The sequence below is a fragment of the Chenopodium album genome, chromosome 13 (assembly GCF_948465745.1).
Source record: "Chenopodium album chromosome 13, dcCheAlbu1.1, whole genome shotgun sequence".
NCBI classification, from domain to species: domain Eukaryota; kingdom Viridiplantae; phylum Streptophyta; class Magnoliopsida; order Caryophyllales; family Amaranthaceae; genus Chenopodium; species Chenopodium album.
In genome coordinates this window covers 50,031,225-50,175,403 of record NC_137846.1, presented here as the reverse complement: position 1 = coordinate 50,175,403, position 144,179 = coordinate 50,031,225, and the positions used below count along the sequence as shown (strand labels likewise).

At 32.5% G+C, this 144,179-nt stretch overlaps 6 protein-coding genes, 1 long non-coding RNA gene and 2 pseudogenes across 11 annotated transcripts; 5 read left to right on the top strand and 4 right to left on the bottom strand.

Moving 5' to 3' along the window:
• Positions 1-15,954: 15,954 nt before the first annotated feature.
• On the top strand, positions 15,955-19,885 carry LOC145576819 (transcription factor bHLH123-like). 2 transcript variants are annotated; one of them, XM_081634525.1, is made up of 7 exons: positions 15,955-16,362; positions 16,577-17,324; positions 17,549-17,659; positions 17,807-17,872; positions 18,554-18,613; positions 18,762-18,815; positions 18,942-19,885. In XM_081634525.1, the coding sequence occupies exons 1-7, from the start codon at positions 16,085-16,087 to the stop codon at positions 19,092-19,094; spliced, it is 1,470 nt and encodes a 489-aa protein (XP_081490651.1). In that variant the 5' UTR covers positions 15,955-16,084; the 3' UTR covers positions 19,095-19,885. The 2 variants fall into 2 exon arrangements, with proteins under 2 accessions (XP_081490651.1, XP_081490650.1); XM_081634524.1 differs by having other exon boundaries at positions 18,554-18,619.
• A 7,018-nt stretch (positions 19,886-26,903) lies between these two features.
• On the bottom strand, positions 26,904-30,499 carry LOC145576818 (NAD(P)H dehydrogenase (quinone) FQR1-like). The gene is made up of 4 exons (XM_081634523.1): positions 30,390-30,499; positions 28,429-28,522; positions 27,407-27,669; positions 26,904-27,317 (listed from the first exon to the last, which is right to left on the bottom strand). The coding sequence occupies exons 1-4, from the start codon at positions 30,410-30,412 to the stop codon at positions 27,086-27,088; spliced, it is 612 nt and encodes a 203-aa protein (XP_081490649.1). The 5' UTR covers positions 30,413-30,499; the 3' UTR covers positions 26,904-27,085.
• A 15,501-nt stretch (positions 30,500-46,000) lies between these two features.
• Positions 46,001-47,329, bottom strand: LOC145575656 (uncharacterized). The gene is made up of 2 exons (XM_081633482.1): positions 46,315-47,329; positions 46,001-46,230 (listed from the first exon to the last, which is right to left on the bottom strand). Exons 1-2 carry the CDS (start codon positions 47,327-47,329, stop codon positions 46,001-46,003), a joined length of 1,245 nt encoding a protein of 414 aa, XP_081489608.1.
• A 1,358-nt stretch (positions 47,330-48,687) lies between these two features.
• Positions 48,688-49,041, bottom strand: LOC145575654 (calcium-binding protein PBP1 pseudogene; annotated as a pseudogene).
• A 15,202-nt stretch (positions 49,042-64,243) lies between these two features.
• Positions 64,244-79,203, top strand: LOC145575653 ((-)-drimenol synthase-like; annotated as a pseudogene). The gene is made up of 9 exons (XR_014098270.1): positions 64,244-64,411; positions 64,544-64,669; positions 64,787-65,122; positions 72,679-72,949; positions 75,776-76,148; positions 76,249-76,461; positions 76,739-76,880; positions 77,210-77,464; positions 78,727-79,203. The product of XR_014098270.1 is annotated as a (-)-drimenol synthase-like (transcript).
• A 2,463-nt stretch (positions 79,204-81,666) lies between these two features.
• LOC145575652 ((-)-drimenol synthase-like) lies at positions 81,667-99,472 on the top strand. The gene is made up of 9 exons (XM_081633481.1): positions 81,667-81,695; positions 81,786-81,983; positions 95,181-95,355; positions 95,507-95,777; positions 97,060-97,432; positions 97,542-97,754; positions 98,204-98,348; positions 98,700-98,954; positions 99,079-99,472. The coding sequence occupies exons 1-9, from the start codon at positions 81,667-81,669 to the stop codon at positions 99,373-99,375; spliced, it is 1,956 nt and encodes a 651-aa protein (XP_081489607.1). The 3' UTR covers positions 99,376-99,472.
• A 4,481-nt stretch (positions 99,473-103,953) lies between these two features.
• On the top strand, positions 103,954-105,291 carry LOC145575651 (uncharacterized). The gene is made up of 3 exons (XM_081633480.1): positions 103,954-104,111; positions 104,251-104,805; positions 104,943-105,291. The coding sequence occupies exons 1-3, from the start codon at positions 103,954-103,956 to the stop codon at positions 105,289-105,291; spliced, it is 1,062 nt and encodes a 353-aa protein (XP_081489606.1).
• Positions 105,292-122,837: 17,546 nt separating this feature from the next.
• Positions 122,838-130,416, bottom strand: LOC145576817 (uncharacterized). Of its 3 annotated transcripts, XR_014098563.1 has the most exons (6): positions 130,186-130,416; positions 129,265-129,404; positions 128,607-128,740; positions 127,450-127,532; positions 123,270-123,350; positions 122,838-123,164 (listed from the first exon to the last, which is right to left on the bottom strand). It is a non-coding gene; the product is annotated as an uncharacterized LOC145576817 (long non-coding RNA). The 3 variants fall into 3 exon arrangements; XR_014098562.1 differs by lacking the exons at positions 122,838-123,164; positions 123,270-123,350 and having other exon boundaries at positions 127,270-127,532; XR_014098564.1 differs by lacking the exons at positions 122,838-123,164; positions 123,270-123,350 and having other exon boundaries at positions 127,270-127,532; positions 128,607-128,734.
• LOC145576816 (peptidyl-prolyl cis-trans isomerase CYP40-like) lies at positions 124,469-125,997 on the top strand. The gene is made up of 6 exons (XM_081634522.1): positions 124,469-124,565; positions 124,675-124,727; positions 125,075-125,176; positions 125,597-125,672; positions 125,800-125,837; positions 125,926-125,997. Exons 1-6 carry the CDS (start codon positions 124,493-124,495, stop codon positions 125,977-125,979), a joined length of 396 nt encoding a protein of 131 aa, XP_081490648.1. The 5' UTR covers positions 124,469-124,492; the 3' UTR covers positions 125,980-125,997.
• Positions 130,417-144,179: the final 13,763 nt, after the last annotated feature.

Sequence of the window (144,179 nt, the reverse complement as noted above, 5' to 3'; positions counted from 1 at the left end):
AACAGAAAGAAGTATTTTATTAAAACAACCGCATCATAAGACTTTTCACACTTTCACTTCGTTCGATAATCAATGACGTGAAAGGTATTCATCACTGAGTTTGGTTTTTGGGGTGACACAATTAGGTGTCTACAAGTTCAGTTCAGCTCTTAATTTCCTTCTCTCATATAATATTCATTTCAACTCAGTTCAGTTCAGTTTAGCTCCAATCAATTCAGTTCAGTTCAGCTCAGTTTAGTAAATATGAACAGACCCTTACAAGATCATCCTTAGTGGAATACTAAGAAAATTTCTATTTAGAATAAAAGTGATGAAAAAGACAAATTATGAAAATGAGACGTGTGCACGTGTCACGCAATTAGTGTATGGGGTCATTGATTGGTGATAGATTTGTCAGTTTGGTCGACGGGTTAAGTTCAGATTAGGTTAGATCGCGATTTCGGGTCATGTTAAAAATCTATCTCAAACAGTGTAAAAAATTAATATCATTCCAAGATATGATATATGGGTCAATTCAGATCATCGTTCAGGTCTGGTTAGATTTCTCTCAGTAGTTTTGGGTTAGGTTAGGGTCGGGTCGGGTAATTAAGGTCATAAATTGAGAGCTCTATTGTTATAATTGGATACATTATGTACCATATATAAAAGATGATAGATACGCAATGAGATTATTGATTCTAATGACGCTTATGACAATGCAAATACAGAGTTGATACTAGTAGGGTTGACTATGCATAATTGCATAAATAAAAGTTACTGTTAATGAATCAATGTGGTTGCTATTCAAGCTATTAGCTATATATAGAAAGGTTACAGTTAATGGCTATTTTAGGCCTGGGTGGGGATTAGTTACCATCTATGGTTGAGCCATTTGAGCATGTTGCATGTTGCATATTGCATATTGCATATTGCATGTCAGTAATGTCACACATAACCAAAACCCATCAGGCCATCATGAAAGAATTTTGTTTTCCCTCTCTCCTAATAATTAAAGGAAAATGGTAAAAATAGCCCTAAATGCTACGTATAAGAAACTAAAAAAAAAATATTTAGGATAAAATAACATTAATTACATCGATTTTTGCATGATTTTGTCATGAATTCCCAACTTAATTCCATTTTAAGACGAATTATATTTAATGGTTATATATATCCATAAGGGCTACTTATAGCATTACCCATAATTAAATAAAAAATATAAAAAATTGTCCAATTATGAGAAATTTCCTAATTCCTATGCGTAACTGTTTATAGAGCACTAGAGATAGCAATGGATTGGATTTGGATCGGGTGGAGCTTTATCCGCATCCATCCATTATTCTAATTAATCGCTCCATCCACATCTATCTGTCATCCGCTAAACCCATCATCCATATCCGTCCGTCCATCATCCGCGGATGACTAATGGATTAGTATTAAAGTGAAAAAAAAACTCACATAAACTCTAATTATCGGTTATTTATACTATAATTTTTTTTATTTTATTAATACTCTCCTCCGTTTTTAAATACTTGCTCCATTTCTCCATGCGCAGAGTTTTAAGAGAAATTGGTGAAAATAATAAAATATGGAGGTAGTGGGGTTGGTGGAAGAATAAAAAATTGTAAAAAAACTAAAAGTAGTGAAGAGAATTGAAGAAGAGATAATATAGAATTAATATTGTTGGGTCCACTAGGTGAGAGAAATTAATTAAATATTGTAAAAGCTTTCCAAATAAAGAAATGAAGCAAGTATTTAAAAACGGCCGGAAAAGGAAAGTGGAGCAAGTATTTAAAAATGGAGGGAGTAAAAAGGAAACCAAACAACACATTCTTTGAAAAATTAATTTGCAACAAAAAAAACAAGTGATTTTCTTGCACATTTCATAATTTATTATTAAAATTCTTATATTAAAATTTTAATATATGTTAAACGGGTGGGTGAATGGTTAGCGGGTGAAAAAACTATTATCCACATCCGATCAGATCTATCACCCGCTTCATCCATCACCCGCTTTTCATTCATTTAATTTGGATTTTCGTCCATTTATTTAAAGCGGGTGAAACGGATTAGTGCATATCCACCTAATATTGCCATCCCTATTGAGCACCTAGATCTTTAACAACAATGTGTATGGCCAATGGCCTAAAAAATTTCCTTAACCTAATATGAGGAGTATTTCTTGTATGTAATTATATGTTCTTACCAAAAGGTACACGATTGTTAATGGTCCCCGATTCTAGAAAAAGACCAAAAGTTGTTAGTGATTTTCCTATCTCGAGAAAAAAACCATAGACCAAAAAAAAAAAAAAAAATAAGGACATAAATCGAATAGAAAATACGAAGTACAAAAAAACTATTAAGTAATTAACAAGACTTCTTAAGGTAGCCAATGAATTAGCTTATAAACGTTATATATACTTTAATTCAAGATTATATGAAATTCTAATATGAGTTAGGTATATTATAATTAAACATCTGAAATTCCATATATGTTTATGTATGTCACTTATATAAAAGTTCTAATGTACCATACTTACACTGATGTGTGCGTGACATGAAGGCGATATAATGCACACAACATGTATCATAGATAGATGTAAACATTAGATTAGCGTGACGCTTACATTAGTTTTATCCAAATCGTACATATTTTTAGGTACGCGCAGTTATACAATGGAATATAATAATCTTCCTCTTACCTATCTATGTTCTTCCTCTACACGCACCATTGTATATAGACTAAACAACCAAATCTAATCGGTGGTTGTAGCAAAACATGGAATCTACATCATATAATCCACAAATATTTAATAACAATGTGTAAGTACATCATCCTTCTCATAATTAATCTATAATTAATGTCTACATCCTAATCATTATTCTACTTGTGATTAAGTTATGAAATCATACAATAATATCACCAAGAAAATTTGACATGCACTAAAATGGACTCTTATGTCTAATAATGCCAATAAAGAAGGGAATGAAATGAGCTTTATACGATTAGCTAAACCTCTTTCCGGTGGTAAAAGCTGTCAAATGGTCGTGGTATGTTTGTCCAGTTCGAAACAATGGAATTCTTAGTTGGATTTAATTGTATACATAATTTATTATGGAAGGTACGATAGTGGAGCACTTGGACAAAGCATGTTATTTAAAAAAAAAAAAAATAAATAAATAAATAAAATTGTATTACCTTTTTTTCACTAATAATTTGTCCTTTGCTAATACACGAGTCATATAATTTATTTACATTCTTCCCTACACACCGACTTTGCTTAATTTTCAAACACATGTACTTGTATAATATAGTAACCCTAATATATTTTTACAATTTTACTCTAAGACAATTGGCATTATGATTGAGAACACTAACTGAAGTAGGGATGCAACTGATTGAAAATTTATTAGTAGTTGATACTAATAAGCTAAGATTGATTGATTGAATCAACAGTTTGGTAAACTTTGGTTTAAGGAGCTAAATTGATCAAGGTTTGTAAATAGGTTTTTTTTTTTTTTTTTTTTTTTTTTTGTTTTGGTATTAAAAAAGAAAAAGTACAGATATATTCCGTATTATAGAAATTTAAAAGATGATATCTAAAGTATCATTTCAATCATAGTCAATATCAGCACCATAAATTTTGTTTAAAATACTTGCTAATTAACTAATCATAATCGTCTTAACATTTCACACAAATTCTTTTTATGAAGGTGTTTTTGCACAATAGGTACGATGATGGAACATTGGAACTAACATACTACTACATATAGTATAAAGGAAAAGTCATGTTGTGTTAGGCTTGTGTTGATCTTTTATAAACTAAACATGATATGTGCATGACTCAATCCAATATGTTGCAATCTCGTGACGGGTCATCTTCTGCTAAGGATCGAGTCCCTTGATATTTTTGTAGATTTTGTTTATTAGTTAGTATAAGCTAATCACATGTTTTGATACGTCAGCAAGCCCCCAAATGATACGCATGCACGATTATGGTCACACTCGTGCCTCTCGTACCATGCCTTGACTTATGATGAACTAGTCGTGTCGAGTCATGCCAATTAATTTCGAGTGGGACTTATGCCACTTGCTTGTCAGCCCAATCCATTTTCAACTCTAAAGGTTTAAAAGCCGAAAAACTTAGATATAAAGAGGTGATTTAATTAGAATCTATAGATCAGAGTGGTCGTACTATAATCTACAATAGCTAAATACCCACTAACTACCCTTCAAACTTTTAATTAGCACTTATTTTGGTTTCTAGCTATTAAAACATACTTTCCAAAAAAAAAAAAAAAAACGCTTTTACCGTTTGAAACTAGATGGAGGCATGTCGGATGAGTACGAGGACCAACCCACAAGTAACTAGTTGAATTTCACATATTTTAAAAGTGTTCATTATTCCTTCATCTACTTGATATATTATGACTTATTAATTGACATATACAACTATACAAGTATATGTTACTTTTATGTTGAGATCAGTTGGACCTAATTTCATGTGGTACACTAGCACAAGTTCTTGTCACAACTCATAACAAGATCGGAATTTTGCCAAACTATCTACAAATAGTAAGTTAATGATCAATGTTAGTTTGACCCCACAGAAGTCTTATAACCCTATTTTTCATTGTCACCATAGGATGAGTCAACCTCCAAATCCATGTAAGTTGACTTGGCTCACATAAATTAATCATTATATATTGACTTTGTAGGAATTGTGACATTAGCAAACTAATGTAAGAATCAATCACATCATTAATTAAACTAGAGTCATTTAGTAAAGTAAAGCATCTTTTTAAACTCCTATGACAATAACCTCTACGGCTTAGTAACATACATTTGGTTTTGACCAATGGAAAAGCTTCTAGCTTACTTCCCTCCTCTACTTAGTTTTAGATGTAATGTTTTTCATTTCACTTTTCACACGCTATATTCTGATTATCTTTAGTAATTTCTAATAAATAATATCAAATAAAGAAAAAATGATGTACATATCCCTAAGGGCCACATATGATAAAAAACTAAAAATAGAAAATATTATGAATATTAGTTACGCTGATCCACACATGCTTTTGTCACAAATTATTTGAAATTATTATACTTATCATTTTAGAAAATCTATTTAATGCTTATAAATACCATATGTCAATACTCTTATTTATGGTTAAACTTATGCATGGAAGAATATGAAAATTGTAATATAGTATCTAAAATTATATGGATGATACAAATAACTACGCAAGCATATGATAGTTTTTACATTTGGTGTGTTTTATATCCTTTCAGGATATCTTAATTTGTAAGATAAAAGATATAGTAAACCTAACTCAATGATAAAGATAGATATTAATACTCATAAACAAGTTAGAAAATTTTGACATGAGGGCGTTAACACGGTACATGTATACTAGTATTATGTCGTTGACTTTTTTAATTAAAAAATCGGTGGAATTATTTTTTCTTTCTTTATGGTTTGTAGGTGAAAAATATCCGTCAAATACAAAAGACCATAACAAAACAAATCGTTTTATTAGTTTGTTTGAATCTTCCATTCGTATTTATATGCTAACGTTACATTGCACAGCCTTATTCATAACTAGAGGTGTCAAAACTGAACTGATCCGAAAAAACTATCCATTTTAAAGTGTAACTGATCCGATTAAATATGAGAAATTCAAGACCCAAATCCAACCTGTAACCGAACTGAACTCAGCCCGAATCCGAACTTGAGCCAAACTGAACTTAACTCGACACCGATTTGATCCGACATGAACTCAACCCAAATCCGATTTGACCTGACCTGAACTCAAACCGAACCAATTTGACCCAACCCGAGCTCAACCCGATCCGAAATTGACCCGATAAATAATTGATTTAATCCGATTTGTTTTGACCCGAACTGATATTAACCCGACCCGATTTTAACTCGATTTGATTTTTTATCTGATCCGAATTTAACCCAACCATATTTAATTATTGACCTTTTTATTCAAGTTCTTATACTACTATATTTACTAATTATTAATAAGTTCACTTTTTTTACTACAAAGAAATAATCCGGAACAAATAAGTTTACTTCATGTACATACCAATTATATAAAATTACTTTCTAAGCTTTATATTTGTCTCCTTTAAAATTTGTTACAAAAAATTATTTGTAATACTTGAACATTAAAACCTCTTCTTTCAACTTGATATAAAATATGATACATGAATGACTTGATCGATATTGACCCAATAATAAGATAAAAACTCAATAATAACTCTAGTTTAAAAATAACCTTATTTGGATATGAGTTGGGTCAACTCGATTAAAATCCAGCCAAATACAAAAAGGAATTGAATCGAAATTGACCAATTTATGAATCAATGGATCAACCTTATCTTAATAAAACCGAACTTGACCGATCCGAAATCATCCGAACCGAATCAACCCGGCCCAGATTCATCTGACTCGAAATTAACCTGGTTAAACCATTTTGAACCCAATCCGAATTTATCCAAACCGAACATGAACCGATCTGGAGTTGACTCGACCCATATTCGACCCGTACTCGATAGACCATGACCCGAATTTGATCCGACACGAATTTGACCTGACCCGATCTGAGTTAAAAGAATGATTTTGACTTGAATATATCCGACCCGAATAAACCCGACCCAAACTCCATCCGATTATCCGAATTGATACCTCATAACATTAGATTGATGGGTTGTATATGCATGAGTTTTTTTTTTTTTTTTTTTTTTTTTTTTTTGATAGAGTGTGTAATTTCCCCCCTCAAAGGTTTAGGGTATATTTCTATTTAAACACTATCATATTGTTCATAAATGTGTTACGATAGTCATACATATTATAAACTCTATCAATGGAATATTCTTTAATCATGGAATTTCACAATCTAACAATTTATATAATCATCATTCACTTGATTTATTTGCATTGAGTTCTCCAATATACATACATACATACATATACATATATATATATATATATATATATATATATATATATATATATATATATATATATATATATATGTGCCCATGATCTAATTTGCATATGCAATGAGATAAAATTCATTATGTAAAAATGACATACATAATTCTATATAAAGTTACTTATAAGATTTTACAAACATCATTTTTTGTCTCGATTTTTAAAACTTTAAAAATTTTAAGTGATCGGAAAGGAACATCACACTTTATCAGTATTAGAACAGTTTAATTTAATAGACAGAAAAAAGCAAAATGCAAATAATAATTGATTTTACAATCTTAGTGTAATGATAACCAATTAAACAAAGGCTATTTAAAATTAATCATTGATTTCAAACGGAAAATTTGGAGGACAAAACAAGAATTATAATTGGTGATTTGGCAATCTTTTGGAGATGTATGAATGTTTAATGTGCCTTAAAGATAAAGGAGAAGTAAGGAGGTAGGGAGGTTTAATTATACCTCTTTGAAGAAAGTGACCGAATGAAACCCCACCTTTGTTCGTGGGCTATGTTAAAAATATAAATAAATGATGTTATGTTATGTTATGTAATGTTTTAGTCTAAAAATACTATTCTTCTAATCACACCTCGTGTGTCTTGCAGGCTTACTGTCCCACTTAGCTCTTCTTCCTTCGCTTTTCTAAATTCTCTGTTTTTTGCGTGAGTTAGTTTGTCCACATTTTTGTCACTTTATGCACCTCATGCCTACCAAATCATGACATCATATTTATTTTCCTTTTTATTTGGAGAGATTTCTTGTTAGGGTTTTTAAAAAATTACGTTGACAATAAAATTTTAGTATAATGGTTCATTATGAATTTTAAGCAAGTAGGAAGAAGAGGATTCATATCATGTTCATAATGAAATAACCTGTTTTGTCGGAATCCAATTAAAGCTTGTTCAGACTTTGATTTGAGAGTGGATAATGCGATTGATAGACTATATATATGTGCATTGAAGACTAGAAGCTTAAGATTTTAATATATGTTCTGATGCCATAAGAAGATGATAAAAATTAAGCATATTCTCATAGGAACGCGTTTAGAACTTTATATGCCATATGCATGGGCCTTCCCATACCCAACAATAAATATTAAACTTAATATAGGAGGGTGGATGAGATTTGAACTTGTGAGTTTTTTACGATGACTCTAATACCATATTAAAGGATACACTTAATTGTAACTTTAAATTAATGGTTGGAGTCTTGGATTAATTTATATATTCTATCATTATGTTTAAGGTTTATGCACAAATCGATCGAACAAGTATTCTTATACCATACGATATGACTTCTATAGATTGTACTTTAAATGAAGGAATGTATACAAAAATTTTAGCTAATGTATTGGGCCTTAATTTATATATTGTACATGGGCTAATGTTGAAATAATTAGAACAAATTAATATACATTATTTTATTAGTATATGCAAGTTTTTCCATTCTTATTTAACCTACCTATTTAATATCTTCAAAATTATAAATAGGTATTCTTTTTGTTCCTTGAATATTTTGTAAATTATATTGTGATCTGCATAGTTTAGCACTATAAATTATAAAAAATTGTATAATGAAAATACACATTGATCTGACAAACCCAATAAGATCTTACAAAGAACATTTTTCCATGTATACTTCACTAGTAACACATGCATGCATTATACACTCAAATAAGATATACTACGGGCCTGTTCTGATAGACTGAACTGAACTGAATTGAACTTATTGGAGCTGAACTGAACTGAATATTTTTATGAGATAAGGAAATTAAAAACTGAACTGAACTGAACTAAATTGAACTGAAAATAATTTGAAAAGAACATACCCTACATATATGAGTGTAGATAATGCACGGTCAATTTAACAATATAACCTTGCACCATTAAGAGAGGGAAAAAAAAAAAAAAAACTAGGTTTTTACAAGAAAATTTGAATTAATTTGTTAGTTTACCTTATAATTACTTTTCCAAATAACATGCCAACAGGCATGTTGCCCTATGTTACAATGATTAAGTTAAAACAATCATCTTTAAAAAAAAAAAAAAAAAAGTTAAAACAATCAGAGTATGAATTATCAAAGCCAGTCAAATTTTTTTTTTTTTTAAACTTTAATAACATGAATTGTAGATAAGCCGATAATAAAAGAAATTAAGTTTAAAACTATAATACAAGCTCGAAGTTTCCGAAGAAGGGAAATATAAGTTCCTTGTATGCCTATTGGGGACTTGAAGTTGGGGCCTCAATGTCAATGAGAGATGTTTCATTTCACCACTACTAGACACTGAAATTAAGCAATAGGGTCATCAATAGATCATCTACCAACTCATGCATCATAAAAGTAGAGTGATCATTTCTTAATCATCTTGTGCCGGTAAAGTAGCATGTTTACGTTTTGTTAATCTCAACTGATGATTATTAGTTTTAAAATGTACTAAACACTATACCAGAATCAGCAATTTCATGATGCAATGAAATAATGTAGCAGAATTGTATAATCACGTTTTCCAAATTGAATTTTAATTAATTGTGTAATTCTTTTGTTGAACAATGACCTTTCCAAACAACATATGTGACCATGTGAGTGTCATATATTAATAAGAGATGAGAGATTTAAACACTTTATATATAAGGTTAAGAGGCTACTTCTACTATTGCAATGTTTTAATACGGGAAAATTTAACATGCTTGGACTCATGACGTGGACACTATTTAAATGATGGGTGCAGTGTCCAAATTAACTGATAGCTAGAGATTATAGGAATAATTAAACCGATTTAAAGTGTAAAAAAGGAAGTAGAAATTTAGAGGAATCAAAAAGAAAATGCTACAAAACACGGAAAATAACTAAACTATCAATTGTTAATAGTTATTCATGTAAATTTCAATTTTGTAGCGACAATCGATGAAGAAATATTAGAAAGTTCCTATGAAATGACCGTGAATGTATCGTGTACTCTGTATATTGTATATTTGAAGCATAGAGATAATTTATGAGCGGCAAATAATTGATAAACTTCACCGGGGTGAGTACAAGCTCCGCTAGGAGAGAAATTAAACTGACCACACACTTGTCTAACAAGTTCAATTTAAAAATCAATTGTCATACACAGAGTGTCCTACTAATCTTATACATGGTATGTTATTCAGTTGTTCTCTTACAACTTAGCTACGGAGTATATAGGTTATTTTCATTATATTTCTCCTTTATACGTGATTCATGTTTAGACTTGCAATCGAGATAGTTAGATAGGTCACGGACTTTCTAGTTGAACCCTTTCTCCGGACATTTAAGATGAACCATATACTCCCTCTGTTTTTTTTTTTATTTTTAAATTTGCATTAGTTTGACCGGCACAATTGTCGAGACTCAGCTTTGACCATTAATATCTTTAATTGTCCATTAGTAAAAATTATAACAAAATTATATTATGAAACTAGATATTATGACTAATCTAATGATATATTATATAATAATATTTATTTATTTTATAGAGGTGAAAAAATTAAGTCAATCATGGTATGTGAATAGTGCAAAAATCAAAGTGATGCATTAAAAAAAAACGGAGGGAGTAATTAATTCATGAACCACATATGTCTCATGCTAAGCAATCTCGTCAATATGAACTTTCACATGTATTGTGTGGCAATAGAGTTATACAAGATTCAACAATAATCTAGTAGGCAAATAGCCTATTTATACTTCAAAATATCACAAATTTTCATACGTAGCTGTTCACACAGTGTAATCGAGGATACTCAATCGGTTAGGGGCTATTCGATCGATCAAAAAGTGTCCGATCAATATATTTATGTGTGTTAGTTTACAATGTGCATGTTAAAAAATATCCCATGAAAAGATAAACTAAAAAAATAGAAAAAAAAAAGGGAAAAAAAATAGAGAGAGATAGAATGATAATGGGAATGGTAATTATGAGGAGAAGAATAAGAAGTCGCTGTCTGGCTCTGACTCTGAGACTAAATCGACTAACGGAGTCTGTTTCTGTTCCTAATCCTGTTATTGTCTCCTCTTCTTGCCCCCGCGCGTGCACCGTGTAGACCCCACCTCACCCTTTAGTCCCACTCGTTGACCTTTTTTATTCAACTCCTTCTCTACTCTACTCAACCAACGGTAACAACAACTACTACTTCTACTTCTATTATTAGCTTATTAACCAATAGATTAATTGTTGTTAATAATAACTTGATATAAATGGTGTGATGCTTAATTAATTATATGTGTGGTTTACTTGCTTTGAGCAGCCCTCACTGTATATACTTTTTTTTTTACAAAGTGTAATCCATTGGTTTAGTTGTTAACTAACTTGTGTTCGTTTTGGCTTTATTTGGGTTTCAATCAACTTGTAACCTACATATATGTATAGTTGTACCTTTGGTAGTCTTATGGTCTCTTGTTATGTGTAGCAAGCTTGCAATTTGATTTGTTTTGGCAATTTGGTGTGCGGATTAATTAGATTAGTTTTTTAATATGATTGGAAACTTTCTCCCCATATATGTTAGGTTGTTGTGTTTCTCAAACAACCGTCAATTTTTCATTCTTGACGACAATTAAGTATTATTTGAGTAGAAAATAAAGTCGAATGCTAATGATTTATGTCATTTTAAAAATACATGTTGATGACACAAGATGCCTCTCATCGTTCGTACCTTGACCATGACAAAAAGTTCTTCTAAGTGTGTTTGGTTTGGAGGATGATGTTTTCCAAGAAAATTTAATTTCCCTTTTTTGGTTGATAATGGAAGAAATTAAAATAATTTTCTCAAGCATCTAATCTTTTATGGTGAAATACTTTCCTTTAGAATGATATAGAAAACAAAATGCCACAATTTTCGTGTGAGTTTCATCACCTCCACCCTATGTCTCCCCTTCCATACATCCATTTCCTTCTCATTTTCTCACTAATCGATCCATTTAGAAAGGAAAACAAATTTATAGCTGTGTTCTTCACTAAAAAAAATAATATCATTAGAAAAATTTGTTAGAAATTACATTTTATGTTGACTAGCTAATTTGTGAGAAATAACCTTTTAAAAAATACGACACTTTAACATCTTAAAATACTTTTCTTAGACTATACCTTTGCTGCCATTTACTTTTTTACTAGCCAAAACTCCCACAAGAGTGGCACATGAGGTTTCTTTCCCAACCACCATGTTCACCACCCTGATCAAATCCTACCACCATCCGAAAGTCTTTGTAAATGCATAAGCTTCCCAAACAAGATATGTAATTGTTCTATATTATTGATAAAAGAAGAGAGTAATTAAACACATTGTAAAGCCAAGAGATGGTTACTCTTCCTATCAGCTATTATATAATATGGTTTTGGAATTGAATCTCCTTGAACTTAACAAATATCCATGAGTAGATGGAATAATAGCGCGCGGTTAAAACAAATTTTTTTTAAAACCCTTTTTACCACTTAATGTAAGGTTCTTGGCTTCTTGCACAATGAAGTGCAAACTAACGCAGGGTGTAGTATGAATGTAAAGAAGTAAAGATTCGTATGGGTGTATTGTATGGGAGTGTTGCCGTTGTCAAAAAAGGTAAGTTGGAATGTTGATGGATCTTCTAATAATGGAAGTCCAGGCCAGAGGTGTAGTACTAGTCATTGTTTGCCTTGTTGGTATACTAAGAAATAAAGGTGTAAATATTGTACATTTTCTATACTAGTCAAGATGAGAGATTCGGACTAGACAAAATTGGATCGCAATAGTTATCAAACTTTAAATAAAATCACATGTATAAAATGAAAATCATCCTTGTTATAATGAAGAATAGTTGGATACCTTTTTAAGTAAATGAAATAGAACGTGAGACTCTAAATTTTAGTAGTGGGAACTAGGAAGAGCGAAGTATTAATAAAATAGTGATCCTTGGCAAAAAAATAGAAATGGGCAGACTAAATTGTGACTGTTAGAAGATCAACTCAACCAAAATATTAGGTTTGATGGTTGAGACTTATGAATACGCTCGTTGGGGTTGAAGTGTAGATGCAGCATGGACCCTCTTCATACCATACACTTGATATTCTACTTTAAAAGGAGGGTGGATGAGATTTGAACCTATGACATTTGTGTCACGCTAGCTCTTGATACCATGTTAGAGGACCAAGTCAACCAAAAACTTATGCCGATGGTTGAGACTCATGAATATGTTTTATATTCTATCAGTGACAAATACAAAAAGAAAATGAACACACAAAATTGGGAAGGAGGCAGTAAAAAAAGAACATGATTAAGTTGTAGAAATTTAAAATCCCGTTGCGAGTATGATTTTGGTAGTTAAGTGATACAAAAAGACAATGGTTATTTTGAATATTTTTGTAAAAGTAAAATTATTTAGTTAATAAAAATTCATACGAAATTAATCAAAACTAATAAAATACAAAACAATTTGGATAAAATCAAAACTAATAAAATACAAAACAATTTGGATCAAATAACAATGTTCTAACCTAAAAAAATCATAGTCATTGTCATAGTCATTGTATATGAGATATGACATTGTTAGTTAATAGAATTTTTCATGAGTGGATCTTCTTATTTGAGCCATTGTAATTTTTCAATTGTAAAAATTTTGATTTCATTGATTGTAGAGAATGTTGACATAGAGCTAACATATGTTGCTACACAGCACAAACCTTCATCAATAAACTTACTTTCGATGAATAATAATTTTGGCACATTCATTTTGGGAATGCAATTTTTTGCGTTGATTTCACAGGAAGGTGTGCTAAAATCAAGTTTTGTTATTTTACTTTATACTAGCCTTAACCAATTTCTTTGCTACTGTATGATTTTTTCCTACTAATACACATTTTTTAAAAAAGTAATTTATACAAAAACAATAATTTCTGCACAATCACACCCATCATCAATCATCATGGCACATTTACATGTAGCCATAACAAGACCATCTTAAATTTTATCATAAATAAAAAAGGTAAAATAAAGAAAAATAAAAGGTTAAAGGCAGTAACTGGCAGAAAAAGGCAAGAAATAAATTCATGAGATTGAAAGAATATAAGATTAACATCCATTTACACTTTCAAAATTCTGGCCACTTGTATTACCAAGGACACCCAAAAATCATCCCTTTTATTTTTGTGTGTCAGAACCAGAGAAGCACATGAGCATCAATAAGCCTTATGATTAAGCTAGCATAGGAGTATATATTCATGGTATATTATTTAATTATTAATTAATGGCATATAGAATCTTCAACTCTTCTTAGGATATTTTTTTTGTTCGACAAATTCCATGTTACAAGATTTTGGTTTCCCATGATTTTTTAACTATTTTTGACATAAAGTTTTAATGTTAAACCACACCAAACGTAGCTAAACATTGTTTTAACTTTCATGCAACTTGTTATTTATGCAACTTTCGTGTAAGGAAATATATTACTTATATGTTAATATAATTACAACTTTGCCCTATAGCTTTATAAGGTCAATTAGTATTTGGAAATATATTTGGCCAACAAAATAAAGAGATTCAAAATTGTAGTCTAAATAATATTTATGTTGTACGCCTCCTCTACATAAAAAGTGTAGAGAATCTAGTCAAGGTAAGCATCCTTAGGTTTGCTATTTCATTTAATTTTATGTAATTGTATTTTTGAATTAAAAGGACTTAAAGCTCAAAATAACTGAATTATTAAAGTTCAGATGAGAGTCTAATTTTTATTTTTTATATCTTATTGTCTTGCCTCTCGACCTCATACTACTACAACCACTCGCAGTAAAAGCTTGCATTTTAGGTATCTTGTACCACTGCCTGTGTTGTATGTTGATTGAGTCAAAGTGGACTCAACAATAGCAACTTCTTTCGAGTCACTTTCATAACTCAAGAAGGAGAGAGCATATATTAATGAGACATATCGTCAGAGTATAGGACTTGAACAAAACCTCTATCTAACCAGGATGGCATGAGATAAAAAGTATATGATAACATTAGAATGTGTCAAAGAGACAAATTTTGTCATGCATTACTAAAAGATATATAATGAAAACTTAGTTTCGATCTAAATATTCTAGGTACCTATAGACACCCTTATTTAACGACATCTAAAATTGTGCTAATTGTCCCATATACTCATTGCAAATTAAAATTTTGTATTCTTTCATTTTATTTGTGTTCAGAGCCAATTACCGTCACAAGTTAGTTGTTTATATAACACTATTATCGGCATTAGAAACCATTATTAAGTCAAATGAAGGGATAATTATTAACAACTTAAACGGGATATATCTATAAGGTGTCTAGCTACCATCACCAACCTTACTTCAATCTAGCTACTAAAAAAACCATCCATAGAGAAAAATTTAACAACAGCTTTACAGAAGCCAGATTCTTATTTTCTCAATTTAGTACCTCATGATTAGCATCCAAAAAGAATTGCCCTCATGATTAGCTAACTTGGCCAATTTACACAATCTTTTTTTTTTTTTTTTCCTTTTTCTCTTTTACTTTTTGGGACAATTTGTTTCATTTAACCACTTGTATTATAGGGTTAGTTATATTCAATGACTCAAAACAAAAAAAAACTTTATATTTTTGTGGCACCCCTTGATTGACTATAAAGCAAGTGACAACAATCTTCATTAATTAGATAAAACATTGCACTCAATATTTTACCAAAGTCATACAGCTTAAGGATTAGGGTAATTAAGATAACATAATTAAGCTTAAGAAACATCATTAGCTAGCCATCGCTTTTAAATTATTTTTTTTTTTTTTTTACAAAAGTCAGAGAATTTCATTTCAAAATGACCTTTCCTTGTTTTCATGATCACCCTAGAAACCCAAAAAAATAAAATAAAAATAAAAAAACATTGTCAACCACATCCTTCTCAAATGGTATAAAGTCGGTAATATAAATATGTGGTCAGATGTAGCGGTCCATTTTTCATTATTTTCATTTTTATCACCAACCCCTTCAAAAACCTAAGCAAAGTTATTTCCCTTTTAAAAGAGGAAAAATAAAACCTTAGCTTGTATCACTTGTAACACAAGCTTATATTATACAACAAAGTAGAGAAAATAAATAAACCAGTGTCTAAATATTAGATTATGGCTGAAGAATATTGTGGAGGAGCAAATTGGTGGGATTCAACTACATCAACTAATAGAAGTAGATTCGACGGTGGTAGTGGTGGCGGTGGCGGCTCCTCTTCTACTTCCTCTACTACGACGCTTGCCAATAGCGGTGGTGGAGCCGGTTACGGATGGTTAACCGAGGGACCGACGGCAGTGGACACTAAGTTGGACGCTTCTTCGCTTCAGCTCGTGGGGCTTGGTTTGTCCTCTCAAGCCATGGCAGAGTGGAACCAACAACAAACAGCTATACTGTAAGTAGTAATACAACCTTTTTTTTTTTTTTTTTAAACCACCTTATAAAAATTCTCGTCCTTAGTCACATAGACTAAATCCCGAAAATTAAGGAAAATCGTAAATAGTACGGTATACACTAAGTGGAGTCACTTAGAGAATTTTCAAACTTTGTAATTATACATTTGAATTAATTTTTGTCATTTTGTTTGTTTGTTTTTATTTTTGACATAGTAGGAATCCGGAGAAAGCCGAGAATAGCTTTAGGTCCATGCTACAAGAGGGCATGGGCCTAACCACGAACTTCCAGCAAGACACGAGCGGTGGTGGAGGAGGAGGAGTCATGTTCGGAGGAAGTAATTCACCGCAGTTACATCAATGGAGACCGGACAAACTATTTCCGAGTAGTGAAGATTCGAGCACGGATTTCAAACAAATAGGGCGCGGATTTTCCTTAGATAACCAACCACAGTTTTCACCTAATGGTAGCTCAATTGAAAGCACGGTTACTTGCCAAGGACTAACCGCGCCTTCAAGCTTTCAACTCGATAATACTTCATCTTCTAGCTCCGTCTTTGGTAGCCCCTCGAGTATCTTGCAAGGTCTTATGAGTACTGAACAACACAATCAACATCAACAACAACAACAACAACAACAACAATTAAATACGAGCAATTTTCAACAAAATTATTTTGGTATGGGTAGTGTTACGAGTAATGATCATCATCAACAACACTCGCAATTGCCTTCTTCTTGGGCGAAAGTGCCTCAATTCCTTAGAGCTTCTTCTCCTAAGCAGCAACAGCCGCAACAACAACAACAACAACAACAACAACAACAACAACAACAACAACTTCATTTCATCAACAACGCGCCGTATTGGAGTGCTTCAGCTCCGTTAACTGATGTTAGGCCGAATTTCTTTTCGTCGTTGCAAGGTGCCCAATTGCCTACCATACCAACATTTGAAGAGAAACCAAAGGTAATTAAAATGATACTTTACCTTATTAATTAGGGTTTTGACGATTTAACTACTTTTTAATTTAAGGTAAATTTAGTTATTAATAGAATAATGTTTCCTCACTAAAACTACCTTATTAATACTTGGCGGCAGTAATAAGTTAATATTGTCTTGGAAAAATCATCGCTCAGTTATTTAATATCATTTTTTTTTTACCTTACTTTATTTATATTACGACTTGGTAGACAACAATGGAGGTGAGAGATACGAGTTCAATGGCGAAAAAGAATGGTTCCGAGAACAATAATAAACGAGCTAGGAACGATGGTGCTTCATCAACTTTGCCACCATTTAAGGTATTGATTAATCTTAAACTTGTAGAATTAGTAAGATATGTTAGTTGTATGATTAGTTCATAGGACACATTGATGAAAGAGTTGCCTAGCTATAGCTAGGTATATATTGTACGTTATTGATTGATTGTGGGAAAATCTTTTTACCAGGTGAGGAAAGAGAAGATGGGGGACAGAATCACTGCTCTTCAACAATTAGTTTCCCCTTTCGGAAAGGTAAATTTTAATTTTAAAGATGAAATGACTTTCGAAAAAAAAAAAAAAATGAGTACTCTGTATTATACATATATCTTTATTTTAATTGTATTAAGTCAATCTACTTCATCATGTAATAAGTTTGTATACATTATGATAGCATAAAACTACAACTGAACGAGTGTATGATATAGTATGATTACTCGATCACGTTTGATTTTATAAAAGTCAACTTTATAAAAGAGCGAATTATACATGATTTGAAATGACTACACTATCATATACAAGTACATAATATAATACATATATACGTTGTATACATGAATACTCTTGCACGAAATTATTATCCACCTATTTTAGCTAGTCATTATCTCACAATAATAAAGACTAAATTAATAATTAAACTTAGAAATATATACAAATACCAAATATAGGATAAAATTTGCTAGAAATCATGTGGTGCTAAATTTCCCACCGTTTCTTTCAGCTTTAATTTTTTACTTTATAGCAAAAAAAAAAAAGAGCTAAGCATGGCATTGATAGATGATTCATCAAATGTCATTCCTTTGTATTTCGATCAATTTTTTTGGGTCGAAAAAAGCTTACTTTTTAGGCTTTATTTTTTTGTGCACACTAATTAATATTGGTCCATATATGAATCATGGTATATTTCTTTATTTCCTTTTTTATTACCTTTTGCAGACTGATACTGCGTCAGTCCTCTCTGAAGCCATTGAGTACATCAAGTTTCTCCATGAACAAGTCAGTGTAAGTTAATCTTTTTTTTATGAATATAAATGTATAATCTTAATTAATTAGAATAATACAAACTTTTTAGGAAAATAAATAGGTCAAAAAGTGCCATATATTCTAATTTATAATAACATTTCTTTCATGGGTTGAATAACAGGTTTTAAGCAACCCATACTTGAAAAGTGGAGGCTCCTACCAACAACATCAACCGGTATATATTCTCTATATTTTTAATAATAGTTTAATTAAGAAAAAAATATAGAAATATTTGTTTAATTTTTTTGTTTAATGATGATTGCTTTGTAATCATATGTGGGATTATGCCTTAATAATGTAGGGTAACGAAAAGGCGAAGATTGATCCGGATGGTCCGAAACAAGATCTAAGGAGTCGAGGGTTATGTTTAGTACTCGTTTCTAGCACATTTCCTGTAACACATGAGACCACAGTAGATTTTTGGACGCCTACATTTGGAGGAACTTTTAGATGAAAGATAAAGGGATCATTCATAAGAACTTATTCTTGATACGACGGTGAAAAAAAAAGGAGAAATATACAACTCATAGACGGAATTTTCCTATGCAAGTTGAATTCGAGAGAGATTGGTCGATTGATGAGATAAATCGAGCAAATGAAAGGAAGAAAAAGAAGGTGGATTTGATGACGTTATAAGAATGCAGCCATATGAATTGATTGTGTAGTACTAGCAAGGACATTGGAGCATGGAAAGATGGAGGGAAAAATTTGTGAATATGGAAAAAAGGGAAAGGAATATGGCTTTCAATCCAAAGGATAGAAAAAAGGGAGAATGCATGGACCATTTGGATAGCCAAGAAAAAAATAAAAATAAAAAAATCATGGTTATCTTTTGGGACCAAGGTGCAAGCTAAAAGAGCTAGGGCCATGAGAAAATACTCATCATCTTTGTAATAATTGCATGATTATGATTAGTTTTAATTGTTAATTATAGGTAGTGTTGAGGTTGGTAAGAGTTTCACCAACAAAGAATGTTAGAAAAGCATAGGAATTGAAGTTTATAGTATAGGATCGACTAAATTCATCTGTTAGCTTTGGATGAAGATATTAGCACTCCATAGACAGGTCGGAATTCACTCATGCGACAAGAAGATAAGCAACCGAGGAAATAAACTTATAAGTCTTGGAGTGCTAAAATCCTCATGCGATTTGTTTAATTTAAAAGGTAAAACATACTACTTTCTTTTAATTTGTATTGGAAGATTTGAATTTTTTTCAAATACATGCTAATCAGACGTCATTAAACTCCAACTTCTTTTTATTTATGTAGCTTGTAATTTGATGCATGCGCGTATGGTATAACTGGTTATACAACGTTTTATGATGACATACATGATGAAACGAGTTTATAATCATCTAAATTTATTTGTTGTTACATTTTTCTATGAAATAGACTAATTACCTTTAAAATTGCACATGTATGAAATTACTTACTTTGTAACTTATATGATGATCATAGAGATAAAAAGGAGGAAGGGAGAGATATAGGGTGATCGTTTGGAATAATTGAATTCCAGAATAGGAGAGAAAGAGAGTGAATGTGGGGGATGTCATTGGATTGGAAATCTAACTTTTAGATTTGTTTATGTGATAGGGAATATGTTAGTGGGAAGTGCTTAAAAGGGTCCACAATTTCCTACTTTTTGGGATTTATTAATTTTATTAAAATTAAGTTCTTGTAAAATTAGAGAAAATTAGTAAGGAGTAAAGTGTAATTTCCAAAGGAGCCCATCATCATCCATACTTTTGTGCTTTTCATCGAATGGTCACATTGAGGAGCGTCCATTGGAAGGTTTCATTGGAGCAAGAGGCTAATTGAAAAAACAAAGGATTTTTTTACAATCAAAAGTTTTAGTTTGACTTCTCATCTTGGATTACATATTTTTAAAATGTTTTTTGGTGCTAAGGATGGCTAACACAAAAGAAAGTTATATTATCTTCTAGTACAATTAGATTTATTAAAGTGTTTGAAGTTTTGAAGAAAAATAATTTTTGTTTGCTTTGGATCAAGACCTTTGATTATAGAATATCCTACCAAAATAGCATATGCTATATGGTTATAATTAACTGTGAATCGATAGGGGAGTCATGGGGCTATAAATGCTATCTACCGAAGTATGTAACTTTATAAGCTCACAATTCAAGTAAAATTGTGACAATCTAAGATGATGTCTTAGGTCATAGGCTTGTTTATTCATATATAATAGGGTAGATAACATCAATCAATTACAAGTTAAGGACATGTGATCCGATTCTCAAGTGAGTGATTTTAACGTTTAAGTGAAAGATAATTAAGGAGTTGCTGAAGTTATTTGTTAAATATGTAATATGTATGCCTAGTTAAACATATTTTCTTTTTGTGTGAGAAATAACACTATAACTAGGGAGTATAAGTATTTGTATATTGACTATTATCTTAGTGCAAATTTAGATTAATAGGTGTAGTAGACAATGCAACACAAATTTTTGTTCCCTCGTCTATGCATTAATTATTCATAAACCTATTCATTGGGGCCAAATACGCTAATCAAGCACAAAATGTTCCATTATGCAACAAGGCATAATACACAAATTAGCTACACTAAGATACTAGCATGCACACTTGCAGCAACCAACACTAGGGCATAACAGTAATAGCCTTTAGCAATCTTATTTTGCAACGCTTTTCCATATATATACCCTAGATCGATCTTTGTGATTTTCAGTTAAGAATTCACCTACAAAACCCCTATTTTTACATACAATTTAAGCCCTTCAAATCCTACACTAAATGTTATATAACGCTCTAAGCAATTCAAAGGCATGCATGTATAATTTCTATCGTTTTGGTTACCTATCTATTCTTGATACAACGTTAACTTGGATCATTAATAAGATATCTAGTGTGGTTGTTGATGAGTATATAACGTAGATTCCTCCAGAGTGAATCTAATCAACAAAACATACATTTAAAATAGAGAAGTGTACAATAATTTTCTAAGAGGTCCTAGTGTCAAGAGTTTCATTAATTCTTGGAGAAAATTTGTTTCTATAACCTTGCACCTCCAAAGTTTTACTCATGAGTAAGAAAATCCATGTAATGGAGATGAGTCTATAGATTGATTAAAGGGAGTTTTAATCTTGGGATCATCCTAAAGTGACTATATCAATCTACTTATTGTCCCTTATGTTTACTTTGTATTGTGGAATACTAGAACCTTATATGGAGTATCTATTTGTTCGGCTAATAAAACTAAATGCTCTTGTATATGAGCCAAGAGATCAGTAGTAATCTTATATAAAATATCTAAACTGTCAATAATTTATCTTACTTTATACTATTGTTGTATTTAAATACGTAGTATATAAAATTAAAGCATGTATACGTGTACTCTAAAGATAATATTATTTACTAATAACATATAGGCTACATTGGGAAAATTAAATGATCAAGATTCCAATTCACCAATATGCACCTTGTGCCACCAAAATAGTGATATGTCACTACTATATCAAATGATGATCATAGTTTATACTAACTTAGCTTCTAGACCAATTGAAATAAGATCCTCAACATAGTTAAAATAATATTCATGGCTGGTGAAGAAATCATCAAATGTGTTCTTTGAAAGGGATCCCAATTCGAAGTCTTGTTTCTTGTACAAGAATCACCATAAAAATTCAAGTTTTCATCATCTATCAATTTAAATGGTTACATGAATTAGAACATATATTGATAAAAAAAAAGGGTGTTGCTTATTTAAAATTGCATCTTGGAGCTGTTTGGTATCTTCTTTTAAGTAGAGTCGGGTTGGGCCGAGTCACGCAAGCCCACATGGCTTACTAGCGCACGGGCCTCACTCTCAAGCAGTGGTTGCCCGAAACTGGTCAAGAAAAATTCGAGTTATGTTAGGCTCATGCTAATTCTTCATAAAAAAAGCTCATGCACGACATAGTCCATGTCTCATGTCATGTCATACCGGTTGAACCATGCCAGAATAATGCTCCTTGAATAATATATACGTAGTATATTTCTTTTTAGATTAGTAAAAAAGAATAAGTGTGAAGGCTTGTCATGCTCGCGCACATTTTTTTAAAGTGATGTTCATGCACATCCCATGACCCACTGATGTGCCTCTCATATTAAACCAGATTAGATTATTTTCGTGTCATGCCTACTACTACAACTCTTGTTGGTCTAGTCCACGCCCAGCTCTACTTTAATTTCAACTCCGTAACATTTTTAATTGATGTAATGATGGTTCATTTGGAGGATTATTACATGGCCTCCCTTATACCAGGAATTTTTTAAAAATGCATTTGACAAAATAATAGAGCTAGCAATTAAGTCTATGTACAATGTGTTACAATTTATGTGTCATGTGCATAATATTATTAATCTTGGGATGCTAATATGCTAATCACTACACTCAATGTTGCAATTTTAGCTCAAATTTTTAAAAAAACGATTCTCCCTCACTTTTTCTATACTCGTGTGTACAACTGGGGAGTTGCTAAACCGCAAACAAAAAGAAAAGACGAAGCTCAAAGTCGGTAGGTCATAGGAAAAGAGAATGTTTTACATGTACAATAATTAAGAAAATTGAAAGCTTTTGATTTAAGAATCCTTTGGGATAAATGACTAATGATTAAAAGGAACATTTTCAATTTTGTTTTATGAGCAAGTAAGAATGATATGATACAATTTTATCCTACATACATCATTGTACCGTACCATAATTATATTTAAATGGACCCTAATCTACTTGATTAGTGTGTACATAGATCATACTTTACCTCCTTACACAAACTTTTTCCTTTTTCTTTAAATTCTTTCTGCTCCTTAAAGGCTTTAAAGCACACATTGATGATGATGACAAAGTATATCTCTTATGGACCGTGTACGTGTATCTATAATATAACCTTAGGCTTTGGAACTGAAAATATATATGTAGGATATTTAGTTAATTAAAAATACCCTAAAGCACGCATAATAAGATTTTTATCATAAAACCAAATGACGAACTAGCCTTGACAGATTCATATGTTAATCGTCCTTCCTTTACTTTTAGAGCAAAATCAAAGGATAATCAAACTACCTCCTTTTCTTGCAATTTGAGTTGATTTACCAAGATTATAATTCACTCTTGATACCATGACAAATTTCCATCAAGCCAACAAGCATAAATTGGAAGAGAGTGTGAGTATGTGATCACCGCAAACAATTCTAATAGAATTCCATTATAAAATCAATTGATAATGTGTGGAGCAACTTACTTGAGTTATGTGACATGATAACAATCCTTCCTCTTGTCTACAATGGGATAATTAGTTCTAACTCATATATGAAGTATTTTCTAACAACTTTTCTCAATGATGTGTAAAAATTGACAAACATTCAACGTGTGTTTGAATTTGTTAAAGTTTGAAAAAGAGGATAATATTGAGGATGGTAGAGAAGATCATGTTCATCAATTATTATTTTTAACATTGAATTACACAACAAGTTAAATGACCACTAAAGTTGGGCACGGCCTGAATTGAGTAAGAAAAAGGTGTGTTTTGTCGAGCTTGTATCGATCTACCATGCCTATTGTAGGGAATATTTCAATCATCCCACACTTGAGCCCCACTGTGATTATACACTTAAGCATGGTGGCGTCCAAATGGAAGGAAGCTAGAGCAAAAGAGTCGCCAACAAGTTTTAGGAACTTGTAAACCGTTCACAGGGTGAAGGTTACACCCCTTCACGATCCATGATATCGCTATACTAACTCCATAGTGGTTCGAAACCATGACTGGATATTCGGGGATGAAGGTACAAATCCAACCTAAAAGAGATTGGACTTGCCCTAAGAATAGGCCTCTACTTTATTCTTCTCATATTCATGTGCGCTTTCTGAATAACATACAATCAATAATTTAACCCTAAACCTGTTTAATCTATGTTGGTTGAATATTAATGCACAAATAAATCTATTATTGGTGATCACTTGAATTAAAATCACATTAGCCTAAATAAAATTATTAATTATCTTATCAAGCATGATTTCAAGTACAAATTTCCTTTAAATCCTGCAAGAGAGGGCGTGATCAAGCAATAACAATAATATCAAGCAACATAATAATATTGATACAACAAATCATCATAATATTATTCTCATCAAAGCATAATAATATTAGCAATATCCTAGGCATGATACTAACAAGATTAACAACAAATCCTAGCATGTCACTAAGCAACAAAGATTAAAGCTTTAACCCTAACATAATACTAGCATGATAGAAGAAATAGGAAGCAACCTAAACATGATTGCAGAAACATACATGATATTAGGAATTAATAAAATCTAAGCATGCTTTGTAAAGATATAACAATGAAATTACTCACTTTGTTGCCTCGTATCTCTTTCTATCAAAACAATACACACGTTAGTAACTTCAAGAATAGCATTAAATCAAACCATTAATTTAAATAATTGAAATAGGGATTTGGGACCAAACCCTCAGAAATTATCAACCTTTCACGTATAGAGCGAAGGCAACTTCGAGCTTGGCTAGGTGTGTCTAAGTCTCGTGATGGAGGAATATTGTATTTTAAAAGGCAAGGCTTAAAAGAGGGAGAAAGAATAAGCTTCTAGCTTTTAGAGAGAGTAGAAAGATGATTGTTGATGATTGAAAACGGGAAAATACAACCCTATTTATAGAGAAAAACTTACGAAAACGATCAGCAAAGATCATCGAAGTAAAACTACTCTTATCGCGGCGCGACAGAGACAGGCTAGGGCTATCGCGGCACGATGGACCTGTCGCAGCGCGATGGTGTTACGTGATAAAATTTGTCGTACAGAGTCCTTTTTCCAATATAATTGGGTAATTTAGAGTCCGTACTTTTATCATTAAAAACAGATTAAATCTTTTTCAACACTCTTTATATTTCAACTAAAAATATATATAAAAATATAATTATTAATCCTAATCTCTTTAGAATTTAAAATAACCTTTTAGACTATTCTAGAAAATTAAAGTAATTCCTAATGACTTTAGGAATGATAATTAATGGACACTCCACTTGATTATTGGGTTGCCCATAAAACTCATTTAAGATCCAATTTAGTATTTAGGCCATAACTTCCTCATTATTAATCAGAATTGGGCTTATAATATATCGTTGGAAAGCTCTTTTCTAGCCCCATCCAACTACACAATTATTGGACCCATATCATGGACCAAAATAAACTGAATTTGGACATTTTTCATAAATAGGGTACAAAAAGAAGGATTTTCGAAAATAGAAAGAAATATTTTTATTAAAATAGGGGAATCACGAGACTCTTTCACATTTCACTTCGTTCGATAATTAATGACGTGAAAAATACTCATCACTGGGTTTGGTTTTTGGGGAAACGCAATCAGGTGTCTACACTTATATATTGCTATGTCCACATGTCGCGCCACGCTAGGGATCCCCCTTAATAATTTTTAGATATATATTTTGTTAATTGGTTAAATTAACACTGACTGTCGTGCTGTTTTCCGGATCACATCAAATTTCAAGAATGATGTCTTTTCACAGCCCATTGTCATTCCACTTGTGTCGTGTAGGCTTACGACGGGCTTATGTTTGGTCATGTTTTATAGTGTCGGGTCTAAGCATCTAGAGTGCACCCCAAGTCCCCAACCCATGCCTAACTCACATAGCTTAGACAAAGGTTATTGAAGGATGAAAGGAAGAGAGATTGTAAATTTGTAAGTTCAGGATATACCGATATAGGTTGGGATACAAAAATGACTAGTAGTCATTTGATTCATTTCAATCCTTTATCTGATTGCCTTTTAAGAACAAGTAATAATTTGGGCCAATCTTAACATTTCAAAACTAACAGGGCATTCAACACTTATTTTACCAAATTTAAAAAGTTTAAATAAACCTCTAATAGTCACAGAATTTCATCCCTTCATATCATAGAAAACTTTTTATTATAGTACTCCGTAATAATTTTCATCATTTTTATCCGTTTTCTTTTAGTTGCCATGTTTTCTTTTGAAGTTGTAAATATTTTGTGATGTGATTTATGAAAGTGCATTGATTTTTGTGGCGTACGCACCTACGGGGCCTAGAACAGTAGAACGGTTGATCCCGGTCTTTTAATAGGAGTTTCTATGAAGATCTAATTAGGAATTCTGCTTTAGCATATGGAAACTGCAATTTTGTAAATGGAGAAATAATCATCTAAACTAGAAAGGAAGCAGATGTTACTTGAAAATAGCCGTAAACTCTCAATGCATAAATAACACAATCTTTATCATTCATTCAAAAGTACAAAGAAAACATATCTGGAGCATTTATTACATAACACAGAAATAGCACAAAAATAAAGATTTGAGAATGGTAAGAGAAACAAATGGTGTATGTGTTCTAATGAGTATGATCCGCTGTATGTTTTTTTAAATTCTAGAAATCAATTACGCGCTTCCCTTGAGCTTCTTTGTGATGGTAGCAATGTACTTCCCCTGGTGGAAAGCCTGCTGCAATTCGAGCTCTGTTGGCTGCCTTGAACCATCTCCTGCGAAAGTTCCAGCACCATAGGGGCTTCCACCCTTCACATTCTCCATCTCAAACATGCCAGCACCAAATGTGTAGCCGATTGGGACAAAGATCATTCCGTGGTGAGTCAATTGAGTGATGGCGGTCAAGCTGTAGACAAGCATCATCATCTAAATTAGTATGAATCGTATATTTTGAAAAGAATGGTAAGCAATATCATGAAACAGTAAGGGACTTACGCAGTGGTTTCTTGTCCACCACCTTGGGATCCAGTGCTAAAGAATAGTCCAGCAGGCTTTCCAGCAAGTTCCTGAGTCCTCCAAAGACCCCCGGTTGCATCAAGGAAGGCCTTAAACTGGGCAGCCATCATTCCGAATCTTGTTGGGAAGCCAAATATAAAGCCATCAGCTTCAGGTAGCTCACTTGGAGAAATTATTGGAGCATCGCTCTTTGCTGGTGCACTCATCTTACCAAGTACCTCATCTGACAGTATCTCAGGTACCTGTTTCACACATCTCAGCAAAGTCAATTACATGTAACTACAGACGGAGCTAGCAATCCATAGATAGGAAAGTGTAAAGCAGCCCAGCTTGACTTAAGAATGTCTGACTGCCACAGTAGAAGGTATGTGAGCGAATAAGGTAGGACTAATGAGTGAATGACCTACACGCCGTGATATTAGCAGGAAGGTAATCAGCTAGAAGGTTTACAACAAGATGGTAATTAACTTCAGTTCAATTAAAAGAAAACAATGACAGACCAGTGGAGAAGTTAGACCAAGGCAATAAGATTGGAAGCTTCATCAGCAATAGGAATATACAAAATGAGCGATATTGCAAGCAAGAGATTACATCTAAGTAACTCCAGAACCTGTATCACCACCTCACACAGACACAGCAATAAACTTTACATGATTGTGTCTCCGTCAAATCAGACTCATTATATTAGAGTCGCCACTGATTATGTAGAACATTCTCAACACTACAGCTACTGACTACTGATGATGGTTTGGGAGTACTAGACAGGAAATAATTTCAGCGTATACCAATCAAATTATGCTTTTGAAAACAAGAATTGTACGCAACCATTTCTTTCCGAAACTTGGATAACTTGTAATAAATAGCTAGAAGAGTTTCACTACATGATCTATACTAGTCCAGCTATCTCAAAAGACGGTTCAGCTAAAATTTGATAGTTTCACTTACATTTTGCACCAGTCAAATTTTTTTAAAGAAGGTTAACAAGAACATCTGATGTTTACCTGCCAGAGTTTTGCATCTACACCTTCTACTGATGCAGCTCCTTTTTGGATCTCCTCTGCTAGCTTGTGTACGTGTCCGTACATAGAATAATACCTGAAAACCACATATTAGAACTTATGTTAACAACCTCAAACTCTCAAAATACTTTCACAAGACAAATCGAGGAAATAACAGTATAATGACTACGCGGTGATAAGTCTGTTATCCAAACATGTAAGGAGTATAAGTCTAAATGTTAATGAAAGAAACAGGGTCATGAAATCAATAAATTTCTAATCCAAATTCCAGGTGAAAACATTTTTTTTTTATACATCAGAGTCAAACCTTTGACTCCTAAATCAATAGATTTCAAATCCAAATCTGATTTTTGCCAACTACAACCGATATGTAATCATTAAAACTGATATTTTCTTGTTTTTGTCAAATTTAGTTAGTTATTTTACCAAAACTGATTTCCAAAATAGACCACACAAATCATTAATCATAGTATTTTTTTGTAAACAGGAAATTTCAAAAGTCAACAGTTCATCATAATCTGTGCATGAATGCATATACGAGTATGTGACTAAAAAATTGAAATATACAACCTTAAAGATTATAAGTAGGAAAATGATAAATGCAGTCGTCTTAGGATTGCATTGACTGCATTACTTGCATATAAAAAGATCATCAAAGAATAACTAAGAACCATAGCATTAATAATACCAATCGGTGAGTGATTTTTTCATATATTTTCAAACTTGTACCATTTTATGTACTCCTATGTGATATACTCGTTCTATACAATATTAAGCATAATCAAGAGTTAGTAATTCTAATTTACAAGTTGCTTTGTCATCCATTTCTAAATTAATATACTCTATACAATATTGGAAAAAATATATATTTTTTTATTTTCCTATGCCCGGCGGTATGGGTGGTATTAATCATTACCATAAAATAACATTACATATTTGTAAGGCAATAATTGAGCATATTAATTATTTAACACTAAGAAAAATAATGTGTACTTGTATACGAAGTATATCAAGTCTCTAATACGTTCATCATTTAGACTTTTACCATACTCATACAATCACATTTGACCATATTTGGTGAATAAAGTACTCCATATAAAGAAAACGTGGAATCTTGTAGATTCAGCTTCTAATTTCAAATATTAGGAAGCTATCCAAATTTAAATGCACAGGATGTGTGTTTTTAACATAAAATACAAGGTTCTTTTAGACTCTGTGTGAAATAGTATTTTCATAAATAAATCAATAATTTTATCCAATTACAATCAAATGTAGAGCCCACAACTTTAAGAAAATGTCAATTAGAGAAACCGGAGTAAGCTCGTCGTATTGTAACATTTGAAAACTTATACTAGTATGAAAAATGTAAATATATATTATCTCCGTCTTTTTAATTGATACAATTTGATTTTTACACTATTCACAAACTTTTGTGATTTATATATTTTTTTAATATTCACTTTTTATAATTTTACAATATCAAGAATTACAGATATTAATCATTAAAATAGTATATTAACATACTCCATAAATAGGATTAAAAAACAAAAAAGGGCACTCTAGATATTCTAGACTAAACTCCTAAGTTAGGTAGGTAGAGATTTTATAAGAAGAGATAAAATATTTTAACTAAGATAAAGTAAAGAATATGCATAGTGGCCTAGTGGGTGGGTCAAAGTTCATAAACATGCTAACAGAATAGAAATTCATAGAACGGCCCAAAATAGAAAATACTGTAAAAAACTATAGTAGTAAAACTTTATGAAATACAAACAGATCAAAACGAAAAGTGAGTAGAACTTCATTACGATCATCTCGATCGTTGACAAAAACAATCAAAGAAATCAAAGCAAACAAATAACATTTCAACAAAACATAAAATTCATTAATCAAGACAACAACAAAAATAAAATAAAAAAGAGGAGAATAAAAGAGAATCATACACAATGTAAACTTTGGTTGCCATTGAAAAAGAATGAATTGACTCGGAGTTTCTCTCTCTAAAAATTAAGTTAAAAATGAATGAAATTGTGAAGTGATTGAAATGAAATGAGATGCGTTGACGAGAAGGAAAGGGAAAGTGGGTGGGATATTTATAGTAGTAGTAGCCCACTTTCAATTACCAATTAATTGGAATTTAGTAATTAATCATTTTGGGTGATTAGTTGCTGTAATTAGAGACCTAGTCCTTAAACGACGCCGTCTTGAGGGGGTGGCTAGCAGCTGGCTTGTTTTGATTTGGATCTTTTAAAGTTTTGAATGATGCCATCACTCTGTCACGCTTATCCATCATCATGTCATTCACCGTCACTTCTCTTCCAAGATATAAATTTACATTATTACCTTATTGGTATCACATTATAATTAATAATGTTATAAAATATGTTATTATGGATGGTCATTATAGCTTATAAATATCTCTTTTATGACTATCTTAAGTATGGTAGTAATAGCATCCTTATAACCCTCCTTTGTCATTAGTCCACATTAATCCTCTCATGAATGGACTCTTCATTGTCCATATAAGTTACATTGTTCACATCTTGTATATATATAGATGTTCATGAAATGGATGAATATAGACATAACACTAATATTTCTCTACATCTCTCTCTCTCTTATTCTCCCTTTCCCTTTATTTTATAATACGTTATCAGCACCATTGCTTTACCTCTCAAAAATCAAAGGAAACCATAGTCAAATAATATAACAAAAGATCATAATCATCTACGCAAGTTTTCTTTTACATAGATTCGGGGTCGAGTCTTGTTATGGACTATCACGTCACATATAGTTACATAAAATAGTATTATTAGCCTCTTTGGTTGATTATTAATTTCTTACATATTGTTATGTCAGACCTTTATTTGAGTTTTCCCTACTTTGTTTTATGTCATTCTTCCCGAAAGTAATAGCATTCATATTTCCATTGTATTTGACTTCATATATTAGGAGAATGTTAGACGTACTATATAATTTGATTACCACTAGTTATGAGTGCATTGGTAATTTCTACTACGTATATTTTATACTATAATGGTTGCTACTGATTTAATTTATTATCATGACTTTGAATTAATGCTGCAACATTTTTATTTTGATATGTGCATTACCCTTGATTAGTGTTTGGCTAGTTTGCTTGATTAAGTATATATGATTATCATACATATTAATATATGATCTTAATATTAGCAAGCCTTGGTTATATAAGTACTGTTTGATTTTATTTTGCCAATACATGTTTAATACCTTTTATAAACCATTCACTAGTAGAAAATAGTAAATGGGAAGCCCAAATGGCAAGCGGTTTTGGAATTCCGCTTGCAAAATTGTAAATGACAAGCGGTTTGGGGTGAACCGCTTGCCAAATTGTAAATGGCAAGCGGTTTTAGATGAACCGCTTGCCAAATTGTAAATGGCAAGCGGTTTGAACCGTGAACCGCTTGCCATTTGTTAAAAAACCCTAAAAATCTCATACTTCTTTTTCTCTCTCCTCCTCCCTTCCATTTCTCGCGCTCTCTCTCCTCATCCTCTCAGATCAGTTTTCACGCTCTCTCTCCTCCTCCTCACTTCTCACGCCTCCATCCCCTTCTCTTTCTTCTCACTTCTCTCTCCCCTCTCCCCTCCATTCTCACGCCCTCACTTCTCTCTCCTCCATCTCCTTCTCTTTTTTCTCTTTCTTCACTCATCTCTTTTACTCTCCACCACGAAGAGCGACCGACGAGCAAATTCGAGCCAAGACCCTCATTTTCGAGCAAATTCGAGCCAAGACCCTCATTTTCAAGTGGGTTTTCATGTTTTTTAGGTCAAAATCGACCATGAAAACTCTAGATCTAGAGTTGTCATGGTCGATTTTGACCTTTAAAACGATAAGTTTCAGCCAAATTGCTCTTTTGGTGGATTTTAAGGTATTTTCCCTTTTTTTTTAAGGTGGGTTTAAGGTGTTTGGTGGTGGTGGTAGTGGTGATACGGGATAAGCTAAGGGCGGTTGTGGGTTTTGTTTGGGTGGGCTTTGGTGGCTACGGGTGAAGGTGGATCTGGTGGTGTTTTTTTTTTTTTTTTTTGACGAGCTGGTGGTGTTATTTTGAATGTGTTATCAATTTTTTTTTGTTATTTTATATTTTTGTTGAAATCTGAAATTGTAAAATTACAGGACTGAAATGGTGGGGGTTTTGGTGGGCGAAGTGGCTGGGATCTGGTGGATGGTGGTGGTGCTGCTGCTGGTGCGTGGACGGTGGTGGAACAAGAGCTGTTTGTATTTTTATTTTTTGTAGATAACTTGTATTAATTATTTACTTGTATAAATTTTTGTAATTTTTTTTTTATGAAAATGTAATACTTACATCAATTAATTAATAAAAATATTATTGTTCTTATATATATTTTGTTTGTATTTCAATTTCAGAGAAAAAAACAAAAAAAAAAAAAAATTATTTTTTATACCCCTAATGGGCAGCGGTTTGGCGCCAAAACCGCTGCCCATTCTCTTCAAATGGCAAGCGGTTCTGAACCGCTTGCCATTTAAATGGACAATGGCAAGCCTCCTAACAGGGAGCGGTTCAAAACCGCTTGCCATTAGGGGGTTTGAACCGCTTGCCATTTTGTTTATTCTACTAGTGATTATAATTTGATATGTATATGTTTGATATTTTATGAGATCTAATTTTGAATATTATTTTATATAGTGAAATACGTCGAATCTTGCCAAGCTTGAATTTGTGGCCCTTGATATTACCGGAAAGAATTATTTATCATGGGTGTTAGATGCTGAAATACACCTAGATGCTAAAGGCCTTGGTGAAACTATTAAGGAGGCTAATAAGGCAACAGCTCAAAAAAAGGCTAAGGCCATGATATTCCTTCGCCATCACCTCCATGAAGGACTTAAAAATGAATATTTAACTGTGAAAGACCCACAAATCCTTTGGAGTAATCAAAAGGAAAGGTATAACCACCAAAAAACAGTGATACTACCTAGAGCTCGTTATGATTGATTGAATTTGAGATTGAGAGATTTTAAATCTGTTAGTGAATATAACTCAGCTATGTTTAAAATAACTTCTCAATTGAAATTATGTGGAGAAAATATTACTGATGCAGAAATGCTTGAAAAGACATACTCCACTTTTCATACTAATAATATTGTCCTGCAGACACAATATAGAGAAAAAGGTTTTCAAAAATATTCTAAATTAATATCTTGTCTTCTTGTGGCTGAGCAAAATAACGAGCTGTTAATGAAAAATCATGAATCACGTCCTACTGGCTCTACTCCATTCCCTGAAGCGAATGTGACAACCCATAATGGGAAAGAAAGTAAAAACTGAGACCATTCCAGCAGTAGTGGTCAAGGTAGAGGTCGTGGCCAATGGCGTGGTCGCGGTCGTGGGCGTGGTTTTAGCGGATATGGTAGAGGTCGTGGAGGTCATTCTCACCAGAAGTGGGAACGTAGAGATGATAAAGAGAAAAGTGAGACCAATATATGTTACCGTTGTGGAGGAAAAGACCATTGGTCTCGGGTTTGTAGAACTCCAAAGCATCTTGTTGAACTTTACCAAGAATCATTGAAGAAAGGAAAGAAAGTTGAGGCAAATCTTATTCTTGAAGATGGTGAAGGTGATTTTGATTTTGGCAATGCAAATCAATTCGATATTGCTGATTTCCTTACTTCCCCGGAAGGGAATAATTTTGATTTTGGCAGTACAACTCATCTAGAAGTTGTTGATTTCTTCACTGCCCCAGAAGGGAATAATTAAATTTATATTATTAGACTTTTTCTAGTTATTTACTTATGTTATTTTCTATGGTTGTAATAAGAATTTTATATGCTTTATGAATTTATGAAATATTTGGGTGTTTTTATTGAACTATTTATTTTATCATCTTTATTTTTATGCTTAATATTTTGACATATATTTTATTTCATGAAGAACATGGATATTACTCAAGTTCAGTTTGCTATGAATGGTGAAGAATTATGTCTTGCTGACAGTGCAACTACTCATACAATACTTAGAAATAAAAAATACTTCTCTACATTAATGATGAAAAGGATTAATGTGAGTACCATATCGGGTAGTATAAATATTATTGAGGGCTCCGGAAGAGCCACTATAAAATTGCCTTGGGGAACTGAAATTAAAATAATTGATGCTTTATACTCCCCATTGTCTCAAAGAAATTTATTAAGTTTTAAGGATATTCGCAACGATGGCTATCATATTGAAACAATCAATGAAGAAAATAGCGAATTCCTTCAAATCACAAAAATAACTCAAGGCACAAAACATGTTTTGGAGAAACTCCCTACATTCTCTAGTGGTTTGTACTACACAAAAATCAATACTATTGAAACTCATGCTATAGTAAACCAGAAGTTTACTGATAATTTTGTTGTTTAGCATGACCGGTTAGGCCATCCCGGTTCAATAATGATGCGAAAAATAATTAAGAATTCATGTGGACATTCTTTGAAGAGCCAGCAGATTCTTCATAATAATTTTTCATGTGCTGCTTGCTCAGTAGGCAAGTTAATAATTCGCCCATCACCAGCTAAAATTAATTTTGAATCAATTAGTTTTCTGGAACGTATACAAGGAGATATTTGTGGGCCCATACATCCCCCATGTGGACCATTTAGATATTTTATGGTTTTAATTGATGCATCAACTAGATGGTCATATGTGTCCTTGTTATCAACTCGTAACCTGGCGTTTGCGAGATTACTTGCCCAATTGATTAAGTTACGGGCACATTTTCCAGATACTCCTATTAAGACTATTCGGCTTGATAATGCTGGTGAATTTACATCTCAAGCTTTCAATGATTATTGCATGTCTATTGGGATAAATGTTGAACATCCTGTAGCACATGTTCATACACAAAATGGTCTGGCTGAGTCATTAATTAAACGTCTTCAGTTAATTGCTAGACCATTGCTTATGAAATCCAATCTCCCAATTTCTGCTTGGGGACATGCAATATTACATGCAGCAGCACTAATTCGCATTAGGCCAACAAGTTATCATAAGTTCTCCCCATTACAATTGGTTTATGGTCAGGAACCAAATATTTCCCATCTAAGAATTTTTAGATGTGCGGTTTATGTTCCAATAGCTCCACCACAACGCTCTAAGATGGGTCCTCAAAGGAGGTTGGGAATATATGTTGGGTTTGAATCCCCGTCAATAATTAAATATCTTGAGCCTACAACAGGGGGACTTATTTACGGCTCGTTTTGCAGATTGTCATTTTAACGAGTCACTTTTCCCAACATTAGGGGGAGAAAAAAGAGAGCTGGAAAAGGAAATTAAATGGAATGAATTATCATTATCCCATCTTGATCCTCGAACTAAACAATGTGAACTAGAAGTTCAAAAGATAATTCATTTGCAAAGTTTAGCGAATCAATTGCCAGACTCGTTTGCTGACCCAAGAGTGACCAAGTCACATATTCCAGCTGTAAATGCTCCATTTAAAATAGATGTCCCGGAAGGACAAAATAAATTTGCTAATGAGTCTAAACCATGTCAGAAACATGGAAGGCCAATAGGTTCCAAAGATAAGAATCCTCGGAAAAGAAAAGGAGCATCGATTGATGATGGTCAAATTGAAGAAAAAATTTCCGAAGGATCTCCAGAAGAGAATTTAGACATGATACAGGAAGAAATTCAGGTACCTGATAATGGAGAAATTTCAACAAATTATATCATGTCTGGAATTACATGGAACCGAAATCAAATCGACGTCGATGATGTTTTTGCATGCAATGTAGCATTAGATGTCATGGATAATAATGAGGATCATGAACCAAAATCCATTGAAGAATGTAGACAAAGAAATGATTGGCCAAAATGGAAAGAAGCAATTGAAGCAGAATTAAAATCTCTTGAAAAAAGAGAAGTATTCGGACCTGTAGTCCGTACAACTGAAGGTGTAAAGCCAGTGGGATATAAATGGGTCTTTGTGCGAAAGAGAAATGAAAAGGGTGAAGTTGTAAGATATAAGGCACGCTTAGTTGCACAAGGATTCTCACAAAGACCTGGTATTGATTATGAGGAGACATATTCTCCTATGGTGGATGCAACTACTTTTAGATTTTTGATTAGTCTGGCAATAAGAAAAGGACTTGACTTACGTTTGATGGATGTAGTCACAGCTTATTTATATGGCCCATTGGATAATGACATTTACATGAAGCTCCCAGAAGGATTCAAACTGCCAGAAGCAGCAAAATTCAGTTCTCGAGAACATTTCTGTATTAAATTGAACAAATCTCTTTATGGATTGAAACAATCTGGGCGTGTGTGGTATAACCGTCTAAGTGAGTATTTGTTAAAAGAAGGTTATAAGAATGATCCTATCAACCCATGTATTTTTATAAAGAAATTTGGATCGGGATTTGTTATAATTGCGGTGTATGTTGATGATTTGAATATCATTGGAACTCCTGAAGAGATTTCAGTGACTGTCAATTATTTAAAGAAAGAGTTCGAAATGAAAGATCTTAGAAAGACAAAATTCTGCTTGGGGTTACAAATAGAGCACCTAGAGAATGGAATCCTTGTGCATCAATCAACATACATAGAAAAGGTTCTTAAAAGATTTTCTATGGATACAGCACATCCATTGAGCAGTCCTATGGTTGTAAGATCACTTGAAGTAGATAAAGATCCATTCCGACCTCGGGAAAATGATGAAGAGATTCTTGGTCCTGAAGTACCATATCTTAGTGCAATTGGAGCGCTAATGTACCTTGCAAGTCATACACGACTCGACATATCATTTTCAGTTAATTTATTAGCAAGGTTTAGTTCATGTCCAACTCGGAGGCATTGGAATGGGATCAAACATTTACTTCGTTATCTTCAAGGTACGAAGGATATGGGTTTATTTTTCCCAAAGTTGTCCAAAGAAAATTTGATTGGTTTTGCAGATGCAGGTTATTTATCTGATCCTCATAATGGTCGATCACAAACTGGATATGTGTTCACATATGGTGGTACTGCCATTTCTTGGCGTTCTATGAAACAAACTATTGCAGCTACTTCTTCCAATCATTCTGAGATTTTAGCAATTCACGAGGCTAGTCGTGAATGTGTATGGTTAAGGTCGGTAATTCAACACATAAAAGAGGTTTGTGGTTTATCATCTGGGAAGGAGGCACCGACAACTTTATATGAGGATAATGCAGCTTGTATTGCTCAACTTAAGGAAGGATACATCAAAGGCGACAGAACAAAGCACATCTTACCCAAATTTTTCTTCACTCATGATCTTCAGAAGAATGGAGACATAAAAGTATTGCAGATTCGTTCTAGTGAGAATCTAGCAGACTTATTCACTAAGACTCTTCCGACCGCAACATTTAAAAAGTTAGTTTATCGTATTGGATTGCGTCGTCTCAAAGATCTTCAGTGATATAATAATGAGGGGGAGTAATTGCGCGCTGCACTCTTTTTCCCTTATCCATGGTTTTTTCCCACAGGGTTTTTCCTGGAAAGGTTTTTAATGAGGCAGCATATAAGCGCATTATTCTATTTTTAAATAATGACCATCCAAGGGGGAGTGTTATAAAATATGTTATTATGGATGGTCATTATAGCTTGTAAATATCTCTTTTATGACTACCTTAAGTATGGTAGTAATAGCATCCTTGTAACCCTCCTTTGTCATTAGTCCACATTAATCCTCTCATGAATGGACTCTTCATTGTCCATATAAGTTACATTGTTCACATCTTGTATATATATAGATGTTCATGAAATGGATGAATATAGACATAACACTAATATTTCTCTACATCTCTCTCTCTTATTCTCCCTTTCCCTTTATTTTATAATAAATAAGGAGTACTTCATATTATTCATTAAAAAAACATGTATAAAATATTGGTGGAAAATACAGCATTTGAAATTTTATGTTATACTTCGTATGAAGTATAATTGTATATTTTTTCTATAACCGTGTTTGGGGAAAAGCTGAAAGCTAAATCTGGTTGTATTAACTGATTTGACTAACTTATTTTATTAGCTTATTGTAGAAAAATGTTTGGTAAATAGCTGATTGTTTAAAGCTGATTCATTATGTAAAATGACCAATAAGCTAATTGTGGGGTAGGTAGTTCATATAGGATTTTTAATTAAATGGGGGTATAAGTGTCATTTCACCATAAAAATTGAATAAGCTAATTGAAAAAGTTCCTAAAAGGAGCTTTTTGAAAAAGAGCTTATTTAGTGGAATAAGCTCTTTAAATAAGCTTTCCACCAAACACCTTGAATTAGCTTATTTATTAGTCAATAAGCTATGTTGGTCAAATAAACTAATTTTTCTCAAATAAGTTAGTTACCAAACACAGCCTATTTTTTAAAATTGTACCATGAGTGATTTCATGCTTATTAATGCATTAATTTGGCTATTAATTTATGTAATTATACATTTGTTAAGTTTATAAAAAGTTGATATTTGAAAAGTAAATTCGAGATAAATCTAACTCGATGTCACATGACTATGTTTTCTTTACTGATAAATTGCAAAAGATAGTCAAATAAGATTATGGGCGCGTTCGGTGAAGTGTAGATGTGGAGGTAGTTGTTAGATGTGATAGTAGCAGTTAAATGTATGTGGAACTCTTAGCTGTGATAATAAATAATTAACTATTAGAATAAAAATCCCAACCGCTACCTAGCTTTTCACAAAATCTAATAATATTAACTTTTTGCAAAAGCTATTACAATTACTAAACTCTATTATCACCACTACATTGTCAAACACGCATATTTTTTACGGAGTACTAATTAAGTAATAGCTTGAATAAGTCAAACTACTAAAAGTTACCTAAAAGCTACTTAAAAGTTAATGTCAAACACACCCTATGTAAATAATGTAAATTTCTTACAGTATTATGGTACAATAAAATAAAAACATAAAAAGTATACTCTAATATTAACAAATTCAAGAAGATCAAGAGTTTAAATCAAGATTTGAATAAGTATATTTTTTTGAAATCAGCATGATCATAATATTACGACCACAATAATATTAATGCAAATCTGCAATAGATATTTATCACATTTAAATTCATGACTAAATACTTGTACAAAGATATTAGGTGTGAAGTTGTGAACCCTGATTTTCATACTATCTAAGTATTCAGATCAATATATTTCCTTTGTGTACATCATAAATAAATGTTAATTGTGTTTTCATTTTAAACTAGTGTGTATCCCGAGCGATGCCCCGGGTTGCTAATTTGTGTACTTCTTACTTTAATTTAACAATTATGTTGGACTATTCGTGTAGTTAGTGTGTGTAGTGGTTCGGATATTGCCTTGGATGTCATTTTTTTTTTACATCATATGTATTTATATTTTAATCTTGTGAAAAATAAATGAATTGTATTACCTCTAATTTACTTAATAAATGACAGGAATATTATAATATTATGTGAAACTTAAAACATTAATAATAGTTGGTTGAGATGGTAAAAGTATTACCTATGTATATTGGAGGTTATGGGTTCGAATCTTGTTGTAAGCATATTTTATTTTGTTAAATGAAGTGGCTAGCTTACGCTGTGCATATGTGTTGGATGATGACATGGCATTGTGACATACGTACACATAGTTTGAAGAGTGCCACGTGGCACCGTTCCTTTAAAAGGAACGCCTTTTAATATATAGTATAGATGACAAGTAACTGAGTTGATGACATTTTGTATTATTATACTATTACCGAATATCATCCACGTTATTATTCTCGATATATCCGTGGAAGAAAAGTAATTTCTAATCATCAAGAAATACCCATCTTATTGGGTCATGTAGACAAAGCTTGCAGTTAGATAATTAAGATGTAGGTCATCCATAATTAAACATGTAATAATGTGTTACATCGGCCAATATGTCAGGCATTGTCACGACCATCGTTAAAAAAGGGGGAAAGTCCACAATACAAGTAATTCTAGTCCCAATTGGCGGAATTATTTTTGTATCTTTTGCTTTTGTTGTTTTTCTCATTTTCTATTCATGAGTGCCTCCTACCTCATAATTGGATTATATGTTTGGTAGAAGACATGGACTCGAGACAATTAGCTAGTCTTACATAACATAGCCTATTTATATAGATTTTTGTAGAATCGCGTTCGATTTGGAGTCTACTGAAAAGGGTAAAAAAAATTAACAAATTGAAAAATAAAGGGTCAAATATGATTGAATTTAGGTGCATGACCAATGTAAGATACATAAATAAATTAAAATATAAATGAAAAAAATATAAAAATAAAAGGAATATGAAGCGATATTTTTAGATAAAAATTAATTAGGTAATTTGACCAAGATGTACAATTCGGAGTACATGTGGTTGTTCAAAGTTTATAAACACAATTATTTTTATATCTTACTTTGATGGCAAAAGTGAATATGTCAATCAAGATCAAAATCACAACCATGGTTATTATATGCATATTACTCAATTTATATTTTTGATCGGCAATCTATCTATAGATTTTCATTTGTAACACTAATTGATCATAACAATTGAGCATAGAATGAGGATTATATAAATATCATAAATTACATGAATGTGCATGAAAGAACTTTGTAGAATATATAATACGTATAAAAAATTAAAAAGAAACCATTTGAATCAAACTTATTAATATTTTCAATGGCATAGTGGATTAGTGGGATCTAAGATTCAACGAATCATGGCCTTTTTTGTTTGGAGCTAGGAAGGTGTGGGGGGACAATTTAATTTTGATATCCTATTCTTATGTTATAGTACTAATGATAATATACCCACTACTTTGCACTCTTTAAGTACGATGCATTGATAACATAAGTACAACCGGGTATTATAAAAGAGACATGCATTACTGTTCTTCTAGATCCTGAACACGAGTTTAGAAATATTCATATTGAACGTGATGATATCTTAGTCATCAACTGTTAAAGGACGTGCCAATGGCCATTTGCTCAATTTCATGGTAGATTGGATATATTAGAGACATCTTCTCCCTTCTCGGCAATTTAGATAATAATAACATATATTTTCCATATCTATGGCGAGGTAGATTAGGCATTGGTTGGATTGCTAATGTTAGTCATTTAGTTAATGAAATTATTCTTCATAACAACACTTCTTTAATTCATCCTTTCTTATGATGCATTAGGAATTTGTTGAGGTTTGTTTTCCAATTACTTAATTACCTTTGTACCAAAAAGGAAAAAAAAAAAAAAAAAAAAAGACTTTAATTATTTACTTTTGTTTAATATTTAGATGTAGGACTTTAATCAATTAATCTCTTCACTTTAACAATGTTTGGTAAATGGATTTTGGTTGCCTTTTTTAATTAGCTTTTGGCAAATTATTTTGGTCAAACAACAAAAAAAATGTGTTTGGTAAATAGAGTTTCAACTAGCTGAAAAACTGACTTTTTTGCCAAAAACAAAAGGCTAATATTTGGTATTCAATTTTGGCTTTTTATCTATTAAATTTCTTTTTTATCCTTACTTTTCCCTAATAATTAATCGTTAATAATTAATAATAACCATAACAATAAAAATATTTATAATTATAATAATAGTTGTTATTATTATCTTATTATTATTATTATTATTATTATTATTATTATTATTATTATTATTATTATTATTATTATTATTATTATTATTATTATTATTATTATTATTATTATTATATGAATGGATTAAATATTATGTATATTACAAAGATAACATAAAATACCAATGTCCTTAAAGGTACTTTTGTATAAAACAATCAGCAGCCAACAACTATATAAACCAAACATATTTATTAATAGCTAATAGTCCAATAGCCAATAAGAAAAGCCAATACAAACAGCTAGTCAAAGCGGCCAAGAGAAACAGCTAACAACTAACGGCTAATTGCTAAATAAGGCCTTTATTTCGTAAAGTTATAATTACTTGTTCACGTGAACAAATTAGGTTAGATTACTTAGATAAAAAACTTACTTAACAGCTCTGATGCTATATATATATTAAATAAACGACCTAAAGTTATGTTATCTTATTAAAACTGATTGACCATAAAACGAGTTAACATAAGGTGAAAGGAATACAACCTTGATCAAGGAAGGAGCCTAATTTGCACTAGGAGTGTCAATTCGAATGATCGGATTGGATTTGATATGGTCGGGTCGGGTCGGGTTAATTTTTAAAGTTAAGTCATACAAAATTGTTATGTCCACGCGAGTCCAAATCTGAATCGGATATTGTTCGGATCGTTTTCAAATCGGAGGTGGATCGAATTAGGTTGTGGGCTTTGTGGGGCGAAATCGGTGGTGGGTTTTGTGGGTCGAAATCGGTGGTGGGTTGTGGGCGAAAGGTGGTGGTAGGTCGAAATCGCGCATGGTGGTACTACTAGGTTGTGGGTGACATAGATGGTGGTGGTGGTGGTGCTTCGAAATCGGGGGTGTGGGTTGTTGGTGAAATCGGGGTTGTGGGTCGAAATCGTGGTGCTGGGTCGATGTCGTGGTGCTAGTAGGTGGTGGTAGTCGTGTGGTGGTAGTCGTATAGTGCTAGGTGGTGGTGGTATGGTGTTAGGTGGTGGTGCTGCTAGGTGGTGGTGGTGGTGCTGCTACTGGTTATAGGTGGTTTTATTTGATTTTTTTTTTTTTTTTTTTTTTTTTTTTGGGTTGGATTAATATTAAACACATGCCCTTATTTTTTGTTAATTACACTTATCAATCTTTTTCCTAGGAGTCCGCAAACTACTAGTTTGTTGCGAGTAAAAAGAAACGGAGGGAGTAATAAAATTTCAAATGTAAAGATTAAAACGTGGTGGAAGGAAGAATTTACTTACTTTCTTATTGGTAACTATCTTTTTGATGCTTTAGCAATTAGTCCTACACAGTATTTTATTGTACATGTTTGTGTTTGACAAAAAACATGCATTACTAAAGAATATAAAGACATTACAATCAGAACGTGATAAAAACTTTATTAAAATTTCATGAAAAATAACACATTAACAGATTTTTTTTTTTTTTTTTTTTTTTTTTTTTTACCAAAGATATCATTTCCCTAAAAATGGTTTTTCACTCTTTAAAAATTCAACTTTCCATAATAATTTTAGTTTTCACTCTCAAAAATTATTTTCAGCTAGAAATATTTCAAATTTTCATTTTCAAATTAAATTTCAAATTTTAAAATTCAAAATCACATATGTTAAAAGAACATAAGTTATAATGTGAAGAACATATAGTTCATACCTAAAGAACATACTGATCAAACTCAAAGAACATACGATAATAAAAATAATTTAAATATATATGATAATAAATAAATAAAAAATACAATGTGTGTGTCACTCATTACCTCAAGGAACATACGAGCCAAATTCAAATAACATACTTTGTATTATTAAAACTCAAAAAACATGTTTAATCAATATATGTTAAAGAACATAAGTATAAAAGAACATATTATCAAATATATATATATATATATATATATATATATTTAGGTATGTTCTTTGTCAAACATAAGTATGTTCTTGTCAAACATGGTATGTTCCTTGTTCAACCAAATTATGTTATTTCTGCCTTTTTTTATTTATCGGGTGCACCATGTGCATGGTGCACTCTGGTGTACTATCCTATTTTCATAACTTTGGTGCACCCTAGTGTACTATCCTATTTTCATAACTTTCAATAAATCATAAATACTTCGTAACTTTTATTTATGTCAAAGTAACTTTTATTCATATTACGATAACTTTTGCTCATTTTAGAGTAACTTTATAACAAATGTAAAATAAAAGTTTATCGATAAATAATAGGCAGGAAATGAAGATAATGTTAAAGTCTCCAGACAATGTTTGATTGGCAGTTTGTCACCATAATTTGGTTAATTGATGATTGATGGATGAATATATTGCATTTATAGTTTCAAAATTTCAAATTGAATATGTAAATCTATATTGAATCTTCTTGTTCAAATGATTTAATTATGAAGGAAATTTTTATTTGCTGCGATATACTCCGTATTATTATGAATTAATTATCAATATGTAAATTCTTCCTTCCACCATTTTCTTAAATAATAAAATTTCAATTGTAAATTGAAAAAGTTTTGCAACTACAAATTCTTTAATTATCAATATGTGCCAAAGGTGGGAAGAATTTATATTTGCAACATTTTTCTTTTCACACTTGCCGATATATGGTTTCAATTGTTAATATCTTTAATTATCAATATGTACAAATTATAAACATTTAATATTAAAATTGTATAAATCGAAACGAATCTAATAAGATCCTACATGACTATATTTTTACTCAAATATAAATTGTCAAAGCCAGTCAAATAAAATAAACACATAAATAGTGTAAAAGTCAAAATTTACAACTAATATAAAAAAATGGAGGAAGTATTAAGTTTACTATAAAAAAAAAAAATAGTGGAAGTAAAAAAAAATACTACCTAAGGAAAAATAGTGGAAGTAAAAAAGAAATAGTGGAATATACAGTACTACCTAAAGGGGAAGTAGTATTAGAGCATGAGCATTGGTGAGGTTACTCACCATTATCCACCTCACTTTCAACTATCTTTTTTATTTATTTTTTTTTCCAAATCATCTTCCACCTCACCTTCCACTATCATAAGCTACTAGTGTGAGTCACCTTATTTATTTATCTACAATGGTGAGGTTACTCACCATTCTCTCTCCTAACTACCCCATCATTTTCTCTTTCTCACTCTTGTTTTATTTTATATTTTTTAAAACATGTATTAATCTCTATTATTTATTTGTATTGATCAATTCATCTTCTTTTTGCCTTTGGGTAATTGATTCATGCCACTCTACATAGTCGTTCACCATGTAATCAAATAACCCTGAACTAGATGAACTAGAAGAATTTGAATCAGAGTTCATTTTGTAATATTTTTTTGTAAAGAGGAAGAGAGATTTTTTTTTTTTTTTTTTTTTTTTTGTAGAAATAATACTTATATTTATGTATTGAAATATGAAGTGTATCCCCTTATTTATAACTTCTAAAATAATTCAAAAAAAATGACTATTTCTGATAAGGTTTGTAGATATATGAGATATGATTTTCGATAAGGTTTACAGATTTTCTACATTGGTAATTCGTTGAATGGATAAACAACTCAAAAAGATTACATTTCTGATAAGGTTTGTAGATTTCTTTTGTATGACAATTCAATGTATGGGTACACAAAACAGTAAAAGATGAGATTCTCTGATATTATTGCTTACAGATTTCTTGTCAACATGTGACATTTCAATGTAGCATTGCATGTCGGTCATATTTTACAACATTTCTCATTATTGAGCTAATTTTATATTATTATTATTTACAAGATATAATTTATTGGGTAATAAACAAAGAGCAATTATATTTATTAAAACTTCAACTTCAATGCATTAAGAAAAAACAACAAAATATTACAAAGGAAATTGTTAAAGCAACATAAGTAACATACATTACATCAATTAAAACTAGAATAATACACATGTAGTTTGACTACCTTAATTGATATTTAAACTAGCCTAGAAGATGTGCAAATTCTTGCTTTAATTTTAGATATATTTCTTTTTCTTCTTCAGATAGAATTGGTTTTGCAAGAAGGACACTAAATAGCTTGAACCTTTTTTCTTCTTGTTTCTTCCGAGCTTTGATGGCATCTCGCTCCTTCTGATACTCTAGCATACGTTCTGCTTCATCAATTCGCCTTTCATCAACATCTTTGTGTTGACCTTTCATTACATTCATCTCTGATAGGGCTTGAGTAAACGACTCTAAATTTTTAATTTCAGAACTGCCCCCAATTTGAATTCCAGAATTGAAAACAGATTTACCTTTTCTTTTAGATGCTTTCACCCCGTCAGGACGACGGCGACGAGTATGAGTTTTTGGACCTTCATCAGTTGGAGTATCTGGCTCTGATCTTTTCGAATTGCCACCATCACTAGAAGGTAAATCCAGGTCTATTGGCTTCCATTTGTCTAACTCTCTCAACATCTCCCAACAACCAATTAAACCAAAGCGTGAACCATTACATGTTCCTCTATATATTTCATGAGCTTCGGTCATTTCATCATGAGTGTTGGTACCACTCATATATCTTTTTTTTGCTTCACTATAGCAACCAACCCATATACTCACATCTTTATTTATTCTTGCCCACCGACTTTTAATAGATCTTAAAGTTCTAGGGCGCATGGTGGATGGATTTTCTTCTCTAGCTTGATCATAAAGGGATTTTATGTTCCTCCACATTACCGCCAAACTTTGATCAGTTGCCGTCTCTGGATCTTCAACTGCACACTCTACCCAAGCCGAAACGAGGGCATCATCTTCTTTTGCACCCCATTTTTCTGCCCTTACATTAGTGTTGCTCCCGTGGGGACCTTGAACAACATCATCATCACCAACACCATCAGCATCATCATTTGCTTGTTGTTGAACCCTAGGATCATCGGGTGGGGTTAAGTTACTGCTTCTTTCTCCCTCGGGAGTTGCTGGACTGTTTTGAATTATTTGGTTCACACCATAATGTTGCGACATTGGGAACATAAAACCAGAAGGATAATTTTGGGGAATTTGTTGCAAATTTTGGTTTAAAAATTGGTTTGAGAATTGTTGGGTGTAATTTTGGTTTGGAAATTGATTTGGGAATTGTTGTACAAATTGTTGGTTTGGATGCGTTGGTTGGTTAGGAATGTTATAAAATAACATCCTTTGAGCATTTGGATTATAAGGGTTATTTGGATCAAAATGAAAATTACTTTGAAAATTTGGAGAATTGGAAGATTGGTTATTTAGATTATTTTGAGAGGAACCACTTCCGTAATTAGGATTATTAAGATCCATAATCACAAATTATTTTTATAATGAAAAAAAGAAGAGTGAAATTTTAAGGGTGAGAAACTATATCAATATTAGGCTCTATTTATAGATAAAATTATAATTATACCGTTGGTGAAATTATTTTTTGGAAATATGTTTAAATGAAGTGAGAAACTACCGTTGGAGCATTATAGCAATACTAACTGTTAAAAATTAATATAGCCGTTGCATTCTACAGCAAACATCAAACACAAATAGCAAACATCAAACACAACTTGCAATATTCATGACAAGTGTCATGTGATAATTGGACCTAAAAATAAATCAGATTCTTTGGTTTAGAAAGTCAGCAACTCACGCTCATACTCAGTGCCGCTTCAGACGTTGCTACCTCATACTGTGAGTAAGGAATGAGTCAGATATTTCAATGGTAAGCTAACTCAAAAAAAGTGAGAGATAGTTCTGAGAAGGGTACTGACTCACCGTTGTACATGCTCTTAAGCCCAAAAAAAAAAAAAAAAAAAAAAAAAATAATCGGAGCAACAACCATTATGTCCTGATCAACGTCTGTAAGGAGTTTGGGATAGCAATTGAAACGGGCCTAGATTCTGAGCCAATAGGAGGACCAAACAGCATTATGGGCTGCAATTGCATGGCTGCATAACAAATGCAATTGACTTTTGTGTGGTGACTGTCTTTGTCATTTACTTTAGGCCTTACTTTAGGCCTGCAAGTAGTAATAGGCTGCATGACTTCTACAAATTTGTTTTGCCTTTGGTAAAATTTGACTTTAATAATGTTAGTGTAGTCTCACCAAGTCACAATTTTGAATTGATTGGCAGTTTGACACCATAATTTGTTATTCTCTATTTGTAGATGATAGCAAATACTACTTCCGTTATATATTAGTTGCGACTCTGAGTATTATTTGTGAGAGATAAAATATTTCAAAGTTGCAACTAATATGTAACGGAGATAGTAGACGAAATAGTAATTGCCAACTAATAACTCCGTGACGAGTTAAGATGAGCAACAATTTCATATTGGTACGAAAATTACTCAAATCCCGAAAACTACAATCAATTAATTTGGAACCGATTGTTTTCCCAATTTCAATCGAAACCATTGATAGATCAATAAACTCAACCAATACTTTAATCCGCGTAAAATTTTGTGTGTATTTCTTTCTTAATTATATAATTCGTATATGTCAATCATCATCCTCGCAATCAATCTAAGAACAATATAACTTGAAAAAACTCTCATAAGACCCAATAGAATAATGTATAATGTATAAATCCATCATTAAAAATGGCTAAAAGAATCATCAATTACAATCTTGCCTCAAACTAAGAAGCACAAAAATCCCCTTTTTAAAAAATTCAAAAAAATTGAAGTTCTTGATGAAGCAAAAACTCAGCTTCATCCATCAACTCAGGACTCAACCTAAACATCAAAACACAAAATTCCATCTGATTAAGCGCGCCATCCCCATCGCAATCGCCTTCGAGTAACATACTTCTTAAATCATCATCTGTAAGATCCTGCAACCCCAAAATAGCTGCGTTCTTCTTTAAACTATCAAATGTAATAACACCCTTATCATTATCTATCAACAATTCAAACCCTTTACATAATTCACCAATTAAGCCGTCTCCTCCTAGCTTTTCCGCCATTAATGGGAGTTGATCTTGGAATATTTGTTGTTGTTGCTCGTTCTTCTTTGAAGACGCCATTATTGTTATTCTTTGTAAAACACGGAAACTCCTCGATTAGAAGAATAGTTTTTCTTGGGTTTGTTTCGGATTTTTGTTGTGATTATTGAGTTGGATGAAGAACGAAGGGGATAAATAATGGGAAGGAAGGAAAGAAAGGGAAAGAAGAAGGGAGTTGCGGAGAAAGAGACATGGGGTGTGAAATGAGTATGTGTATGTACCGTGTATATTGTATCAGGCATTCGTTTAACAGGTCGGCCGAATTTCAGTAACAGCTACTCTGTTTCGGGGAAGCTATTTCAAGGGCATTTTTGTCTTTTCCGTCAGGAAACTTCACATTGCTATAATTAAGTGATTTCCTTGAAAATTGTTAAAAAAATAATAATAATAATAATCAAAATTCCATAATTATGTTACTTTTTATCAAAATTTCCTACATACTGTCAAAGTCTTCGTCCTTTTTAAATACTCCATATGATTTTTTTTTTTATTTTTTTTTATTTATTTTTTTTTGGGTGTGTGGGGGGAGAGGTTAGAGCAAAACCACTAATTAAGGATTAGCGGTTTATTTACGTAAAAAAAAAAATCACCTTATCAAAACCTGCGGATTTAAAACGTAAAACTGCTAATTCAGTTTTGTTCAAATTAAACCAAAGTACGGAGTAGTGTAAAGAAGATGACTTTTACATACAATATATATAGGGAATTTTGATACAAAGTACGGAGTAGTATAATTATTGAATTTTTATTTCTTTTAGCAATTTACATGTAAATCGCCCCCTTGTATAAATTACTTCGTATTTTTTTTATTTATTTTTTTCCTCACAAAATTTGTTTAAACCACCTTTTAAGAAAAAAAATTAAAATAAAAAGATCTGATTAATCTTTTAAACTTAATAAAATATGATTTTAATATTACAATGTTATTATTACGTTCAGTCTAGAAACATTTGTCAAAAAAACATCTTTAAAATTGAGTTATTACGATAAACTACATACCCTTAAAAAAAGTTATAAGAAGAGACCTGATTTATAACTTTTTTTGTGAAAGTCCTCCATCCATTAATCATTTAAACTTAATAAAATATGATTTTAATATTACAATGTTATTATTACGTTCAGTCTAGAAACATTTGTCAAAAAAACATCTTTAAAATTGAGTTATTACGATAAACTACATACCCTTAAAAAAAGTTATAAGAAGAGACCTGATTTATAACTTTTTTGTGAAAGTCCTCCATCCATTAGTCCCCCCCCCCCCCCCCCCCCTAAGAGCAAAATTAGCCCTTTTTGGTCTTAAGATTTTAATTAATTTCCACATCAGATTTTATATTAAATTTAATTATTTTTTTTAATTTTAATCATATTAAGACTCCTTAAGACTCAATCAGATTTATCTCTTCAATCCTAAGACTTATTTTAGATTTATTTAAAATATTTATTAATTTTTTTTTGTCTTTTAACATACGTATTTTATACGTTCTTTATATTTTTGGTAGGCTTTTAAAGAAGACAAATAAATGATAATAAAATCAATAGGATATTTAGCTTTTATAATACATATATATAGTAGTTTAATTATGACTAGGTACATACATGATAAATATTAAAAACCAACCAACAATAACAAAAAAATAGGATAATTTAAATTGATAATTGTTAACAAACGTTGAATATATTTTTGATTGATGATTGTCATCAAACCTTTTTTTTTTTTTTTTTGAAACAAATCAAACGTTGTCATATCATGATTGGTATGTATGAATATTTTTTTTGCAACAAGATAAGTACATAATTAAGATAACATAAAACAAGCAACATGATTTTTGTATACAAAAAATTAAAACAACGTTCATATCTATAAAAAAAAAAAATTGGAACAACGTACAAACATTTTTTTTTAAAACAACGTACATAGAATTTTTTTTTTTTAAAGAAATGTACATAAATTATAATGTATTTAAAGAACTAAAAAAAAAAAAAATTATTATCAAAACACCGTGTTTTGATGTATATATAGGGAAAACACTGTGTATAGTGTATAGAGTTGAGTCTTAAGTTGAGTCTTGAGTTTTCAAGACTCCACTTCAGATTTTGTTAAGACTTAGCTTCTTAAATGCATTAAAAAAACAAAGTCTTGTCTTAAGATCACAAAATCAAAAAATGATGATGTCATCCTGAGTCTTAAGACTCAGGGCTAATCTTGCTCTAATATTTACCGGACTATGGGAGTAGTGTTTTGAAGTAGTAATTGTGATTTTCTTATATTAGTTTAATAATAAACGATATGATTGATATATTTACTATGTATATATTTTCTTATATTAGTTTAATAATAATATTATGCAATAGAATCATACATAAATATTATACTATAATAATATATAAGAATATAAGTATATAATAAAATATAATAAGGAAATATTAATATTATAAAATATAATAATAATTAAATACGAAAATAATGAAATTGACGGGAAAATAATTAATGAAATTGTGTCAAGTGTCATTATAGGTTCGCTTTTATTATCAAGTGTCATTATTAGGTAAATTTCTAATTTTGACTTGTAATGATGGATGTCATATTTAGCATTACTTTAACAGTTTAACTTCAATTTAGAAAATTTATATCCAAGGGCAAAAATGTAATATACACGAAGGAAATTTCATGTAGCTTCATTTGCTTTTGTTTGGAGGTATGTAGCATATACTTTCTAAAATGAATAAATAATTCATGCACGTAGTTTCCGTGTTTGTTTACTTTGGGTGTTGAAGTAGCTAGACCTACACATTTAAATTAATTAAGGAAATTGTGAGGAAACAAGTTTAGAAAAGTAAGGAAAGTGACAATTAAGACGATAATTTTCCACTTGCTTAATACGTGGCAATTGGTGATTCGTGAACGAGTTTATGACAGGCCAAACTAGAGTGTGGGACAAGCCGATCGATAATCTTACTAAGATATGGTTGTTCTCAATTCTTCCTTTACATTATTTTACAAATTTATAAATAAGTGCGAGTATATTATATCACTATCCTTTACATTGTTTCAATATTCCTAGGAATGATTCCAATTTCCAAATCCCTTTGTTTGGAAATCCAAAAAAATTGGAATTACAACTGAGTTGATGTCCCCAATAATCCAGTATCATATTGAAAACTATGAAAAGATCCACATTGGATTAATCTACCACAGTTATATAGTTAAGGTATGCTACATATTACATGCTTAACTTAGATTTGTTGTTGTTGTAGTTGTTGAGATGTAAAGGTTTACGGAAAGATTAGATTTTTAATGGAATTGGAAGGGAAGCTCTGACTACTTGATCTTTATAGAAGTATGTAGATTAAATATGTCTATATGTTATCTATATCCTAGCTTTTACTACATCACAACCTATGTGCTTAATAAATTAACATGAACCTCGATCTTCTAGATTTCCCTCTTATATTCATAATATAACTACTACCTACACCTAAACTAATAGTAAATTTTTTTTGGTTATGTGACTTGCACACAATTCTCTAATAAATTTTGATTATTTTACTTATAATATATAGCATAATCAAATAAACTTTAGCACTAAATTTATTTATCAAGGAAAAGTTAACAAAGGGAAATAATTGTTGTTTATGAAGGAAATTTCATAATAAAATCTATTGCATATTACTAAAGGCGAAACCTAAAGTAATACTTGGCACTACTAGAAAACAAGCGATTTCCGACGGAAAAATTCAGTCGGAAAATTTCGTCGAAAACGCGTTGGTAGCATTATATTAAAAATTTTCCCTTCAAAAGTATTTACCAAAAAAATATGTTTACTCTAAAAAAAAGGATTGTAACTACTAATTATTTGTGGTTATTTTTGTAAAATGTACTTAATACTCTTTAATAATTGACGTGTTGTATCCTTTTTATTTATATTGTTTTTATAATGTTATTGTCATTAAAAGTATTTAACAACTATGCATCTATTGCACGGGATTTAACTTAATGTACTTTTCATTAAAAATGAATAATAAAATTATAAAATTCATTTGTTTCCTTGTGATAATGGCATAGGTAGAGTATTATTTAAGGAAATGGAGATGAAAGTCTAAAGAAGTTCGGGGAAAGAAATGACAAATGATTGAGGATAATTGCTTGTAAATTAGGAAAAGGGAAGGAAGTCCATTCATTATTATTTTTTTTTTCTTTTTTTTTTTTTTTTTGAAGAAGGGAAGTCCATTCATAGTACCTGCCTGTGAATGAAAATTTATTAAGTGGAAATTAACGTGGCATATTTTCATTGGCTTTTACTTTGAGACAAGCCAAATAAGATATAATTATGTGACAATTGCTTGCAAATTTCTTCATCCATACTTATTTTCTACTCCCTCCAAACTTGTAGATAACCCGATAATTTTACTGCACTATTTTATTAGATATCTTTAATGTTTAATTATATTCAATAAAATTCATTAATCAATATTTTAACGGCGCTTTTTTTGGTGTGGCCAGCCTCACCATGTAATAAGCTGACAGACACTAAAACACTAACCTAAAATTCCTGACCGACTAGGTAACTCCTGACGATTAAGTAACCCCTAATTGAGTAACTTCAACCATACAACCCCTGACCAAATAACCCATATCTGACAGCCTAGCAAAGTAACCTCTAACCAAATAAACCTTGACCGACTTAATATGAGTGATTAAACATAGTCAAGTTAATATGAGAATAGTGTAAAAAACCAATATCATACAACTATTGTGAATAACTTCAACCATACAACCCCTGACCAAATAACCCCAGGTGACAACCTGACAGAGTAACCTCTGACCGAATAAACCTTAATCAAGTAAATCCGACCAAATTATGTGGTCAGTCACATATGAAAATGTGTGATTTTTTAAATGATGTATATTAAGATCAATCCAATAGCAATTAAAAATATATGTATAGTTACATATTAGTGATTAAACACGGACAAGTTGTGAAAATAGTGTAAAAAAACCAATATGATACAACTATTGTGAAATGGATAAAGATTTTATGTTGATAATCTTTATTTTTAAATAAAATCAATTTATTAATAAAAAGTCATCTAATATTCATAAATGAAATCTAAATCAACAAATACACAAAATTGAATCAAATAAAATTGACCTTTGATGGCCAATAAACATGTAAAATTAATAACTACGTATATCGCAAGATCTCATAAATTCTCTTAGATTAATGCAGAGAAAGTGAACCTATTTACATGCAAGTATAAATTCGAAGGATAGGGATTCTTAGGCAGTCGCTGAGGTGTTCGTGGTCCTCTAGCTAGGTTTTGTCCTTGACCACCACAAACAGAGCTTGTAGGAGAGGCGCAAATGTACATGTTTACAAGATCTACGAGAGCTACAAGTCTTCACCATACAAACGCATAATCACTCGTGATTTTTTTTTTATTATTCTTATTTTTTTTTTTTTTTTTTTTTTTTTTTTTTTTTTTTTTGTGCGCGAGATGAGAGTATAAGACACAGGTGACACATGGCGGACACGTGAATGTTATATTGTGTAATATGTTAGAATAATTTTGTAACTACCTTCATTTCGTATTAATTGTAACAAAGGAATTTTTTATCTCTAAAAAATAATACTCATTGTTGCAAATAATATGAAATAGAGATAATATATATATTTTTCAAATATCATTATTTTAAGATTTTTTTGACAATAACCACATACAATTTATTTTTTATTTTATTTTATTTTATTTCATTTTTTTTTGAGGGAAACAATTGTTGGTGTTTAGTAACCACCAACGGTCCTACATTTTTCTAAAGGAAAATTTTTAAATTACCACCCAAAAATGTATCCATTTTCAAAATAACCACCCGTTTAATTTTTTATTTTATTTAACCATCTCTTAAATAAAAAAACTACTCAAATTACCACCCATTTCAAAATTCCGGTGGATTTTTCTTATGTGGGCCCCACCCAACGACTCTTAGTGGTGACAGGAAGAAGATGATCAGTAGTAGTGGCAATTCAGACAGCAAACTCTTGGTTTTTTTAGTTGTTTTCTTTTGATTTTAGGTTATCTTTTACTCAATAAATTGGTTTAAGGGGGAGGTGGAGTGAAGACATGGCTGATTGTAATGCTTAAACATAGCCGTTACTAGCCGTTGGGTGGGTCCTCATAACAGAAATCTACCGGAATTTTGAAAAGGGTGGTAATTTGAGTAGTTTTTTAATTTAAGGGGTGGTAAAATAAAATAAAAAATTAAACGGGTGGTTATTTTGAAAATGGATACATTTTTGGGTGGTAATTTAAAAATTTTCCTTTTCTGAAACACTAAAAATTCCCACCACTTTGACCAACCCTTCAAAGATGACGTCATCCTTGCTAATTTTCTCCGTTTTCTTTCCTCTTCTCTCGATTCTCACTTTCCTATTCTTCCACTTCTATCTAAATTAGGGCATACCTTGAAATCGAATTGCTAAGAGCTTGTTTGGAATCATTTTTGGTTTTCAGTTTTAATTTTCTGTTTTTTTCAAAACTAAAAACCAAAAACAGGAAACAAGAAAAAGGAGTTTCCACTTTTTTGTTGCCAGTTTTCAAAAATATTATGATTTTAATAAGTTTATATAATTTTTGATTCATTATGTGGCATATATCATATACTTTCATATAACAAAAAACCAAAAAACAGAAAACCACAGCAATGCCAAACGAACCCTAAAAAACAAAATTTAGGTTTTAACAATCATTTCTCTTGCTTCGCCACTCCAATGATTCCACGAATTAAGGTATATATGTTTGCTTAAAGGCTGGGTTTAGGTACTTAATTTGGGGATTTTCAATTAAATTTAGGGTTTTGTGTTTTCACTTTGAGAATTTAATTGCCAGTTTACGGTTTTCAATTTAGGAATTTAATTACTAGTCTAGGGTTTGAGATTGAATTTAGGGTTTAGGGTTTTCAATTTGATGACAACTAAACGAAAATTGATTAATCCCTAATTTCAATTGATTAATTTCGACAACATAATCAAATTCCCAAAAATTAATTAAATCCTTATATCAATTGAAAAACCCCTAAATTAAGTTGTCCAGAACAAGAATTTTGCAAGCATACCTTTTTGGTAATTGCATTGGAGATTTAAAGCAAGAACAATGAAACCTTACTTTTTTATTTTAGCAATTTGATTTTAGTATTTCTGCAAAATTCTAGAGTAGATGAAGAAGAAAAACTGAATGTTGGGAGAGAAAGGAAGGAAAAGGAGGGGAAATGAGGGGAACATCGTTTGTGAGGCCCATCATGACGTCATCTTTGTGGAGTTGGTTAAAGTGGTGGGAAAATTTTTCATTTTCATAAAAAGTAGATGGTAATTTTTTTTTAAAAAAATACGGCTGATGGTTATTACTAAAACAACAACAATTGTTGGTGGTTATTGTAAAAAAAATCTTTATTTTAACACAGATTAAATTTTTCTTAACATAATTACATATACTTATGATCATTATTCATCAAAGTGATGATGAACTTAATTCACCACATTTCCTTATTTTAGGCTATGAAAGGTAAACTTATACCTAACAAAATTTGGATATGACAAATGTTTTAAAAAAGCAGGTGTACACTAGTAGAAAAAATAAAAAAGGCACCCCCTAATTGCCACCAGTTCAGTCCAAACCGGTGGCAAAAATGGCCTTAAAAATTGGCGGCCTAATGAACCAAGACATATGGCACCGGTTCACTTCAAACCGGTGGCAAAAACATAAGCCCACCGGTTTGAACCGGTGCCATTATTTAATAAAAAAACCCGGCCCTTAGCTTTATAACCCCCCCAACCCTAGCTAACTCTCATAGTCGTTTCTCTCTCCTCTCCTTCTCTTTCGTTCTCAATCTCGTTCTCCTCCTGCTATTTCTCTTTCTCGATCTCCTTCTCCCTCGTAACATGCAACGCCAACATGCAACACCAAGACCACCAACATGCAACACCAAGACCGTTCTCCTTCGATTTCAATTTTTGGATTTTTTGTTTTTCGAGTTCTAGTTTTGAAATTTGATTTTTTTTTTTTTTGATTTCGATTTTTTATCCTTATAGAGTTAGCTATTATCTCTCTTAATCGATTTTTTTTTTCGATTTTGATTTTTTTTTTCGATTTCTGGGTTTTTGTTTTTCAATTTTAATTTTGATTGTTTTTTTTTTCGATTTCTGGTTTTTTTTATTCGATTTTAATAGATTTTCTTTTTCGATTTTGATTTTTTTTTCGATCTAGGTTTTTTTTTTCGATTTCAATTATTTTTCTGGGTTTTTTCGATTTCAATTTTTTTGATTTCTGGGTTTTTTCGATTTCAATTTTTTTTCCGAGTTTGAATTTTTTGGGTTTGAATTTCTGTTTTTTTTTTCGAAGCTTAATTATATTAACCGATTTTTTTTTGTTTTAATCCATTTTTTTTTATTTTAAGCGATTTTTTTTTATTTTAATCGATTTTAATTCTTTATTTTTATTTTCTGGGTTTTTAACTGATTTTCTATTTTGTTTTTATTTTAATCGATTTATTTTTTCTTTTAATCGATTTTAATTCGATTTTTTTTATTTTCTGGTTTTTTTTCGCAACTAATTCATTTTAATCGATTTATTTTGGATGTTTTAATTGGTGCAGGTATACTATTGCTTTGCAACCCAAAATAGTGCACATAATCGAAGAATCAAGAATCAAGAATATTGATTTAGATGTTGTATGGGGTTTTTTTTTTGATTTAGATTGTAGTTTTTTGTTTTTTTTTTTTTTTTGATTTATATGTTGTAATTGATCAATTTTATAGATCTATATTGTAATTTTTTTTTTGATTATATACTGTAAATTTTCGATTATATTGAATGATATTCGATTTATATTTTATTGTTCTTATTTATTTTAGTCAATTTAATTTTTAAGTGAAAAAAAGACAAAAAAAAAAATTGATTTTTTGGGCTTTTTTGGCACCGGTTAACCGGTGCCAAAAACTTGGAATTAATTTTTTATGGGCTTTTATGGCACCGGTTAACCGGTGCCAATTCCAAGTTTTGCCTTCTGTTCAAACCGGTGGCTTTTTCATCCACTAATTGGCACCCCCCCACATTGGCACCGGTTCAAAACCGGTGGCATTGAGGGGTTTTGAACCGGTGCCAATTTTGTTTTTTCACCTACTGGTACAACAATTTATCGTGTGGTGGGATGAATAAGGAAAGCACTATGAGTATCTTTTGTGACACTATGGGTAACTTTTGATAATTTATTGATAACTTTTGATTGTTTTAGGGCAATTTTGTGAGAATAAAATTATGAAAATTTTAGAAAATAACACTATAAATTTCTCAAAAAATGGAATATAACTCCACATAATTTAAAATTTTTACCACAATGAAATTTAAAGTTTTTATTATAACACCACAAAAAACCTAAAAATTGGATTTCACCACCAATAAACGGATTTTTGGATAAATCCGTTAATGGGTCAATCATTTACACATATCATTCATTCATTGGTTTATAAAAAAAACTAAACCCTAACCAGCCCCACCATCGAAAACCCTAACACTTGCCTTTGGCAACCCATCTCCCCATCCTAACCCCACCATCGGCACCACCAACCACCAAAAAACCTACCCGAGCCGACCTTCAAAGTTAAAACACCCCAGTCACCGAAAAACCCACCTAACCTATCCTTAAAAGTTAAAACACCCCAGCCACCGTAAAACCTTGAAACACCCATGCCCTAGTCCCGATTTGGTTGGGTTTCAGCTCCTGTGCAAGGGCTATGGTCGGTTCGTTGCTAGCAAGGGATGGGGTCGCAGACTAGAGTGGGGATTCAGGCGGGGTCGTTGGATGGTTTCACAATTTGGTCGTTGTCGACAGCAAGGCGGAGTTCTGTGGGTCGTCGTCTGGGTGCGGGATTCGATACTGTTGAGATGCGGGTTGTTGTCCTTTGGTGGGTTGGTACGGTGTGTGAGATGGTTGCGGGGGTTGAGGTGGTTTTTGGGGAGGGGGAAGGGGGAAGGGGGGAATTGATGTAGTCAGCGGTTTTGGTAGGGTCAGGGGGTTCCGGCGGTTGGGTTTTGGATGTCGGTGGCTTGGCAGGTGGTTCCGGATGGTGTCCACAGTGAGCCCCACTAACGAATTCTTCCATCCAAGAATCCGTTAAGTAGTGGTGAAATCCAATTTTTTGGATTTTTTTTTTGGTGTTATAATAAAAGTTTGACATTTTGTGGTGTTATACATCATTTTTTTGTGAAATTTGTGGTATTGTTTTCTAAAGTTGTTAGGGAAATATGGGTAAATTTTTATAGGTTAAGGGTTGTTTTGTGAAAATAAAAGTAACTAGATAACAAGGGTAACTGAAACTTAAGTTAACTTTTATGATAATATGAGTAACTTTTGGTATACAATAATCAAATGTACAGTAAGGTCTGGTTCTTTAGAGCTATTCTGCTCTACTTAGTTCAACTCTTTTAAAACCTGCTCTACTAACACTTCCTTTGCTGAGGCTTAAGTTTATTGTACACCTGATGCATGCAAAGACTTTTGTTTGGATATGAAATGATAAACCAAACCTTAATCTAAAACTTGAATGAATCTAAATGTACATGAATAAGGCTTAATACAATATTAAACCAATACACAAAGCGATTTAAACCGCTTTCACTCAAACCAAAACTTACTCGATATCCAAATTGATCATTGATTAATTCGAATTAAAAGCCAATTGAACTCAATCTGAAACATTATGTTTGAACCAAAATGACCTGCTTTTGGTGAAAACTTAAGTTTAAAAAGTAAGACCCTATTCACTTCGCCTTAAAAAAGAATATATATATATATATATATATATATATATATATATATATATATATATATATATTAAAAATAATTTCAGTTCAGTAAAATTAATTTCAATTCAGTAAAAATAATTTCAATTTAATAAAAATAAAACCAACTCAGTAAAATTCAGTAACAACAAAGAAGAAATATAATAGAAAATCAGTAAAAAAAAAAAAAAGAAATAATTCAGCAAAAAAAATTTCAGTTCAATAAATTAATTTTACTTCAATAAAAATAATTTAAATTTAGCAAAAATAATTTCATTTCAATAAAAAAATTTCAGATCACCAAAAAAGAGGGTGAAGTAAACGGAGCCTAATTTGCTAAGTTTCGATTTTGAATCCAAATCCAAACCCGAACAGTCGGCCTGATATTGGGGTATGCTACCCAACCGCAATAGGGGAGAGTCAAGGTGGGCTGTGCCGCTGTGGTGTTGAGTTGGGCGGCTGAGAGACGAGTTTGAATGACGAGTTAGTAGGTACACGGACACCCCTATGTGGGCTCATGGTGCATTGGCTTGATAATTGGAGTATTCTTCTATGGGCTGGACTTGGTTATGCAAGTGGACGAGCAGCAGAATAGCAAGTGGGCTTTGGCCATTAGCATGCCACACAATTTTCTTTTTTAATACTCCGTAGTAAAAAAAGACCCATTCTGAAAGTGAAATTTTTTAGGAAATGCCTTTTGAAAATTTTTCAATAGGAATCGGAGCGACCCGGATCCAAAATTTGAAGACCCATATTTGTTTAAAACAAATTTGAATCCATGGATCCTGATCGGTTTCAGGACCACTGGCATTCCTAATTTCAACAAAGGTGAGTAGCATTAAAAAAAAGTGTCATATTGGCGCAAGAGTTGAGCAAAACTATCCGAAAAATCTAAAGCTCGACCCATAATCGATCCGAAATTAGGGTGTCTGATTCGATAACTATAACGGTTCAAGTACCCAATCCGATAATTTATTAACGGGTACAATTATTGGGTATCATTTTAAAATTAACAGTTATCCTATTTGATAAGGAATTTTTTCTTTTAATTTTCTATTTATCCAATTTTCAAATTCTTACTTTACTTCATAATATCATTATAATTTGAATGAGTATTATATTATTAGTAGCTAGATTAATACTCGTGCGATGCACGATTTAAGATTTTTTTTATTAATTATATTATTAATTAAATAATTGATTTTGCAACAAATCATATGAAAGAGTACTTTTAGGAAGAAAAAGGTCATTAATACGTTTTTAGTAATTGATACTCATATTTTTATTTATTTATTTTTTAAAATCATCTTCCTAATTTTTGAATTTATTTGTTGGAAAGATAAAAAATTGAAAAAAAAAAGATGATGTCATAATCAATTTTGGAGGGAGATTTTTTAATTAAAAAACGACATGTGTACAAAGATGATGTTAGTGATTTTAACTTTAGTAATAACTAGGTTAGCCCCATGCGATGCACGATTTTAAAATAAGAAATGAATTGTAAACTCTTTAGCGCATGTTGAGAGAAAACAACTACTTTCTCTGTAGTGCTTTCTAATTAAATATGAAAATACAATTTACAAAAATCAATTAAACTATATTATCAACTATTTTTAACAATTACTTGTAAATAACAAAATAGCGTAATATGCGTAGAAAATATAAAATTTAAAATTCAATTTGAATTTAATTTTCAAAACAATGTTAAATAGGGTAGCTCAAAAAGGGAAAAAAATTAATATGACATCATCCTTGCATTTTGGCGGGAAAAAATTAAATAAGAGAATGACACGTAAGCAGTGATGACGCCAGTGGTTGTTACTTTAGTAATATTTATAGATTATAGATTCTGTATTAAATTATTTTGTAGTCAATATTTAGTTTTTTCCATAAAAAAAAATGTGTAAAAGAGAAAAAAAATAGTATTGGTGGGAAAAGATTAAAGGACAAGCTGACACGTGTACAATATGCGTAAATGAATGATGTCAGCGGTTGCTACTTTAGTATTAATTATAGATTATAGATTATAGAGTTGGTCAAGATCATGTGGTATTGTTGTGAATTAATGTTCAATGATATGATAATAATTAAATAATAAAGCCTAAATTTTCATTATTTGATATTATATTGGGTGCCCGATAACCGATTCTAAAATCCAATTACCCGGCCCGAACTTATCAGTTCGATTTATGGATATTATTTTTAGTGTTATTGGTCATTGATTACCCGAACCGATAGTGTTAACGGTTCGGATACCCGACCCATGCTCACCCTTAACTAGCGCACTGTTGTTACTTTGTTCAGATCAAATTTAATTTGACATATTTGTTAACACGCTGTTAAACCTAATATCTTTAATCATAAATTGTAAAAATTACTTTAAAAAAACTTCCTCCAATTGTTCAATCTCAAGGTTAAGTTAGGAATTTCACGTTTGCCAATATAAAATTTAAAATTTAAATATTTTGAGTTGTGTAGTAAAAATTATAAAAAGTTGATATTATGTAAGTGTATTTCGAGAAAAATCTAACAAGTGATTACATGATTATATATTTCAACCGACGTTTATCACAGAAAGATCAAATTAGTATGTGTGAATAGTGTAAAATTTCAAACTTTGATATTAAAATTACAAAGGATGTAAATATTATGCAAAAATATATATCGAGATTGATGCAATGAGAGCTAATACAACTATTTTTCATGTACTAGTTTAAAATAATTTTTTTTAATTGATTTTGACGAAATATGTATAAAATATTAAAGAATAGTAAGTGTGAAATTGATGAATAATGTCAAAAGTTAAAATGAAATATAAAAAGGGTACTCGTATTATTTAATATATTTCTTATGTGATAGATGAATTCTTATTCTTGTTTGAAAACATGAAATTATAAGGGTAAAATTAAGGGTGCATTCATTTCATATAAATAAAATTGCAGAGTTATACTTTTTAGCTTCAATTGGCCTGGTTCCAATACAAATTAGGTGCAATTAGGTACAATTAATTCAATAAGTTACAATAAGGTTTACTCTCTTACAATTAGTTTTAATTAAATTAACTCCAATCAGGTTTAATAAATTTATATAAATTCAGATTAAATAAATTAATCTGAATCAAACGTATCCAAAAAGTAGTGTAGTGATTGGCAAAAGATGGGATGTCGTTTATCATTATGGACGGAATCATTCTCGGACTCTACTATATATTTCTTCACCACGATTCACGCCTAAGGAATAAGGATATATAGTTTATTCCGAAATCATGATGTACTTGTAAAATTTGCAATACAATTAATTCAAGGACTGCATTTTATTAATTAACTAAATTGTTTCTGCTGTAAGTTTCCTAATTTATTTGTTTTGTAAGATGAAGGATCTTATAGAATCAGCACATTTTATAGGTTAAGTTGGCATAGCTACGCAGGTCAACGTTTAAAAGTAGAGGGGAGGTATCCCCTTACTCTTAAGCAATATTATTATTGGCGGGGTTCGAATTTGTGACCTCATAATCATACAATTGTTAATTAATTTTAATAAAATAAATAGGGCATGTTCACTTTAGCTTAATTTCAGTTCAGTTCAGCTCCATTTATTTCAATTTAGTTTAGTTTAGTTTAATTTATTTCATTTCAGCTCCTAATTTCCTTCTCTTATAAAATATTCATTTCAGCTCAACTCAGTTCAGTTCAGTTCAATTCAGCTCCAATCAGTTCAGTTCAGTTCAATTCAACTCCAATTAATTCAGTTCAACTCCAATCAGTTCAGTTCAGATCAATAAATGTAAATAAACCCTAAAGCTATAATATTTGTCGAATAGAATAAATGGAACTTGATAAAATAGGAAGTTTCGGCCCCCGTGAGCCACGAAACTGTAGGATTGACTTTTGGCGTCATCCAATAGTCATCCCTAATTGTATGCATGGATCACGATTTTAGACTTTTAGTTGCGCTGGTATGAACAATTGTGGTGTAGTGTCTCAAGAAACGACTATGATGTGTTAATTGCATAACGTGCATGTCAAAATTATGTTGTCGTGAATATGATCGATTTCAATGTCTTTTTAATTAGTAATTTATAATATTACTAATACGAGTACTAATAATTTGATAAAGGATTTACTTGAAAATAATAATAATAATAATAATAATGGAGACATAGGAATCATTGAATTGAATACAATGAGAGTGAGGGATCAAGCGGGTAGAGCCCTCTTCCTAATTTCAAGTGATTATGAGATCGATTTTCATCACTCGTTCTTAACTTGTAACTCTCTAAATAATAATAATAATAACAATAATAATAATAATAATAATAATAATAATAATAATAATAATAATAATAAGTGGTGAGCTTGTGATGCAGAGGGTGACCAAGACCATTGCCCTTATGGATAAGGTCGTTATGCTGGATGATCATCAATGTGAGCTGTTGTTACTTAGGGCATGTACCGGAGTATCTAATCTCTACTTTGCATTGCGTACTTATCCTCCTATTACTTTTGAGGCGACTCAGCGCACTTTCGATGGGGCTATTCGATCTACCTTGAAGCGTATTGTTACTGCTCTGGGGCTGGGGTTTGGCGACTGACAGTGGCAACTTGCCACCTTATCATTTGCGTTTGGAGGGGTTGGTGTTTATTCCGCAGGTGATGTTCATCATTATGCTTTTCTTGCTTCTCGGTTGCAGTCTGCTGGGTTGCAAACACAACTTCTACGGCATGCTGGTATTGTTGGTCTTGGACGAGCCTTTGAGGATGTGTTGGGTCTGTTTAATGAAATAGTGGAATCTGACACTTTGAGTAATCCTAGTGAGGTCGCTGCCCCTAAACTCATGAAGAAATTGGCAGATGTATATTTCACAAAGGTTACCGCTTCTGCAGAATTTGCTTATTCTTTAACTCTTCGACAATCAACATTATGGAAATCACAGCAGGGAGATCACACCTCTGCTTGGCTTCAGGCAGTCCCTATTTCGGGGTTAGGTCAGACGATGGATGTCAAGACTTTTTGCTGTGTGCTATGCTACCGGTTAGGTGTTCCATTGTTCTCTATCATGACGCCGTGCTCTGCTTATTCAAGGGTTTTTGCTGCGGATATTTTCGGTGATCACGCGGTGTCTTGTACTGGTATTGTGGGCATTAAATATCAGCATAATATTGTTCGGAATACACTTGTTGATGTTTGCTATTGGTCAGAGATTTCAGCAAGAAAGGAGGTTGACATAGGGTTGTCTGGAGGGAACGACAGGGCTCTCATACCTGCAGATGTGTTACTTTATTCATGGGATCATAGTCGCGATGTCTGTGTTGACTTGACAGGGTCTTCTCTATTGACATAGTCTGGGCTTTCTGACTTTTTTCCTGGACGGATAGTGGCTGATGCGGCCAATCGGAAGCGGGTCAAGTATGAATCCAGTTGTCGAGCAATTGGATATGACTTTCTTCCTTTCTCTTTCTCATCTCTTAGGGAGTTAGAAAAGGAGGTTGTTGTATTGCTGAACCGGATCCAGAAGTTCTCGAAGACTCAGGACATTGGGGGTGCGTGCTGCAGCTCATATCTTATTAGGATCGGCTTTTCTAAAGGTAGAGGAGTGGGGGGCTAGATTGTATCTCGACTTCCCACTAATTTTCTATAGGTTGTATAACTCTGTATGTTTTTGAAATATAATAATAATAATAAATAAATAAATTATATTAAATAAGATTAGCTTTAGGGTATTATTAAATGTTTAAAGATACTCTAACATAATATCTTTGACTACCGTATATCATTCCCTCAGACCCTCGCGATATATTCTTACGGATACCTTGCACACATTATTAGTAATTTTAAATCTTTCATGTGATACGCATCGTTGATAAACATTGCAGGATATTTTTTTTTATGCAATACTGAATTCATACTGATGATCCCGAAGTCCTAACTAATTTTTCGACAAGTAGGAGTTGTAAGAATGAACTATCAAGGAAACTATGTCCTTATAATTTTTGATAGAATATACATCCCTCCAATTCCAACCACTCTTTATTTTGATGTGTTTTAAAAACTAGTTTAACTCTTGTGTCATGCAGTAATTTTCAGTGTTATTATCAATCAATGAAAAAAATTTGTTAAAAGTTAGTGTGAATTAAACTATCGAAACATTTACTAAAATGAAATATAGTCATGAAAAAACCGATTAGCTAAATATGTACTTTATAGTTAAGTATTTGAGCATATGGTTATTTTATGTATTTTCGTGTGCTATTGTTAAAGTGTTATTTTTCTAGTTAACTAAATTAAAATTTTTAAAGTTATGTACTAAATTGTGAATAAATTTTCTTTGTACACACTATTAAAATCACTCTATTATTTCAACTAAAACTGCACAACCTAATTAAAATAATATTATTACATATCATTCCAACAATATATTATTTCTCATTAAACTTTTCTCCTCATATGAACTCTAATTAGATATCAATATATTTTAAATTATATTTTGGCAATATTTATATAATAATTAATAGTTATCAATCAATAAGTTATATAGTTATTGATTGATGTTCTTACGTAAATATTGGTCATCAAGATATTTTACTTAACAAAAATAAGTAATAAAAATCTTATGTTGATAATGTACTACGTATATGATATTTTTCCTAAAGAAGTTATTGCATTTTATTCTTTCTATAATTAAAGATCTAAATAATAATTTTTTTTTTACAATTAAGGTTATTTACATTTTAGTCAACTTTTTTTTTTACCTCATTAAACTTTACTTAAAATAATATTTTCTCAAAGAAAATATAAAAAAATATTTAAGGACATACCAGACGCTGACACATGTCATTGCTGGTGTGTCTTTTAGTATATAGTTATTGATTGATTTAGATTTTTTTGTGAACCAATATTATTTATTCCATACTTTGCACTTTTGTAAACAACTACTATTCAAGAGATTTTTTTTTTAAAAAAACAACTATTATTATTTGAAAATTATTTGAATACCATTACCATTTCACGACAAAAATTAAAAAAATCGTCATGTGGGGCCCACATGAACCAAACCCTAACCACCCATGCACCACTACCTCACCTGAACTGAACCCTAACCCACTCCGTCCCCCACCTGAACCGAACCCTAACTACTTAACTAGTGGTAAGTGGTTGGTTCGGTTCAAGTGGGGGTGGTTCGGGCTTGGTTCAGGTGGGGGAGTTGTGGGTGGTTAGATTCAAGTGGGCCTCATAGGATGGGTTTTATTTAATTGTTGTCGTTGAATGATAGTGGACTTCAAATAAATTTACAAATAATGGTAGTTGTTTTTGAAAAAATCTTTAAATGGTAGTTGTTCACAAAAAGTGCAAAATAAATAGCAGTGATTTACAAAAAATCCTAAAAATTTTGCTTTATTTCTATTTTATTGTTTTTCGAAAACCCCCTTTTATTATCTTCCCGTCTTATTACTTTTACGCCTCATGCTCTACATTTTTACACACTCTTGCTCATAATTTATTCATATTTTTCTTACATCCATCCACTTTATCTATTTATTTGTACTACTCATTTCGTTCCTGAATCATTAATACACTCAAACTTGACACACATGTCAATATATTAACTTGACATTAGATACATATCATTAAATATTAGTTAAATATTTTAAAATTTGATACTATAAAACTCTATTTTACAGCATATTTTATGATGAATTTTGTTGATTATGTGTTACTAAAAAAATGTGGGTTAAAGTTAATATTTCTTCTGTTTTTTAGTTGACATCTTTCTATTATCACGCTTGATTACCAACGTATCTTTTAACAATAAATATCTCTAATTATCAATATTGTAAAATCATAAAAAATGAATATTAATAAAATATACATTGAGATGATTCAAACAAGTCTCATGGGAATATTTGTTTTATTGTATCTATAATTTACAAAAGCGAGTTAAATAATGGTGTGTGGATAGTGTAAAAATTAAATGGTGTCAATTGAAAAAACAAAGGAAGTATATATATAGTGAAAAAAAAGTCAAATATGTCAATTATTTAGGAACAAAAGAAGTATATTTTTTAATTGCTTTCACTCACCTTTTCCTTTATTACACGGCACCATTCACATTTTTCATGCATTTCTAAAAACAAAAGTATAGAGGAGGCGAGCAAACTTTCAAGAATGGTATCGAGTATAAAATTTATCGACAAAGATCTTGTTCTTCAACTAACCTCAACAACCCCGTCAAAAAAAAAAAAAAAAAAAAAAAACCTAATAATCCATCTAGTTTTAAATTTTTTGTGAAACTTGTCCATCTTGTGGGGTTTTGGTAAATTATGACAAGTTAAAGCATATAAGTTTGTATTTTGTAAATTACAGTCATTTAAAAAACAGGAAAAAGATATATACAGCTCTATAGGAAGCTAAAAGTGAAAAAAATTGACAATAAATAAACATTTATTACACCTATTTATTTGTGAATTGTCGATAAATCCCCAATGAAATTCTAAAAAAAGGAAGTATATTTAGGGTTGCATATAGCATTACCCTTAAAAAAACGATCTCTAAAATTTTAGCGAGATATTTTCTGACACACAAATCGATGAAAAAATTGAATTGAGTTGTAATTTACAACTTATTATAGTATTTTTGGGCTGCAATTTGCAATTTTTTTTAAATGGCTGCAATTTACAAAATACAAATTTTAAATGACTGCAATTGACAAATTTACTTAATAAGTTTAATAAAGTCCATATAATATTGATATTAGCCTTTGTCAAAAAAAAAAAAAAAAAAAAAAAATTAGCCATCTTCAGTCTTCACCAACTATTCCTAATTCTGCATCCCATATAGTATCTATTACGAATAAGAAATTGATTATCAGATTTAATTATTGTAACAATGTTCTATATTCTATTACAGCCGTATATATTTAAGATGTCAAATGCTTACCGTTAATAAAATTAATATTAATATGTAATATTAACTTTGCAACACGTTTTGTGTGCGGCTAATCACATTACGTGTCCGCTTGTAAAAAAAAAAAAAAAGTAACTCATATAATAATGATCGAGTAATCTCTGTAAATTCTGTAATACAGATTGGGTAACCTCTATAACACTAAATAAGTAACCCCTATAACATAGACGAAATAACCCCATGTAACACAGTAATATTGACCGAGTAACCCCCATAACACTAACGCAGTAACCCCATGATAATTGGTCATATATAAAAGTTGACTCGATGTATATTGAATTTTTTCCAGCATAAAGTTTTAGGAGATTGAATTAAATGATGAATAATAGAGTTCGTTGGGCTCCATTCACTATTCCTTATTTTTACTGAACTGAAATTATCTTTACTGAATTGAAATTATTTTTGCTGAACTTAAATTATTTTCACTAAACTAAAATGATTTTTACTGATTCTCTATTTTATTTCTGTAAAATTACTAATTTTTACTTAATTAAACTTATTTTTATTAAATTGACATTATTTTTACTAAACTAAAATTATTTTTGATGAATAATTTTTTTTTTAAGGAGAAGTGAACAGAGGTTTAGTGATTTTAAGAGTGATAGTTGAGTTAAATAATACTCCCTTTGTTTTTAAATACTTGCTCCATTTTTCTTTTTCGGCCATTTTTAAATACTTGCTTCACTTTCCTTTTTCAGCCGTTTTTAAATACTTGCTCTATTTCTTTATTTGGAAAGCTTTTACAATATTTAATTCATTTATCTCACCTTGTGGACCCAACATAAATCATATTTTATTAATTTCATATTCTCTCTCCTCCAATTCTCTCAACTACTTTTGCTTTTAACAATTTTTTATTCTTCCACCTACTCTACTACCTCCATATTTAATTTTTTCCTCCAATTTTTCCTAAAACTCCGCCTATAAAGAAATGGAGCAAGTATTTAAAAACGGAGGGAGTAAGTAATTAAAAATAACATACTTTGAAAAAAAAAGTAATTTAAAAGTAATATGTGTGCAAGAGAAATAATAATAATAATAATAATAATAATAATAATAATAATAATAATAATAATAATAAAATATGAGTCGAGTCCATAGATGAGATATATAATAAAAAAAATATAAAAATATTGGTTGAAGAACGTGAAATAAATTCCACTTGAAAGGAAGGAGGTGGATGGAATTTGAATCCGTGACCTTTTGTCACATTGACTCTAATTGTTAATAAGAAATCTATTCAACGAACACCGATAGTTTAATTGTATGATTAGTTTATAAACTCTATCAGTAATTTAAAACCTATGCATGATCTGTGCACCCGGTTAAATAAAAAAAAGGCGGAAAGAACATTTAGATGCTCGAAAAAGAACATGCAGGTTTTTGAAAAAGAACATGCACTACAAGAAAATAACCTTTTCGTAGCAATTATTTTAACCTTTAGTATCGATTGTAATTGCAACAAAAAGCTTTCCCAACGAATGGTCATTCGATACAATATTCCCCGTTGCCTTAGCCTTTAGTAGTGGTTTTCAATATCGTTGGGGTTGGCCTCAATAATCGATACGAAAAACTACATCCAATCGTGGTGATTATTGTAGCGATTACAATCGCTATAAATGTTGAACTCATTTTCTTCAAAAAAAAAAAAAATGCATAACTATGATCTTTATAAGATTCGAACATGCAACCTCAAACTCTTATAGTAAATGTTTCACCAATAAGCTATGATATATTTTATGTATTCTTTGTCAAACAATATTTATATATCTAGTGTTGAAAAGACTTTTCGCATCGATTTTTGGGATTTAGTGGCAATTGTAAATGATACGATTTCTCAAAATTATATAAATGTGTAAAAATAGTGTGGATATATATTATTATGTTTTCCGTATCGATTTTATTTGGGAAAACCATGGCGATTGTAAAATGATACGACTTCCTTAATGATTTCACAAACATACTTGCATATTGTAGCGAATGTACAATCGCTACGAAATAATCGCTATGAAAAAACATTTTTCTTGTAGTGATGTTTGTGTTTAGCAATGAACATGCATTATTAAAGGACATAAAAACATTACAAAAAGAACGTAATAAAAACTTTATTAAAATTTTATTAAAAAAAAACACATTAACGGAAAAATACTTTACCAAAAACATCATTTCCCCAAAAATAGTTCTCTCTCTTCAAAAATTCAACTTTCCATAATAATTTTAGTTCTCTCTTTAAAATATTTTCAACTAAAAAAATTCAAGATTTCATTTTCAAATTAAATTTCAATATTCAAAATAACATAGGTCAAAAGAATATAAATTATAATGTGAAGAACATATAATTCATACTCGAAAAACACACTGATCAAACTCAAAGAACATACGATAATAATAATAATAATTAAAAAAATTGTGCGTCACTCATTACCTCAAAGAACGTACGATCTAAATTCAAAGAACATACTTTATATTATTGAAACCCAAAAAACATGTTTAATCAACATATGTTAAAGAACATAAGTATAAAAGAACATATTATCAAACATATATAGGTATGTTCTTTGTCAAACATAAGTATGTTCTTTGTCAAACACGGTATGTTCTTAATCAAACAACAATATGTTCTTTCCGCCTTCCGTATTATCCTATTTTCAATTTAAAACATATTTTCCAAAAAAAAAAAAAAAGGGTGTAAAATAACCGAGCCTGTTAATAAATTACTTGGGTTCGAGCTCGGTTGAAGCTCATTCGTGTTGTTTTAATTCGTTGTCGGCTTGCTAGTTTTTCTTAAATTGAGCTGGGTAGATGTGAGTGTTAGAGGATCAACTCAACTAAAAACTTAAGCTGATGGTTAATGCCCATGAATATGTTACTCTATCACGCCCCCTCACACGAGAGCCTGTCGGGCTTGAAGTGTGGATGCAGCATGGCCCTTTGTATACTTAGCACGAAATATTCCACTTGAAGGGGGGTAGATGAGATTTGAACCCGTGACCTTTGTAATTGAGTTGGTCCTCTAACAATAAGATCAAAACTCAAGATTGCTTATTTCAAGATTGGATTTAATTCTTTTTGGTGTTTTAAAGAGGCACAAGAACGGGTGATGAGAATCATCTTTATTATTTGGGGCATGGGACATCCAAATATATGATTTACATATCGAGGAATTCTTGATAATGCCTTAAATTAAATGCAATATGAGAGTCAGGGATCACTTATGTGGCTAGAGTCTTTCTCCTAACTCTCATATTGCATATAATTAAGGCATCATCAAGAACTCCTCGATATGTACATTATATATTTGGATGTCCCCTTCTGCAAGGACATGCCCCAAATAATAAAGATGATTCTTGCCAATAACACATACTGCGGAGTAATGTATTATTTCTTTAATAAATAGCCACATTAAATAAAAATATGGGCAAATTACTTAGGATAGACATCAAATAATAAATCACGATATGTGCATATAATAATTAATGGTTTGGTTGGCGATAATGCTATATATATGGAAATGTTTCATCAAGCCATTTCGTAACACACTAACACTGCATTTAGAAGTCGTTTAGTAAAGAGTTAAAGACTCAAACTATTTTTCATAAAAAAACAAATGTCATCCCAAAAATCTCGTCCTATTGCTAACTATCACCCATGCCATTGGGATGACCACTTTCTTAATATCACAAATCCGCACCATGACGAGGTAACTATTTTTTACACGATCAAGATTTAGTCTTGATTATTATTACGTACTCCATATATTATCTTAAGATTTTACCAACTAAATTAGCTCGGCGACATATATCTTTATTTGTATAGATTTATCTATTTATTATTTTATTGGTCATGTTGCAATGAATGGATTAGGATGTCCAAGTTCAAAAGGAGCAAGAAGTGAAACAACATGTAGAGGAAATGAAGAAGGAGCTGCTGGAGACTAAGAACAACCCAATTGAGTTGCTGAATTTCGTCGACGCCATTGAACGTCTTGGATTGGCATATCACTTTGAACATGAGATTGAGGATGCTTTGAGGCAAATTTACGAGAGCTATGAAGAGCAATGTGCCAAAGATGATCTCTACCATGTTTCGACTCGATTTCGTATCCTTAGGCAACATGGTTTCTTTGTTCCTTGTGGTAAGCATTTTAACGTGGTGTATTGACTTATTTGTGATGTTTTATTGTGCAATATAAATTATAATAACATTAACGAACGAAAATAATACGGAGTTAATTATTCTTATTGAGTACTGAATAATTACCAATAACAAAGATCGAAGTATCAACTATCAAATCTATTTACACCTGTAGTCGTACTTTGAACTGTAAATGATGATTAAAACTACGAACAAGTAGTAGAAGGTTGTGAGATCAATTTCGATTAGAGGCACCTTGAGGTTAAAGACTCTTTTACCTTTTATCGGCCCTCACTCCCAAGAGACCTTATTACCTACAAATTAGATATTGGTTGACCCGTGTAAGGTTCCGATCTGATATAACTACTTTTTATCTTGAAATACCAAAAAAAAAAAAAAAAAAAAAGAAGCTATATTAGGATTATAATTCAATTGAAAAAAAATACAAAAAAAAAAAAAAAAAAAAAAAAAGAAGCTATATTAGGGTTATAGTCAATTTAAAAAAAAATACCATTTTGTAATAGGTAATTGCATCATCAAGGACAAGGCTTAGAGACAAAATTAGATATAGGCCTTGTTTGGCAATTGGCTGTTGGTTGCTAGCTGTTACTCTTGGCTTGTCTGACCAGCTGTATGTGTTGGCTTTTTATGTTGGCTGTTTGACTATTGGCTTTTACAAAATATGTTTGGTAAAATTGATTATTGGTTGTTGGATGTTTGGGGCTAAAATTACCTTTAAGGGCATTGATATGTATTATTGTCTTTTTAATAATAATAATGATTTTTTTTTTTTTTTTAACTTCTACTACCAAGTAGTATCACTGCTACACCGTATTTTTTTTCATAAATAATAAATTTTTTTTTTTTTTTTTTTTTTTTTTTTTTTTTTTTTTTTTTTGTAAATAGGATTATTATTTACTACTATTACTAACTAGTATCACTGTTACTTCGTATTATTTTTTCATAACAATTTTTTTTTTATTTTGTTGATTATTATTATTATTATTATTATCCTCACGTGTAAAATAATGCTAAAAAAATTTTCAATAATACAATCTAAAATGAATAATAGAACATAGGTAGTAACTTAGAAAAAATTCTCTCTGTAGTGAAAGTGATACGTTCACCCCAACTTCTCCCAAATTCTCTCTGTAGTATAGTAGTAGTATAGTGGGTTTTTTGGTTTTAGGAGAGAGAAAGGTAATTGATGAGAATGATAATAGGTGTAATGAGGGATAAAATTGTAATTGTTATCATTTAAGCCAAAAGCCAACCTTAAAAAGCTATTCTCACTAGCTTTTGACTTTTGGCAGAAAAGCTGGCTTTTTAGCCAACCAAAAAGCCAATTAACCAAACACAAATTTTGGCTATTTGACCACTTTTAAAAGCCAAAAGCTATACAAAAAGCAATCAAAAAGCTACTTACCAAACAACCCCATAGAGTGATTGAATTATTGTTCCTGCGAATTATTCAAATCCCGTTTAGTACACAATTGTATATTTCAAAATTCATATGTGTGTGTCAGCACTATGAAAAGTTAACTATAATTATTGCACCACAAAAAAAAAAAAAAAGAAAAAAGTTAACTATAATTAGCTAATAAAGCTAGTGTATAGTATTATAATAGAAAATGACGTATCATTTTGAAATGGCACACGTAAATTTATTTGAGGTTTTATTTTTATTTAAATATAGCTAGTAATTATTATAATGCTGGCACAGAAGTGTTTCATAAATTCAAAGATCATGAAAATGGAAGCTTCATACATATTTAAAGTATAGTTATTCTGATCCATACAAATTTAATCTAGCTTTTTATTGAAGGTTGAAACTTCAGAGTAGAAACTTATGCCTTGTTCATTACTTCATTTGACCAATTGGTTGTTGGTGTAGTGATGATTGAGACTACATTTAGTAGGGAGAACCCGTGTTCGATCCTCCGCAACAACAATTGGGAGGAGAGTGGAACCTAACCACCTAGAACTGATCCCCAAATCCGGATTAGCCTAAAGGGCCGGGTGTAACACCAAAAAAAAATTACTTCATTTCAACTTATATTTGTTGAACTGAAATTAATTTTACTAAACTTTAATTATTTTTACTGACTGAAACTAATTTTACTAAACTAAAATTATTTTTACTGATTCTATATTACTCGTATATTTCTATAAAGTTATTGATTTTTACTGAAGTGAAATTAGTTTTACTTAACTGAAAATATTATTATTGAACTCAACTTATTTTTACCGAACTGAAACTATATTATTACAGAATATTTATTTTAAGGCGCTTTTAAGGTGAAGTGAACAGTGCCTTAAAATTGCATCAATGTCCGGTGAGAAACAATTTTTTTTTTCCTTAATAGAAAATTTTAAATTTTAGTTTTTAAAATTATTTATTATTCTTTTAATTATAATTTGAATTTAAAATTCAACATGTGAATGGATCGCTGTTGAAATAATAAATAGAGATGAGAGATGGGAAAGAAAAGTAAAAGTTGTATTCAATCCTCATTTAATCAAACTACAATGAAAGCCTTATATAGGCAAAACAAACAGACTAGGAATGCATAACCTCATATTCTCACGTAACAACTTGCTGTGCTAATAATTAGAAACTAAAATTAACCACTAACTTCTTGTTCCTAAATTTAAGCAAAGTCAACAATTAACTTTGAATCACTAATCCCACCATATATCCAACAATGGCCAATGTATTGATGAAAAACAATTTCATTCTAGCCATTAAAAGTCTTAGCTTCCTAAAGCTATTTATTTTGTGGACTATATATTAATAATGTGAGTTATAATTAAAATGATGGCACAGATGTGTTTAATAAGTTCAAGGAGGAAAATGGAAGCTTCAAGGAGTCGATAACGAAGGACGTTCTAGGACTGTTAAGCTTATATGAGGCTTCCCATGTTCGAGTTCACGATGACAAGATACTCGACGAAGCCCTTGCATTTTCGACAACTCGTCTCAATGCCATGGTTAACCAATTAAGCTCACCTCTTGCTGATCAAGTTGCCCATGCCCTTCATCAACCTCTCCACAAGGGGATGCCGCGAGTAGAGACTAGGCATTACATCTCCGTGTATGAAATGGATCCTTCACATAACACAACTCTCCTCAAGTTTGCAAAACTTGATTTTAATTTGCTTCAAGCCTTACACCAAAAGGAACTCAAAGATCTTAAAAAGTATGTAATCATGTAAATGCAATTTTGTCTAACAATATAGAATTTTTCCAACTTAAATTTTATCAAAGTATAACTTGATCATGATGTTTAATTGACGTAGATGGTGGAAAGGACTACATTTAAATGCATCATATACCCGAGACAGGTTGACAGAGGCGTATTTTTGGATATTAGGAGCTTACTATGAGCCCAAATATTCCTTGGCAAGAAAAGTGTTTGGGAAAATTTTCAAGGCAACATCTCTATTGGACGATACTTATGATGCATATGGAACTATTGAAGAACTTTAACTTCTCACTGAAACACTTCAAAGGTTTGAAATTTTGCATTGGGATCACTATATATATATATATATATATATATATATATAGTGTTGCTTTTGTCTATGTTAAGATAAAATTTTGTATTAAGTCAAGTCAATTTAAATGATAAACACTTAAGCACCAACTTTGACTTTTTTAAAAGGTGATATTTAATGTTTGAAATACTAAAATAAAATGCAGAGTATATAAATTATGTTTTATCTATTTTAATGAGTTTTCAATTGGTTGGAATGACTATTAAGACGGTTGTAATAAATTAAAATTCAGGCCGTGGAACAAAAGTTATGTGGATGAACTTCCGGAGCACGTGAAATGGAGTTATCATGCTATGGTTGAAGCATGTGAGGAAGCCGAGGAAGATCTTGCCAATGAAGGAAGATCATTTTGCGTAAACTATACACGAGAACAGGTAGGTATCAACAGGATTTAATTCATTGTCTAAAATATCTCCTACGACAATCAATATATAGCTAAATATTACATGGTTTGATATCAAAATGATATGTATATTGATTAGACGATCAATATATGTAATATAAATACCTCATATAAAGCTAATGTTATTTGATGTGCCTATTAATTATAAACAAAAAAAGGGATTTTATTTATTTGAGTGTTATATAGAATTTATCCAATATCCCTATGTTATTGTGTTGAGTTTGTTGATATTTTTAACTTCATTTTCTCATGTATTCTCAGTTTAGTTTATTTATTTATTTTTTATTTTTTTATGTGTAGGTAAAAGCTTTGTGCCTAGCTTTCTTGCAAGAGGCGAAATGGTGCCATGAAAAATATGTACCCACGTATGATGAGTATATGAAAATTGCCCTAGTTACCTCACCCTATCCTCATGGCATAATTGCTTCTTTCCTTGGCATGGGAGAGATGGCGACGAAGGAGGTTTTTGAATGGGCAAGCCAAATTCCTATCCCTAAAGCCGTCAAAGCTGCATCCACAATACTTAGACTCGTGGACGACATAGGCGGCCATAAGGTACTCTCTACATATGTTACAACCTATGTTTAATATGGAGTCTAATCTTTTTAATATTTACTGTTTAATTTGCACAAAATTAAAATTAAAATGGGATCTTTTGTCAAAATGGCTACTTTTACAAAACTATTTACCAAAACGGATACTTATCAATATTAATTCCAAAATTAGCTAACTTATTAACTTGGAAGAAAATTATTTATTTCTTATTTTCCTTTGAGCTAGTTTGGTTCACTTTATGGGTTTTTTTAAAGAAAAAAAAAAAATTAGTTTTTATTTTTTTTTTATTTTTTTTTTTGGGGAAATTCGAATGCCATAGTTTAAGATATCCAATGATGAGAGGGTAGCTAGCTTGTTTTTCGTAGGGTGTGCTTTTTTTTTTTTTTTGTTTTAATTTCTGTTAGTGTGTTTTTCTTTTGTTAGGGGTTCTCCCCTCTATTGCACCAAAAAAAAAAATCCCATTAATTTGAAAAATAACATTCAACATGATATATTTGCAACAATTCTCTGGAGACTCTACTTTGTTCAGAGGTGCAAGCATCAGCATTTTAAAAAAAAAAATTAGAGAAAAAAAAAAACAAAAAATTATTCCAAATTTCTAATTAACAAAAAAATAAAAATAAATAAATAAAAAACAACTGAGAACATATTCATTGTCTACCATTATGTATCACTATGTGTAAATTTGATTTATTATACACATTAAACTAAAAAAATATTCAAATTAGCTGACATTAACAAAAGTATACAATTAATAGGCATGAAAAAGATGAACAATACCTTAAAAACCCTTATTGTTATATAAATTTGCAGTAGTGTTGATAGAACAATACTACTTGAAATTTCAAATTTAAATGATACGATCTAGCCGAAAAAATTAGTATATTTGTGCTCCGTATATCGTTAAATTTTCCAACTTAAAAAAAATCCTAAAAACAAAATTAAAATAAATATCAATAAAGTGAACCCTGAATAAAATTGGTTCAAAAGAAAAAGAAATAGCTAATTTACTTCCAAGTCAATAATTTAGCTAGTTTTGGAATTAAAATTCATAATTAGCCGTTTTGGTAAATACTTTTGTCAAATTAGCCGTTTTGGTAAAAGATTCATTAAAATGAGAAAGTGGTTAAAAAGATGGGTGGTGTCACAAAAAAGTAATAAAGTATGAAAAAAGTGTAAGAAGGCGGATAAACTAAGAAAGAGGTGAGTGACACGACAACTGTGCTAGAAAAAAACGTACTTATTATGTGATTTTATGGCAGTTTGAGCAAAAAAGAAATCATGTCGCATCAGCAGTGCAATGCTTGATGGAGAAGCATGGAATGTCCGAGGATGAAGCAAATGAGAAGCTAAGAGAAGAAGTTGAGGATGCTTGGAAAGATATTAATGAAGCAATGCTACAACCTCATGTGATTCCAAAGCCTTTACTTACTCGAATTCTCAACTTAGCTCGTTCGGCTGATGTTGTTTACAAGGATGGTACTGATGGTTACACTGAAGTTAACCAGGCTTTGAAGGATAAAACAGCATCTGTTCTTGTCCATCCTATTAATATGTAGTTATCTTGTTTCGTTTTATTTTATTTCCATGCAATGTGTGTATTTGTTATTTTGTTTTTTAAGGTTGCACTAATGCGTGATTGTGTTTACGTAAAAATGATTGCATCTTGCATTGTCTTACGAGTATTAATTAAATGTACCTTATTTTATGAATAAAACTTTGAATTTTCATGATAAGAATGGAATACGTCTAAAGGTCTAATGCATGTTTTTTTTGTCAATAATGAAATTGCGTTTGGAAAAAAAATTAGTACAATTAATTGAATGTCCACACTGATTATTTTAAGCCATCGAATTATTAACATATTTCTTCCATTTTCAAAAGTTAATTTACTTAGGTCCTGTTCACTCCACCTTAAAAAAATAATATTAAGTAAAAATAATTTCAGTTCATTAAAAATAAATTTAGTTCAGGAAAAATAATTTCAGTTCACTAAAAATAAGTTCAGTTCAGTAAAAATTATTTCAGTTTAGTAAAAATCAGTAACTCCAAAGAAGAAATATAACATAGAATTGGTAAAAATAATTTCAGTTTAGCAAAAATAATTTCAGTTCAGTAAAAATAATTTAACTTCAGCAAAAATAATTTCAGTTCAACAAAAATAAGGTGAAGTAAACGGGGCCTTAGTGTAGACTCTTATATGCATATTTCTCTTTTCTCAAATCCCTTAGGTCTGCATAAATTATTAATTTCCTATCTTTCTCTCTCTTTTTTTTTAAAAAAAAATAAAAAATATTAAATCTCATAACAAACCTCACACACATATACGAGTTATATTTTACCAGATGTAACTAACTCAATTTGAAAGAATGGAATTGGATGACTTTCTCATTAGCATGCTTAACGCATATATACAAATTACAGGTCAAACTCTAGCCTACAATTAAGGCATTATACAAGGGAAAGATATATACGAAAATATAAGCTTAACTAATTAAATTAGAGATATGTACATAAAACTAAGTATATGATAATTATATCATATATTCTAACACACCTCCGCAGTCGTAGCGAGAGGTTCACGAACGCTAAGGCTGTCCCAAAAATCGTAAAAAAACCCGAGGAAGGCCTTTTGTGAAGATATCTGCAATCCGACAATGGGAGGAAACATGTAGAACCCGAACTTCGTCGCCTTTAGCGACCTTTTCACGAACAAAATGAATGTCCATCTCCATATGTTGGTGCGTTGATGATGCACCGAATTACTCGAAAGATAAATGGTACTAACGTTGTCACAATATACCAGGGTTGCTTTATTGATCGGACAATATAGCTCTAAAAGTAAATTTCTTATCCAACATGAATCAAAGATCAAACAACATAGCAACTCCGCGGTACTCGGCCTGTGCACTAGATTTTGATAGAGTTGGTTGTCGTTTAGATGACCAAGAGACCAATAATTTGCCACCAAGAAAAACACAATAACCCGAGGTGGAACGTCGGGCGTCAGGGCATCTTCCCCAATCAGCATCAGTATAAGAAATGAGCTTATTGAAAGAAGATTTATAAAGATGGAGATCATAAGAAAAAGTACCTTGCAGATAACGTAGAATACGTTTGAGAGCATTCATATGCTCATTCCTGGGATCGTGCTTGTGAAGGCATATCTACTGTACTGCATAGGAGATGTCGAGCCGAGTAAAAGTAAGATATTGCAACACGTTGGCCAGACTACGATACTTAGTGGGATCCTCATATAGGGAGTCCGCAGAGGCACTAAGCTTCGATTTAGTGTCAACTTGCGCATGGCATGGGCCACAATTAGACATCCCGAACCTATCAATGATATCTGTAGCATATTGTTTCTGGGATAAAAGCATACCAGTAGCACTACGAGTGGCTGCAATCCTTATAAAGAAACTCAGAGGACCTAGATCCTTCATAGCAAATTCAGTGCCCAAAAGAGTCATAAAATGCTTTATGAGATGATCAGAAGATGCTGTCAGAATAATATCATCAACATATAACAAAATATAAGCCATATCCAAACCCTGTCTGTAAATGAACAATGAAGTATCAGATTTACTATTAGAAAATCCAATTGTGGTAACAAAGTCTGCAAATCGCCGATACCAGGCCCGTGGAGCCTATTTGAGACCATAAAGGGATTTTTTAAGTAAGCAAACATGATCAGGACAACTCTTGTCCGAAACCCCATGGGTTGATGCATATAGACTGTTTCACTGAGATATCCGTGCAAGAAAGCGTTTTTGACATCTAATTGATGAATAGACCATGATTTTGAAAGAACAATGCTTAGAATAGTACGAATTGTTGCCAATTTATCAACCAGACTAAAAGTCTCATCACAATCAATACCCTGTCTCTGAGTTTTCCCATCACTTACAAGCTTTGCTTTATGCCTCTCAAATGAACCATCAGATTTTTTTTTTCATATGACAAAAAATCCACATTGACCTGATAACATTAACATCCTATGGCCTTGGAACCAATTCCCATGTATCATTATCAATAAGAGCATTATATTCATCTAACATTGCATTTTCCCAATTCGGGTCTTGAATAGCACTAACAGGATCCTTGGGTATAGGAGAGATGTTACGTGTAATCATGGTGTTTAAATTGTGAAAATATTTAGAATTAAGCATGGTAATGCTATTTTTAGCTCTTGTAATCATACTATGGGAGATAGGAATAGGCTGGGGGAATTGTGTGGCTTTGTCAAGTGGTGATGATGCATGAGAGGGAGATATGGTAGGCTGCCCAAGCTGTATTAGTGGTGTGTGAGTGCGTGGGGCAGGTTACGGGGAAGAGGGAGGATTGAGAGTGACATCGTTAGGGGAGGGGGGCTTCCAGTTGCTGGTGGCTGGAGTGCTGACCCAGCGGGCGCTGGAAAACCAGCGGCTAGAGCAGAAACTGAGGCTGGGGTGGCTTTGCTTGCCTCGACCCAACGCCTGAAGGATGAGCGACGGGTGTGGTTGCCCCTGCATCGTGAGGTGTAAGGGGAGGGTGGGAAATGCTTTGAGAATGTAAATGGGAAAGTAACAGATTATAATCCAAACAATTATAATCCTCTTTTTGAGGTGATCGAGTGAATTTTGGAGAAAAGGGAACTCGGTTTCGACAAATTTCACATGACGACAAATAAGAATTTTTCCATTTGACATATTGTAGCACTTTGAACCACGATGATTGGAAGGGGGACCTAGATAGACGCAAGGAGTGGACTGACAGGCTAAAGTCGTATCACCTAATCAAAAGTAATTGCTAAAACCACTAATTAATAATAGATAGGGAAGTAGGGTCGAATCCACAGGGAAACGAGTCTTTCTATTCCTAATTAATTATTATAATCTAAATTATTAAGTAACCAAAAGTTGTTATTTAAAGGAACTATACTACGAAGAATATGAGTAGGGAGAAATAAAAGTAGGGAGAAATCAAATAATAAAAGACCTAGGGCATAGGTTCACCAATAAATAATATTCCAGGGTAAAACATAACAATCAATCATCAATGCATCAATTAATCAGATCATAAAGGGCTTTCGCTACATATTACAATCACAGAGTTAATTTATCGGTATTAAATCTCATCTCTAGAATCTCGACCTAACCATTTATAAATTAGTCTGCCTATTGAAACTAAGCCTAAACATCAATTCTCATCTCTCGAATCTCGAATCAATATTGCTAAACTCATACAAATTAAATATGGCCAAATCTAACCGCATAGCATTAAATCAATCAATAGGAAATTAATCAAGCATTGACAATTAACAATAATAAATTACCCCTTCATATTATTTATGGATCCCTATAACCCTAGAAAGAAAACTACTCACACATAATTAAATATAAACTAAACAAAGCAATTAAACAAGTTATGATGAAAGAGAGAGAATAAATAACTGAGATTAAAGGAGAAGAAATCGTTACCAAAGTTGAAGGAAACAAGAGATGGAATTAAACAAAGAGTTGTAGAAAGAGAAAATAATACTAGAGTTTAAGAGGAGAGAGAGAGAGAAAAGTTAGAGAGAGAGAGTAAGGGAAGGGAGAAAAGAATCCCCCTAAACTTGCTTAACAAAAGCGTATATATACTAAGGTCAAAAATCCTAAGTTAAAACAACTTAAACGACGCTTAAAGTTCTCCTCAGAAACACGCGCCCGATCGGGCGAGGCACCGCCCGATTGGGCGCGTCTTCGGGCGGAGACCCTTGCACCAGGCGGTGACACTTTGGGCTACTTGGACTCCTTGTTTGGGCTTTAATCATTCGGTCCAATGCCTCATCTTCTCATAAGTCGAGCCCTTAATCGCCGGTTCGATGACTCTAACCGATCTTGGGCTACGAACGATGGTCGTGCTCCTCCAATGCTCGTAGTCACTCTATAAAATCCCGAGAAAATGCTCCAAGAGTGCAATTCCCTATAAAACTCAACCAAAACTACGAAAACATTAGAAACACATATTAGTAATAAAAGTGGCTCTAAACAGCCAAAAGCACTACTAATTATGACCAAGGGATGGGGGTAAAATACTATATAAAATAGACATATCATGGACCTTTCTTGCAACTTATGAATAGAATTGGTAGGGAAGAAGGAAAAACAAAGACAACCAAAAACAGGCAATTTCGATTAAATAGGATCACATTGATATAGAATTTGAGCGGGTGACTGAAATCCTAGAACTTTGGTCGGTAAGATGTTTAAGAGATAAGTAGCCATTTCTAAAGCATGGTGTATGTACATAAAACCGAATATATGATAATTATATCATATATTCTAACACAATTACTTAAAACTTTATGCCGGTCAGTATGCTATATATAAATGAGTATAATTGAAGATTAGTTGTAGCAATTTTAAACATTAGGCCTGCTTATGAGATAAGACAGCTCGAGAGCTACTCGGTCAAAGCTCGAGCTCGACTCGGGGCTCTAACGAGTCGAATCAAGGTAGTGCCACTACCCGACTCGAAAAGCTCGTGAGAAGCTTGGTATGATTAAAAAAATTTTAAAAAACTTTTTATATACTTCAAACATTTTTGTAAAATTATTTTCTTAATTTCTTAAGTCTTATAATTAGCTTCAAAGGATAGTGTATTAAGATAAAAATAATAACAATATAATTTTTGTAATCACCATAATTATAATATACAAAAACATTAAACTAAAAACACACTTCTACTTAACATAAATCAATTATTACAATTCTTTAAGAAAATAAAGCAAATTTAGATTGTACAAGGTAATAAAACGTTAAGGACGTTGATTATAAAATGTTATGCATATTCGGATATTGATGGTATATATATGTGTGCAAAGCTATAAAAATAATAATATGATGTTACACCACTTGTACCACATCGCTATGTAGAATGAGATATATAAAAAAACACTAATGGTATTAGATGTTCTATAAATCTATAGCCCCACATTGAAGTGTTAGAAAAGAAGATGGGTTTAAGAAATGTTTTAAAAGTAACACAATATTATACTAGATAATTAGTGTAGGCCTTATATTGAGACATGCTATATTGAGTTCAAAATCAAGTTTAACTCAAATTGAGCTCAAGCTGAGCTCAAATCGAGCACGAGCCGAGTTTAAATCAAGCTTCAGCTCAAGCCGAGCTCAAGTAGTTTGAGCTTGTGTGTTGAATTGACGAGTCGAGTTCGAGCTTGAAAATGTAAGTTCGTAAGTTTTTGAACTTGAGTCGAGCACGAATTGAACGAGTTTTCAAGTCGAGTTTAGTGATATTCGAGCTGGACTCGCATCATAATCCATCCCTATACCTTTATTCATTCATGATCGACTATGGGCACATGATCATGACTATCTTTTTCATCAACTACTGGCACAACTGCACAAGGCAGAAAAGCCCACTCCACGTCTGTTTCTCTTTCTAATCAGGGTGTTAAAGACAATATTGATGATCTCGAAGAAGATATTATGTATCTGCCAATAACCAATAAGTATTGCAGTAGTTGTTATAAAAAAAAAAAAATATTGAAGTAGTTGGTATAGTGTTGTTAAATTAGTAGTAGCTGCTGGAGGAAAGTTGCATTTATTTTAGATTTTATTCATTAATATACCTTTATTAACAGTTATTTGCAACAAAAGAGATTTGCGCGGATTTTTAGGCAAAATTTTTTAAGTATGATTATTGAAAAATAAGGGTATATGCATAAGGCCTTAAATATTAATCCTACTACTACCAAAAAAAAAAAACACAATTACCCAAAAACCCAGAAACACCAAACCCAAAACCACCAACCATCGGAACCACCAAAGCCATCGAAACCCAGAACCCAAAACCACCACCAAAACCACCGGAATCCAACTACGAACCCAGAAAAACCACCGTCGAACCCCTCAAACTCTTCGACTATCCATCAAAACTACCCCCACCGAAACCCTTTAACGACCCACCAAAAACCACCCCTAACTGTTTCCCTTTGACAAACCACCAAAACCACCAAAATCAACGAAGAACCACCGAAACCCTTCGACTATCCATCAAAACTACCCCCACCGAAACCCTTTAACGACCCACCAAAAACCACCCCTAACTGTTTCCCTTTGACAAACCACCAAAATCAACGAAGAACCACCGAAACCCTTCGACTACCACCAAAATCAATCCCGCGAACTCAGTGAACTCACCCGCGAACCCAACCACGAAAATCACCCACACGAACCACCAAAATCACCGACACCCTCGCACCAAGACCCAGGCGCACTAACCCACAACCCACAAACCCAGATCCTAAACCTGCAAAATCAAGACCATTTTTCCAGATTTTAATTGAGTGTGTTTCTTCTTCAATTCATGAAAAGTGGTTGAAGGAGGAGAGAAAGTTAATATTGCAGATGATAAAAATGGAGATATTAGATTATGGAGAGGAAGAGGAAGAAGATGATGAAAAGATGAATATGGATTGATGATTATTGAAAGATAAAATAAGCTTAATTAGATTAGATTAGTTTTTAATCAATTATGTTTTAAGTATGTAATTGATGTTATAAAGTTTTAAGTAAGGGTGTTTTTGTAATTTCATTTAAAAAAAGTTTCTAAAAATGGAAAGATTTGGGAATGTTGCAAATAATAGTTAGCACCCATTTTTTAGTAAATATTGCAAATAACTGTTAACGGAGGTAGTATGTAATAAGTTAGAAATGACATTATACCTATTTAAATTTCAATAATTTATTATTTGAGACGTGACATTTCATTGAATTACGGAAGTTTTTAAATATATCATTTGCTATGACCAATACGTAGAGAAATTCTGGTGCTCAAATCTTCCACATATATACTTATTATAATGTCTCAACGAATCTAATATTTTCTCCGTTTTTTTATTATTGCATTATAGGGGTTGGGTATAACTATTTTGGTAGTGGAAAAAAGTAAGAGAGAGAAATTAAAGGTAAAAATACAAAATTGTCCATGTGACATATTGACAAACTAAAAAGTAAGTGTCAAAAACCAAGGGTATGTTGGGTATTTATAGTGTGAACACAAATAATTTTTTTCCTAAAAAGAAAATGGTGCAATATTTGTGAAATTTAAGTGGTACAATAATCAAAGAACGGAGGAAGTATTTATTTACTATGCTTGTATGTATGTGCACGACAATATAAAATTGTGTAATATTTTAATTTTTAATTATTTAATTTTCAAATATTTTTAATCAACTCAATTTTGTGCCAAAACAACATATTGCCTCCGTTTTCAATAAATTACAACACTTGAATTGGGTTGGCTTGACACATAATTTAAGAAAACTATAGAGTAAGGATCGATAATATTCTGTATAAAGTATAGTTATTAGGGACATATATGATGTTAGTGGTGTTATCAACAAGTCACTTATATTCACTTAAAGGATAACGTGCGTGTTCGGGCTTGCCTCTTAAAGTGTGACAGTGTCACTAAGAAGATTACGAATTTGAGTAACATGAGGTTTTTTGTCCACACAATGGTGGCCTTTCTTCCCAATAATGTTAGCTTAGCCACCTCGTGTTTAAAATTCTGTTGTTTGATGCTTTTATAAGATATGACTTGGTCATGACGACTATTAGAGCAACTCCAATGGTATAACCATTGGAGTTGCTTGCAATTTTTAAAATTTTCTAGTTACTAGCTTGATCATTGGAGTTAAAAATTATAATTAGCTTGATCAAACAAATTAGCTTGTTTAAGCTAATTTGTTAGAGAAAAAAGTTTCCAAATTTTTTGGAGATTAACATATTAAAATAATTAAATTTATAAAACTAATTGAGAAAATCAAGCTTATTTAATTAATAAGCTAGTAGCTAATCATTAGAGTACAAAATAGCTACAAAGAAAATTAGCTAAAAATCATATGTGACATGCCAAGCTAATTTAACAATTAGCTTACCATTGAAGATGCTCTTAGCATACTAATTTGGGAGTAATTAAAGGGTATCTGTCGTATTGTTTTGCTAATTACTCTCACTTACTCACTTAAAGGGTATCCACGTATCTAGTCATATATGTATAATAGATCTTGATAATTTATCTGAATGTAAGTTTAACTTACTCTTCTTTAATTTATTTACTTTCGATATTTTAAATAAGAATATTAAAAGAACTACTCTCTCGTTGAGTACTATGGGCCTGTTTGGCATTAGCTTTTAAGGTAGTTGTTAGCTGTTAGACCTACTCAAAATACTACCTTAAAATAATATTAGTGTTTGGTGAAGTAGTGTTTTAAGTAGAGCTGTCAAAAGCTGACCCGACCTGAAATACCGACCTGGACCCGATTATTAACCGACCTGTCTGAACCCGAAAAAATGGTGACTAGAACCCGACCAGAAACCAACCCGGCCTAGACCCGAGTTGACCTGAGTATTTGAGACTCGAACCCCAACATGAATCGACCTGAAAATGACCTAACCTGAATGTAACCCGTAAATTATTGACCTAAACCGAACCCGACCTGAACCGAAATTGACCCAAACCTATTTTAACCCGACCTGTTACTAACCTGACCTAAATTCAACCCGACATGTTCCTAACCCGACCTGTTACTATCCTGACTCGAAATTCAACCCTACCTGTTACAAACCCAACCCGAAATCAACCCGACTTGTTATTGACCCGACCCAAATTCAACCCGACTTGTTATTGACCTGACCCGAATTTTACCCGACCTATTATTAACCCAACCCAAAATTCAACTCGATCTGTTACTAACCCGACCTGAAATCAACACGACTTGTTATTGACCTAACCTAAATTCAACCCAAATTGTTTCTGACCCGATTTCAAATCACCTTAAATTCAATTTAGACTACCTTATTATTATTGATCAAAGCATTTTGTTCAGGGAGACCAAGTCAGTCCAGGCCAACAAAAGAAAGAAGCATCATCCCCAAATTTAAGAGCTAATAAATATAGTATATATTTGTTGTATGGTCCAAGGAGATAATTATCTTCCTAAATTATAAGCTATAGTTCCCTAGTATGTTGCCATATATATTGTTATATAGTCAAAGGAATTAGCTTGATAAAAATGATAATTATCTATTTATAGTTAGTTAGAGTTTAGCCCCAAATTTAAGACTTGAACATGACCCGACTTGGAAATGACCCGACCTGATTGCAACCCACAAATTATTGACTTAAACCGAAACTGGCTTGAACCTGGTAATGACCCGACTTGGAAATGACCCGACCTGATCATAACCCGCAAATTGTTGACTTGAACCGAACCCGACTTGAACCCAAGAATGACCCGACATGGAAATGACCCGACCTAATTATAACCCGCAAATTATTGACTTGAACCGAACCTGAATCAAACCCGAGAATGATCTGACCTGATTCTAACCTGCAAATTATTAACTTGAACCAAACCCGACTCGAACCCGAGAATTACCCTAACCTGTTTTAACCCGTGAAAACCCGAATTAAATCCGACCTATTATTCACCCGACCCGAATGTAACCCGACCTGTTATTAACCTGACCCAAACCCGAACCAAACCTGATAAGATGTATGACCGATGTGACCCAACTCAAGCATGACCCAACCCGAACCCGACCCGCATAGGTTATGGCATTAACTCAAATTGACCCGACCCGAGTTGACCGACCCACTCTTATCCGACCCAAACCCGACCTGTTTACCCGAATTGACAGCTCTAGTTTTAAGTAGCTGTTAGAGGTAAAGGTAGCTTTTAAGTAGCTGTTATTGAAAGCTAAAAAAGATAGCTTTTGAAATTGTAAAGTAGCGTTCAACTTTTTTGTTTTGTTTTTATTTTCTAATGAACTTTTTTTCTTTTTCTTTTTCTTTTTGACTCAGTATTATTTGTTTCAGTCAATCTTAATATCAACCTTTTCTATTCCATATCCTTTTTTTTTTCCCCTTTCATTACGAGGAGTATTTTTTTTAATCTTATTTTTTAAATTGATTATTTATTAGCAATATATGTTATACTATATAATATTTGAAATTATCAAACATATGATACATAACATGTCACACTAATAATAATAATAATAATAATAATAATAATAATAATAATAATAATAATAATTGTATTTGATAGTTTCAATCGCTACTTTTACCGAACACTTATAGTATGAACCGCTACCTTGACAGCTGACCTCTAACAGCTACTACTTGACAGCTCACAGTTACCTCTACAGCTCACAGCTACTCAAAAGCTAATAGCCAACAGCTACAGCTAGTTTTGCCGAACAAACCCTATATATAGGGTCAGGATCCAGTAAGAACCACCATTTATGTGAGAACTCATTTTTTATGTGAGGACAAATCTCAGCCATTAAATTGTATTAAATTCAATAGCTGAGATTGTTCAACTAGTAATGGCAATAATGTAATTCTTAAAACAAACACATTAGTCCCTAAAACCCAAATTACGTACAATTTTTTTACTCTTTCTCTCTCTTCAAAATTTGAATGAGGGATAACAATGGAGACTAAAAATTGAAAATTGACGATTTCTCTCCTTTCTTCTGCACTTGTAATTTAACAAATGTGTAAAAACTTAGTTGTTCATTTATCAAATGAGCAAATAATATTGTAGCCATTGTATTAGATCAAATCACAGCCATTTATTTATTTTGACTAATATAAACCGTTGATGAAATTGACTATTGATTTTTTTTTTGAAAAAGTTGACCAAAAAAGGAAAAAAAAAGAACTAAAAATCTCCCATGTTCTATCCCACTATCATTTGGTTTCCAATTTTTGACAGATTATTATTTTTTTTTTTTCGTTTGCTTTCAATCTTCTTAATTGTGTGTTCACGGTAGAAACTCATAAATTTGTACGTTTGATGCAATTGTTCACTGTAGAAACTATGTAACATCAACCTTTGAGGTTTTGATTGCGTGGACATTCTTTTGCTTTGGCTTCTGATGATCGTCATCTATTAAATTTTCCATCAAATAAGAATATTGTTATCCTTTCACTTGGAGTTACTTTTTCTCGATGTCGTCCTTTCATTCTTCTTAATTATGTATTTATGTATTACTTACATTTTCATTTTTGAGAAATCTATACTTATATAATTTAATTAAATTAAAGTGGATGAGGGTTGGATTGAAGGCTTGAAGTAACACAATTAAGAAGAATGAAACCAAACGACATTCAGTAGGGGAAAAAAAACCTAATCTGTGAAAAATTAAAAACCAAATAATAGTTGGATAGAACATGGAAGTTTTTTTTTTTTTAATTTTAAATTTAATTTTTTTATATCAGTGTTTTAAAAAAATAAAATTAAAAGTCAATTTTATCAATGATTCACATTAGTTAAAAGAAATAACGGTTTTGATTTGATCTTATACAATGACCACAATTTTATTGTGGCCATTTAAAAACTATCCACACTTAATTGCTAATTTTCAAATGAGGAAAACTTAGTTTTTTTATTTTATTTTTTTAAGAGCAAATACAAGTCAATCCCCTTGATAAACATTTTTTGTTTATCAAGTGGTATTCTTGTAATAAAATGGCATTGGGAAGCACAAAATAACAATAAACAATTTGGAACAACTGAGGTGTTCCACTTATTCTGAAAAATCACGTGCAAGGTGCTTTTGACAGACCATCAAATGATTTTGCTTGTGTCCGTTAGGAGTTAACCCAAGCTTGAGGCTTTTCCTTTTCTTTTTCATTTTTAGGCTGCTCTGAATCTTAACTTTGGCACTAATCTTCACCATTCGCCATAATCAACCCCAAAAGTAGTACTACACTTCCTTCTCTCTCCTCTACAAACCTAGTCGTCTTCTTTCTTTAGATCGACCCCACCGCTGCTACTAAATCTACCCACCGTTCCTACCGTATTCAACCCACCTCACAAGTCACAACCACTAGCGGCGAGCCGACGACCACGATGACGGCGATTAACCACCATCCTCTTTGTCATACCTTCCCCTAAAGGGTTAATATGGCTTCACTTTACATATTTTGCTATTAGGGTGTCTTAATTTTCGGACGGCCGACAGATATCGTCGCTTGTGGTTGTTGTGGCCATGGGAGGTAACTCACTTTTGAGTAACGTCGTTTGTAGGAAGTTAAAAGGAAATATTCCCGGTTTGTATTAAATTACAGATATACCCCGTTTTCGCTAGCCAATTTGACGAAATTGACCCTTGATAAACGCCCCAGGTTTATCTGCGAGATCAACCTGGGTGTGCTTTTTTTTTTTTTAATAACTAAGTATTAATTACAATTAAAATTATTACTTCAGAAACCAAAGAGGATAGAGATAGAAAATTAAAGCAAGTGATTAGTGTTAAAAAAAATAGACAGTGAGAAAAAAAAAATTTGACACATCGAATTCGTAATTTATCAATATTGGTTACATGCATTCTAATAAAATATAAAGGTAGTATTCGTGAAATTCTAAAATAGGAGTACTTATATTTAAGTAATAATTGAAAATTATTTGAAATTGTGACCATTATACATCGAATTCGTAATGTAATGTAATTGCATGATTCACGACTTAATTAGTTGTGAATTCGTATTAAGGTAATGTAAATTATGTAATCACGTGATTCACATGATATCAATATACATCTCGAAAATATCTTAATGTCGTGGTAATAAGTCTTTTTTTATTTTTTTTTTATTTTATTTTTTATTTTTTATTTTTTGTCTTACTTTGTCTATTTATACTTAATTAAATAAAAAAATGTGTAACAACATGAATCATGAGTTCGTGACATGTTTATTTTGTTATCTTGTTGTCGTCGATTGCTACTTTTAAATTGAGAATATTTGATTTGTTTTGAAGGTTCTAGATAGTTACATTTTCCCTTTATTCTATGATTGGTTGTTTTTAGGATTTTTAGTTCTCCCTTCATACAAATTTTATTGTCACACACTCGCACCTTTTATTCCTGAGTGAAGCATATACAAAGTAGCTTTAACTTTTACTTTTTTCACCGTTAAGAACCTCTTATTTTTATTTTCACCGTTAATGACCTATTGACACTTTACCGGTGAAACTTAATCATATTAGTTAAATTATTGGGTCCCTTTTAGTTAAACTTTAATACTTTATTATTCTAAAATTTATATAAATGGCAATTGACTTAAATTTTTTTTTGGGGAAAATAAAATTTAATTATACTTACCCCCAAAATGCAAGACTGACGAAACTTATCTTCCAAAATTTAATCATATTGGTATTGAGAACAACTGCAAGACTGGCTTAATCTTCAATTAACATAAGTTAGGTACATATCAAATTCCTTAAATTTTTTTTTATTTTTATTTATTTTGACATAAAACTTTAAATTAATTGATCTGGTTGATCAATCTTAAGCAACTTAATCTTCTCACAACAACTTCTTCTTATTCACATTTCATCGATCTTCCTTTTTTTTTTTCCCTTTAGGAAATCAGGGGTGCATAGTTAGGAAGTTCGAAGAAGATGATTATAATTTTGGCTAATTTTGTTGATGATTCTTTGCAAAAGCAGGGTAAGAATTTTTTGGGAAATAAAAAGTGAAAACAATTATGTAATTTTGTTAACAATTACGGAGTATTTTTACACTGAATATGGTTTTTGTTAATGTAGTTTAAATTCTGATAATTTAGTGAACTCAAGTAACATATGATTGTTTTGGAAAAAAAAAATGTAACTTATGGTTGACAGTCAACCTTTGGTTAATGGTGAGTTAAGTGCCCGAAATGCTAACCTTAGGTCCTTAAAGGTGAAAACAAAAATATGAGGTCCTTAAAGGTGAAAAACTCAAAAGTCTAGGTCCTTAATGTATGGTTAACTCTTTTATTCCTTTTATTTATGTTTATCTCAATTTAATTGTCATGTTGGCTATTACGACAATAACTTAATAATATAATGATATTCTCTCTATTTCTAAAAAAAAAATCTCAGATTGTCTAGGTACATCGGTACATATGCTAACGTAATACTTTGACCGATAAAAACTTTAATTTTAAATTACAAAAGTTAATATTAAAAAAAATATATATTAAAATTGATATTCTAAACAAGTAACCACATGACTATATCTTTCTTATGTATTACTGTAATCACTAACATTGGTCAAAGAGAATTATGTGAATAGAGCAAAAAGCCAAACGGTGCATTTATATTATACCAAAGGGATTAAAATTGATTTTACATAAATTACTTTATAGTTTGGTCTGGCTTTTATTTGTTTAATTCACCTTACTAGTTCATTTTAGCCTCCCCATGCAATGCACAAATTCATAATAATAAGATTTATTAATAACGATAGTCAATTGAAATGGAGTTAATTAAAATTAAATAACACATGTAATTTTTTTTATTTATTTAATTAATGTCATATATATAATGAGAACCAAGGCTATAATAAGAACTAGGAACTAATCTAGGCTCTTAAATCATGTTAATCGAACGGTCAATATGCCTACCGTGTCATTAATGACATTTTCGTTATATTTCAATTTTACAAAGTGATTTCCAGTTTCATTTCTAAAAAGCAAATGAAAAGTTAGTAAAAGTAAATGAAATCAGTCATAAAATAAATAAAATTGCCTTAAAAGTTAAAAAACTGAAAAAAAGTTTTAAAATTCGCAAAATTACGAAAATTTCATTAATGAATGCGGGTGAGATGTGAGCCGTCGGATGTAGCGTGATTAAAGGCTGAGATTGGTTCCTAGATCCTATTATTCACCTTTGTTCTCACATGATCTCAATTATATATATATATATATATATATATATATATATATATATATATATATATATATATATATATATATATATATATATATATATATATATATATATATATATATATATATATATATATATATATATATATATAACGTCTTTTAATAGATTTTTTTTAGAAAAATAAATAGCATTTTAGAGGGAAAATTTCTCATAAAATTGTGCCAAGTGTCCTGTTTGATGTTTAATTTAGTATATAATAAGTATAGTTTTTTACAGAACTGAAATTACTTTAATTTTGATGAATAGGATTTATTTTTATTTTATTGATTAAAACTTATTTTTGTTGATACTCTAGTATACTTGTTATTTGAAGTTATGTACTAAAAATTATTCTTACTGAACTGAAACTATTTTATCGAACATCATTCACTTCCTCTGTTTTCTTTTACTTGTAACATATATAGTCTCATGACGTGTGCTTTAAGAAAGCTAAGTGATTATTGAAGTAAGCATTGAATCAATTTATCAAAAAAATTTAAATAGCGATAGCTAGCTCATAAGAGGAAAAGGTAAGGGTATTAGGTACTTGTAGATATGTAGTAAATTATACTCCCTCTATTTTTAAATATTTGCTCCACTTTTTATTTCCGGCCGTTTTTTAATACTTACTCCATTTTCTTATTTGCAAAACTTTTATAATATTTAATTCATTTCTCTCAACTAATGGATCCAATATAAATCATATTTTATTAATTTTATATTTTCTCTCCTCCAATTCTCTCAACTACTTTTGCTTTTCACAATTTTTTAACTTCCACGTACGTCACTACCTCCATATTTTAATATTTTCTTGAATTTCTCGTATAACTCCGCGCATGGAAAAATGGCACAAGTATTTGAAAACGGAGGGAATATATCTTTGTGGGTCATATGAAATTTGAATTATTTAAATTATTGATGCAAATGGCTCTTGCTATATAAATGAGTCTATTATTCAAGCATTTTTATCCAAGAGATAACATTGCATTACATACATTATTTGAAAGTTGTTTATGAAAACTCAACTTTCGTAAAAATAAAAATGTCAACTCAAACACCTCGTCCTGTTGCTAACTTTCATCCATGTCATTGGGGTGATCACTTTCTTAATATCACAAACCCTCATCATGACGAGGTAATATTATTTTTTGTATTTTGTATTCTTAATTGTTATTTCCAAATTAAATAAACAAATTCAAGAAACTTCATACTCGCTACGTATTTTGTATTCTTAATTGTTACGTACTAAATTTTTTTTGGCTCCTTTAATAAAACGGATTATTTAGGCATTCCAAGTTAAAAAGGAGCAAGAAGTGAGTCAACTTAAAGATGAAGTGAAGAAGGAGCTGCTGGAAACTAAGAGCAACCCTCTTGAGCTGCTGAATTTCATCGACGTAGTCGAACGTCTTGGATTGGCATATCACTTTGAACATGATATTGAAGATGCTTTGAAGCAAATTTACGAGAGCTATGAAGAGCAATGTGCCAAGGATGATCTCTACCATGTTTCGACTCGATTTCGTATCCTCAGGCAACATGGTTTCTTTGTGCCTTGTGGTAAGCATTTTACTAGGTGCCTTGATGTTTACACGATATAACTATGCCTGGAAATATAACTTTATTATCGTTAAAAAACAATTTTAAAATTAATATGGATGTTTATGTATGTTATAGAAAGTCATCATGTTTATGTTATAGAAAGTGATGTTTAAGTTTTAGAAAGTGATTTCTTTAGAGAAATGACAATTAAAAACTGCAAATGGTAGAAGTCCGTAAATCCAAATATTCATATCGTTCTCATGGTTATCAAGTTGCTTATTATACTAAGGACTTTTTGTGAAAAACTACCTTATATACATCAAATTTTGTGAAATACTACCTTACAAAAAAATTGTTGTAAGATACTACCTCATAAAAATTAAATGTTGTAAGTTGCTACCATGTGCTTAATTTAACAATGAAAGAGAAGGGGAATTAGGGGTTATAAGGGGACTATGGAGAAATTGGGTGGAAAAAGGAGAAAAAAATGATTGAAAATGGGTCATTAAATGTCTCTAATTCAATGCAATAATTCGGTAAATGATAGCTTTTTACAACATTAATTATTTTATAAGGTAGTTTTTTACAACATCTATCATTTATGAGGTAGTTTCTTACAACATTTTTTTTATAAGGTAGTTTTTCACAAAAATTGACTAGTATAAAGTAGTTCTTCACAAAAAATCCTTATACTAATTCTCCAAGATGTGGGCTGGTGTAAATCAAGATTGTATATCATGTTAAAAAAAAAATCAAGTTTTAATTTTTTTTTTTTTTTTTTGCTTCTCAAACCATCTATTTCAAATCATTTCTGGGTTATTGAAAATCTTAAAACGGTTTTGATTTCGGCCATGGCAAAAAGCTTGAAATTATATATATTCAGTGATGAAGAATGCCTATTGCAATTTTGCAAATCAAGATATCATGTTAAAGAACTTTAACTCAAATTAAGAATGCCCATTACATCGGCAAATAAAATAAAGACGTGAATGATGTTTTGTTAATTAGCCATGTAAATAGCTTTAAGCCTTGAATTAGAGATGAGTGGACATCATAATTCATGAAATCAGAGGGAATGGAAGAGGCAAAGAGTATTTGCTTTAGGTACAAACTATTTTATCTAAATATTTTATGGTTAGATCAACTTAATGAATGGTGTAGATTTAGTTTTAAAAATGAATGGTCAAGATTATAAAGTTAAAATGGCTACAAAATTGTTATAGCCATTGCAAAATTGTCCTTGTTTCATGTTTACATATAGTGAGTAACAATTATATATGATTATGTCACGATGATACAGACGCATTTAACAAGTTCAAAGATGAAAATGGAAGCTTCAAGGAGTCGATAACGAAGGACGTTCTAGGACTGTTAAGCTTGTATGAGGCTTCCCATGTTCGAGTTCACGATGACAAGATACTCGATGAAGCCCTTGCATTTTCGACAACTCGTCTCAATGCCATGGTTAACCAATTAAGCTCACCTCTTTCTGATCAAGTTGCCCATGCCCTTCACCAACCTCTCCACAAGGGCATGCCGCGAGTAGAGAATAGGCATTACATCTCGGTGTATGAAAAGGATCCTTCACATAACAAAACTCTCCTCAAGTTTGCAAAACTCGATTTCAATTTGCTTCAAGCCTTACACCAGAAGGAGCTCAAAGATCTAAAAAGGTGTTCGATTCTTATTGTTATTACAAAAGTATTTTATTCCTAGCTTCTAACGTATATGTACATGCAAGCTAAGCTACGTTAATCTCCTGATGTGTGACTACTAACACAGGTGGTGGAAAGGACTACATTTGAATGCATCATTCAGTAGAGACCGATTAACAGAGGCGTATTTTTGGATTTTAGGAGTCTACTATGAACCCCAATTTTCATTTGCTCGGAAAGTGTATCGGAAAATTTTCAAGTCAACATCATTATTAGACGATACTTATGATGCATATGGAACTATTGAAGAACTTGAACTACTCACTGAAACATTTCAAAGGTTTGCCTGATAATGACATTAAGTATACCGTGTGTTTAGTTTTGTCTTCGTCTGTCTCATGATGATATTAAGTCATAGATAGATTATGTAAAGAATTATTATAGATAAATATCATAGATTTCATTGGTATGAAGCCAATGAAGGAGATAGATTTATGTAAAACCATAAATAAAGTAAATGATACATATAGTTCTAACTTTAATCTATATATGTAGTATTAGGAAAAAAAAAAAGAAAAAAGAAAAAAAACAACCGTGGTTAGTCAATTGTAGGACAAAAAGAATAATTATTCATAAATAGAACATGCAATATATACTTTGCCCTAATATAAAGTTTATCAACCATTTGAAATGTTTTTTTTTTTTCTTTTTTTTCTTTTTTTCTTTTAATGAGATGAAGTATTTAGCTATATATTAGAATTTAAGAGGATAAAGGAAAGTATTTTTCAGGGCATGTTGGGACAAAAGTTGTATGGATGAACTTCCGGAGCATGTGAAGTGGAGTTATTATGCCAATGTTGAAGCTTGTGAGGAAGCTGAAAAAGATCTTGCCAAACAAGGAAGATCATCTTTCGTTAACTATACAAGACAACAGGTTCGCCTTATATTCAATAAAAACCATTTTAATAAATTTAAGAAGCTTTTAATTTATTGATAGCCAACTTTTGTTAAGTTTGATTACCACTCAAAAAACCTAGAACGCCCATATTTTTATGCATTATATGTTAAAATGTTGTCATGCATGTTTTTTGAAATTTGACGCATGAATAGTAGGACTGTAGGAGTATGTATTTAAATCTATTAAATAAATAAATGCCATCAACTAAAGTGATATCTTTAAAAAGTTTTAAAATCTAAGCTCGACCGAACATTGACAAGTGATAAATTGAGGTTATAATATTTTTTTTTGATCCCCTTTAATTTTATAACTGTATTGTATGTCTAGTTGAAAGCCTTATGCAAAGCCTATATTCAAGAAGCAAGATGGTGCCACCAAAAATATGTTCCTACATATGATGAGTATATGAAGATTGCCTTGGTGACCTCTCCATACCCTCATGGAATAGTTGCCTCATTCCTTGGCATGGGAGATATTGCATCGAAGGCGGTATTTGAATGGGCATGTCAAACTCCTATGCCTAATATCATAAAGGTTGCATCTACAATAATAAGACTCATGAACGACATAGGTGGCCACAAGGTACCAAATGTCGACAATCATTTGATTCAAACTATTAGTACAATTTTATAATATGAAGTAAACCATAATGATTTAATTAATTAGTGAAATACTAACAATTGTGCAATTTTGAATTTGTGACCAGTTTGAGCAAAAGAGGAAGCATGTCGCATCAGCTGTGCAATGCTTGATGGAGAAACATGCATTGTCTGAGGAGGAAGCAAATGAGAAGCTAAAAGAAGAAGTCGAGGATGCTTGGAAAGATATAAATCAAGCAATGCTCCAACTTTATGTGATTCCAAAACCTTTACTTATTCGGATTCTCAACTTAGCTCGTTCGGCTAATGTTATATACAAGGACGATGCTGATGGTTACACACATGTTAACCAAACTCTTAAGGACAAAGTTGCATCTGTTCTTGCTCATCCAATTCCCTTGTAATAGTATTTCTATATGAGGATGTTTCCTTAAATTATTTTCTCTTGTAAGCAAGCTAAGTATGTGGTTTGTGACTGTGTCCGATCCTTTGTTTTTACGTTCTGAGTTGGTGTCTTGAGACTTGAGGCATGGGAAAAAGGCCTCATAAATAATCTTATATATTGTGACTGTGTGAGAATGTATGTGCCTAAGTTTGTTTGCTTCCTCATTATGTATAAAATAAACCTTGTTTTCTTTACTAGATTTTTCAATTACCCTTTTAATTTACTTTATTTGGTTCCTTTTTTGACAAATGCTTTTTTTTTTTTTATCCAAATGAGGAAAATACATCCATAAAGAAAAGAAAAGCAAACAAGACAGCAAGCAAAAGAAACGATTGATTTTTTGACAAATGTTTATTGTGCTTAATTAAGTTAATGCACATATATATAATATGTAAATATAGGTAGAGTTGCCCTTACTAAATGTATATATTCACTATACACACCTTTAATTTTTTTATTGCGTTCTGGAATAATAATAATAATAATAATAATAATAATAATAATAATAAAATTTTCTACTAGTGAATCTACAACTTTCTATCATCAAATATACAAGTTATCATCCATGTGTACAATAATGTATATTTGACATAAAATTAATTATATCTTTTATGCATGACTTTCTCTATCTTTCAGCTTTAACTTAAAATAAAGACTCAACAATAGTGTAATCCCACTAATAAGTACACACAAGGACATTATTTGATAAAAATTCTATGTGAGCTAACGTATGCAAGATAATGTACAAGCTTTTTATATAATTTTAATTTCTCTCTTTCTCTTCACTCTAACTCCCCTTATTGGCCAACTAATTCAAATCTAAAATAAGCTTGTTATGATTCTTATGAACAAGACTGGACCAATCGGTGGAACATGACCAAGAATTTAACAATGGATTTAATGGTGCAGATCTCACAGCATCCCATCATCATAGGTTCATAGGTCTTTTGTATGCATTTGAAGCTTATAGTTTGGCAATTTTCATTTCTAAGGTATATGAGTATTGTAATTTAGTACACCTAACTTAGCTTTTTGTTCGTATATAATATTTTCCATTTTCATGTTGTACTTTATTGATCGTTTACATTATTTCACACGTGGACCCACAGCGGATAATAGAAAAGATTTTCTAATAAAAAATTACGATTTTAACACCATTAATCACTAAAATGTCATTTGATAAATACAATAAGTTTTCCTACTCGTAGAAGATAAGCCGGGGCTCCATCGTGAAATATAGACAGTCATTTATGTTAACGTAATTCCTTTAATTTGTTTTGTCATGAACAAGACATTGCATTAAGTGATGATTGGAGAACAAGTTGAATTTTGTAGGGTGATGGTATAATAAGCATTTAATACATCTTTGTGGACACTTTAAACTCTTAAAATAGGTATGGGCTGACATTGCAGAATGTATGGCCATCAACTTTGCTGTGAAGTTGGGACGCAGATATGGGCTGAAGAAGTGGAATCGGATTGCCAATCTATTGTTAAAAGACTTGATATGGCTTCTACCTATTTCTTTGATGTAGATAAAATTTTTGACTTTTTCATCATATACCACTAATATACCATCGAAAACTTTCAAATTCACCGTATACCATTCAGTTTTATGAAAATGTCACAACATGCCATTAATGACTAATGAACGTTAACACCGTCAGTCATTAAGGCTAATAAGGCCACATGACAACATACAATTGGTTCCCTTTTAAATTAAGTCATGAATAAGCCAACCTTTAGCTGATTTGCTCAAAATAAATCAACTTTTTGATTAACTAAAAATAAGTTAACTATAAATGGGCATTTTCTTTAAATAAGTAAAATGACTTGAAACCTACCAAACAAGTCAGTTTCTATTATTTTCTTAAATAAAAAAAAAATCTATTTTATTTAATTATTTTAATTAATACTTTTTTTTTTTAAAAAAACCACTCCTCTATTGACCAGCCCCCCACCCCCCGCTCCCCGTCGGCCATCGTAGAGGCCACCCCTCCAACCCCAATCCATTTCTTTCTCTGTCCCCCCATTTGGACGTCTTTCTTTCCCTCCTCCCTCAACGCCGGCAAACCCGTTTCTTCCCCAAGCCACCATTCGACCCCTCTCATCCCCTTCCCTAACTGCCGGCATATGTAGGCCGAATAAACTTAAATCCACAAACCATCATATTCACCTCCAATTAATCCCAATGTAACCAGCAAAACATCACTATATTTGTTCGAAACCCAACCTTAACCGTCAAAATCCACCCCGAAAAACCCAAAACCAACTCGAAAAAACCCAGAAATTTGTGAAATAAAGAAGAGAAGGGAGGAGCAGGGGCGGTAGGAGGGGAGAGAGGGAAAAGAACCGGCGGTGGGTGGGAGGATGACCAACAGAGGACCGGAAGTGGGTGGAGGATGACGACGGTGGACGGCTGGTGTTTTGTTGGCGGCATAGGGAGTTAGGGGTTGTTCAATAATTGGGGGAAGAAGGACATTATTTAAAAAAAATTAAAATATTAAATTTTAAAAAAAAAAATTAAACCAATCTTATTAGGACACATGGCATATTTAACCTACAAAACCAGTTACTCTCAAAACCATCAGTCATGACTCATTTTGGGAAGATGTTTTATAAAGGTTAACTTAATTTTAGTTAATCAAAAGATGGACTTATTTTGAACTAATCGCGCAAAGGTTGACTTATTTTTGACAAATTTTCCTTTAATTTAATTAACAAAATAATAATAATAAAAAAACAGCCACCCATGTCCACCTAGCCAGCCACCACCCTATTCTGACAACGCCGTCGGCGCGGAATCCGATCAGCCAGCGTGGAATTTCGCTAGCCAGCCACCACCACTATCCCACCACCTTAAAACCTTCACCCTCCCTTAAAAACTCTCGCTCCCCAACCACCGACGCACAAAACGCCGGCACCCAAACCCTTTCCCCGTGCTGGCAAACCTACGTCACCCCGGCCTCCCTCTTCAAACTCCACCCCTTTCCCCCGTTAAACCACCACCCCAAAACCCTAAAACCCCAAAATCAAAATCTAGGGTTTCAATTTGGGGTTTTAGGTTGGTTATTTGTATCTAAATCGGGCGACAACGACGTGAGGGCTAGGGATCTAGGCCGCTAGCGTTGGGTTTCAGCAAAGGTATTTTGGCTAGTTTTTTGTCGTTGGGAAGGGAGGGGGAATTCGAGTTGGGTATGGTGGTTTAGGGAGGACCACATGCAGCGGCGTAGGGCAAGGAGGTTGTGCGGCACTGGCGCGGTGGGTAGAGCAGTTGGGAGCCGGCGACGAGGGTAAGGCTAGGTGGCGGTTATAGGTGGCCGGGATGGTTGTTGGGCCTCAGTAAATGGTGGTGGTGGTTTTTTTAATAGTTTTTGTAATTTTTTTTAAATTAATTAATTAAAATAAGAGCTAATTACAGGTTGCCACGGGCTTAATTAACTAATAATGACTAATGGAGTTAAGGAAAAGGGCATGTTGTGACATTTTTGTTAAACTTAGTGGTATATGGTGAATTTGAAAGTTTTCAATGTATATGGTGAATTAAGTGAAAACTCAGTGGTATATGGTGAAAAATCCGTAAAATTTTAGTTAGTCTCTTGTAAAACGTGAGGGCAATTATGTTGCTCACTATCCTACTAAGTTAGTGCTTTTCAGAGTAGAACAAGTATGGAAAAAACCATTGTCTGTGTGAGTTTTCCTCATATGTACCCAAGGACCGACCAATTGTCTTTAAATATTGATTTATAAAGCACTAATGTTTCTTCTCAAAAAAAAAAAAAAAAAAGAAAAAAAAAAAAGAAAAATAGGTGTAGACATTTATAACCCTAAAAATATGTGTGTTTATTTTTTCTCCTCGTTAATGATGTCAACAACTAAAACTATAACATTAGACCACTATTTTTGTAGATTAAAAGAATGCCAAGATGCTGTGAATAGTATGGTCTCTAATAGTTTTTTTCTAGGATAGTTTAAAGGCAAAAACTAACAAGCGTCCCGATACATTAGATAAGAGAATTAAAATTGGAAATATTAATGAAAAATTAACATTAATTACATGCACCAATCAAATCGTAATTGTATCATGCATTTCAAACTTAATACTATTTTAACTTCTTCCAAACCCGATCTTGAATGATTGAGAAAATCCTTTTTTTTTTGAACTACCAAGATAGTGGGGAGTCCAAGGTATTTGTCATGTCCATCGACGGCCTTAAAGGATAACTTCTTATCTCAACCGGGGCATTCTCAATGAAATTGAGAAGATGTGTCGTAATTTTTTTTGGGGCCAAAAGAAGAATGAACGTAAAACAGCTTGGGTGGCTTGGGATAAAATGATTTTTTCAAAAGCCGAGGGAGGAATGGGAATGCGTGATCTTCATTTCTTTAACAAAGCCATGCTTGCTAAACAAGGGTGGCGCTTGTTAACTAATTTGCACTCCTTGATGACAAAAACGCTGAAGCAAAAATATTTCCCGAATTCTGATTTTTTGACAGCAAAAGTCCCTACAAACGCTAGTTCACGTGGAGGTCTCTCATGTCTCCTAGAGATTTAATTTCGAAAGGAGCAAGAAAACTGATTGGCAATGGTGCTACCATCGATATATGGAATGATCTATGGGTTCCCTCTTTACCCAATTTATGTGTGCTGAAAAGGCAGCAGCAGCCTGCTGCTAATGCCCCTGATTTGCGAAGGTGGGTGGAATGTAAACATGCTGAATTCTCTCTTTACGCCATGGGAGGTTAAAGAAATCCAAAAAATTCTGATTGCTTAATATGGGGATGCTGATTCTTGGTCTTGGCATCACATGAAATCTGGGGATTTCTCTGTTAGAAGTGCTTATCATCTTATGCTCGAGACTACAAAATCCTGCATTGCTACTACCTTTGCCCCTTCGCAAAAGACCTTTTGGTCTACCCTTTGGGCTGCAAATCTGCCACCTAAAATAAGGCACTTTGGGTGGAGAGCTCTCCACAAGGCTATTCATGTTCGTTACAATCTTCAAAAATGTGGCATATGTCTGGATGATTTGTGTCCTATGTGTGGTGAAGCCCCCGAAACAATTTCCCATTTCCTGCTATTTTGTGAAGCTGTAAGGAACATATGGTATTTGTCACCCCTCAGAATGGCTATTAGCGATGACAACTCCCCCTCTTTTCTTTCTTGGTGCAAGGCAAAAAGGGAGGTTTTTAAAGACAAGTTGTGGTGGGACAACTTCTGGAGCTTACTTTGGGGCATTTGGTTAAAGAGAAACACGTGGCTTTTTGAGAAAAAGAATATTTTGGTGGTAGAGGTCTTGAGGAAAGTTGTTGGTATCATAGGTGAGTATGAGAAAGCGAACACCATCCTCCCTACTGAAATCATATACAATCCTGTAACTCCTCAGAGGTGGCTTCCCCCTGTGTTGGACTGTTCAAATTGAGCACATATGCTGCAATTTTTGGTGATGAGTCTGTTGGATTGGGGGGAATTGTTCTTGATAGCCGCGATGATGTGATGCTAAGTACATGTTGAAAAATTAGAAGGTGTTTTGAGGTGGATATAGTTGAAGCCATGGCTGCTAGGCATAGCCTAGGGATTGCTATTGAAGCAGGACTTAACAAAATCATCTTGGAGTCTGATAACCTCAAATTGATTCACCATTTGAAGAGCAAAAAGCAGGATGCCTCTTACTTTGGTCGTCTCATTGCTGATATCTTTCACCTTGCAAAGAAGTGTATGTGTTTTGTTGCTGTGCACATTGGTAGGAAAGGAATCAAAGTCGCTCATAAGCTTGCTCAGATTAGTAAGAATTATGATGAAATGCTTGTTTGGATAAAAGAAGTTCCTTCTGATGTAAACTCTGTTCTTGTTTCAGACTTTGTTTTTGTTTAATATATATCGAGTATTTTCTGTCCAAAAAAAAAAAAAATTAATACTATTTTAAGTAATATATTTAATTAGTTATTTAACGCCCCATGACGCTTGTTAGCAAGATCCTAGTATAAATTCATTAACGGGCCATGAAATGATAATGAAAAAGGTATAAAATAAATGCCATTATTATTTCCTTCCTCTGGATTGAGTAGACTTTTACTGAAAATAGTATAGTGCACCCGGGTACATCATGAGCATGGTGCACCTGCATAGAACATTAGACATATTTTAAAGAACATGGGCGAAAAAAAAGAACACAATAGTGTTTGAAAGAAAACATACATGTGTTTGATAAAGAATATGAGTATATGACAATACAAAAAAAACGTAGTCTTTACAAAAAGAACATGATAATACATTAAAGAACATGTTTTTCATGGTTACTCAAGTGATGTCTTCGAAAAAGAACACTATGTTTAACAAAAGAACATGTTTAAGTTTGATAAAAGATAGAGGTGATCATTAGGCGAGGCGGGGCAAGGTCAAAAAAATCAGCCCACTACTTAGGCCAGGTTGGGCCAAGCTTCGGGTGCCCAAACCTGCTCAAAATGTCAGATATGTGGGCTTTTCGGGCCAAAGAAGAAAAAAAAATGCATAAAAAAAAAAGCATTCCCAAACCCGCCTAAAAAATAATGTTTCGGACCGAACCAGACCAGACCCTACCCGATTTTTCGACCCAAAATCGGACCGGGCTAACTTTGATCACCTCTAGACAAAGAACATAAAGCATTTACAAAAATAACATGATAATTCATTAAACATGTTCTTTTTCATGATTACTTAGGTGGTTGAATTTAACATTTATTTTTATGTACATTAGAGCTGTCAATTCGGGTAAACGGGTCGGGTACGAGTGGGTCGGGTCAATTCGGGTTAATGTCGTGACCTATGCGGGTCGGGTTTGGGTTGGGTCATGCTTGAGTCGGGTCACATCGGGTCATACATCTTATCGGGTTTAGGTCGGGTTAATAACAGGTCGGGTTACATTTGGGTCGGGTTTAATTTAGGTTTTCACGGGTTAAAACGGGTTAGGGTAATTCTCGGGTTTGAGTCGAGTTCGGTTCAAGTCAATAATTTGGGGGTTAGAATCAGGTCGGGTCATTCTCAGGTTTGAGTCGGGTTCGGTTCAAATCAATAGTTTGCGGGTTATAATCAGGTCAGCTCATTTTCAAGTCGGGTCATTCTCGGGTTCAAGTCGGGTTCGATTCAAGTCAATAATTTGCGGGTTATAATCAGGTTGGGTCATTTCCAAGTTGGGTCATTCTTTGGTTCAAGTCGGGTTATGTTCAAGTCAATAATTTGCGGGTTACAATCAAGTTGGGTCATTTCCAAGTCGGGTCATATTCGGGTTCAACTAAATATAAATAGATAATTATCATTTTTATCAAGCTAATTATTTCCTTTAACTATAATATATATGGCAACATACTAGGGAACTATAGTCTATAATTTAAGAAGATAATTATCTCCTTTGACCATACAACAAATATATACTATATTTAACTCTTAAATTTGGGGATAATGCTCCTTTCTTTTGCTGGCTTGGACCGACTTGGTCTCCCTAGACAAAATGCTTTGATCAACAATAATAAGGTGGTTTAAATTGAATTTAAGGTGATTTGAAATCGGGTCAGGAACAATTTGGGTTGAATTTAGGTCGGGTCAATAACAAGTCGTGTTGATTTCGAGTTGGGTTAGTAACGTAACAGATCGGGTTGAATTTTTGGGTTGGGCTAGTAATAGGTTGGGTAAAATTCGGGTCGGGTCAATAACAAGTCGGGTTGAATTTGGGTTTGGGTCGAGTCAATAACAAGTCGGGTTGATTTCGGGTCGGGTTTGTAACAGGTCGGGTTAAATTCGGGTCAGGTTAGGAACGGGTCGGGTTGAATTTAGGTCGGGTTAATAACAAGTCGGGTTAAATTCGGGTTTTGACGGGTTCAAATGGGTTTGGGTAAATTTCGGTTCAAGTCGGGTTCGATTCAGGTCAATAATTTATGTGTTACATTTGGGTTGGGTCATCTCCAGGTCGGTTCATGTTCGGGTTCGGATCTCACATACTTGGGTCAACTCGGGTCTAGGGTTGGTTTCAGGTCGGGTTAGGTCGGGTTTGGGTCACCATTTTTTCGGGTTCTGACGGGTCGGTTAATAATCGGGTTCGAGTCGGTATTTCGGGCGGGTCAGCTTTTGACAGCTCTAATGTACATATATCAAAGAACATATAGTATAATGTAAAGAACATATAGTTTAAACTCAAAGAACATAATAATCATTTCAAAGAATATATTATGTTTGTGTGCTTAATAAATGTCTATAACGTTCTTTTTTTCGCCCATATTCTTTTAAATATACTATATACCTAATATTATTTTCGGGTGCACCCAGGTGCACCAACCACACATTGGACTTTTACTAGAAAACAGTAGCAATTACTTCAATAATTTTTGGCCTTTATTTCGGATCTTCTATTACAGAATAGAAACTAGAAATACATATAGACAATGTCAGACTCAAAGGTGGAAATATGGAATGAGCCTTTGCCCTTGAACCAATCAGTGGTTGGTGATAATGGTGGATTGGTAGTCACGTCAATGGGCTCATAAACCACGTTTAAAATTGCCACAAGGCCCACAACTATATGGTTTTTTTTGTTTTTTTTTTTTTTATTTATTTTTTTAATTTATTTATTTTTATATGTGGATGTGTAGAGGTCCAATCAATTTTGGGCCATTTATGTTGAGAAAATACAAGTTTATCTTGATGATAAACAAATTTTGTTTATCTAATGACATTTTCGTAAATAAATCAACAAAAAATTCCAGTTAGCATGACATTTTCGTAAATAAGTCAACATTTGTGAGACCTGCGTATTAATAAAAGTTGTTCACTTATTTACAAAAATGGGAGCTTCCTCTTTTCGTTCTTTCATTTTCAAACGAAAAACACACCCAAAAAAAAAAAAAAAAAAAAAGAAGCTTATTTAACACCTTTTTGTCGATTTTTAAAATCATGATGAATCTCATAAGACTAACAAATCTTTCTTTCAAAATAAAAATAAAAATAAAAAAAATAAGACTAACTAATCTTTTTTCAATGTCATCCTAGGAGGATTGTTGTTGACACTTGAGAGTGACTGAGGTTCTCATTAGGTGGAGAGCCTATTATACAGGTGTGTATAACAAATTTTAGGCGGTGAATGAGAAGCGAAGTGTTGGGTCGTTGTTACTTGTTAGTAATGCTTGCTAGGGAGTTTAACTCTATTTACTGTTATTTTGAGAATATTGCTTTTGTTCATGTTTATAGGGAAGCTAATTGTGTAGCCCACGATATGGCTCATCATAGCCGGCTCGTGTACTATTGTGGGTAGGATGTTGTCCAAGCGTGGTGGAAGATTTGATTGCCTCAGATTTTTGCTCAAGTGCTAATAATATGTAAACGTTGTTCCGGCTTTTGCTTAAGTGCTAATAATATGTAGTCGGTGTTCCGGCTTTCTACAAAAAAAAAAAATATATAAAAACTAATTTATTTTTTTTAATAACTGTAAAAAAATACAAAGTACTATATATACAACGATTTTCTGTGTGGTTGGCTACACCGTGTGGTCGGGGTTTGAATACGACCACTTCTTCTTTCCTTATTCCGCATCACATCATTTGCATGGTCGAATTACCTATTCAAAGTTTCGCCCAGCTTTGACCATCACCAACGTTAAGTCTCTTGTACCAATCACATTGGACGCTGATCATGGGATGTATCACTCCTGGGCCGCCCTATTCAAGGTGCTTGTTAGTGTTCACGATCTCCATAATCACATTATTCCTCCTACGGAAAAGAAGGAGAACCTATGTGTCTATTAAATTAAATACACTTGTTAATTTGAAGGTGATTAATTTGTTGTATACAAATTCATAAAGCGTGTTGCAACCATAGCTTAAGACATTGTAAATAAGATAAATAGTTCTCATTATCACATATTTAGACGATACGTTACGGACATTTTCTAGCAATTTATCTTTGGAATGTCAAAATCAATACGAATTTGTAGTGTCCTATACTGGAACGGGTACAATAATAATGATGCAATACTGCAATAGAGATGTCAAATCAAGTACTTGGGACATATCGGGTCGGATCAATTTTAAATATATTGAGTCATGATAAATTAATTGTGTCCTTACGAGTGAAAAATCAATATCTTATTTTTTTTTCTTTTTTTTAGATTAGATAAGATCGAATCGGATGATCGGAATAGTTTGTGACACCTTCATGTCAATTGACAGCGGATAAGGGGAGAAATAAATTATTGACTTCGATGCTCTTGAGGTATATAAAAAGGTAATCTTTTATTTATTTATTTTCCAAGAAGTAACATCATATTCGGAAGTTGTAGGTAAAAACTCAACTTTAGAAAAAAAATTTAAAAAAATCTTTGCTCAAATATTTCGTCCTGTTGCTAATTTTCATCCATGCTATTGGGGTGATCACTTTCATAATATCACAAATCCTCACCATGACGAGGTAAATTTTTAAGACCGACAAACAATTAAAAGTTTTCGGTACCACCTCTTAATATTTACTACTCCGTTAAATAATCAAACTTGAGAAATTTTATATGCATATTTTTGTTGCTATGTACTAAGGTACGTACCCTTTTTACATGGATGATGAAGGTAGTCAAAGATAAAAAGGAGCAAGAAGTGAGCCAACTTAAAGATGAAGTGAAAAAAGTGCTGCTGGAAATTAAGAGCAACCCTCTAAAGCTGCTGAATTTCATCGACGTAATCGAACGTCTTGGATTGGCATAACACTTTGAACAAGAGATTGAGGATGCTTTGAAACAAATTTAAGAGAACTATGAAGAGCAATGTGCCAAAGATGATCTCTACCGTGAAAATATTAAAAAGTAGTGAATTTTGACATTACCATCTCAAGATTTTTTTTTTTAATTGTATTCTACCACCTAGTTTTTTCCAAAAAAAAAAAACTAAAAAGTATCACCATTTTTCTGAGTGACGTCATCATGGGTCCTACAAACGGTCTTCTTCTCATTTTCCCTCTCTTTCCATCTTTCTAGCTTATCTCGATTTCCCGTGTCTTCTCCCCTCTTTCTATCTATTCATCTTGCAAATTTGATTTCAATTATCGCATTTTGGCAAATTAGGGTATTAATTTCTGCAATTAAACCTTCAATGAATTGAAACTTCCAAAATCAAGGGGTTGAACAAGTGTAATTAGGGTTAGTGAAATCAATTTAGGGGTTTTCTCAATTCAAAAAATTAGGGTTATTTGTTGTTGTATTTGAATTGAGAAAACCCCCAAATTGATTTCACTAACCCTAATTTTTTGAATTGAGAAAACCCCCCAAATTGATTTCACTAACCCTAATTACACTTGTTCAACCCCTTGATTTTAAAATTTCAATAAGTTGAAGGTTTAATTACATAATTTAATACCCTAATTTGCGAAAAAGCGATAAATGAAATCAAATTTGCAAGATGAAGAGATAGAAAGAGGGAAGAACAAGGGAAATCGAGAGAAGAGAGAGGGAAAATGAAAGGAAGACCCTTTTTGGGGCCCATGATGATGTCACTTAGAAAAGTGATATTAGTTATTAGCATTTTGGAAATAACCTAGATGGTATAATACAATAAAAAAAAAAACTTGAGGTGGTAATGTAAAAATTGACTACTTTAAATGGTGGTATTTTTCAAATTTTCCTTTTGAAATAAAGAATTGTTGACCCTTATGAGGTTTTGATGCTAATGTCTATAATTAAGCAAACTTCCATCTAATAAGGATTTTCGAGTGTTGTGATGTTTGCAAGTTAAGTAAACTCTGGGAGTTGAAGTAGGAATTGAAACAGAGGAACTTTAGGAGATCCAGGATAACAAGTAAAGTCAGAAGAAGAGTTCCAAAAAATAGTTCTCTGAATTCACCTGGATGGAACTACAAGGAGTTCCCTAACAGGAACTTATCAACGGGTTGTAACGACCTGGTTCCGGTGTAATGCTGGAGCACAACCTCAACAATCAAGGACCAGTGCAAAGCTCGAGATATTAACCGAAAAAGATGGACTTCATAACTTAGGTTGTATTAAAGATAAGTTTGTTTTCTAGGTTGATGTAAATATATATCTAGTTGTTATACATGAAACTTATTAGAAATCGGATAAAGCTTGGCAAGCTAAGTAATTCGTAAAAGATAAGTTTAGATTTATGAAAAAGTATTTTATTTGATTTTATTTTTTAAAATCTAGTTTAATTGGTTTTATCTTTTTCATAAAACTTTATCTTTTAATAAACGAATTTTACAGAAAAAGGTTTTCTTAAAAACGAGATTAAATCTGTTTAGTTTCGGTTTTAAATGATAAGAATGAATTTCTGTTTAACTTATCATTTTCTAGAAACCTTACTTTGTTAGCTGAGGAACTTCTATAAATATAAAAGTGATACAACGAAGCAAGGTGAGAGTTTTAAGCTTGAAAACCACTTAGTGCTTAAGAGTAAGTTTGTCAAAAGGTTTAAGCTTTATCATTTTGATTTCGGGTTTCATGTGTAACTTTCCATTTATATATTAGAGTGAGTCTTTGTATTGTAATTGGTTTTGGGGTGCTTGTGAATTCTTGACAATTCACATTTGAGTTAGGAGTTTGAATTCTCTAAAATTCGTATGTGTTTAGGAGTTTGAAAGTCTCTAAAATTCGAGTGGTAGCTGTGAGAGCACAATGAGTGAGTTTCAGGTGGGAAGCCGAGTGTCGGCACTCCGGGAGTGCTGAGTGAACCTAAGTGGGGCTTAGGTTAGGTAGGATAGGGTCATATCAGGTAGCAAGTGTCCGTGGTGGAACTTGTGAGAAAGGTCTGTAATAATAGGTTGTACTAGGAGAATTGCCTATTACAGTGGAGGTTGTTTTGCAAATCCCGAGAAGGGTCGAGGTTTTACTTCCAGTTAGGCCCTGTAAGGTTTCCTCGTAAAATCTTGCTGTGTTCTTTAAGTTCCTTTTATGTTTTATCTGTAAATTCCGCAAAAGTTTACCTAATTGGAACCTACTACTATTCACCCCCCTCTCGTAGTAGTTATTCTAAACTAACAAGAATGATGGTTAAACTCGAATGAGGATGAGTAAGATGTTCGATACATATATATAGTTGAGGATATGATATATGTGAACACTTGGTATTTTACCTATAAAATTAATCAATCTATACGATATAAAATCAACAAAGAATTCTTCACTCAATAGTCTATGAAAAATATGTTGAAAAATACAGTGTAGTATTTTTCAATGGCTAGCTTTTTCTTTTTTTTTACTCGGAAATGCATTAGAGCATCCACAATGGCTAGCATATATACATGTAACTCTAGGTTGCCACATTATTATTCTTCAAGCTACATGATTTAAGTTATATACAACCTCTACAATGACAAACTACTTCCTTTTTTAATAAATACACCATTAAAAAATAAATAAAATAAAAAAATAAAAAATCAGATAACAAATACATGAAAAATACTCCCCCCGTTTTAAAATACTTGCTCCACTTTTCTTTATCGACCGTTTTTAAATACTTGCTCCATTTCCTTATTTGAAAAACTTTTACAATATTTAATTAATTTCTCTCACCATCAACGCAATGCTTATTTCTTGGATTATAAACATTATTGACCCTGAGGTTAAAGGCACTTTGACAAAGTACAGAGATGCGAAGAAACTTTAGGATCATCTCAAACAGAGATTTGCACTTGTTAATGGCCCTCGAATTCAACAGTTGAAATCGTCGATTGCACGATGTGAACAAACAAAGTCTATGTCTGTTTCCAATTATTTCGGTAAATTGAATGCTCTGTGGGAGGAATTATTTCACCACGAACCCATTATCTCTTGCTCTTGTTGTTCGAATTACAGGGCTGGAGAGTTACATGCTCAAAAACGAGAAACAACGAAATTACATGATTTTTTTTATGGGTTTAAACTTCGAATTTTATGCTCAATTGCGGGCTAATATACTCTCTCAAGAGCCTCTGCCTTCCTTAGATCGAGTATATCAACTGGCAGTTCAAGATGAAAGGGTCAGGCTTGCCAAGTCGAACCCAGGTGATGCTTAGCCAACCGAGGCTATCGGTTTTGCAGTCCGTGCCACCACCCAAGGTGCAGGTCGTGGGCGTGGTAAAAGACCGACCTGTACCAACTGCAATAAGGTGGGTCACGAGGCCTCGGCGTGCTCGACGGTTATCTGTACGCATTATAAGAAGCGCGTCATGCCGTGAATAAGTGCTATGAACTTATAGGCTATTCGAAGGGGTGGTTTGAGCAGTCGCATTCGGATGGTGCAGGCCATGGTCGTGGTAATGGTGCGGGTCGAGGTCATGGTGCACCTCGCGCTAATGCAACTCAGAGCAATGGGCAGGAGCTACTGTCCCTGGCAGCACCAGTGGCACTTCGTTTAATTCTCAAGTCTTCACCGCAGATCAATGGAAGGCAATTACAGCCGTGGTTGGTAATACTTAGGTGCTTGATAATCGATTGAACGGTAAGTTCAATACTCGTTTGTGGATAGTTGATACGGAAGCCACACATCATGTCACTGCCACCGATTCTTGGATGTTTGATACGACTCCAATTTTCGATTTCCCGGTTGGTTTGCCCAACAGTAAAACTGTTCTTGCAGAAAAGGAGGGTTTAGTTCGAATATCGGACATGATTGTGCTTAAACGTGTTCTTTATGTTCCCAAATTGAGTTGCAACTTGATTTCTGTTTCTCAACTAAATGATGATTTGCATTGTGTTATTAATTTTAATTCTTCTGTGTGTGCTATACAAGACCTAACAGGGAAGCTGATTGGAACGGGAACTAGACGAGATGGACTTTATTACTTCAGAGGTGATTCTTTGCAACATGTTTCGGTCAATGGTGCAACGTCTCAACTAGAGTTATGGCACAAGCTACTTGGTCATCCTTCAGAGAAAGTAGTGAAGTTACTTCCTTTTGATAGCATTAAGGGTAGTTTAGATAAACATTGTGAGGTTTGTTTCCGGGCTCAACACCCTAGAGACAAATTCCTTTCTAGTGATAATAAAGCGAGTCGCATATTTGAAAAAATACATTGTGATTTATGGGGCTCATATAGACATGCTTCGTCTTGTGGAGCTCGTTATTTTTTTTACTTTAGTAGATGATTTTTCACGAGCTCTGTGGATTTATTTGTTGGATGATAAAATGGAGGTTTTTCAAGGTTCTATGAATTTTATTGCTATGGTTGATCGTCAATTTTCTCAAATAATTAAGATTGTCCAGAGTGATAATGGTACGAAATTTAATTATTTACGTGATTATTTTGCTGCAACTGGAATTTTGTTTTATACCTCTTGCGTGGGGACTCTACAGCAGAATGGAAGGGTCGAACAGAAGCATAAGCATATTTTGAATGTTGCTCGGGCTTTGAGGTTCCAGGCAAAATTACCGATTTATTTTTGGGGTGAGTGTGTTTTAGCCGCTACACATTTTATTAATCGAACACCAACTCCATTGTTGGACAACAAAACCCCTTTTGAGGTTCTCTTTGGTAAAACGCCATTATATGATGCTTTTCGAACTTTCGGTTGTTTATGTTTCGCCAATAATTAGAAAACCAAGGGAGATAAATTTGAGAGTCGAAGTCGAAAATGTGTATTTTTGAGGTACCCTTTTGGCAAGAAAGGTTGGAGATTATTCGATCTCGGTAAGAAGGAATTCTTTGTATCAAGGGATGTGAAATTTTTCGAAGATGTGTTCCCGTTTGTTGATTCACAAGAGGTGAATATTGTGCCGAAAGACATAGTCTCTATGGGAGACGATTTCCCGATTGATCCGGACTTTGATGAACATTTAGAAGACCGAGCTATTGATGACCATGTTGAAGATGGGTATCACCCGGGGGAGAAGGGTCACTCCGCCCAGGGAGCCTGCTACCCCCACTGTCCAACCGCGACAGACCACGCCGCAGCAGCAGTCTGCCAGCAGCCAGACAGAGGGCACCACAGGCACCCCGTGGCAGTAGGCCACACACCACAAGGGGGTTGTGGATGCCACTCATACCCAGTAGCAAGCAGAGGAGTCCGCAGCCACCCCGCGGCACACAGCAGATTAGGGGGCTACAAAGTCTTCTGATATGGGGCAGCAGCAGCCTCTACAAGTTTCGAGTGAGCAGCAACAAGTTCAGCATCACACTGCACACAGTGAGCAGCAGTTGGGTAAGAGTATGCGTGAGAAATTTCCTTCCGTCAAGCTCAGAGATTATGTGACTCATACCATCGTCGAGAAAAGTCCATCTCCATCAACGTCTACTCCCTTTCCGCAGCATCCCTTAGGTACTCCCTACCCTATAGCACACTATATTAATTGTGACAACTTTTCTGCAAATTATCGTAATTTTTTGGCAGCCATTATTTCGAGTCATGATCCGAAACCCTTTCGAGAGGCAATGAGGCACGAAGGATGGAGGAAGTCAATGCAAGAAGAAATAAGAGCTTTGGAAGACAATGGGACATGGACTTTGGAGGAGTTGCCTCCCAGTAAACGTGTTCTTGGTAGCCAGTGGGTTTACAAGACAAAGTATCTCTCTAATGGAGAGGTTCAGCGTCTCAAGTCGAGATTAGTGGTGTTTGGCAATCATCAAACGCCGGGGATTAATTATAATGAAACTTTTGCCCCAGTTGCAAAGATGACTACTGTTAGAGCTTTCTTGGCCATCGCTGTATCGAAGAACTGGGAGCTTCACCAGATGGATGTGCACAATGCTTTTCTTCATGGCAATCTAGATGAGGAAGTATATATGAAATTGCCCCCTGGATTTGAGAATTTGAATCCAAAGTTGGTGTGTCGATTACGAAAGTCATTGTACGGTTTGAAACAGGTCCCGAGATGTTGGTTTGCGAAATTAACCGCAGTGTTGAAAAGGTATGGTTTTCTTCAATCCTAATATTATTATTCTCTGTTTTCCTTTACTATGGAGTCAGTTCAGATTAATATTTTGGTGTATGTTGATGACCTCATTATTTCGGGCAATAATTTCGCTGCGTTGCTTGCATTTAAAGCTTATTTGTCTGATTGCTTTAAGATGACAGATTTAGGGGCTTTGAAATATTTTCTTGGTACTGAGGTTGCTTGAAATGCAACTGGATTATTTCTATGCCAGCGAAAATATACCCTTGATGTTATTTCTAAGGTCGGGTTGACTGGTGCAAAACCTTCGGCATTTCCTATGGAGCAGAATCATCGTTTAGGTTATGCACAGGGTGCTGTATTTTCAGATCCAAAATAGTATCGACGTCTAGTTGGTCGGTTAGTGTATCTAGCCGTGACTCGTCCTGATCTTGCATATTCGGTGCATATTTTATCTCAGTTTATGCAACAACCTCGAGTGGAGTATTGGGAAGCTGCTCTAAGGGTTGTTCGATATTTGAAGGGAACCCCAGGGCAAGGGATTCTGCTTCGCGCTGATAGTGATTTGACTTTACAAGGGTGGTGTGACTCAGATTGGGCTGTAACACCCCCAAATCTCCCTCTACGGATATACTAGTATAATACATATAATTATACCGTAGAGATAGACTTAGGCGTATTACTGCCGCGTGATTACGCAAGGCTACTAAAAAAAAACTTAACTCAATAACAAAACTTGTAGCGGAAACACAACTTTCTTTTATTAATACTTATAAAAATAGTAACATTGTTATGAGTACTCAAAATAAAGACGTGACCAACATTCCTAAACTAGGTGAAGCAAATCCCTGGACTCTCATATGCTCATTCATGACTCCACCTAAAAATAATCAACACTGCTTACCATTATGGTAAACAGGGCGAACCAAAACTAATAAGATATACGGATTAGCAAAATATGCTAAGTACGATAAGTGCAAGATAATGTAAACTCAATTTATTTGCAAACGTGCTTTTAAAAAATCAATTCCAATAATTAATCCAATAAATTCCAAACTCATTATTCCAAAATCAATTTCAATGATTCAATAATCAAAATAATTAATAAACCCAATTCCTTTAAAAATCCAATTCCTTCATTATGAACCAATTTCTTTTAATCCAATTCCTCACCCAAGTGTGCACACCCCCAAGCTAGTCTCCAATATTAATCCAATTTCTTTTAATCCTTTTAATATCCAATAGTTCCAATATAATTAAAAATTCTTTTTATTAAGTCCACATACTTTCAAAATCAAAACCTTTTAAATAGATACTTGAGAATAAAATCTCATATTAATAACTTTTCAAAATCAATAACTCTTCCTTGAAAAACCTTTTATATAATTCCACAAACCTTTTAAAATCAATTCCTTTATTTAAACATGATAAGTAATTCAAACCATTCAAAACATGATTTAAAAATCAATTTAATTGAAATCATTCAAAATACTTTTATTAAAACAAATTAAATATTAAAATCAATACCTCCAAACATAATTCAAATCAATTTAATTCAAACACCAATAAAATCATATAAAACGTGTTATTCAAACTAATCACTTTCAAAGGTATCTAGCCATCTAAACGTACCTTGATCCTTGCTAGAAAAACCACACAAAAAGAACCTCAAGAACCTTGATTCCGAATATCAATCAACACTTCGCACTTTCAAAGTTCAATCACGAACACACCTTGCAAATAACATAACCATAAGGTTATCACAACATAAACTCAAATCTAATGTACATGGACTATAAAACTCTTTTAAAATAATACTTTAATATAAAATTCTAGCTTTGAAATAGGTATTTGTATTTTAGAAAACTAACCATGAAGAAGATAAAAGAATTGGATTAAAGAGAATTGGATTTTCGTAGGGAAAAATAGGCAGAACTTGCAGAGGTCATAACTCCTTCAATATAACTCCAAATTGGGTGATTCATGAGCCTAACCTCAAGGATTTTTCGAGAAGAACAATCTTCTGTGAAACATCAATACCCCAAAAACTGACCAGAAGTGCCCGAAAACTGGCTTCAAAGGTATATGGGATAATATTTGTATGAAAAGAGGAGAAGAAAAGTATGAAAAGGTTTAGGGAAAAGAAGAATAAGAGAGAAGAAGAGAATTGAGTTTTGGTGTGAAAAATATGAGAGGTATGAAGGGGTATTTATAGGCTAGCTCATGCAAGAATTATAGCAAAAGAATGTGGGAAGAATTATGGCAAGTAGGGTTTAAGAGATTACTTGGAGAAGTGAGTAAAAGAATTAAGGAAAGTTTGGATATTAAGGTAATTGTGTATAATTGAATATGGAATGTATGTATGTCATGAAAAATAATAAGGACATTGGAATTACTTGGGGAATAATTGAGAAGAATGAATGACAAGAAAATATGATGATTAGATATTAAAAAGATGGAGAAATAGAATTAAGGAAAATAAGAGAATTTAAGGAGATAATTAAAAATATAATTTACCAAAATAAGTCACCCAAAAATCCATCATGGTGGCTTTAGATATTTAGGGAATTAATTTGCTAGTTTTAAGGAATTAAAAATAATTGTGTAAATAATATTTATTGTATAAAATAATTAATTAATAAAATTCCAATTATTCACTAAATAAAATAACTAAGAAAATCGAATTTTCTATACATAGATAATCCGAAAATCATAGTCATTAAATTAGGAATTTTCGGCCATAATAAAATATAATTTTGTTTAATTAAAATATCCGGAATATATATAAATAATCCGGTTTTTAAATAAAATAAATGGATAATAAATCTTATCCAAAATCCAAAAATAATAATTGAGTTTTAAAATACTTTTGGCGCCAAAATTCAAATAGAAAAATAAATTACTTAAAATACTCTTTTTAAGAGAATACTAATTAATTAATTAATTAGAAAATACGTTTCAAAATACGGGGTATTACGTGGGCAGCTTGCCCACTCACTCGTCGATCCTTGACCGGATGGTTGGTTTTCTTGGGTAAGTCCCCTATTTCATGGAAAACAAAGAAGCAGCCTACAGTTGCCACATCTTCCTCAGAGGCGGAGTATTGTTCTATGTCTGCAGTCACTTGTGAGTTAAAATGGTTGAAGGGTTTATTGCTTAGTCTTGGCATTCACCATCCCAAGGCTATTCCATTATTTTGTGATAACCAATCAGCATTACATATTGCTAACAATCCGGTGTTTCATGAGCGCACAAAACATATTGAGGTTGATTGTCATTTTGTGATGGATGCTATTTCGGAAGGTTTTATCGCACCCTCTCATGTTTCTACCTCTTCCCAGTTGGCCGACATTTTTACCATAGCACTTGGTAAATGACAGTTTGGTTTTCTTTTGTCCAAGTTGGGCATCTTTGATCCGCATCGTGCTCCAACTTGAGGGGGTGTTAAGATATAATTATGGGAATTATGATAAATATGTAAAGATATAATTTGTTAGCATATTGTTAGCATAAGATAGAGATAGTTTTCTAGTTTGAGCATAAGTTGTACGCTTATTGAAGGAATAGACTCAAGCTTTTAGCCTCACAAATATTTTACAATTTAAGTTATTCATCTACTTTCCTTTTAGCCATTTTATTATTGGTATTATTGTTCTTTATTTTTCAAATTCTAAAAGCTTTTCACCTAGCTTCATTTGTAATAAGTTTTTTCATTTAATATCTCTTTACAATCAACAATTATCTTTACGGCTATTTCACCAAATGCCACCGAGCAATTTAAAAATTCACCAAATGCCATCGGACTTTTCAGAATTCACCAAATGCCACCCAGTTTTTAAAAAATTCATCCAGTGCCATTAATGACCAACGGTCGTTAACTCCGTTAGTAATTAGGGGTTAATCATGACACGTGTCATGATATAATTGGACCATTTATCTTAATTCACAAATTAAGAAAAAAACCCAAAAAAAGTTAAAAAAAATACAAAAAATAAAAAAAAAACAAAAAAAAACCCAAAATTTTCCCAGCCACCCCCACCACCGCCAAACCCTAGCCCCTCCCCTCATCTCGCCGGAAAACGGCCAGTCACCACCGGAACCACCTTCACCACCATTCCCTATCCTTCTCTCCCTCCCTTCACGCAACTCACCTCTCCCCAGCCCAGAAACCGACTTGCCGGAGTCGGGATCACCCGTTGTCGCCGACCCCCACCCATTGTTACTCTGACCTCCCCTACCTGACGCGCCACCCATCCAATCTAACCTTAACCCGCGAAAACCACAACCAACCTCCACCTTCACGAGCAACAGTTCTGATTCAACCCCTTCCCGACCACCGCAGCCTCGAAACCACCCCCTCCCCTGTTTTCCGGCTCCTATAAACCCCATTCCCTCACCTTAAACCTCCAAAAATCGACTTAACCCAGAAAACCTGAAACCCTAGAAAATGGGATTTTTGGGTTGAACCCAAAACCCAAATGGGTTCTGTAATGTGGCGGTGCGTCGGGCTTGAGGATTTAGACCAATTGGTGCGCGTGGGAGCAGCGAAGGGAGCTGGGTGGTGCTAATCGTGGCTGATGTGGTGGTGCGTGTGGGTGTAGCAAAGGGGGGGCAGTGTGGTGCTTGGAGGTGGAGTTGTTGTGGTGGCAGTGAGGGAGCAGGGTTTTTGGGGTCGGGACGAGCAGCGTGGGTGGTTTTGAGGGTCGGCGGTGGGTCAGGTGGGGAGCTACATGGTCGGCCGGCTGATTGTTGGTGGTTTCGGTGGTGACCGGCCGTTTTCCGGCGAGATGAGGGGAGGGGTTAGGGTTTGGCAGTGGTCGGGATGGCTCGGAAAATTTTGGGGTTTTTTTTAAAAAAAAATTTGTTTTTTTTTGTTCTTTTTTTTTATTTTTTGTTCTTTTTTGTATTTTTTTTTAACTTTTTTTGTTTTTTTTTTTAATTTTAATGAATTAAGATAAATGATCCAATTATGTCATGACACGTGTCATGATTAACCCCTAATTACTAACGGAGTTAACGGCCGTTGGTCATTAGTGGCACTGGGTGAATTTTTTTAAAACTGGATTGCATTTGGTGAATTCTGAAAAGTCCGATGGCATTTGGTGAATTTTTAAATTACTCAGTGGCATTTGGTGAAATAGCCATTATATATTTAATATATCGAGTTTAATTTCACAAAGTTGGGAGGGGGTGCGCGTTGCAGGCGCTCCTCTCACAACTAGTTCATTAAAAGTTTGGTAATACCATGCGATACACCAGAGCATAAACTAGTCTAACTATAAGTATTAGATTTGTGTGCACGCAAATGTGTTTAAGAAAGTAATTTTTTCAATGGAGTGCATAAAAAAAAATGAGCATTACAACAATAATTTCCAAATTTAAAATTAAAAAAGAAGTTTTTATTAAGGTAAAGTTCACAATAATAATAAACAAAAAGAAGCAATCAACCTAAGTGACTTTTTGTTTTTTTGAACGTCCCTTTTAAAAGTTTAACAAATCTACACTAACAATTGACGCCTGAGTAGTTGGCATATATATAATTGACGATCAATGTATGCATACCTTTTGACCATTGGAAGCTATATCATAGTCATGCATTATGGGTTGTTCACTAATATGTGTGTGCTTTTTAGCCAGCTGTGGTTGTTTGCTTGAAACTGCAGTCAAATTGTGGTTTTTTCCACCGATGATTAATACAAACGCTGTAAGCTGTAATGTTAGATAGTGCTGCCTTTTTGTTAATTAACTGCTTTTCTTTTGTTAAACAAATACAAAAAAATGAGTCACGAAAACTAATGTAGATGAAATTATGTGATAAATTAACAAATTACTAAACATATTGCATGCATGTTACTCAGAATTAAAATTTTCTTCACCCTATAAATACTCACCAAACATCTCCTAAGCTAGGTATTAGTGTGAGCACACTACACTACCATGGGTTCTGTTATATCTAGCTTGAAAAATATTATAACTGGTAAGATGCTGTAACTATTACTCTTTAATTTCTTCTTCTTTTTTCTTTTTGAAAAAATGCAATTAAATTCATCGTTTGATGAGTCGTTTGTTTTTGTGATTTCTGATCCGAATATATATGATGATATATTCAAAGCTCTCAAAGCAAGGAGGGACTCCGACCATGGTGACGTGGTGAGTTCGACCGAAGTTATATCTTATACAGCGGTGGTCGGAATCGCTGTTGCCTTATTGGCCCTGATGCTGCAGTTCTCCATCAGCAGCCTGTTTGATGTATTGACCAAGAATTCACAAATAAGCAAGCAAATTGATAATCACTGGGGGGATGTATTTTCTAGTCGTAATAGGAGTTTTGCTTTCAACTCTTGCGGTTTTGTTATGTTTAACGCTGATCGTTAGGTACGTTACATGGTTGTCAAACCATCAGATCATGTGAAAAAAGAAAGACAATCGAGACCAAGGTGCTGACTCAATCGTTTGAAGAATTACGAGTATTAGAGTCAGATGCGATGGTGCTGATATAGTTATTATTATTGTAATTGTTATTGACTTATTGTTATAATTATTATATTATGTGTGTGTAAGAAAGATCTAATACATAGAATTCTCACTATGATATGATTTTGTTGATTAGAATCAAAGTTGTTTAACAAACATTTAAAACCACGAATGTAAAATTAATATTGCAGCACTAACAGCAATAGACACAATAACAGCAGCAGCAGTCGACGGTAATAGTGATAGCAGCAGCAGTAATAGCAAACTCCAAACTTTTTGATCCCGGGGAAAAAAAATGTTTATCTAAGTAGATCTTGTACTATTTATCTCCCCAAACCTCGGAAGCTACATATATGCATGCATGTTTCTTGTGGCATCATTACTTGCTACTCCAATCCTTCATCTTGATCCATTTGATTCGATACGTGTGAAAGCTACAACCTGAAATAAGTATTCATGAAATCATTAAAAGTATTACATGTATGAATTTTTCAACAATTAGTTTGTTGAACCACAATCTGAGTCATAGTATGGCAAGACTTGGACCTTTCTTAACGGTGTAGTCAATAAGTGTGCGACGATCTTCAATATTCTTACCAGAAAAGACCTGCTAGTCTTTAGGAATTCCTGCATATTTGAAAAACCAAAAAAAATAAAATGCTTTCATTAATTTCCTTAGCAACAACTCTCAATATTTCATTAGAAAGACCAAGTTGAATCATCTATAGAGCCTTTAAACCCATTTCCTCCCTATTCCTACAAGGTTTTACTTGTAAGCATTGTGTTCACATCACCATTAGTCTCAAGAACTCCCAAGATGAATGTCATTCAGTAAAATCCAAAAGATTACATTCTTTAAGTAGACAATCTAAGAGCTCCCCAAGACAAAAAATACTCGATATGTTAACCATCAAACAAAATTAACACTATCCTTCAAAATCACAAAAATATACAAAGCCAATGAATATTTCTAACATAAACATAAAAAGCCAGGGAATTTTAATTTGAAATAAGATTAATTGAAAAGTATTTTAAGAAAAAAAAAACTACAAATTTTTTTTTTCTACCAAATCAAATCCCAGAAATAACTTGCAAATCAATTCGTATAATTTAAGCTTAAAGTATAGATTTGGTCCAATCCCAGATAATAAAGACAAACAATATGGATAAGCCAGACATATGAGCAACATATGAGCAAAATCATGCTCTGACCGGAACATTTGTTTTTCAAGCAGATTTGCTGAGTGCACATTTCATAGATAGATTATCCACAAACTTAACAGTACGAGTGTATGACAGACCTGAAGTACCAGCACACATGTTAAAGGCCATTTACCATGATATTTAAAGGTTCAAGACCAATTGATTGTCTTTCTCTTTCTTTGTCACAATCATGCAATAGTAGCGGCAATTGCAGAGGCAATAACACTGTTTCCATTTCAAGTAAAGAGCCTCTTGCTATGTTACATAGACTCGGGTACCCATTGTTTCCCTCGTTACGTAGTTCCCAAGGACTAGCAAAATCGTTACATGATTTTGAACTAAAAGTGAAGTGTCCAAGTGGCATACCCATGCCCGAGTCTCGAGGGTCCGACATAGATACTTGAGGTGAAATGAAGAGTTCATGTAACATAGGCCTCTTGCATTTACCATGGATTGTGGACTGAGCCACCATTTGAAGAAGAATTGCATTGTGGAAAGCATTTCCCAGTTCCCACCAATACACCCACTGCTTATGCACGATTCATGTTCAGAAAAAAGATTATAAGATGGCGCTCAGAAAGTACAGGAAAGCACAACGGTATTTGGATTTATGCTGGGAGAAAGATGGGGTTGATGAAGGTGAACGATTTATTGCTGTTCATTGTGATTACGAGTAGTTGTTATGATGCTTCAGTAATCTACTTGTTCTCGGTTAAAGTCTGACTCGCTTTCCTTTTATTTTCGTCAGAGAAAAGTGCAGCCTTGAGAAAGATTAAGTCGCAGATTTTCACAAACAGTTCTGTAAGCTGCCATTCTCACTTGTTCTTGTGTAGTGTTAAGCTTTTCATAGATATATCTTCTTTTTTTTCCCGGGCACTAAGCTTAGAATGTTGAGAAAATGCAGATGATTAGAGTGGTTGTTGAAATGTAAGAATTTAGAGTTATTGGAGGTTATCTGAACTTGAAATAAATCATGTCTTAACTATCACTCTATCAGTGATTAAGCATTAAGTTTGTTTACTGTGAGGGATTGTAGGAAAAAAAATGCAGTATCTAGTCTTCACTTAGGATTGATTATCCGCATGGTGAAGTAGTAGTAAGGAGTACCAATCTGTTTTGAGCTTGTTTGTTTGTCTATGATATTCTAGGCTTGTAAGTTGAAGCTTGGAGATTTAAAGGGTGCTTTGTTGGACACTGAATTCGCTATGCGTGATGAGGATAATGCCAAGGCTTTGTTTCGCCAAGGACAGGTTGGTGTTTTACTCCGAAAGTTTACCTTTCTGAACTAGTAAGATGTTGTATTGCTGTGGTTGCCTCTATACCATTTCTTTCTGAAAACAGTTGTCTGATATTTGATTTTCAGATACCCCAAAATTATTTTTTCAGTTCCTAAAACAGGGGTGTTCACTTCCTTCTAACGGGGTTTTTTCTTATCTTTATGATAGATTAACTGACTTAAAACGGGTGTTTAGTACTCTGTTCTTGTACATAGTTTCCTTAGAAGTCTGGCAGTAACAAACAGTGCTAGGCGCCTAGACTCCAGGCATTTGTTTTGGGCACCATATTAGTCTCTAATCTCAATTGAAAAAAAAAAAAAAAAAAAAAAAAAAAAAAAATCAATCTGTGCAGCAAGTTAATGTTTGACCTGATGTAATCTGTCTGTTCCTCAGGCCCATATGGCTCTGAACGACATAGACGCTGCGGTTATAAGTTTCAAGAAGGCATTAGATCTGGAGCCTAACGATGGTAAGTAAAATTTATTCCTGATAACTATGAATCAGTGTATTGTGTTTTGGAGTCGTAAGCTGTTCATTTTGGAATAATTGTGACTTGCTTATCACTAAATATACTTGAAATGTTTGTGTTTGCTCAGCTGGAATAAAGAGAGAACTAGCAGCAGCAAAAAAGAAGGTAAGAGTGTATCTGTGTGTGTAATTATGAATCGTAATACTGCACTTAAGATATGAGGGAGAATTCAAAAGATACTGTGTTGATGCAGATTGTTGATCGACGTGACCGGGAGAAGAAAGCCTTCTCTAAGATGTTCCAATAGCTCTCCTACACTATTTGGTATGTGGAAATTCTCTTTGTTGACATGAAGTATGACTTATTAAGCTGCACGGACGTGCCACCTAGTGCACGGCCGTGCTGACCTGCAAACGAGCTCGACTCTTGTTTTCCCCGTCCTTTTTATTTGGGGGTCATATAGATACTCCCCTCATCTCCTTTGTACGAGGGGGGATCCAAGTTTTTAGAGCTTTTTCTTAGTTTGTAATTTGAGAAACACAAATATTCTCAAATCATTAGTTAGATTTTAATTACTAGCTTGGAAATTTCAATCTCAATAATTGTACAAGACAAGTTCCACCATTGTTATTCAAAGTTGAAGCTTCTAGTAACTTTTCTTACTCTTCTCTTCCATTTTAATTGCTTTGATTGTTAATTATTTTGCTCAATTCTTGTATGCTTAGATTGTTAATTAGTTTAATCTTTAGTTTGAATCTTGTTCATGAGTAGCTTGAAAACCTTAATTGCTTTAATCTCCATGGATTGTGAGTAGTCTAATTTTCTAGGGTTTGGGTAAAACCCTCAATGTAATCACTAATTACTTGTTACATGTGTTAATTTGGTAATTGTTGGGTGTTAATTAGTTGAGCTTAAGTGGTTTAATTGCTTAGTTCTTATATATGGCCATTGCTAGAACTATTATCCAAGCTTTCTCAACGAAGGATCGAGAGATAACTTGAGTTAGCTCCCTTGTGCTTAATTGACTTGAAATGCCATGAGAATAGGAATTTCCATTTAAGGGAATGTTTTTGTCATCGTGATTATACTATAATACTTGTTTTATGCTTTGTAATCACAAGAGTAGGTTGTATTCATGATTCAAGTAATCCCTCTAGCTTGAGAGAGTAGTTAGTATATTATCCCCTTAATTTACCATTGTTTGCTACATGCTATTTGTGATTTGTGATGAAGTTGAGTGGTATATCCTTAGCCCTAGAATCCTCTAAATATTGTTAATCACCCCTTAGTCTTAGTTGTTTTGAACTAGTACTTGTTACATAAAACCAACCCAATATTGACTTCATTTAGCTTATTTAAACGGTAATATCTCGGTGGTTGATTCAACGCCTCTCTTGGGTTCGACCCTTTCTTACCTTTGCTATTTGAGCCAAGATAGGACTTTTATCTTTGGTAGGCTCGACGACGGCCTATCAAATTTTGGCGCCGTTGATGAAGGAACACATTGGACATGCAACACTCCAGATTAGAGAAGAAAAACTTAAAAGCATACAAGCTATAAGTCTACAATTAAAAGAAAGTCTAAAATGATTGCACATGAAATTTGACTACGAATTATTGTCACTAACTGCGTTCCACAGGCAGGTATGATTCTTAAGTTTTTTAAACAATAAGCAATGAAGCAATCATCCACTTCATACAAAGAGAAATCATACCTATCATAGAAAGAATATGTCCTAAGAATTCCAAAAACTCTAGAAGAGACAAATGGATTGACCTGATGCTTCCTCTATCACCTTTACAGCCAGTATTATCCAAAGGCGAATTCAATTAACCGCTCACCCACCTTCACCAATGGACCTTGATAGCAAAGAAAAAGTCATTAGATCATTAACCATTGTTTATCTACTCAATGCTTTTAATCCGAATTCTAGGTGAGAAGGGAAACTCTAATCTAAAGCGAAAAAATGCAGAAATAAGATCTTACAAAGAAAAAAGATAAGATTCAGGAATAAACTACAAAATTATCTTCTATAGACCAGTAACTATTAATCAAAGTTCATTTAGAATGATTAGACAAAAGAACATAATTTGTATAAGTAAAATAAATTCAATCAACGTTCAGTGATTAGGTATCCAGCACCATAGATACTAGTTGGGTGTAAGTGGTGTAACTGCATGAATTAGAGATCTTGTAAAACAACTAAGCTACGGAGTTGCAAATTTTTGTGGTAGTCGGGTTTTAATTGGTTATATATGGGGAAGAGAGTAAAGGTTAGAGATTATCTTGTGAATTTGGGGCAGTGTTTGTTTATCAATTGGAGGAGTAGATCTGGATTTCAGTAATTAGGTGTTCAAGAACAACTAATTATTGAAATCCAAATTTATTCTGCATGAATTAGGAGGGACTGTTGGTGGTCTAACTGCAGTAACATTAATCCAGATTTCAGCATATGCCTGCAGGATCTAGGTGGTGCCTCACGTTTCTGTTTCAAATATCAAAAGAGTTAATTTCCTCTCATTAAAAGATACAGGTCTGAGAGAGATACAGATGATACTACAGAAAATGAGGCACCAAAGGAAGAATTCTCAAGGATCACACATTTGCATGAAAACAAGTATTGCATTATACATTCAAATCCATGCGGAACATACTAGAGAGCCTCTTATGAAATATGAGCGTAACAGTACAGAAACTTATACAGAAAAGAGGACAAACCAGTTAAAATATAGGCAAAAACCCATCATTCGTTTTACTTTTGTTTCAGCTGTAACTGATCACAGTAGCATAGTTTAAACACACACACACACACTACTGTGCAAGACACTTCATCCTTGAGTTCAATTAATAGACATCATGAGATTCACGACTAGGTTTCTAATACTAACACGAGATTGCAAGAAATAGTTACACAATAACTGATCATGACTCACCAATGATATCTTGTTCACCAATGTGCAAGGGCTTGGCCCAAGCCTGCTATTCACATCACTTATGCTCAAAGGAAGGCCAAACCAGTAGCAGCAACTTGATGCAACTTGCTAGCTGATGTGGAATAATTCTGTTACTGAAGTTTGTTAGGAAAAGGGCAATTAAGTAATCAGAGAGGAGTCTGTTATTCCGAACTGATAGTTTGTTACAAGGGAATAATGTATTAAATAGAGGAGAGGGAAAGGCAGTAAGATCATTGAGAAAAGTTGAGAGTAGTAGTTTTGGAGAGAATTTCTTCCTCTCGAAAGAAGGGAGTTGTAGCACAATGATATGTGACTTTTTGTATCAACTTTAATTATTTTATGTATATAACAATATCCTATATATAAAGAAAAAGGGGGTTTTAATTTCACTTTCCCAAAATACCTCTCTCATTTTTTTCTTTCTAGTACTAAAAAAAGACTTCCATTAAAAAAAGAAAAAAGAAAAAAAAAAAAAAGAGAGAGAGAATCGAGCTTAATAGATTACTTATATGCACACGCACGAAATGTGTGCATGTCTTAGCTCGTAAGCATATTTCAAAATGATAACTAGTTTAAGATGACATATGAGAAATAGAGAATAACAGCATGAACTCAGGTATTGCAATAATCTACTGACCATGATATGTTCCATCGCCCTATTAGCATAAGCTGCAGCACTTCGTGACAGAGCAATGTTTCAGGTATAGCAGCTTATAGCTTCATTGAATTTCCAAGCCATGAAATTGTTATTGCCCTGTTCTTTTGCATAAGCAGCAGCTGTGACAGTAAAAGAGGAGTAAATAATTTGGTTGGTTGCCAAAACATAACAGGAAAGAACTATGCATATGTGGTGATACAACTCCAGCTTAAGCCCTTGTTAGTACACAAGATTATCCATCGTTTTATAAACAGACACAGATACTTTTTTAACAAGAAAAGCAAGAGTTAAGTCTATCATATCATTGCTTAAGCTGTCTTAAATCTGAAAAGGCTAATGGGTTTCAAAAAAAAAAAAAAAATCTGAAAAAGCTAAAGCATGCTTTCAGAGTTTCAGGTATGGAGCAAAAAACTACAGTAATTGTAATTTACTCTACAGTTTGATGTGTACTTCACAAATTTACTACTTACTAACAACAATCCAGTGAATTAACCCACCACACCACAGATAAAAATAAAAAAGGATTAAGTTCAAAGATCAGATCAAAACCTAAGAAAATGGGAACGAAATTTGGGGGTGATGCTACAAAATCCTACAATTATGCTAAATACCCCCACAAATTCCACTTTAAAACCGTATATTAAGAAAAATAACAACCATTAGTTAAATTATCCACCTTAGAAGAACCCTAAAACGGTTGAACTGAAAGAAAAGAAAAAAAAAATCAACGACAGACCCTAAATTATGAAATCGTGAATAACAACAGATGCAAATTTCGATTGTAATAATCCAATCAAAAAATAAACCATATAAACTAGATTGTGATAATTCACATGAAAATTAATGATTACATAACCAAAAACATCAAAAATTCACCAAAAATAACAAAATATTAAATACCTGATTGGAAGCGCGAATTCGAGGAAACCCAGATGACGATAGAGTCGACGCCTGATTTTGTTATTAGATTCGCGAGATAACTAGGAATTGAACTGGTGTAATTTAAGATTGTCGTTGCTGGAGGAGGAAATTAAAGTAACAAGCTTCTTTTTTTTTCTTTTTTTTTTGGTTTTCTTTAATTCTGTCGATTCAAGCTAATTGAGGGCCTTTCTTTCAGAAAAAAAAAGGTAATTGAGGGCCTTAGTTTTTTAATCACTTTGGCGGTAATATGACTAAAGGTGATTTTAAAAATCAGGCCGGGCCGGGCTTTAACAACCTCGTGTCCAAATCTGTAAAAAAATAGCGGGCTTGTCGAGCCAATTTGAGTTTTTTTCGGGCCGTGTTCGAGCTTTTAACTAAAAATGCGTATTTAGGCTTACCCAAACCCGCCCTATTTTCAGGCCGGGCTAGCGGGTCGGCCGAGATTGATCACCTCTAGAATATCTAAGTTTTTAATAGGAAATTTTGATTTTTATAAGGATCTTGCTAATAAGCGCCCTAGGGCGTTAGATAAGGAATTAATATATTACTTAAAATAGTGTTAAGTTCTGAAATACATGACAAAATCACACGTCGATCAGTGTAATTAATGTTAATTTTACTGTAATATTTCTACATATAATTAACCCAGCCACCCCAACGTTAGCCCCTCCTCCGACAGTGCGCCGCCGCCAATACCTCACCCTAACAGCCCTGTTCCCAGCCCCAGTCACCAAAAAGTTCATCTCCTCCCTTTCCCCCTCCCCAAAACTAGCAGCCCTCCCCAACGACCACCTAAAACGACCATCGTTTTTCATACACATTTAAAGCGGTAATCGAAAACAGCCGCTTATCGTTTAAATGTCGAATTCAACCAAAAACTGATCGATTGAGGCCATAAGTGGCCAATTTAGGGTCATTTTATGGTTGTTTGAATGTATAACGAACGACCTTAAATTATGGGCGTTGGGGGTGTGATTGTCGATAGTGGGGAGGGGCGAGAAAGGGAAGGAGATGATTTTTTGGTGGCTGGGCTGGGAACGGGAGGGCCAGGGGTAGGGTAGTGGTGGCGGCGCTATGCCGGCAGTGGGGTTGGGGGTGGCTGAGTTAGTTTTACGGTTTTTGGTTTTTGGTTTTTTTTTTTTAATTTTTAATTTTTCTTTTTTTCTAAACTAATAATATGGTGACGCGTGGTATAGTACTGGACCCCACTTAACGGAATTTGACGGAATTTGTTAAGTAGTGGTAAAATCAAAATTTTTAAACTTTCTATGGTTTTAAAATAAAAGTTTTTTTTTTGTAGTATTAAAAACCTCTTTTTTGTGTGTGTGTGTGTGTGTGTGTGTTGTTTTTTTTTTTGAAGGAGTTAAAAAGCTAAATTTCCTTTTTAATAAATTGGTAATTAAATTTGAGGATTAACATCTCTTATTGTTACCATAAAATGTTACTTATTTTAATAGTCTTACTTTGAAATGTTACTTATCAATGATCATCAATACTATACACTAAAGTAATCACCAGCATTATCCCCAAAGTACACGTGTTGCATTCACATTAAAAAATTTACCGCCAAAACCCCCTTTTTTTTTTTCTTTTCAAAAATAAGATAGCTGATAATAGTAAATAAAAAACAGAATATGCAGCCTAAGCAGTACAAGAACAATAATAACTTAAATAAATAAAATATTTTTTTTATTCGTTAATCTATAAAATGTATCATATTTCCTTGAATCTTTAATCGTTAATATATAAAATGTATTGTTCGTTTTCTACTGAAAAAAGGATTTTAACTCAATTTTAAATTCATAACATGACAACAAACTAAAATTAGAGATAATTACTTTACATTACCGCATTTAATCTATAATAATTTGATAACATAAATAGATACTTCGTACAAACTTATAGTAATTTATAAAAAAAAATAAAAAATTTCTTTTGAATATCCGAGTGTTGCGCGGGCAAAGAACTAATATATATTAAAAACCTAGTTTAGGTCCTGTGTCATGCACGGTAATTTTTAGTGTTATTATCAATTTAATTTATTTTAATTTGTGTAAAAAAAAATTGCAAAAGTTAGTGTGAATTAAACTACCAAAACATTTACTAAAATGGCACATAATCATTAATATATATATATATATATATATATATATATATATATATATATATATATATATATATATATATATATATATATATATATATATATATATATATATATATATATATATATATATATATATATATGATTAGCTAATTATGTACTTTAAAGTTAAGCATTTGAGCATATGGTTATTTCATGTATTTCGGTGTGGTATTGTTAAAGTGTTATTTTTCTTATTAACTAAATGAAAAAGTATAAAGTTATGTACTACCTTGTGAATAAATTTTCTTTGTACACACTATTAAAATTACTATATTATTTCGTTCAAAACTGTGCAACCTAAAATAATATTATTACATTTTACATATCATTCGATAACCTATTATTTCTTATTCAACTTTTCTCCTGATATGAACTCGATTTAGATATATATCAATATATTAAAAATTAAATTTTGGTAATATTTTATATAATAATTAATAGTTATCAATCAATAAATTGTCTAGTTATTGATTGATGTTCTTACGTAGATATTAGTTATCAAGATAATTTACTTAACAAAAATAAGTAATAAAAATCTTATGTTGATTATCTACTACATATATGACATTTTTTCCTAAATAAGTTATTGTTTTTTATTCTTTCTATAATTAAAAATCTAGATAATATTTTTTTTTTTTACAATTAAGGTTATTATTATTATTATTATTATTTTTTGAAACAATACAATTAAGGTTATTTACATTTTAATCAACTTTTTTTACCCATTAAAACTTAACTTAAAAGAAGATTTTCTCAACGAAATAAAAGAAAAAAAAAAAATTTAAGAACACACCAGACAATGACACGTGTCATTGCTGGTGTGTCTTTTAATATATAGTTATTGATTGATTGATTATTGATACACCAGCAATGACACGTGTCATCTCCTGGTATGTCCTTGGTTATTAATTTTTTTTAATTACAAAAATCTATTAATGAAAAAAAAAAATCATTTATAGAAATAATATTTTTTTTATACATATTTCATATTAATGTAATAATTATTATATTTAAATAAAAAGAATTCACATATCCTTCAAAAATAATTTGGGCAACTATAAACCAAAAATTATATTTGTAAACTAATTTATGACTTGTTTTACACCAAGAAAAAAGATAGCTCATATTATTGCCTACTTTTATTTTAGTTGTGTATTAAAAGCTACGGAGTACAATAATCACTACTAGAAAACAACCAAATTACGACGGAAAAAATCCGTCGAAAACACCCCGTTTTCGACGGAATTTCTATCGAAACCAGTTGTCGGAAAACAGTTTGTTAGAAAAACGACCTTTTCTAATGGAAATTCCCCCGGAACCACTTTTTCGACGGAATTTTCGACGGAAATTAGTCCGTCGGAAGAGGTTTTCCGGCCCCGGAAAGTCCAACAGAAATTTCCGACGGACTGTATTCCACCGGAAATTTCCAAGGAATTACGTCGGAAAATGCTTTAAAAAAACAAAAAAAAAAAAAAAAAAAGCCTACCCCCACCACCAGTGTAATACCTCGTATTATATTTAAAATAAGTATTTTGAGAAGTATTTAATTGAATTTAAATGTTTTATTAAAATTATTTTATTTATTTATTTTAATAAGTTGGAAATATTTTATAAAAGGAAAGTTTATTTAATTAATTATTTTAATTAAATTGGGGTTTAATTTAGGAAAGTTTATTTTAGTAAAGTTTTATTAGGGATGGGATTAGGAAAATTAAAAAGGAAAAGTTTAGGGAGAAGGGTTTTAGAGAAGGGGTACAAATATCCTACATATGAGGCAAATCAAACTTTGCCCAGAGTGGAGAAAACCCAAGGTAAACATCTCTCTCCTTTTCCTTTTTTTTCTTTTTTTTCTTTTTCCTTTCTCCCCTTCCCCTTCTTTTTTTCGGCCACCCCCACCACCACTGCCAGCCACCGGCAGCAGGCGACCACCGGCGCCGGCAGCCGGCGTGGTGGCTGCCACCTTCTTCTTCTCTCTCTCTTTTTCGAATAAAAAAAAATTATTAATTTTTGTTTTAAAAATCAATTTAATCCTAGATCTAAATATTAATTATGGGTTTTGTGATTTGATTTTGATGTTTGATTAAAAGTATTATGTTAATTAATTTTCAGATTATGTTTTTAATTAAAAAGCCCCAATTTTTGAAACCCTAGGTTCTTGATTTATAAATTATTGAAGGATTATGATATATAATGGTGTAAACCTTTGATTAAAGTGTTTTAAGACCAAATTACAGCAAGATTTAATTAAAATAAAGTGCTGGAATTTTTGGTAAAGCATTAGAAATCAAGTTTCTTTAAGGAATTTTAATTACCCATTAATTGAGATTTAATTATGATGTTTTAAATATAATTTCAGCTTATTTTAAATAAATTATGAGGGGTTTTATAATAGTATATATTGCTGGATATTTGTGTAGAGTGGGTTTTAATATTCTTTTATGATTTTAAATTGTAGGAGACTTTGAAGTGAGTGATTTCTATTAATTGTGGCGATATTAAGATCGTATTCAAGGTACGTTCGCGTACTTAGCATAATTATGTTGATGTAATAGCATGCTAAATGTGTTTGATTGATTACAAGTAGTATCATGCTAGGTTTGGATTAGAAATTATGATTTGGATGTTATTGGTGATTGGATTATGAAGCATGATTTATTTGTGATGGAATATTGGATGGAAAATAATAGTTTGGAATATTATTTATGAACCACATATTTATTTATGGCATGATAGAGAGCATGTTTAATTAAACTAAATGTTTAATTTGGTTTGGAATATTGAAAAAGAATTTTATTATGGTTCTTATAATTTTTATTGATGCTTTAAGCATGAGGAAGGAGCTATATAAGTGTCTATGTACACGAGGAATAAATTGTATGTTGGTGCCTTAATGCACTTAAGGTGTTTTTAACACCGAGGGATAGGATTTGTGGCGCTTTATGCGTTTAAGGTGTCATTGGCACCGAGGTAGAATTAAAAAGGGTTCAACATTAAATATTATGTGGTCACTAATTAATCAAGAATTAAATTTATATATTTGATTGTTTGAATAATTATTGTTGGTTGAATGATTATGGTTTGAGAGTCATCACCAAGTTTAATAATCGGTAAATAACGTAAAGTGAAAGAGATTACGCACCAAAACTCTTGGAACGTATATACCTTGAGTATGAACATATGGTGGGAGTTATGGGGTTTTATATTTAACCATAACTTCTAATGGAGTACAGGACGCTGTATATTCCTTTTTATTATTATTATGCGCAGGAATTCCGCCACCTATGTGTGGTTTTTGATGCTGGCACGGTTAGCTCCTGTGTCAGTAACCTCAATTTATTGGGGGAGGCTAGGGGGAAACCCGTTCGATGCGTAATCAATGCTAAATAAATTATTTAGTGTCTAGTGAGAATTTTTATTGAATGTGGTATGCTTGAAAAACAGGTGCAACAAGGTAAGTAGTGTGTTGATAGGAAATTGTATGTTAGTGTGTTAATTACGCGTGTGTACTCAGCTTTGCTGATTGTGTGTTTTGTGTGTTTGTTGGCCTTGTCTTTATCTTGGCCCTATGATGACCCATTTATAATGGAGAGTAGTGGAAATAGATAGAGATAAGCTTTTCAGGTGTTGAAGCATATTCATGAATGGGCATGAGTGAAGAGCGTATCATGCTTGTTTCCATAAGTTTATGATGTGTTATCGCTTTAATTATTTATGATAATATTATTATGCGTAACTAACAAAGAGGTTTTGAATTTGGTTTGGTTTTAATAAGGGCCTATAATGGTTCCAAGTTGTAGGTTGATTTTATTTTACTTCGTTTGACTTTGGTTTGACTTTACTTTCGTTGATTTACTTTTTAAGTTGACTTGTTTTGAAAGGGTTTGAAATTAGTCTTCCGCTGTGTGTCTTTGATAGTTTCCTTAGTCGTTATCACGGTGGCGGTAATATCTTAGATATTCCTAATTTGAGTTTTAAACAGAGCAAAACAGGTATTTTAAAAGAAAGGAATTTCTAGGGTGTTACAGAAAGTGTTACTCATAGGGCATGTTCTCTTCAGCTTATTTTCTGTTCAGTTTAGTTCAGCTCCAATCAGTTCAATTCAGTTCAGTTTAGTTCCTAATTTCCTTCTCTCATAAAATATCCAATTCAGTTCAGTTCAACTCCAATTAGTTCAGTTCAGTTCAACTCCAATTAGTTCAGTTCAGCTCAGTTCAGTAAATCAGAACAGGCCCATAAATCTAATATTTTACATTTCAAAAAGTGCTACCAATTACGTGTTACATAAACTCAATCAAAGTGAATAATGATGTAATCAACTATAGAAATCAATTATTGATGCATAAAATCAATTATTGATGCAATTAGTGCAATTTTTTTTTACATATTGCGAGGTAAACCTTAGGGCTTTGCAACCATAGCAATTGTATTCGTATTTGAATTTGTGTTTTGGAGTAGTTTGAGCAACAAAGGAAGCATGTCGCGTCAGCTGTGCAATGCTTGATGGAGAAGCATGGCTTTTCAGAGGAGGACGCAAACGAGAAGCTAAAAGAAGAAGTTGAGGATGCTTGGAAAGTTATTAATCAAGTAATGCTCTAACCTTATGTGATTCCAAAGCCAATACTTACTCGGATTCTCAACTTAGCTCGTTTTGCTAATGTAATCTACAAGGGTTATGGTGATGGTTACACACATGTCATTATGTTAACTAGACTCTCAAGGAAAAAGTTGCATTTGTTCTTGCTCATCCAATTTCAATGTACTAATATTTTCTTATGAAAGCACATATGTATGTGGTTTGTGTCATGTATTTTTTTTTCTTTTTTTTTACTATCTAAGTCTCTTAGTGTTGGTGTCTTGATGCATGGGAAAAATACCTCATAAATAATGTTATATATTATTGTGAGAATGTATGTGCAACCTAAATTTGTTTGTTTCATCATAAATAAAAACATTGTTTTTTTATTAATAGATTTTTTGTTAGAATTTAGGTGAGTGGATGTAGTGGTGGGCTGAAATTATAAAGTTCTATTGCATGGGAATTGCTTGCATTTGCATGGGAAATTCCTAGTATGTATAGTGGTCTATGTCGGTTTACTTGCTCCAACGACTTACTCTACACCTAATTTTCTAGCTTTCTCTAGATTTCTCTTTACTTTTTTTTCAAGATACTAGGCTATTCTAGAATTATCTAGCTAATTGTAGATATTACTTAGATTTTTCTAGATTACATTTTTTTTAACACTCCCCCTTAATCTGAAAAATCTTGTACTCCTAACCGTCTTTTCAAAATTTTCTTTCAGTTTTTGTTAATGCTCCTGTCACCAACGGCCTTTAATTGTTGTTTCTTCTTCTTGTCACTGACAATTTCTAATCTTAACTCTTCTTCTTGTGTTTGTGTTAGTACTCATGTTACCAACCTTTATTTGTTATTCTATTTTGGTACCCATGTTACCATCTTTCCAACTGATGCTTGTGTCACCAGGTATCTCCCAAATTCTTCCTTTCGAATCTTCTTCTTCTTCTTTTTTTTTTTTCTTCTTCTTCTAATTTGGTGCTCATGTCACCAGGTATTTCTGTTAATGCACTTGTCATTAGCAACCTCCTTATTTTCTTCTTCAGAACAAGCTTTCTTCATTATCTTCCTTGCCAAAATTGGCAATTTCCACATCAGCTTTCTTGAACCTGCAATTCTTTCCAACATGACCGAATTTTTTGCATATCCAACATTGTACTTTCCTTTTGAAGTAGCAATCTGCACTATCATGGTTAGTCCTCTTACAAATTTTACAAAATAATTTATTCTCCATACCTTTGTATTTTGGTGAATCTTCTTCATCTTCACCCTCGGCCTTCTTTATGGACCCATTTCTCTTGATTTCTCTTGGTTTAAGGGAAAATTTTATTGCAAGCGCAGTCTCCATCATATCTTCATCATTAATTTGACAATTTTTTCTTTGTTCATTGGAATCCAGAGATCCCATAAGTTGTTCAACATTTATGTTGGATAAATCTTTTGTTTCTCCAATTATTGTAACTATATTATCAAATTTGTCATTTAATGATACAAAAATTTTCTTCACAATTTTTTCATCTGAAATTTCTTCTCCATATGATTTCATTTGAATAACAATCTCAATAATTAATGATACCAACTCATTATCTTTCATCTTTAAATTTTCAAAATCTCTTCTTAAAGATTGAAGTTTGATACTTCTCACCTTGCTATCTCCCTGGAACTCTTGTTGTAGAATCTTCCAAGCCTCTTTTGCTGTATTAGTCCTTATTATTCTTGGAAAAATTGTATCTTTCACCGCATTTTGTATGAGATATAATGCCTTTGCATCATTCATCCTTTCCTCCTCAAGTCTCTTCCTTTGAGCATCACTTAGGCTGCTTTCATCTTCAGGTTCATTATAGCCTTTGTCGGCATAACTTCATAGTCCATATGATCTTAGCATCGTCTTCATTTTGATTTTCCAAAAATCATAATTTTCTCCCCCAAAAGTTGAAATGGGAAAACTTACATTGTTATTGGCCATTATATTATGTTGTGTTAAGGCTAATATGTGTATGATATTATAGGAAGGCTTTGGGTATTTGTGGCTCTGATGCCAAATGTTAGAATTTAGGTGAGTGGAAGTAGTAGTGGGCTGAAATTATAAAGTACTATTGCATGGGAATTGCTACGGGAAATTCCTAGTATTTATAGTGGTATGTGTCGGTTTACTTGCTCCACCGACATACTCTACACCTAATTTTCTAGCTTTCTCTAGATTTCTCTTTACTTTTTTTCAAGATATTAGGCTATTCTAGAATTATCTAGCTAATTGTAGATATTACTTAGATTTTTCTAGATTACATTTTTTTAACATTTTTCAACTACCCCTTAGCTTTGCTTCCTTTTTTGACAAATGTTATTGTGCTTTATTAAGTTCATGCATTTATATATATATATATATATATATATATATATATATATATATATATATATATATATATATATGCCCATACCATATTTATATGTTCATTATGCTCGCCTTTTATTTTTAATTGCGATGTGGAACAATAATTATAATAGTGTAGAAACAAAATTTCTACGTACTAGCGAATCTACATACAACTTTCTATGTCATCAAATGTACAAGTTCTCATCCATATAATAATGTAAATTAGACATGAAATTAATTATGTCTTTAATGTGTGATTTCCTCAATTTGTGGTTCCTGCAGGCAGATGCACGATCCGCATGGTGCATCCACTGCGGAATGTACATCATGTTGTTTCATAGTGTACATGGCTGTAGAAAAAAACATATTGTTCAATTCTAATGTACACGAGTTATTTTGAGCTTCTTTTTTGTAAAAAAGGAAAAAGATACATAGTAATTATTTTTTTTACCATATAGTAATTTCAAATCATTTCAAACTATACTCTCTCTCTAGAAGTTTTCTCTCCCAAAAAAGAAAAAACTGAAAACCACTTCAAGTTCATCAAACCTTAAGAAAAAAATGGTGAATTTCGAACTTCTTGGTGCAAAATTGTTCAAAATGGCTGACGAAAACAAAAGGTAAGTACAATTTCGACATGCATAGTTGTTCAATTTGAGTTCGATTGTTAGTTTTTGCAAGTTTTTGGTGTAAATTTGTGATTTATGTGGTTTTGGTGTTGCAATGAGAAACTATATGAAGTTCTTGAAGAAGACCGACCAATTATTACATTTTAAAAAAGAAAGCAAGCAAATTAACAAATTCAGAAAAAGTTGTAGATCTAAATAATACAATGTACATTAAAATACAGTAAAATGTTCTTTTTCATATTCTATAAAGTGGATGAACATATTATAGAAACATAATGAACATATCTATATAGTTACAATGAAAAGAACATACTAATAAAATACAATGAACATATACCTAGAGTGAAAAGAGCATACTATTAAAATATAATGAACATATACCTAGAGTGAAAAGAACATGCGTGCTATTTAATAATAATGTTCTTTATCTTCATGTTCTTTGATTGTCAGTATAATGCACTTTTATTTGTGACATAATATTAATTGTTTATTTTAAAATGTTCTTTAAATTTTGTCTTTAGATTATGGTGGTTGAATACAAATAATATTCATTACTTTATATTATCATATTCTTTATTAATATTACGGGTGTTCTTTAGATATATATAAAGAACATAAAGCTGGATGTTTTTTTTATTACAAAATAGCTATATGTTCTTTACAAAACAACTATATGTTCATTACAAAACAACTATGTGATGTTCTTTATAAAATAGATATATGTTCTTTACACAACAACTATATGTTCTTTAGTGAACAACTATATATTCCGAGAAACAAAAAAAAAAAAAAAAAAAAAAAAACCTGGATGCACGGAGCATCGTGCATCCGCCTTTAGAAAAAAAATTTCATGATTTCCTCTATTTTTTAGCTTTAACTTAAAAGACCAAGTGTATGTGATCCCACCAAAATAAGTACACACAAGGATATAATTTGATATATATTCGTACATGCATGCAAGATATATAATGTATGTAAGCTAGAATAAGAGAAAATTTTAATTTCTCTCTATCACTTCTCTCTAGCTTCCCCAGATTGGCCAACTACGAGTAAAAAGAAATTTTGTTTTGATTCTTATGAATAAGAGTGGACCAATAATCGGCGGAACAAGACCAAGAATTTAACAATGGCTTTAATGGTGCAGCCCAATGATGGAAATCTATATACTTTGAGTAGTTGCATATGTCGCTATTAGCCTTTACTTACCATCATCACCATTCACTTCGGCTTTAATGGTGCCGATATCACAATACTACAAAACCCCAAATAAATTGGAGTTTTAGAGTCACCTGTACATAAGGTGTGACTTATAAACCTATTGAGTCGCCTCATACTTATTCGACGACTTGTTAAGTTGGGATTAAAATCAACAAAACATCTAACGAGTCGCCTAATATATATGAGGCGACTTGATAGGCTAACAAGTCGCCCCATATATGCATGTGACTCTATAACCCGACTTATTTGGTGGTTTAAATTAGATTTTCAAAGTAACCTGTACATAAGGTGCAACTCGAAAACCTGTCGAGTCGCCTTATACATATTAGGCGACTCAATAGGTGAGTTTTGTTAGCTATGACTCTCACCTAATGAGTCGCCTAATATGTATAAGGCGATTTAATAGGTTAATAAGTCGCACCTTATATGCAGGTGACTTTGAAAATCTAATTTAAGCCACCGAATAAGTCAGGTTATAGAGTCACATGCATATATGATGCAACTTGTAAACATATCAAGTCACCTCATATATTAGGTGACTCGTTAGGTGCTTTATTGATTTTAACTCCAACTTAACAAGTCACCTAAGTAATATGAGACGACTCAATATGTTTACAAGTGGCACCTTATATACAGGCGACTCAAAAGTTCGACTTGTTAGGTGCTTTATTATATGACCACTACCTAATAAGTAGCCTAATACGTAAGAGCGACTCGATAGGTTGATTGTTACAATATATTTAAAATAGTTACAATATCATATGTATATATAAAGTAACTTTGGCACAATGACAAGAATTTTAACATTCCAGACAAAGAACCAAAGATCAAGCATGCTAAGTAGCATAAACATTGACATTATATGAGCTAACAAAAGTAGTTTGAAAAAAATATTGATTTTTTTACGTGTCGCCTCTTTCAATACAAGCGACACCATAGATTAACCTATGGAGTCGCCTCTGTCAACACAAGTGACACAATAGCTTAACCTATAGAGTCGCCTAACAACTAATAAGCGACTTATATAAAAGCTATCGAGTCGTCTCTGAGGCGACTCCTAAAATTGGAAGCTATTGTGTCGGTGGCTGTAGAGTCGCCTTTGAGGCGACTCGTTAGGTCATTTACAGGCGACTCGATAGGGGTTGTTTATAGTAGCGTCACTGCTATCATCATAATAGATTCATATAGGTCTTTTTTTTTCTTCATTATGTATTAGTTTGGCAAATTTCAATATTAAGGTATGTGAGTATTCTAATTTAGTACCCTAACTTAGCTTTTTGTTAGTGTATAATATTTTCCGTTTTCATGTTGTACTTAAGTGATCGCTTACATCATTTTACACGTGGACCTGCTGCGTATAGTAGAAAAGATTTTGTAATCAATATTCAAGATTTCCAACACCATTAATGACTAAAATGTCACTTGATTAACATATTAAGTTTTTTTACTCGTAGAAGATAAACTGGAACTCCGTCGTGGAATATGGACAATCATTTATGTTAATATAATTCCTCTTTAATTTGTTTTGTCATGAACAAGACATTGCATTAAGTGATGATCGGATAACAAGTTAATTTTGTAGGGTGATGGTATAATAAGCATTTAATACATGTTTGTGGACATTTTATGTTACTACTCTCTCTTTTAAACTCTTAAAAATAGGTATGGGCTGACATTATCAACTTTGCTGTGAAGTTAGGACGCAGATATGGGCTGGAGAAGTGGAATCTGATTGCCAAGCTATTGTTAAAAGACTTGAGATGGCTTTTACCTATTTCTTTGTTTAGATAAAATTTTAGATGATGTTTCTTTTAGTAGCTCGCATTTTGATTTTATTAGTTGATCTCATATAAAACAACGCGAGGGTAATTAAGTTGCTCACCACCTCGCTGAGTTAATGCTTCCCGGAGTAGAATAAGTATGGTGGGAAAATCATTGTTCGTGTGAGGTTTCCCTGCCATAAGTACTCATGGACCGGCCAGTTGTTTTTAAACCTTGATTAATAATAAAGCACTAACATTTCTTCAAAAAAAAAAAAAAAAAGAACTCTTACAAATAGATGTAGACATTTATATCCCTAAAAGTATTTGTTTTCTTTTTTCCTCATTAATGATGATGTCAACAACTAAAATTATAACATTAGATCACTATTAGGCCTTGTTTAGTTCACCTGATTTTTGCTAATATGGTCTGGTCTGATTTGATCTTATCATCTAATTTGACCAGTATTTGACCTTAAGTGTACGATAATCTGTAAGGTAAAAATATATCAAATGTGATCTTGTTAGATTCGTAATAATGTGTATTTTATTAATATGTAATTTTCATAATTTTTTTCAGTACGAAATTAAAGATATTTAGCGATAAAAAATTGCACATACAACGATGATCTGATCTGAACTTATTTTTTCTGAAATAAGTAAAAAATAATGTGAACTAAACAAGACCTTAGATTAAAAGAATGTCAAAATACTATGAATAGTATTGTCTCCATTTTTTTTTTTTTTAAAGAATAGTATAAAAATCTTTAAGGGGCTATGAAATGATAATGGAAAAAGTCTAAAAATAAATGCCATTATTTCAAAACTTCCTCTAGAGTAGACTTCTACTAGCAAAATTGTACTTGGCAATTAATTCAATAATTTTAGGCCTTTATTTCAGATCTTTTATTAGAGTAGAAAAAGATATAGACAATATCAGACTCAGAGGTGGAAATTTGGAATGGACCTTTGTCCTTGAACCAATCAGTGGCTGGTGATAACGTTAGTCATGTCCATTGGCTCATGGTCATAAATAAAGCACGTTTAAAATCGTAACAACTATCTTGATTTTTTTTTGTTTTTTTAATATTTTTTTATTTTTTAATGTGGATGTGAAGAGGTCCGATCCGGTTTTGGGCCATTCATTTTCGCTCTTTCATTTTTAAATGAAAAATTCACCCAAAAAAAAAAAGGGTGATTTACACTTTTATTTATTTATTTTTTTCGATTTTCAAAACCATGATAAATCTAATAAGACAAACTATTCTTTTTT

Excerpts from the sequence above, each read along its gene's own strand:
- LOC145576819 (XM_081634524.1), top strand. The coding sequence starts at position 16,085 with ATGGCTGAAGAATATTGTGGAGGAGCAAATTGGTGGGATTCAACTACA. Across the intron at positions 17,873-18,553 it reads TAGTTTCCCCTTTCGGAAAG|ACTGATACTGCGTCAGTCCT; the intron begins GTAAATTTTAAT and ends TACCTTTTGCAG. Across the intron at positions 18,620-18,761 it reads TTCTCCATGAACAAGTCAGT|GTTTTAAGCAACCCATACTT; the intron begins GTAAGTTAATCT and ends GTTGAATAACAG.
- LOC145576818 (XM_081634523.1), bottom strand. The coding sequence starts at position 30,412 with ATGGCAACCAAAGTTTACATTGT. Across the intron at positions 27,670-28,428 it reads TAGATGCAAAACTCTGGCAG|GTACCTGAGATACTGTCAGA; the intron begins GTAAACATCAGA and ends TGTGTGAAACAG. Across the intron at positions 27,318-27,406 it reads GGTGGACAAGAAACCACTGC|CTTGACCGCCATCACTCAAT; the intron begins GTAAGTCCCTTA and ends GCTTGTCTACAG.
- LOC145575656 (XM_081633482.1), bottom strand. The coding sequence starts at position 47,329 with ATGGATCTTAATAATCCTAATTACGGAAGTGGTTCCTCTCAAAATAAT. Across the intron at positions 46,231-46,314 it reads GAAAGCATCTAAAAGAAAAG|AGATGAATGTAATGAAAGGT; the intron begins GTAAATCTGTTT and ends AAGCCCTATCAG.
- LOC145575652 (XM_081633481.1), top strand. The coding sequence starts at position 81,667 with ATGGGAGATAGGAATAGGCTGGGGGAATT. Across the intron at positions 95,356-95,506 it reads CAAACCCTCATCATGACGAG|GCATTCCAAGTTAAAAAGGA; the intron begins GTAATATTATTT and ends CGGATTATTTAG. Across the intron at positions 97,755-98,203 it reads CTCACTGAAACATTTCAAAG|GGCATGTTGGGACAAAAGTT; the intron begins GTTTGCCTGATA and ends AGTATTTTTCAG.
- LOC145575651 (XM_081633480.1), top strand. The coding sequence starts at position 103,954 with ATGTCTCCTAGAGATTTAATTTCGAAAGGAGCAAGAAAACTGATTGGC. Across the intron at positions 104,112-104,250 it reads AATGCCCCTGATTTGCGAAG|AAGTGCTTATCATCTTATGC; the intron begins GTGGGTGGAATG and ends TTTCTCTGTTAG. Across the intron at positions 104,806-104,942 it reads AATCCTGTAACTCCTCAGAG|GTGTTTTGAGGTGGATATAG; the intron begins GTGGCTTCCCCC and ends AAAAATTAGAAG.
- LOC145576816 (XM_081634522.1), top strand. The coding sequence starts at position 124,493 with ATGGCGCTCAGAAAGTACAGGAAAGCACAACGGTATTTGGATTTATGC. Across the intron at positions 125,177-125,596 it reads CTTTGTTTCGCCAAGGACAG|GCCCATATGGCTCTGAACGA; the intron begins GTTGGTGTTTTA and ends TCTGTTCCTCAG. Across the intron at positions 125,838-125,925 it reads TAGCAGCAGCAAAAAAGAAG|ATTGTTGATCGACGTGACCG; the intron begins GTAAGAGTGTAT and ends GTGTTGATGCAG.